This window comes from Zalophus californianus, chromosome 11 (genome assembly GCF_009762305.2).
Source record: "Zalophus californianus isolate mZalCal1 chromosome 11, mZalCal1.pri.v2, whole genome shotgun sequence".
Classification (NCBI taxonomy): domain Eukaryota; kingdom Metazoa; phylum Chordata; class Mammalia; order Carnivora; family Otariidae; genus Zalophus; species Zalophus californianus.
Window position 1 is genome coordinate 109,638,657 of NC_045605.1, and position 140,774 is coordinate 109,779,430.

General features: G+C 54.5%; 2 protein-coding genes and 2 long non-coding RNA genes across 14 annotated transcripts; 2 read left to right on the top strand and 2 right to left on the bottom strand.

Moving 5' to 3' along the window:
- The first annotated feature begins 48,406 nt into the window (after positions 1-48,406).
- On the top strand, positions 48,407-52,910 carry LOC113914970. Of its 2 annotated transcripts, XR_003517557.1 has the most exons (4): positions 48,407-48,678; positions 49,993-50,044; positions 51,249-51,416; positions 51,513-51,650. It is a non-coding gene; the product is annotated as an uncharacterized LOC113914970 (long non-coding RNA). The 2 variants fall into 2 exon arrangements; XR_003517556.1 differs by lacking the exons at positions 51,249-51,416; positions 51,513-51,650 and adding an exon at positions 52,798-52,910.
- LOC113914971 lies at positions 51,986-55,535 on the bottom strand. The gene is made up of 3 exons (XR_003517558.1): positions 55,438-55,535; positions 52,511-52,687; positions 51,986-52,115 (listed from the first exon to the last, which is right to left on the bottom strand). It is a non-coding gene; the product is annotated as an uncharacterized LOC113914971 (long non-coding RNA).
- Positions 55,536-65,566: 10,031 nt separating this feature from the next.
- CCND1 (cyclin D1) lies at positions 65,567-77,599 on the top strand. The gene is made up of 5 exons (XM_027578897.2): positions 65,567-65,995; positions 67,544-67,759; positions 68,297-68,456; positions 72,426-72,574; positions 75,257-77,599. The coding sequence occupies exons 1-5, from the start codon at positions 65,798-65,800 to the stop codon at positions 75,419-75,421; spliced, it is 888 nt and encodes a 295-aa protein (XP_027434698.1). The 5' UTR covers positions 65,567-65,797; the 3' UTR covers positions 75,422-77,599.
- LTO1 (LTO1 maturation factor of ABCE1) lies at positions 76,599-93,850 on the bottom strand. Of its 10 annotated transcripts, none has more exons than XM_027578903.1 (6): positions 93,666-93,813; positions 92,209-92,314; positions 90,724-90,794; positions 87,672-87,789; positions 87,251-87,363; positions 85,632-86,748 (listed from the first exon to the last, which is right to left on the bottom strand). In XM_027578903.1, the coding sequence occupies exons 1-5, from the start codon at positions 93,713-93,715 to the stop codon at positions 87,295-87,297; spliced, it is 414 nt and encodes a 137-aa protein (XP_027434704.1). In that variant the 5' UTR covers positions 93,716-93,813; the 3' UTR covers positions 85,632-86,748; positions 87,251-87,294. The 10 variants fall into 10 exon arrangements, 9 of the variants coding, with proteins under 9 accessions (XP_027434705.1, XP_027434704.1, XP_027434701.1 ...); XM_027578900.1 differs by having other exon boundaries at positions 93,609-93,754; XM_027578902.1 differs by having other exon boundaries at positions 86,611-86,748; positions 87,255-87,363; positions 93,609-93,756.
- Between the last annotated feature and the right edge of the window lie 46,924 nt (positions 93,851-140,774).

A 140,774-nucleotide genomic window follows, 5' to 3' on the forward strand; every position in this document is an offset into this window, starting at 1 on the left:
TTTTCCCGCAAATACGTTTAGCCTCATTTTATGCTCTTGTTTTATTTGAAAAACAAGAGTGCTTCTCATGACAGTTTCCATCCTACAGAACATGAAATTGCCCCAACATCAGGCTTCACCCTGTCAACAGTCACGCTCAGAAGAAACGTGTGTACGTGTGTGTTCTGCTGACCTGATCTGTAATGGACCCGCACCGGGTGCCGCTCTGGGCTCCAGCAGAAACACAGCAAGGAAGAGCCACACATTTCTTGAGTGTGCCAGGAAACTGGCTCTGGGACTTCGGGATGGCCAAGTCTGTCCTTGTCTCAAGAAGTCAGTAATCGGGTAGGGAGATCGCTAGAGGGTAAATAATTCCTGCAACAGATGTCAGGCCCTGTGCACACACCTATGTTTTCCAAAGAGGGAAGCTCCAGCCGTCTGTGTTCCCCCTGCAGGGGTCTTCCTGGGGGCTGAGGTTTCCTGGTTTCCTTTGTTTTGTTGTTTTCACCACTACATTCCTAGGAATTGGAACTAGAACCAGCGTCTCTTAGAGAACATATAGATGAACGGATGAATGAATATCAGTTTGCCTCCAAAAAAAAAAGGGGGCCGAGGACCCCTGGGTAGAGGGAGCGGTGAGCGCTGAGACAAAGCCCAGACAAGATGGGATTGGGGGGCTCAGGGCACAGGTGGGGGGCTCGGAGTGCGGGAGGCAGGGCTGTGCACTCCGAGCCGGGTGCCAGGCTGAGGACCCACATCCTCCCCCACGAAGCCAGGTCTTTCCAACCCTGTGTTCAGCAGAGAAACCATCTTCAGTTGAAACCTTCCCAAGTGCTATGCACAACAAAAGAAGAAATAGATAAATCTGATTTCATCAAACTGAACGTGTCTGTGCTTTAAGAAAGTGTAAAAACAACCCACAGAAGGGGAGGAGATATTTGCCACTCATAACCTTGGTAAGGGATGCATAGAACGCATTAGGAACTCTTACAACTCAACAATAAAAAGGCAATCTACGTTTGAAATCCCGAGAGGATGTGACAGACATTTATCAGAGATACGCAAGGGCCCATGAGCCTGAGGAAGGACGCTCGGTGGCACTCGGCGCATCTCCCAAACCTCGGTCAAATCCAGAAAGTTCAGAGTCAGACTCGCAAGCTCGGGGCGGCAGCCTCAGCTCGGGAGAGTGGCTGGAACAGGTGTTTGTCTCAGCTCTAGGGCAGGTGGACACTCAAGAGCCGGGGCCGCGAGGCCTCAGCCGTCCAAGACCCAGCAGATCCAGGGGGTTGCTGCTTCTGCCTCAGGGCCACCCTACGCGGGACAGCTTGGAGATTCCACGTAGCATGAGCCCTCAGCAGCAGCCCTGAGCGTGGCCGAGGGATCTCCTGATACCCCGAAATAAGGGGGACAGTCCTCCCCCCAGAGCTACTCTAACCAAGGTGCAGTTGCTTCCGGTGTCTGCTCTCATGGTGTTGCGTCAGACCCCCGGGAGCCGTGGAAGGGGAGCAGAGGGCAATGCAGGCCACTTCCCCATTTCCAGAACCTTCTCCAGGACTGCCGGCACCTCCATCCTGTGCCAGATTGACCTGCTCTGAGGTTCCCTGCGTGGCATGAGCCCTGCCAGGGACAGGGAAATGAAGGCGGCATGCGGGAGGGAGCTGGGGTGCCTACTGGCCCCGCATTTTCCAGGGCGTACCTCGCATGCATTCCACTGTTTGAGGGCTTGGAGGGTCTAATCTGTTTAGAAAGCACGCATACCCTTTTCCCCCCAAGACAGGATTTTTTTTGTGGCCCGGCTGCAGGCTACACAGACGCCTGACCATGCAGAGCAGCCCCAGGGTTCACAGACTCACCGATAAGAGGTCCCTGTGTCTCAGGGCCCCGTGAGTGGCTCGTGTGCACGGAACACACACGGGGAACCTTGGCCTAGCCCCGATCCTTCATCTTGCAGCTCGGGAAGCTGAGGCAAGGCTGTGCACAAAATCAGTCACAACATTTGCGGGGGCCTGCACAAAATGAAAACGTGGGCCCCTTATTCAAACACTTATGAATTTCAAGATGGCAACAGCCAAGCCTCAAACCCAGGGCAGACCCTTCTGGGCACGGGGTCCTGGGCGACTCAAGCATCCCTTCCCTGGGAAGCCAGCCCCGCTCTCTGCAGCCCAGGGGGCCCGCGTGGACACATCCCTGAGCTTGAAGCCAGAGGACCCCAGGCCTGCTCCTCACCATCCTCACCAGCCCAGGGCCCTGGGACATTCTCTTGACCTCTCTGAGCCTCAGTCCCCACTCCCTGAAAATGGGCTCACAATGACACTTTTCTCACTGCTCTGGAGCCTTGACTGCATGAGATTGCAAACAGAAATCGGCTCAGGCCTTACTGACCACAAGAAAGGGCTGCCCCTGTGTTTGGAAGGGGCCAGGCCCGCCAACTTCTTGAATTCTAGAACCATGCAATCCCACCCGCTGTCGGGCTGAGGGTGGCTGCTACTGGAGGGGTGCAGAACCAAACCACGATGACGGCCCCCTGGGGATTTAGTGAGCATCTGCTGGAGCCCCCCACCCCCACCCGTTCCCAGGTGGCAGGCCACTGATGGAGGATCCCAGCTACTCCTGCACCAAGCGAGGCCTCCGTCCCTCGTGTGCATGGCAGGGCAGTGGGCGGGTGGGCCATCCTTTGTCGTGTCATCTCAGGAGGTCAGGTCAGGCCCAGGGAGGGTCTTCCTCCTTGCAGGACCCACTGCCAAGACAGTGGCCACTTCCATCCACTCAGGGCCCCCTCTGAGGCAAGAGGGGTCTGATTCACTGAGAATGTCCTGTGTGACATCTTGAAAGCAAGACTGCCGGTGTGTCCCTTAGGAGTGCCGTCTACTTGCTGACTTTCTTATCTGGGACATGAAGAGGACTCTGGACATCAAAAGGCCTGGAGTACACGGGCCTGACCACGTTATTGCTCCAAAGAATGGGCCCTCCTCTGACAAATGAGCTCAGTTACAAAGGGAAAGAATGCAGGGCTGGCCGTGACAGGGAGGCCCTGCCCTACACAGCACTCGATAGCTCCCAGGGGGCAGAGAAAGAGAAGCCGACGCAATGTCATACTGAGTGTCCACCTACAGACACGCCATCAGTGGGAAAGGGCGCTGGGCAACCTGAGCGGACTCCTGGCTGGACATCTGGGCGAAGCCCCACACTGTGCTGACAGGAGGACCGAGAAGGGGGAGCAGTGATCGGTGCTCGGAAAACAGAAAGGATAAATAAGCTGGAGAACACAGAAGTAGCCCCTTCATCGGAAGCAAGGATTTACGGAGCCTTTACTGTGTTATGCTGTTACGTTCCCTCGAGGACCCCAGAGGCATATGCATTATTATTCTTATTTTACAGATGAAGAAACAGGCTGGAGAGGGGTCCACCCCTTGCCCACGGCCACACGGGCCCACACGCTTATCCAGCACAACGCTCAGACAGCCCTTGGTCAGGGGTATCATCAGGACACCGTGACATTCAGCGTTAGGTGAACTTTTTGGACCAACCCAATTCAGTCATTCAGAGGGCTGGTTGGGATCTCGGATCATTGTAAAAATAGTAAAAAGAGTAAGCTTTTCGGCATTTCACAAAGTCATGCTTGAAGATCAGAAGCGTCCTGGGGGCTGGAGCTGCTGAAACCAGCTTGCTGAACCGCCCCCCCCCCAAGGTCGTTAGTGGTGAGGGTACGTGTGGCTGGGAAGGAAGACCACATCATTTGCCAAATACCCGGAACCCGGACTGTGGGCTCTGGCCTCACGTCTTCGGGAAGGGAAGCCTCCGCTTCCTTCTCTGTACAAACACCTCCAGTGTGAATTGTGGCCTCCAAAAAGAGATGTCCGAGTCTTAATCCCTGGTCCCTGTGAACGTGACCTTATTTGGAGAAAGGTCCTTGCAGATGTGATTAAGTGAAGGATCTCGAGATGAGATCATCCTGGCTTAATTAGGTGCCCTAAATCCAGTGACAAGTGTCATTACAAGAAGAGGGCACGCCATGTGAAGACAGAGCAGAGACGGAGGGGGGCATCTACAAGCCAAGGAACGCCAGGAATTGCTGGCGACCGCCCACAGCCGGGGGAGGAGCCTGGACCAGACTCCCTGGAGCCTCCAGAGGGGAACAGTCCTGCCGACACCTTCTTTGGGGACTTCTGGCCTCCAGACTTTTAGGAATAAATTTCTGTTGTGTTACACCACCAAGTTTATGGTCATTCATCACAACAGGACCTGAGGACTCAAAAATACACACCTCACACCCCATACAGCACAGACCCATATGGCGGCTGGTGCCCATGAGGGTACATTGGGCCAATTGCCATATGAGCCAACCTGTCAATCTCCCCAAAGCCTTCCAAATATGTGTGTCATCCCTGTGACCTAGAACTTCCACTTCTAGGAATTCACCCTCGTGAAATCAAGCAGACAGGTGTGCAAAGATGTATGTGCAAGATGACCCATCAAAGGATTGCTTCAAATATTAAAAAAAAAAGGTGAAAACTCTTAAATATATTGGTTAAATATGTTGGGAGGTACCCATTCAAGGAAAAACTATGAATCCTTTGAAATTGATCAGATAGATGGATATTTTTTGACATGGAAAGATGTTCACCACGTATTGCTGTAGGATTCGAACTCTAGGACCTTCTCGAAGAGGCAAAACTATGGAGACAGTAAAATGATGAGCAGTTGCCAGGGGCTGGTGGGGAGAGGGATGAACAGGTGGAGCACGGAGGATTTTTAGGGCAGTTCAACTACTATGTGTGACACTGGGGTGGTGAATACAGACATGATGCGTTTGTCAAAAACCACAGAATGTACGGGACAAAGCCTGAACCCAGATGTAAACTGTAGACTTAGTTAATAATAATGTATCAATATCTGTTCATCATTTGTAACAAATGGACCACTCTGATGCAAGATGTAGCCAGTAGGGTCCTGGGGGGCTAGGAGAGAGGTCTATGGGAACTCTGTACTATTTGCCCAATTCTTTTGTAAATTAAGAAATGTTCTAAAAATGTCTATTGATTTTTTTAAAAGAATGCCATTTACAAAGCCATACATATAGAATCATCTCATGTTTAAAAAGAAATATTGGCACCCATACCATAGCGACGTGAACCACCTCACATTGCTCAGGGTCCAGACGACCAGTCACTTTTCCAAAATTTCATTTTCTGGTTTTTTGAGACAAATCAGGACTGTTCAGCTAACAATTTTGTTTTGATTATTTTTGTAAAATATGTAAAGTTTTCTAACTTTATCCAACTCGTGCACGTGCATAATTTGACAAATCAGACGCTTCAACTGATGTCAGTTTTTTAAAAACAAGAAGCTCTGAGGCCACACATGTGGCCCGCCGGCGGGTAGCACTCACTCCCTGGTGGCGGCGGCCCCAGGCCCAGACCCAGCGCCGTGGCCTGGGACAGTGGCTTCCAGCCGTGGCACCCCACCCCCTCCCACCCCCCGCCCCAGGCTCCACAGGGCCAGCGCTGCCCTTGGCAGTGCCAAGAATGTCCACCTGTCCCCGTTTGTCTGTGGGTTTCCTCCACCTTTTCCTCGAGGGCTCAGCAGTGCATGTGGGTTGCAGCCCACTGCCCCAGGAGTGGCCGTGTGTCCTCGTGGCAGATCACATAACCACCCCTCCTTGGCCATCGTGGGTCCCAACTGGTCACTGCGTCACAAATACACCCCAGAAAGAGAGGCCCGGCCGGGGGAGGAGCCCCATTACTGACATACTCGGCTTAGGACAGGGGGCTCGAGTCCCTCTGCTGAAACTTCCCCGTGTGGCCGGTAGTGCCTAATGGCGGAGGGGTCCGCACATTCGCTAAGAGCAAACCAGAGACTCTGCCAAGAGAAAACCAGACTGTGTTTGTACACAAGGGATTGATATACGTGTGCACCTACACAATACATTGTGTATGTAAGTGTGTGTGTGTGTATGTCTGAGTTTGGAAAAATCTTTCTAGGACGTCTGGAGCTGGATGGTACAGCTGCACCCACTTCTTTATGTGTATGGATGGGGTTCAACAGGGGGAGCAGATGTGAAAAGTCTCAGTAAATGACTCCGTTACACACAATTTAGTTAATTCCTTCTGATCCTTCAGGGGCAATATTGCCCCCTGGAGTTGTCTGGAAATACCTGGAGGCATTTTTGCCAGAGTCAGAGGGATGCTTTGGCATCTAGTTGGTGGAGGCCAGGGGATGCTGCACAGACCACGTGCCCAGGATGGCCCAGCCACGAAGGATCATCAGGCCCAAATGTCAGGAGTGCCCAGGCTGAAATCCCCTGCTTAGGAGGGCTCATAACCCTAGTTCCTGTGGTTTTTGAGTAGTTAGAGTACCTTTGTGCTTTTAAGTGTCCAGGAAGGCCTGAACCAATGTACTCTGGGCTTCCTGCAGGCATCTCCTTGCTGATTATCCTGCGTCCTTCCATGTCCTCATCCCCAAAGACACACCCTGGGAGCTGGCTGCCTTTCCAAGACCTTGTCCCGGCCCCTTCTCCATCAACCACAAGCGCGCACCTTCCTGACTCCCTTGCCTCCAGTTGTGGCCACGGACCCACGTGAGACCACAGCGCCACGGTGCAAGCCATTAGCTGAGACTCCCGGGAAAGCTTTGAAAAAGGACAGAGCCTGTTGGCTTGCCCATCAGCCTTGGTCTCTTCCCCCTCCTTGCCTGGAGTAGGGACCCCCCACTAGGGAGGGACAGTCACCATCTTTGACCCTGAAGACTCCTTGACTCGGGAATTGCTTTGAAGACCACCCATAAGCCAAGGGCTCCCACTTTCCGCCTGCATCCCAGCCCGCCCTTCCCTCCTGCCTGGCCAGTGTCCCCTCCTTGCGTGTCCCACGTATGGAGCTCTTATATGAAACATTTGAGAAGCTTCCTACCCCCTCCAGATCCGCTCCTCCCATCATCCCCTCCAACTCAGAGGACAGCCATGTCTCTGCTCTTCCCGTGGCTCAGGTATGGACCCTAGAGTCATCTTGATGGCTCTCTATCTCGCACACGCCACATGCTAACTTGGCAAGCCTTAGCAAATTCCGTCTGTCCGGCACATAGTAGGAGCTCAATAAATACGTGTTGGATGAGTAAACGAGCGACTATAGCAGGAGGACGTGTCTGGGTCCTCAGGGACGCCATGCAGCCTATGCCCGCCTATCCTGGACCGAGTCTGCCCTGCACGAGAGAAAAGAGGGGGTTCTCTGTAGCGGGCACCACGCGGGTCGCTGCAGAGGTAAGGTGTCCACAAAAAACTCAGAGTCTAGCAAGGGACACGGACGGACAAACAGAGACTTGTGGATGGAGCAGAGCCTGCAGTGAGAGGCAGGTGGAGGGTGTTATGGGCTCCTGTCCGGCTCACGCTCCCCCAGCAATGAATCCCCACGACCTCCCCATCCGGAACTTTCCTGGGATCCCTGTACCTCCGCCTTCTCCCCTCAGGCAGTCCTTTCCCTTGGGCCCACCTGTCTGCCAGCGCTTCTCTCAAGGACCCTTCCTCCGTGGCGGCTCTCCTGAGCCTGCCAGCCTCCCGGACCTCCGCTGAACCTGGACAGTCCCCGTACCTACAGCACAATGCCTGGTGCTGGATAAGCCGATGCCCGGCGTCCCGATCGGCAGAGGGAGGTTTGGGCACAGACAGGCGCACACACACACCAGGCGCGGACAGAGGCAGGGACCAGAGGGACACAGCTACAAGCCAGCCACCAGCAGCTGGAAGGGGCCCGGAAGGATCCTCGTCTAGAAACTTCAGAGGGAGTCTGGCCCCACTGACAACTCGATCTGGGCGTTCTGGCCTCTGGAACTGGGAGAAAATACACATAAGCGCCTCAGTGTCTGGTCGTTTGTTCCAGCAACCAGAGGGTGACACACCAGCCAGCTGACACACCTTGCAGAGACTCACACCTGTAACAAGCTCTCCAGGCGATGGGGATGCATGTCTGGCCAGAGCCCGGTGTGGAGGAACCTCACCGATGGCCCTTCATCCCCCTTGGCTTATGGGATTGGCAGGAGAACCAAGTGTCCCTTGTCTTCTGCACCAGGGTTGACGTGGGCACAGCACTCTGGCCTCCCCTTCGGTTAGCGCTCTTGGCCCCCACAGGAGGCAGGCAGGAAGGGCCACCCCCCGGGAGCACACTTGTGTTGGGACCGCCTGCTCCCGCATCCTGCAGCGCCAGCGTCAGCCCTTCTTCTGGGCAGTGGGCCCTGGGCTGCCTCCTGGAGGGGCATGAGCAAGGGGGGCACCAGGGAGCCAGGCCTTTTCCTCCCACCACAGTGTCGGGGTGCTGCAGGGCAGGGGTGCTGCCTGTCTCCAGCTGTCAGAGAAGAGGCCTCGGCCGGGCTCCCGTCCACCTCTGGTGGACAGCTGAGTGATGGCCCAGAGCCCCGGCTGCCCCCGCTCCCCCAGTCTCGTCTTGCCAAACTCTCAGGACAGTTCCCGGGGACTGGGGACTCAGTGACCTGGGGTAATGGCATTGTCCTTCTGGCTCTTGGTTAAAAAGCTACCCTTTCACCTTGGAGTGTCTGCCCCTTCCCAGGGGAAAAGAACGATCTCCCCTCCCCCGACCCTCACCTCCAAAATAACCTGTCAGCCTTTCATCCAGGAAGGAGACCCCACCCACTGCTCACTCTTCCCAGGGTGGCCCTGGGGGCCTGTGTGTTTTCCCTTTCCCCATGCGACTCACTGCACCTCTGGAAACAGGAGCTCCTGTGACCATTCCTCCAAGGCCGGACCTTAGGTGGCTTGCAGGAATAAGTGTTGGTGTCCCCGGACTTGTGCACACAGAATTGGGCAGACCCTACGGGAGTGCTCATTTTCAAGTCTACGGGCCAAATAGCTGGTGGGCGAGTCGTCTTCACCTCTAAACCAGCCGAGCAGTGATAGTCGATGGTCTGCAGAAGGAACGCTCCCTTGTCCCTGTGTTCATGGTTTTGCGGCTGGCACCATGGCTCTCCACCCCCTTGGGACCCCGGCCCGCAATGTGGGAGCCCGGCCCACTGTGAAGACAACCTCTGCTCCGATCCATCCCTCAAAGAACAGGTCTCCCCCCTGGGCTGTCCACCAGGGTCTTCTGAAACAGCTCCTGTCCCTCACTGCAGAACTGTCTGATCCTTTACATAAGTGCGGAGCATGGTAAATATTTCCATGCAAGCGTGTTCCTGGATGGACGAATTTGCTTTTCCAATAGAACGTGGTGAGTTGAGGGCTGTCCCCGCAGTCCGTCCCCAGCAGCTGCAAGCCGGGCTGATTTTGCAAAGCTAGACCCAAGTTCCTGTCCCTGCAATCAGCTCTCAGACTTCGCTGGAACTGGCGATCCCCAGGCACCTGTGAAAATGCAGATTCCAGGGACACCCTAGAGGTTCTAATCTACAGTGTCCGGGCTGGAAGCCGGGAATCTGCATTTCTACCAAGTTTTCATATGACTTTGACGCAGGTGGTCTGAGGAACTCTGCTCCAGAGAAATACAGTCTGGGATCTCTCACTGCGATCATCTTTTTTAAAAAACCATGTTCCCACAAGGATCTGTGCTCACAGGTGATAGGAACAACTTCTTGGTTGTGTCCAGAGCGTTGGCCACGGGCCTGAGCCAAAGAAGTGCCACATAATAAGCACCTTTTATTTTGCCTGATTAATCCCTAAAACCTCATAATGCTTTTGCAAACCAGATATTTGACGCTAAGGATTTTACCTGATTCTCACTGAGGAAAAATAAAAAAATGGGAATGTTGGTGGTCTCGTCCACAGACTCACATCCAGAACGTCCTGGATCCATCGGGGAGGTTGTAAACAACTTTATTACTGGGGTAAATTTCCTATTATGTACTTCACCCATTTCAAGGATACACTTTGATGATGTTTTAGTAAATTTACCAAGTTGTGCCATTTTCATCATCCCACGAACATCTCATGCCCACTCACAGCTTGTTCCCCTCGAATGTGACTCCTGTCACCTCCCAAGCCTCGGTCAATCCACGTTCCGTCTCTGTTGTTCACCTTTCTGGACATTTTGTATGAAGGAATCGAACAGTGCGTGGTCTCTTGGGAGGGGCTTCTCTCACTTGGTGGTGTTTCTGAGGTTCACCCGTGTTGTCCCACGGACCCTCAGCTTCCTCCCTCTTATGGACGGATGTGTGGCACGTTGTCCAACCCAGTCACCTGCTGATGAACATGTTCATTGTTTCCAGTTTGTGAAATCGCTCTTTTGTAATGGCACAGACTCCATATCCTAAGGGCGTGTCCGCATAGGAGGCTGGCTCTCCTGTCCATGCAAGTCCAGTTCTCTGGATGCAGAGCTTGAGGCAAGGGTTCTGGTGAAGGAGGATTATTGAGGAAGAAGCCTGTGAGGGAGGAAAGGGGAGGGAGGATGTGGGGCAGGGACATCTGGCACAAACCACACTGTTGAGTTGTCTCTTTCTGAGACTGGGGCAGGCTTTTGGACCCCCTATCAGTTGGCCATTGGTGTGGGCTGCCCCCTGGGAGGGGCACATAACTTCCTAGGCAGGGTGGCATCAGCCACGTTCTCACTAAGGGTGGACTGGACCACGCCTGAGGTGGATCCGGGAGGGCTTTCCGGAGGAGGTAACAGTTCAAGGGCTTCTCGGAAAGCAGAACTCAGTCCAGTCATGAAGGGGAGCAATGGAATTCAAGAGAGAAAACAGAGGCAAGGAAGCAAGGAGGTCTCAGTTATTTAGAGACCCAGAATGTGCTAGAGCTGGAGCTCGGGGCGGAGGTGGGGACGGGGTGAGGCTTTGGGGTTTGAGTTTTAGCTCAAGGCCAGTGAAAACCCAGGAGCTGACGTGGGTATGTCAATTATACAGTCTGCTCTTCAACCTAATTGTTCTCATGGACTCGCCTGTCACCACCCCTGCGGCTTCCATGGGTGACCCAGGATGTGAGGGGAAACCTCAGCTTGGACTCCGCTTTCTTATTCTTCCCGTCTTCCTGTCCCAAGGCGGGGCCCTTATGTGGCCCTTATGGGCTCTACCCTCTTGCATAGAAAGACTGATTAATTCTGAGGGAGGCAGAAAGGGGCCAGGTGTTCAATTCGTTCCCTGGAGTCTCCAACCTGGAGGGACCTTTGTAACAAACCCCGTGTTTTCTTCTGCCTTAGGCCGGGGAGCTGCCCCATCAGACGGCTCTGACACCAAACGGCTCAAGGCGTGTCTGCTCTCCTCCGAATGCTCTGTCTTCGCCCGGCCACGAGCCAGCTCTCTGTTCGGAGGGCCAGACTGCCAAGTTCTGGGCCTGACTGTCCTGACATTTGCACTTGGAGGAAGGGAAAAGTCATCCATCTGTTTCCTGTCGGCTTCAGAATGCAGTGTCACCTGTCCGGGTGGGGGCTGCCGGCTGACTGAGTTCGTGGGATGGGCCCCCCCATGGCCCTGGGGGGTGTGATTGGTGAGAGGTTCTCAGGGCACCCTGGGAAGAACATGGGCACTGGAAACAAGGCCCATGGACTTAGAGGCAACATATCTTGGAAATTCAAAGGCCAGAGCTAGGAAAACATGATGGGATGCTCCCCCGCTGAACTCGACTCCAGACGGGGGGCACAAGCTCAGGGCCTTCTCCGCCAGCTCGGGGTCTTCCTTCTCCCCTGGGGCCTTTGCTGTTGGGGGCATTGCCACAGGGAGGGGTGCCATGGTCTGTTCATTGCTCTGCATTATCTTTACGTGACCTCAGCCAGAGGGAAAGCTGGGTGAGATCAGGGACAGAGCTTGCGTGTGTCTGCATCCCCTGGCGGGCTGGATACATGAACAGTGGAGGTACCACCTCCAAACCCACTGCCTGGTGGGGGCCAGGGTTCGGCACTTTCTCTTCCAAAGTCCTAAGACTTCGCACTTCTTTCGCTCTCTCCGTCTGTCTGTCTGTCTCTCTGCCTCTTTGTCTCTGTGTGTCTCCCTGTCTCTCTCTGTCTCTCTCCCTCTCTAGCCAGCTTCTGCTCCATGCTCATCCACCTCGCTGCTGGAAGGTCTCTGCGGTATGTGGGATGGACTCCAACACCACCCCGAGGGTTCTCAGGCCAGAGGGAGAAGGAAGGAATTCATGAGAGTAGCCTAGGCGTTAGTGGGCAGGAGATACTGATTCATGGGGGGTTAGGCTCTCAGTCCCGGGCTTCAGGCACCCAGGAGGTGGAAAAGGTCACTTGCCTTTGCACATGGCAGCATAGTTTCACCCCAGCAGGTGGCCCCAGGCCAGCGTGGGAGGCGCTGGGGGAACAGTGACCAACCGCGAGGATGGACTGAGCCGGCTACCTCCCCTGGACGCATCACCCTGGGCGAGTCACCCGGGAGGGATCTCGTCGGCAAAGGAAGGCCTGGGCAGAAGGGCTCCAGGGCCCCCTCCAGCTACGCACGCCCTCTAGCTGGTGCTGAGCTGGCTGCAGGCCGGCTCAGAGCCCCAGGGGCGGAGTGGGGTTGGGGGGGGGTCCTGGATTGCTTCCCTTCTGCAGGCCAGAATGGGCAGTGTGTGTGGCCCCATGCTCCAGGCAGGAGGGTACAGGGCAAGATTCAGATGCAAGGCTGAGCAGGCCTCGGGCTGGGGTCTCGGGGTGGGGCGGGGGCCGGTGGTCGTGGCCTGACGCTGTCCCCTGCCAGGCCTGGACTGCCCACCTGGGTGGGCTAGCTAACGTTGACGCTGAGCCCGGAGTGGCCCAGATCCAGTCTCTGCCCTCAGAGCAGAGCCCGGCCCACTCCTCCCACCGGCTGGGACAGTTGCAGAGTCTCAGAAGACAGGGGTCACTGGGAATAAGGCTCAGAGCCGCAGGAAAGACACCGTCCTGGGTCAGGTTCGCTAAAACGTCTCTGCAGAGAGGTGCCTTCAAGGCCCCTCAATGCCAGACTTGGCTCAGAACAGTCTGAGCACCTCTCTTAGGATCGGTCATCCCCGCTAGAAACCCCCGCTAGAAACCCCCGCGACTCTACGATCGCACTCTGTTTTCCCATCACAGTGGGGTGCCCACCCAGCCTGGCAACCCGCCTCCCCCTGAGGGCTGGCAGCCTCCTTCAGATCCGTGCTCGGAGCCTCCGCAGCCCCTCGGCCCGCCCGCGGTAAGCCCGGCTCACCACGTCAGTCCTTGCAGAATCTCTTCCACGGTGGGCCTCTCGCCCCTCTCCCCCTCCCCGGGACCCCTGTTCCTGACATCCTGCATCAGTGTGCGACGGTCGTCACAACTCGGGACCCTACGTCGACTCGACATCTTCACCCAGAGCCCACAGTTTACCTTCGGGTCCACCTTGCTGTTGCACGTTCTGAGGTAGGATGGGTGTATAATGCCGTGCATCCTGCATCGCAGAGTATTTTCACCGCCCCCCCCCCAAATCCTCCATGCTCTGCCGGTTCAACCCTCCCTGCCCCTAACCTGTGGCAGTCCCTCATCTTCCTACTGTCTCTGTAGTTTCGCCTTTTCCAGAATGTCTTACGGTTGGAATCGCTCAATACGTAGCCCTTCAGATTGGCTTCTCTCACATAGTAAAACACATTTAAGCTTCCCCCACGTCTTTTCATAGCTCGAGAGCTCCTTTCTTTTTAGCGCTGAGCTCTAGCCCACTGTCTGGATGGACCACAGCTTGTTTATCCATCCACCTGCTGAGGGACATCTTGGCTGCTCCCAAGTTTGGGCCGTTACGAAGAAAGTTGCTATGAACATCTGTGCGCGGGTTGTGTGTCAACATACATCTTCGACTCCTTTGGAGAAATTATCAAGGAGCACAGTTGCTAGACGGCCTGGTCAAAGTATGTTTAGTTTTGTAAGAAACTGCCAAACCGTCTTCCAAGGTGGCTGCTCCTCGTTGCCTTCCTGCCCACGTAAGCGAGAGCTCCCAGGATGGTGCATCCTCGTGTGTTGGCCGTCTTTGGGTTTGGGCCATTCTAATAGGTATGCAGTGGTGTCTCACTGTTGTTTTAGTTTGCGATTCCCTGATGACGTGTGATGTGGAGCATCTTTTCACACGTTTATGTGCCATCCGTGTATCCTCTTCGGTGAGGTTCAATCGTTGTCATTATTAACTTAGCCAAGCAGCAGAGTCTGAAGAAACACCGGAGCGAAGATCTCAGTTGCTGACCCAGGTTCCATCATTTGCTAATGCTTTGGGAAGAATCACTAAGAAGGGCAGCATGGGATTCCAGGGACACTCCTGAAAGGGAGCTGGCTCAGCTGGGAGGTGCGCTCTTCCTGCCCCCCACCCTTCCTCTCTCTGTTGCCTGGAACTCACATGGGATGGCTGCGCTCCCGCAGCCACTCTGGATCCCGAGGTGTCTCTGAGGCCGGAAACTGTGCGCTGGCTGGTGGAGCAGATGGACTAAAGAAAGAACGGGGTTTCTGGTGATGCCCCGTAGCAGCCATGGCCTGCTTACCTCCAGGCTTCTTTTAGGAGGAAGAGAAACTTCTGTGCTGCATAAGACACTTATTTTGGACTTTTTAAGACATGCAGTCAGACTACTTCTTTCCTATCTGGAGAGCCGCGCGAGCAAACACAACCCCGGTCTCCGGTGACTCTCCACACCTGTGATAGCCGCCGTCAAGAGAAGGCAAGGGCGTTTAGCGTGTATTCAGAACTCCCCCTGGGACTGGCCTCATGCTCTAGCCCCACAAGAGGAGCGAGAAAGTGTCCAACCTGCGTTGGTGTGAATGGCCCCTTGAGTGGCCCGCGGGAGCCGTCCACCCAGACAGGGGAGGGGAACGCGCTCTGGAAAACACAGGACAAGTTGCAACAAAATAAGTCATAAGATGTGAGACTAACAAAGAGCAATGTATTTCTGCATCAAGACATTTTATGTCACATGTAATTTTAAATATGTGTATGTGGGATGCCTGGGTGACTCAGTCAGTTGAGCGCCTGCCCTCGGCTCGGGTCATGATCCCAGGGTCCTGGGATCGAGCCCCGCATCGGGCTCCCCACTCACCAGGCTCTCCAGAAGCTGGAGGAGGCAGGAAGGACCCTCACCCAGAGTCTGCAGGAAGAACATAGCCCTGCCCACACCTTAACTTCAGACTTCTCCTCTCCAGAAGTGAGTACATTTCTGTTGGTTTGTGTCCCAGGACACCTAGACACGTGGCTAAGATGTTGTGAACAACTTGAATGTGAATCTGGGGGAGACAGGTGACACAGGGGTATAGGCGAATGTCCCCCGGAATGTTTCGCTGCTTCACTTAATTACACAACGCCCCCTTCATTTGTTTTCCTTCCCATTAAAAACAGACATTAGGTATATACTTAAATCAAGGTGGCTTACCCATGTTGGAAAGCCGTGTTTCAGATGGGCACCTACGATGAAATAACACAAAGCTTTGTTACGAAACGTCTTTCGTTTTCATTATTTTTCAACGTTTTGGGGGTATAAGTAGAGAATTTAAGATAAGGACTCCTAAAAATGGCAGGTTGTAAAAAGTTGGTGGTCGTTGCAAGCAGGATTGTAGAATTCACTGTACTGAAGTTCGTTTAGACTCTGGAAAGCAACGTGGGTCTTCCTGGAAGAAGATCATGAACAGTGGCTCCGTCGTCCATCCACGGGAGACCGAGTTGGTTGCTGTAATCTGTGTTGCAGTGGTTGCAAAGCAGAGGACTAACAGTCGTGTTACCCGCTGGGGAGCTGGGAGGGAACACCTTCCCCACCAGTAATAGGACCCGGCACTCACTGTGGCAGGACTAGCTGCCCGTCCCTGGGGTCAGTGTGACAGCCGGCGTGCTGACGCTCTCCTGACTGCAGGTCGTGAATCTGTGCTAGTCCGGGTGGCATCTGACCACACGGCCATGGTTCACAGTGAGCTGGAAAGGTGCCATTGTCAGTGTGAGGACAAGACCTCAACTGGCTTAAGCCGTGCTTGGTGACGAGTAAGGATAGACGGAAATCGGGAAGGGGTCATAGTGGGTCTAGGGGCATGTATTGCCGTGGATATATGTTTTCCAGCAAATGGTGGCTCCATTGCATAGTGGCTTATATTTTTAGCTAACTAAAAAAAAAAAAAAAAAAGGACAACTTTCTTCTTACAAAACCAATGTATGTTGACTCTAGAACAGTTAGAGACTAGAGAGGAGAATATACCACTATCATCAACTCTTGCCTGTGCTTGCAGGCTTATTTCTGAGCATGCACAGACCTGTTTTTAATGTTTTAAAAAGGGATCATGGTGGGGGTGTCTGGGTAGCTCAGTCGGCTGAGCTTCTGATGCTTGATCTCAGCTCAGGTCTTGATCTCAGGGTCGTGAGTTCAAACCCCACACTGAGCTCCATGCTGGGCGAGGAGCTTACCTAAAAAGGGGGGGAGAGGGGATCATGCTGTATATACTACTTTATTAATTGAATGTCTGTATCGTGAATTGTGATTAGTTGTAATCAATTGTGATTAACCTTACATATTAGTTTTTTTTTTAACTTAATAATTTAACTAAGTTTTTGTTAAGCATCTGCTGCACGCCGCCTTTGGGTGCCCCGCCTTTGTGAGGCTCCCAGTCTGCAGGGGAGGCAGCAGTCACCGTTCCATGTTACACAAACCTAGTCCTGTAAACTGCCCACCGCAATGAGATGAAAGATAACTACAGACTAGATAGATCAGGAGTGCAGATCTGGACTGGGGCATGGCAAGGCATCAGACTAAGATGACAGGAAGAGTAGCTACACGTCTCTCCACTGAGGGCCAGACAGATGTAAGGACCCCTGCGCTGTCAGTTAGGAAATGTCGTCTCCCTCCAAGATTCCTTAACATATGCACCTCCACTTTCCTGTATAGCTTTCACAGTTGGGGTTTTTGTTTCTTTGCTTTGTCATTTAATTATTTTTAGTCATCTGGAACTTATTGTTGAGTAAGGGATGAGTATGGATCTACGTTTATATTTTTCCCATATACTCCCCATTGATTTGAAACACAAACTATATTCTACCTATTGGGGGTCCGTTGCTGAATTTTCTCTTTCATCCCATTAATCTGTACGTCTGTTCCCATTACCGTACCACCTGCTATCTCTACACCCGTATTGCAATAGCCTTCATTAATGCTTCCTTCACTTTTCTCGAACATTTATGTTTCTGGATAACTTTTAGATTCTCTTTGTCAGCTTCCTCCTAAAATCCTACCGGGATTTTATTTGGCTTGTGTTAAACACATAGATTATTTGGGCAGACACTTGACATCTGTAAAGTCATAGTCTGTCCGTTAATAGAAAAGTGGTCTGTTACTCCAATCTTCTTTTATGTCCCTCAGTGAAGTTTTATCATTCTCTTCTTTTATATAAGTGTTCTTTCTGCACATTCCTTGTTTATTACTGGAGATTTTAAAAACTGGGTTGCTCTTGTGAGTAAGGTCTGCACTTGTTATGATGGTTCCTCCTGAGCATCACTGGTATACAACAGAATTAGTTTCTAACTAGCCACCTTCTGAATTCTCCTACACTCATTTTTTTGTGACTACTTCAGGATTTGTAGACAGACAATCATATTATATAAAATACATGTGTGTTGTCTTCTCCGTACCGAAACTACACCTCTGTGGGGACTTTTGGAACAATAGTGATGAGTAAGAGCAATAATGGAGCATTCTGGCCTGTCCCAGACTTAATTATCCAGATGATCATAGATTCTTTCCTCCTTTTGACCTAGTGATGTGGAGAATTATGTTAGCAGATTTTCTAATATTGAGCCCCACCCTTCTCTGAATAAACCTAACAGGTTATGCTATATGCTTTTAAAAAATTTGATTGAAATTGATTTGCCATTATTTTATTTGCAATCTTACTTTATAAATCTATATTTGTAGCTTTGCTTTGTGCAAATAGGAAGACTGTCCATCTTTATTTTTATTGGGAAGAGTAGTCTAAATTGCATAGAGATGTGGGGTTACTGGAGGGTTTGATGGAACTCAGTCTTTCTGGAGGACATTTCTTTGATAATTTTTCAGTTTCTCCTCTGGGTGATTGACTTTTCAGATTGTCAACCTTGTCTTCATTCAATCACTGGGTCATTTCCATTTTTCTAGGCGGCAGCTGGCATCTCACGAGTACCCAGAGAACACAAGCAACTTCTCAGCAGTGAGTCCCACACAGCCTTCGTGAGAACTGTGTGAAGGACTGCAGGCTCTGTGGTCATCCCCCATGCCCATCCTCAGTTTTTCCTCTCTGTATTACCTTGACAATGAAAGCATTTAATCTGTCTCGGAAAGCAGCCTTGACCTCATCCCACAAATGTCAATATGTCTGTAATTTCAGTTTTTACTTCTGCCTTGTCCTAATTTAGAAGAGTGTTCTCATTTTTATTTTTTAATTCTTTTTGCAAGTAAAATTAGAAGTGTGTTGTTGAAGACCACTGCTTGGATTATAAACTTCTGGTTGTACTGCTTTGTAACCATGGCATGTGACTCGTGTAAATATGACCTAAGAGCCGGGAAATGTTCCTTCTCTATGTGTAGGATATAGAATTCGCTTGTGGCTATGTCTGTATACTCACACATATCTAAAAAATGTTTATTAATTATAATCATATTGCATGCTCTATTTTTTGCCTATTCCATAGATTCCTTGCTATGGGCCCACAAACCATATCCACTAATAGACAATGATTCAGAGTTCAGAATTTTTTAGTTTTTTGAAAGGTAATATTTGGTATTTTACATAAAACTCCCACAGAAAATTGCTCTTTTTCAGTGAGATGCACAAATATTAGCACGAAGTGACGTAGCACCGTAACACCCTCCCATCAATTCAGACCCAGTTTGGCTGCCTAGTGGGCATCAGGCCGACGAAGTTTTGCCTTTCAGAGCTTCGGGGGTTCCAAATATGGAAAGAGATGCTGGGCCTTGGTGGGTTTCTGCCTTTACATTTCTAGCAATTTTGCATTTTTTAGGTCATAATTACCTATCACCAAAAGGCTCGCATCAGTATGTCTTTATTGCGATTCGTACTATTTATCGAAATAAAATTGCCTTCTTTGTTCTGCTGGTACTTTTGCTGTTGAATTTTACTTGAGGCAATATTATTATCGTGACTCCTACTTTATTTTTGTTTGCATCTTCTTTGGATATATTCACCCATTCAGTTATTATTTTTTACCTTTTGAAAAGAAATGGCACATATTTGATATTTGAGTTCTTTGTTCAGTTTTAGAGTCTTCCTAATAAAAGAATCTATTTCATTTACATTTATTATTATAGGCAAGATATTCAGTCTTATTGTTCTATTATTGTGTGCATGTGCCTCCTTCACTCACTGTGTCTTTGTCTTGGTGTGTAGAATCTATACTACGTTGAATCCTATGAAATTGCCTATAGTCTTCGGTTTGGGACTTACAAACATGGAAATTTATTATAGTGCTCAATCTGATAGTTGGCCGTTATCTCTTGCTGCTTTGTCAATGCCGACCAGTTTCCTGACTTTTCTCCCCTCTGGATTCTGTAGTAGATCATTTTCAGAAGACTTCATCTTCTGGATACTACCCTACTTCTCCTGTCTTGTCCCACATTGGTGAGTTTATTCTTTTTTGCTTGTTTGTTTGCTTGCTTTTTAAATCCCTGAACAAAGCAAAATTTGTTCAGGTGCCATGTTTTTAAACAATTGGGCAAATCAGTCATGCTGGTTGGGTTTCCTTTCCAAGATCCCAACAGGAAAGCTAGTTAAGTGCTCGATTCCAATCTGATCCCCAGTTTCCTTGGGCAGAGCTTTACCTAGAATCCTACTCTCCGCTCTGCTGGGGTGCAGTTTTGTCTGTTCTTCCCCAGTTTTGATATTAGGCCACCTCTCGCTGTCTTCTGTGGTGTCATACATTTTCATGTTTTCAGTGTCCCTGGGGGCATTTTACTAGAAGGGGGAAGAGAATTAGCTCTGGCTGTTACCTGTACCAGTTAGCTAACTCACCCCCCACCAACTCATGCTATCACATCCCATGTAAAGTTTGGTTCTTCTGAGTCACACATTAAGCACCTTGTAATTTTAACATAAACCCACAGACGTAAAATGAAGGTGGCCAATGAGGCAAAAGGGAGCCATGAACCAAAGCTTACGACAGATGGTTTTGCCTAGACACATAGAACAACATCTGCTCTCAGCTTAACAGTGATAAACCTCCCTTGCAGCAATCAGGGTGATGTACTAGCAAATACTCTGATAATCATGACAGCAGATTTTAGCCTTAAAAATCATGTTCATATGCAAACGTCCAATGTCATGAGACAGATGAGACCCATGGTAGCGTTCCTCGTTGACAGAAGCTGGGCTACACAGCTGTCTCACAGCCAACCACACATCTGTAACTAGCGGGACAATTCTGTCTCTAAGCCTTATTCATTCAGCAAATGTGTACCCCCTTGGGCTAGTCAGGGTGTCACCTTGCACCAATAGCTCCACCTGTCTCAGACTTTTCCAAATGGGGTCCTAGGTGGTGAGCTATGTGGGGAACACTGAGTGCCCCCTGGCTTTTCCCTCCTGACTGTGGTCGTCATGGGCTTTCGAAATCATGAATCCAATCAAGCCTTTTTCTGCTCAAGTGATTGTCGTGTTTCCCACTGCTGAGACACTGAAGCCAAACTCCATATAGGCTAGCCCTAAGAGACTTCACAGAGCGGCCCCCAGCCTCTGCACACTCTCCCCTGAGTTCAGCTTCATTGACCCTCCTCACTGGCCCTGGATGTCGTTTGTCCTTTCAATGGCTCTGCTCTTTCCCACAGGCTGGTCCATACCCTGGAAGTCCACCCTCTCTCTACCCTCTTCCTCCCTTCCTGCCAAAATCCAGCTCATCCTTCGGGACCCACAGTCTTCTCTGATTCAGTCTGCTTCCCATTGTCTCACAGTCTGTCCCCCATCAGGGCAGCCACCGATTTCTATTCTCCACAGCATCACTGCACTCAGACTTGGGAGGACTTGCCCACGGACTGGTTGTCTCGGGAGAGGGTGTGGCGTGGAATAGGGGTGTGGGCTCGACCCCTCTGTGCCTGCTTTACTCATCTACAAATTGGGGTGCCCGTGGCACCTGCCTCCTTCTTCAGACCGAATGAGAGTGTTTGTAACGTGCTTCTCTGCAGAGCTGAAAGGAACGCTGACTTTTGTCCCCACTGTGGCTGTGTTCTCATTACCCCTCACACCTGTGTCTTCCCAGGGCCACAGACAATGCCTGACACAGGGTCAAAGCCTGAAGCATGAAAGATTGTCTGTCACAGCGAGGAACAAAGCCATGCTCCTCTGTCCTTTTGGCTCATCACTGTGTTCCTTCCTGATGGGACACGTGGGCGGGGACTGAAGTCTGAGGCAAAAGATGTAGCTTCCAAAGGGAGGGGTCTGTTATAGGCACAGTCGGTTTGCTTCATTTTAAAAAGCTGTTTATGGTGGATCCCTTATCAGATGGCTCTCTCTCCACACCTGCACCGTGAGGTTATCAGCCAGGAGCTGGAACCCGTCAGGATTCCTGGCCACACCCTGGGGTGAGAGTCAACAGTGAATGCCATGAAACTTCTCTTGCATCTCAACTGTGCCCTGATGGTTTTCTCCAGAAATCTGTAGCACATCAGTAAACAGAACCTCATAGATAACCTGGCGGAATTTTGACATTTAAAACTTGCATATGGCTCCTTTCCCTTCTTAGAGCAATGATTCAAGCACAGACTCATGCTTCTAACCCTCCTCAGGAAATGCATTTTGGTGACCAGAATTACACGTATCTGTTGGTATGTTTCCGATCAATGGGAGTTCTCCAGCTGCCGGCATGTTTGTTTTTGGGTTTTTTTTTTTTTTTTTCCAGCACTGTAAGAGCTTGTTGGAACTGGACACAGAAGAGTTGAGTCAAGTTCCTCAAGTTAGTTCTGAATGTCCAATCGACTACTTCAAGTTGTCTGCATGACCCAAGGCTGACTCATCCGCACTTTGGCCACTGCCCAGTAGAGTAAACTTAGATACCACAGACTCACTACATAATATTTATAACAAAATCCATTCACCAGGAGGACTCAGGCTGGCCTAGGATAACATATTCCATGGGATGGTGAAGGATCCCTAATATATAAAGAGCTCTTAAAAATCAATGAGAAAAGAGGGAATGCTTATGGGAAAATGTAGAAAAGACATGAGCAGACAATTCATACACACACAAAAAAGACCTAATTACCAGTAAAAATATGAAAAGGCACCCAACCTTATTATTGTTTAGAGCCACAAAAATTGAAATAATATAAGGGCACGTGTTTTTGTTTTGTCTATCAAATTGGCAAAGACAAAAGAAGTTGGCAGAACCTGGTGTCACTGGTTGTTGGTGGAAACATCAACCCTTCCAGCCTTCACAGGAGAGGTGGGGTCTGTGCGGCCCTATTAATCAAACTTTAGGCTGGATTCTCTTTGATAGAAATTATGCATCGAGAAATTAAAACCTAAGAACTTTCGTTAAGTGTATAAGGACAGATATAAAAGGATTTTCACTAGGGCATTATTTTTTAAAGCAAATTATATAAACTCCTCCACTCAAAGAAAAACACCAAACCCATATGCTCTCACAGGGAACCCTCCTCCTAAACCTTTCGTCCCAATGCCATTTAAAACTCTGTGGAGCAAAGAATGAGAAAGAAAACTTTCAAATTGTTTTCATAAAGCCAGTGTTAACACTGATACCAAAACTTGCTGGAGCGTTAGATAAATATCTTTTATAAATATCGTGGAGAATATCCAAAATAAAATATAAACAGAATTTAGAAGCACATTGAAGACCAAGACTGGTACAACAGTAGGAAATACATTGATATAATTGATCATATTAATTGACCTAGTGGGAGAAATCAAATGACTGTTTCCATAGTTGGAAAAACATGTGACAATATCCTGATAACACCCTCAACAAAGTAAGAATAGATGGAAGTGTCTCTAATATGACAAAATATATCCATCCCGGCCAGCCTCATGCTCAATGGGGAAACTCTAAGGCTATCCCTTGCACTGTTCCAGAATTACTAGCAAATACAATTTTAAAGGATATGAGAAGTATGAGAATCAAAAACGAGATATAGTCTTACTCTTTGCAGATGATATGCTTTTATTCCTAGAAAATCCATGGAAAGGCTATTCTAAGCAATAAAATAAATGAGCAAGGGAGCAACTATATTTAAAAAAAATAGCTTCCAGGGCGCCTGGGTGGCTCAGTTGGTTAAGCGACTGCCTTCGGCTCAGGTCATGATCCTGGAGTCCCGGGATCGAGTCCCGCGTCGGGCTCCCTGCTCGGCAGGGAGCCTGCTTCTCCCTCTGACCCTACCCCCTCTTGTGCTCTCTCTCTCTCACTCTCTCTCTCAAATAAATAAAATTTTAAAAAATCTTTTAAAAAATAAATAAATAAATAGCTTACACACACACACACACACACACACACACACACACACACACACACCCAGAGCTACATTGGAAGAGAACACTTGATTTTCAGCTAATTTTTTTAGAAAGATAAAATAGCAGGAATAAGCATAACAAGCATTTTTTATATCTATATGGAAAAATCATTTAAAAAAAACTATTGAAGGACAGAAAACAATTGGAATTGGAAAGGCAGGCCAGGTTCTAGAAGTCACTCTCCCTAAATTGATTTATGAAGTTCTCTTGACTCCAGTGCAAACAAACACGAGCAGCTCTTTTTCTCTGACCAGACAAGGCGATGTTAAGCTCCATGCAGAAAAATGGGTAAGACAGACAGGGGAACCGTGAAAAAGAAGAGGGACAAAGAGAGCCATTATCCTGGCAGGTAGTAAAACATCACAAAGCATCAGTCTCTAAAACAGTGTGGGGCCATGAGCAGATACACAGGCTGACCAGAGACACAGTCCAGGAGGCTCAGGTGGACATGGAGCTCGCATGGGTCCTCAGGTCAATGGGGAGAGCACGCCCAACAGACGGTGTTAGGAGAGCTCACCACTGCCACCACAAACCCCCAGTGAACCGAAGGGCCAGATGAGAAAAGAAAAACAAATCATGAAAGACTGGAGGAAAAGGGGGACGAGCTCTTTTATAGCCCCAGGAGGGGGAGGTCTTTTCAGTATGACCAAAAATATAAAAAGGATAAACAAAAGCCGCCATAAAATGTACTACGTGAAAGTAAACATCTCACGAAACGATGAGTGGGGAGACACACCGTGCCTACCATCCTGTCATGATGTCACTTCTTGCTCTGGCGGGTCAGCACAGAGTCCCTGCCCATGTCCCCCACCCCCTTCCTCACGCAATAACACCAGCATGTCCTTTCCTCTCTGAGATACATGTTTGATTGTCATAAGATTGTGACACGCTCTTGGGGTTGTCGAACTAGAAGAAACACTGGCGGTCATCTAGGCTGACCCCAGCAAATACCCGGATGGCAACTCTCATGGGCTGCACCGTGTCCCCCCAAAATTCATATTTTGAGGTCCTGACCCAAGGCCCTCAAAATGTAGCAGTATTTAGGTCTGGAAAGAGGTGATCAAGGTATAATGAGGTCACTAGGGTGGCCCTGATCCGCGAGAGAAAGAAGACCTTCCTCCAAACCACCGTCTTGTTACCCCGGACACCGGGAAGAAAAAGGACCTGCTTCTGGACACTGTAACGAGCCGCGTTTTCCCTGAAAAATTCTCCAAAAGCAGTCATGCTGTTCACCATCATTTTCCTCCCTTGCACCATTTTAAATTCTCGAGTATTTTCAGAGAAATTTAATCCTTATGTTCCAGATTCATTTATACTGAAATCATCAAAATGCTTTTTTGTCTGTCTAAGAGGATTTGGGCGTTCTTTTTATAGATCCATTGAAGCCATTTTTGCTTTGAATCATGTTCTGGCAGCTCTAAATGAATTCAGACGATCCCCCAACCCCCCCACCCCACATCCCGCTCTGTTCCACTGTCAGAACGCTCAGAATCCAGGCAAGTGCTAAATTTGGCTAAACGATTTCCCCTCCCATCACACACTGAGCCTGATGGTGCCAGGGGACTGTGGGGGCCCTGCCCACTCCCACCACCCGCATGCTGGAGGGGCTCAACAGCCTCCGTGGCCCCCCAGCGTGCCGTCCCCTCATCTAGATTAGACTCTTAAGCCAGGGACCTTGGACCCTCACTCTGAGGGCACACCCCTGCCACACTCAGCACGCGCTGTCCCGGGTCCTGGTTTAAAAAATGCTACCTGGTGTCTGGCCCAGTGCTTTGCAAACGTGGCTCCATCTTAGGACCACATGGAAGCTTTAGATAAACCCAGAGGGATGCAGCCAGAAGAGCAATGGGTGGCCTCACATGTTCCTTCAAAGCTGCCCCTGGGATGCCTACTGGGGATCCAGGTGAGGGCTGCCCACACTCTACGGGCGATGGAGATGCAGAAGGGTGGCGCACAGATGCATGGAGCAAGGGGGGAGTCCATGGGAAAGGCAGCGGCCTCTTCTGCCCCTGTTCTCTCCCACCCCAACCCCACCTGGGGCTCCTACGTGGGGCAGGCGTGAGGCTGCCAGGAGGGCAACGGGGGGCCTCCCGCTTGCTGCTGGGGTCCCCCCACCAGGGCCACCGCTCCTCCCCCAGCCCTCACAGAAGGCACCGGGCACCCCCTTTAAGCTCATTCTCCTGGCTCGACTTTTAAGCCTTTGAGGATGTACCACTCCCAAAGGCAGGGACAGGGTGTCCAAGCCACTGGCCCTCCTCAGGGCCGTCCTGGGGCTACACCAGGGGACAGTGCAGGGACGCAGTTGCCAGGGCAGTCTTAGGACACAGGGCTCTGCTGGTTCTGGACACTGCCCAAAGGCAGAGAAAGGAGGATGACACCAACGGCAGGTGGTCATGAGGGAGCGAAGGAGGGATGTGCCCAAAGCTCAGCACAGGGCCAGGTAAACCCTGCACGCTCACCAGTGACGATGGTCATCAAAGCCATGCTGATTGATCAACTACTGACAACATGTGTGATCGATTTCAGATACCTCTGCCATCCGCAGAAGCCAAGGTCTTCCGCTTCGCTAGGTCCTTATCAACGGGGCATCGCTGTCCCTGCTTCCTCGGTTCCGCCAGAGGGAGTGTTGAGATGCGGTGGCCGTAGGCCCCATTTCTGGCCTCCATGCCTTTGTCCCCTTCCTGCAGTGCCCCCTTCCCCTCCCCCAGACTCTGTCTCCTCCTCTTCCTCCTCCGAGGCACAGGGGGTCACTTGTCCCTGGAAGCCTCTCTAGTACACACACAAACACACATCCATGCACACACACACACACACACACACACACACACAGTTGCCTCCTTCTGGAAGATGCCATGGCCAGGCACTAGCAGGGCCAACTTGCATCTCACCTGGGCCATCCCTCCCACCATCTCTCTGTCCCTGCAGAAGACAGTCACCACGTGGACAATGCCCGCTTGCAGCCGTGAGCCCCACGTCCCCCTCCTCAAGCAGGAGGGCAGCGTCTCCAGGCTTGAGCTCCTGAAGGGCAGCGAGGGTCTTCCTAGGGCTCAGGCCCGTGCCCAGCACCACCTGGCCCCTCTGTCCTTGCGACGGCTCAAGTCTCAGCCACCAGGGCCACAACTGCCCCCTTCCCACCTGAAACTCAGGACCTCAGCGGTCATCCCCACGTTCTGCCACCACACAGGGCTCTGGGGACCCCGGACTCGGGTCTCAATCTGCTCTGTCAGAGATGTTGTCCTTCAGCGATGTCTGGGACATCCAGACCCGGGGACCCTGGGGAGGCAGACCAGGGTGCTAGGCATGGAGCGGTCAGATGGTGACGATCCCACCCCATGCAGCGACTCCCAACTCAGGGCCACAGGGCTGTGTGACTCTGTGAGGCAGCGGGCCCACTGCAGCTCTGTGTGCTCTCTGTTCTCCCGAGCGGCGAGGTGCTGGCTCTGTCCAATAGTCTGGCATTCGGGTCCTCTGCCTCTGGGCTTGCTGTGGGAGGAAGCTGAGGGTCCAGGAAGCCCTGCCAGGCCTTCCCTGTGATGATGTGACGAGGGAAGGGATGATACCTGCAGGTCTCCCACAATCGCCCCGAGTTCTGTTGTTGTTTTGGATTCAGCTTTGGGCAGCCTGGCCCAGCCACAGACTTCTGCATAGGACCCCAAGCATCCCCTGGTTTGCGTTTTCCTCACATGGAAACCAAAGGCACGTTGTGAGCCTGCCTGGGAAGGAGCCGGTGGGTGCCTCAGCCGCCCGCCCACCTCACAGCCTCGGCCGTGGGGGCAGAGGGGTGGCCCAGGAGCACGGTCCTCTGTCCGCGGGGGCAGCCTCCCTCCAAAGGGCAGCTCCAGCCTCTGAGAGACCAACGGCGAAGGCTCACTCACAGGACTTACAGTCCCACAGATGGGGCTCAAACCACAGCCATTCGCTGTCCCCTGGTCCTGGAGGTTGGAAGCCCGAGGTACAGGCATGGGCAGGGGTCCCCCCAAGGCCTCTCTCACGTGTGGACGGCCGTGCTTTCCCTGGGTCCTCGTGGGGTCGTCCCTCTGTGTGTGTGTGTGTGTGTGTGTCCTAATGGGTCAGGGCCCACCCCGATGACCTCATCTTAACCTGATCGTTTGCAAAGACCTTATCTCCAAATAAGGCCACACTCACAGGTACTGGGGGCAAGGGCTCCAGCATGTGGGGGACCCAATTCAAGCCGTAGCGTAGGATAAGAGAGAAGGATGCTGCTCATCCTTCCCTCCAGGCCAGGAGGGGTCACACCGGGGCCCAGCTCCCTCACACACTGGGCTCCGCATGCTTAGGGGGAGCAAATTACATTAAATCCGTCTTTTAGCAAGCTCCAAGCAGGGTGCCAAGTTTGAGAAGCTGACAAGAGCATGCCGACCTTTTCAAAGGATCGTCATTAGGTTATTACTGTTATTACCGACACAGCCATGGTTTTATTTAGACCAAAAAAATGGCCACGAGCTCCTATCGCCACTGAGGTCTGGTGTGAGTACGGGTGTCCCACAGGTGTGAGCACCTGACGCAGCACGCACACACTCTGAGCCCTTGCGTCATCGGGAGGAAGTGGACCTCGCCAGGAATGCGACTGGGGAGACAGAAGCGCTTCCTTCCACGCACGTTCCGTGACTCCCACGGCCACAACAGTTACCTTTCACTACTTACCTGGTGAGCAGTTTCAGGATGTGGGACTGTGTCCCCAACAGCACAGCCCTCCCTGCTCCTACATTAGGCTGGGGGCAGGGAGCCCCAGCCAGTGGCCCCAACCGTGAGCCTGGGAAGCTCTAGAGGGGTCATTCCTCCAGAGGCCATTGGCCACCAGTGGGGTGTTCACAGGGGACATTTGCCCCCCTGGTTCAGCCCTGTCACATGGAGGGGAGAGAGGAAACTAGAGACCACACAGGTGGGGCTTAAGAAGACACACCTGCCCCCACCCGGTTAAAGCCCCACAGATGACCGCCTGCACCAAATACAGGAAGGCGTCCAGAGAGCTAGGACAGCAGAGCCCTTGTTTAGAAGGCTGCCGTGCTCTCCCTAAGGAGGAAAAGGACCAAGGAGCTGGTCTCCTCTTGCCTGAGGAAAGAAGCAGCTTTGGTGTGGTGGAGAGGCAGAGTGACAGCCAGCCCCCAAGATGGGCCCCGTGCATCTCCTTGTCACTTGTCCTTCGCGGGTCACTCTCATGCTGACTAGGAATGTAGCGATGCTGGTGTGTGATTTAAGGGGCCGGATCTCCCAGAGCAGTGCTCTGGAGGAAGCTGGGCGCCATGTTGTGAGGACACGCAAGCAGCCCCGTGGAGAGGTCCGCAGGGCGAAGAGCGGAGGCCTCATGAGGGCGCCATCTTGGAGGGGCGTCCTCCAGCCCCTGTCCAACTTCCAGGCAGCCTCGCCCCACACCTCGAGTCAGGGCCACACATCCTGAGCTGCTCCCAACTCCTCACTCAGTGTGATAATCGCTGTTTATGCTTGCCTGAAGGCACTAACTCTGCCAGGTAATTTGCTGTGTGGCAGTGGATAACTACATACGGGCTACAAGTTTCCAAGCTCAGGGTCGAGGGGTGAAGTATGGAGGCAGGGAGGCCTACGGTTAGTGCAGGTGCCCAGCCGGGGTCCCCGCCACGAGTGGGCAGCAATGAGCCACCAGCTTACGTGGAAGGGTCAGGAACCAGCACCCGACACGGGGCTTCTGGACCAGCATGGCCGGAGCAAGGTGGGGAGCAGGGTCCGGAACGTCTGGGCTCCTCTCCGCTGTCTGCTGCTCGGGCAAGGCTGGCCATCCGGAGAAGCCCTTCACGTGGGCAGCAGGGGAGGGAACGTGGGCTGCCTGAGGGACCGTCCCGGCAGGTAACGATGCCCAGGAAGGATGAGTGGGGCAGGAGACGGCAGAGGGAGGTGACGTGGGAAGGGACCAAGGCAGCCCTCCTCACAGCTGCGTCTCTGCCAGTGGCATCCTTCTCACCAGGAGCCCTGATCCAGCACCGCCTGTGGGCAGGTGGGCCGGTGGCAGGTGAATGGCAGCCACCTGGAGGTTTCAGGTCTTCGCTCCTGGAACCTTAAACGTTACCTTATAAGGAAAAGGGGACTTTGTGGAGGACCTTGATGTGGGAGATCATCCTGGGTTATGCAGACCCTAAATGCAACCACAAGGGTCCTCTTGAGAGTGGATGCACGGACGAGGAAAGGGTGTATGGTCGCAAAGGCAGAGTGGGGAGTGACGCGGCCGGCCCAGGAAAGCAATAGAACGGGAAATGCAGCGTCAGAGCAGAAAAGGTTTGGAGAAGAAATGGAGCCTGTGAAGGGTCCTGGGCCTCCCCATGTAGCTGAACCAGGATGAACCAGAACTCCGGGATGGGGGGGGCGGGTGCTCCCTCCCTGTGCTCTTCACAGTTTCCAAGCCTCGGGTTCACCCTCATAAGACGGGGCTGACGCAGGGCGCTGCGAGGACCCGGGGCGTCCGCTCTCGCTCCTTGCCCCATCTCTGTGACTGCGAGCAGGTGCATTCCTCCCGCACACGAGCCGGGGGGCGGCTCCGGGCCCAGGAAGAGTGGGCCAGGCAGCCCCCCGGGTCCCCAGGGCCGGCAGCCTCACGCCTCACCTGTGTGTGAGCGGACCTGTGCTGCCCTCCTCCCCGACGATGAGAGAGACGGGACAGCAAGCTCCAGGAGGCGGATAAGAAGAGAAAGGCAAGGGGGCCTGTGGTGTAGACAGCCGACTCCACATCATTTTACCTTAAAGCCAAAGGGGCCCGATCTGGTTCTTACCTCACAGAACACAAACCAACTCCATGAGGCCTGGGTAGTGCCCTCCCAAAACTCATAGGCTGAAATGTTAAACCCGAGGGGGCTGAATTTGGAGACGGGGCTTCAGGGCGGTGGTTACGTGAGGTCACAGGACGGGGTCTTGATCAGACAGGACAGAGGCCTCTCTCCCTCCCCTCCTCCTCTCTCTACTTGAGGACACAGTGAGAAGGGGTCATGTGCAAGCCAGAAAGCGGGTCCTTACCAGAAACCAAACCCCGCCAGCCTCCAGACCATTAGAACCTAAATTCTGTGGCGTTTTGTGGTGGCGGCCCAAGCAGATCACGCAGGTGCCCCTGTTTTAAAAATGATCATCACTTGCATGTGCACAGGGATTCGGGTGTTCAGAAAGCCTTCCTACCCTCTCCTCTTGGTGCTTACCCTCTCCGGAAGGACAGCGCCGTCCCTTGGGGTGGATGATGGGCTGTGGTGGGGCCAGGCCCAGGACCGGGTCTTGGGGCCCCAGCCCAGTGCCATTTCTCATACACCAAAGTCACATTTTATAGCCATTTATTACCGACACGCAGGGTCACTCCACGTGGGTACCAAGAATGCATCCCATTTCCCAGAGCTGAAAACTGAGAACAGAAGCAGTTCAACCAAATGCCTAGAAGCCGGGCCTGCTCGGGAGCTGGGGGGGGGCAGGGAGGGGCAGCCTCCAGGTAGTCTGGGCCGTCTTGGTTTAGTGTTGGGGCAGCCAGGTGGGTGGAGGCAGAGCTCGCCAGCTATACAGGGCTACGGCAGCCTCTGCTTGGCCTCAGTTTCCCTCTACGTAGGCTCCGTGACAGAGGAAACTGGTCAGTCCGAGGCAGCACCCACCCTGAAGCCTGGTTCCATGCGTCTGTGCAGAGCGCAAAGGCCGCTGAAAGACTGCCAAGCATGGGATTAAAGGGCAGAGGATTTCGGGTTCCAGCTCACCTTGCACCTCCCGTAGGCTCCCGAGCGGCCTTCCAGGCTTGGGGTTGGGCGGCCGCGAGGCTGACGCTACTCGCAGTGGCGGATGTCCCCCTCGGAGCTCCCAGCCCTCCGCACATGGCCGCCCCGTGAAACTGGATCCCGCAGGACGGCTAAGCCTTCGGATGCCTGCAATTCCTTGGCTAATGCTCGGCTTAATTAAGACACGGACTTTAATGGCATTCTTACCGATTACTTTAAGAAATGGCAGGTCTGTAAGATGATATTTCCTGCTGTGCAGGGATATCATGATGAAATCTCCAAGTCATCATTTCAACACGGGAAGTTATCGGCTACCTGGGGCAGTGTTGGCCCTGCCGCACAATCGGCCCGCTGTTCCGAGCGCTACTTAAGAGGCTGAGGCATCCATGGTCCCCAGCAGTCGGTCGGGGGAAAAAGGGATCAATTGAGTATGTTAGCTCTGCATCTAGACCTTCTCAATGTTTGGTTTGCTTTGATGCAAACGAAAAGTAAGCTCTATACATTTGAACTTGAGGCTTTATCTTTTCCAGACTTCTGTTGTGCCTTAAAGTCAGCTAAAAAAAAAAAAAAAAAAAAAAATAGCTCGGGTTAAATTAGCATTTCTCCCTTTCCTTCTTTGTCTGTCTTTATGCCCTTCAGTTTTAAAAATAAACATCATCGTTTTATAAAAATTGATAGACCAGAATGTTTGCCGTTCAGCTGTCCCTCATGGGGCACGGCCACCAAGCACCTGCTCCCCCAGGTCGAGCTTGATGCTGAGTTCTGCCTTGGATCTAAAATGCGTCGGCCGTCCGTAAGGTGGTTAGGGCCATACGGGGAAGGGAAAAGGAGAACTTATTCCTATGAGGAATTGAATATAAAGTCTCTGTAACTCTCTCTCTAAGGAAATTATCCCTTTTTATAACGGGCAGCTCTGTGTCCCAAAGGAACCGTCTGATAAGAGCAAAATGTGACTACTTCCCGAAGCTGGGTGCCTTTTCTGGTATCCTCCCTCCCAGAAACAGAATCAAAACAGGGGCACCGTTGGAGCTGGGTCAGCACCCCCGGCCCATTCTCCATCCTGAGGCCCTGGACAGATTCAATGGCATGATGAGCCGATGATTCTGGCTTCCTTCATTAACACCTCCGTTCGGCCATTTGGTGTCCCAAAGAGTTTCCCAGGCCAGCGTCCACGGCGGGGAGAGGCGCTGGTGGGCAGGCCCGCCACACTGCACGCGCGTCTTACGTGAAGAGGAGATCTGTGCTGGCTTTTGGCTCAGAATCCGCCCTCCCCCAGGGCCGTGGCTGTCATCTTGCTGTCTCTTTGCTGGGCAGCCGGTTCCTCCGCAGAGAAGCTTGGATCCGTTTATTTATTCAATCCATTTTGATTTATTCATCAGATTTAAATCATCTCTTTTTGATAAGAGCCCAAAGAATGAGGGTGGAAACAGGTCTCTGGATGCAGAAGCTGGTCCATGGCTGGTCCACACGTGCTTTCTCTTAACCCCCTTGCAGGGTCCCTGCCACGCATTAGGCCACTGGGCGAGGGTGGCAGGGCAGAGAGACCTCAGGAGACAGTGTTGCTTCGTCTCCGGCTTCCCAGGCCAGCCGGGCCAGGGGAAAGCCTGAATTGCGGGGGGGGGGGGGGGGTGCTGCAGCTTCCTGTTCCTGACTCAGCCGGGCAGGCTGTGTGTTTATGGAGAGGACACCAGATGCGGGATGGCTGACACAGGTCAGACAGGAACTCCCCTCCTACGGTTCAAGTCTGTCCAGATCCACTGTATGGAGTGGGACTCTGCCACGTCAGGCCCCTGTGGTCAAACCATGAGGGCAGCCGCTCTCTCAGCCCCAAGCTCACTGTGCTTCTGGAAGTCATGGTGTTTGCCCACTTCTCCCTATGGGCTTGGCCACCAGGAGCACCCCCAGCCTTGGATGTGGGCCGCTGAGGACCGATGGGCAAGTCCTCAACTGTCCAGAGAGCTTCCTCAACTGCATGGGAGCCTCAATATCACACAGCAGTCACCCTGGCTGGGAGAACCACAGACCAGTGTCTGATTCACCCAGGGGTACAAAAGACCCCTGTGGTGGCCCTCAAGGTGGGACCAAGTCTATAGAACAGTGGACACTCCAGAACCCCCTGTGGGATCCGGCCGAGGGCAGTCTCTGCCTAGGACCACCATCTTGGTGAGCTTTCCCACCTGCCCCTTCCTGCTTCCTTCACTTCCTTACTCTTGAGAGCCCTCGCTCAATAAATCATGTGGATCCCAACCCTTGCCTCAGGCTCTGTGTCCAGGAAACTTCACCCAACTTTTGTATCTATGTCCTGAGGGGAAAGACCTCCTTCTCCCATGTTATGGACTAAGTTGTGTCCCCTAAATATTCATATGTTTAAGTTCTAACTCTCAGTACCTCAGAATGTGACCTTATTTGGAGTCCTTTACAGAGGTAATTAAGGTAAAAGGAAGTCCTTAAGGTAGGCAGTACTCCCGTATAACTTCTAAGAAGAGGGAATCAGGATACAGACACACACAGAGGGACAACCCCATCTGGACCCAGAGAGAGCATGGCTGTCCACACACGAGGAGAGAGGCCTGGGGCGGGGGGTGCCCTGCTGACTTCCAGCCTCCAGGCCTGGGAGACAGTGAATGTTTAAGCCCCCCGTCTGTGGCACTTTGGACGGCAGCCAACGCATCCAGCCTTCCCCTCACTGATGTGGACTGTTTCCTTCATAATCCAGGTAGTTATCGTTCCGGGGTCTCCGAGACAGAATGAATTAGTTACCTGGAACATTCTTGTGCCTCTCTCGATATATACACCTATGATGTTGCCTTACATTAGTCACATGCATTCCTGTCCCTCCCAGCAGAGATTTTTTTTCTCCTTCCCGGTAGATGGTATAGATGGTGTCACACCCTGTCTGGGCACTGGTGGGAGCGTGGAGGGCTCTCAGCACTGGCTCCGTCCATCCGGGTGGCCCTGGGGACAGAGACTGGGAACTTACATTTCTTTCCACGCAGCTCAAGGCTTCCTAAGAAGTCTCTGGCGGAACACATGTCACCCAAAAGATTAGAGACAAAACTGAGCACCTGAATCCATATGGGCTCCCCACCCCAGGGGGTTCCTAAGCTAGGGGCTGGCTCCCCCCACCTCAGATCCCCCCCTCCGGGAGCGAGGCTGCACGTCCGCGCATCCGCTCACCCCCGAGGTCAGCAGTCCGATATGGCCGAACCAAAGCTATCTGTTTAACAGACAACGGATCTCCGTGTCAGAATCCGCAACCATCATCCAAGATGCTGGGGGTTTTCTTCCTCGTTGAAATGGATCTTTTGAGAGTCAGTCAAGAGGAAAGAATGTGAAGAGACGGAGTGCGGTGGGGTACCTCAGTGAAAGAGGCCCTTGATTATGGGGAACATTAAAAACAGAGAATTCACTCTTTTACCACACACTTCCTTCGGTTACCTATAAATCTCCTTGTCAGAGAAACTACCCATTTGTTTTCCTGAAGAAGCAGGGAGAAAACATCCAGAGCATGACATATTTACTGCAAATGCTCTCCATTGTCGGGAGCAGAGTTTTTGAAGTAATCGAACAAGCCTCCGTCCCTGCCCCCCAGCCTCCATAAGAATACGGCTAGCTGCTTTGCATAAGCTGCCCTGTTGGCCAGAAGGGGAAACCAATGCAAATATCACAGGATGGATTATGATCGCACAGCCCTCGCCCGATGATGGACAATAGCGTTCTCACCAGACCCAACGTCAGCCACAGCCAGGTTGCATTTTTTAAAAGGACTTGGGTGCCTTTTTCCCTTCTCAGTACTTAGGAGTCCCTTCAAAGGCATCCAAAGTGTTTGGTGTAGATATTCAGAACACACAAAACCTTTTCTTCCCCCTATGTGGTTGCCTTTGTAATAAGTCTTCTTATGTGTTGGATACGTATGTAACTCAAGATGAAAAGACATTTTATAGCCTCGCGGTAGAATGACGGGAAATTAGCGGCATACCTGCGGTTCCTGCTCCCCTGGGAGGGAGTCTGTGTCAGGCCATGGGAAAGGGGCACTTTGCATGGCTCCTGGGGACCATCCTTCCACTTTCCAATATTTCTGCACATCGGCTTGTCCAAAAGCCGTGTAAGAAATACCTCGGGTAATCCACCGTGATGAAAGAGCATGATCGCGCAGCAGCCATGGACACCCACCGAGGGCCCGCCCAAGAATTTGTCCAGCAACTGGTTTCCAAGAAGAGTTCTTTAAATGTTTACGTCCCTCACGGATTTGGAGACATTCAGAGAAACAAGGCGAGGTGGAGTTGAACACGGGAAGGTCAGCCCCAAAGGCCCTAAGCAAGTCAACTCCTCTTAATGGGCCTCAGATGCCCCGGCTAAGAAATGGGTCTAATTACACCCACTGCCTCGGATTGTTGTGAAGCTTAATTAATGCTTGAAAATGTTTTGAGATCCTCAGATGAAAACAGACCACAAACGCAGAGTGTTATTATGGGACCCAATCAATGCTTTCCTTTCTGCAATAAAACGCTGTGGGCGTTATCTGAACTTTGTCCCTTCCAGCCATGGCGCTTCCTACGGTGTCCCTCTCTCCGATACACCTGCTTTTGAACCCTTGCAAAGCCCTTTGATTTCCACGGGCCACTTGCCACGTTCCAAGACAATAGTCATTAGGTCTGAACACACTCCTTCACAACATCATTTCCAGGAAGGAAAACGTATCTTGGCTGTCTCCCACGGATTCGTGTTCATTTCTGCATCCCCGACAGCATCGTTCTGTGATGACTGTGGTACCCACCACACCTGGCTTAGATTGCTCAAAAACACAACGGTCTTTCTTAACGAGCAGCCAAGGCGAGGTCTTGGGGGCAGCGTCTTCTATGTGTTCTACTGTACCATAATAAAGGAGAAAGACTTGACTGATTTGAACTAAATTTGGGCTCTAATGAAGGGATTTGGGACGCACGAAGTTTTGTTTTGCCTTTCGTTCTGCCATCTTGGAAACATGGTTTTCTTGCTCAGGTTGTGTCCACTTGGCAAGAAAAACAGATGGCGGATCATGTGTGGTTGGAAGCTCCCAGGCTCACCGGTACTCGAGGTGGTTGTGTAATCCTGCTAAGCCACTTTCTCAGGAGTATTATGTGAAGTTGAATATTTTTCAGTTCTAAACACCAAACAGGCTGGAATGAAAGTGACCCTCATCTCCCTGGTGGGGTTTCTGCTGTCCCCCCTGCAGAGGACACTTTACTCCCGAAGGTCACTTGGCTCCCTCCTCTGCCTGACTCGGGCTCCACACAAATGCCCCCGGCCCCTCCAGCTTCCCCCTCACCCTCACCCACTGTCACTCTCAGTCTCTTACCCAGCATTGTTTCCTTTGTATGGTGATCTGTTCTGGTACATGTTATTGTCCATCTCCCACCCTAGAGCGCAGTGTCCATGGGGTGCGTGTGGGGGCTGTCTAATTCATTGCCGTATCCCTAGCCCTAAAATACTACCTTGTACATAGTAAGAACTCAGGCAATACTGGTAGAGGGTTGGCCTCAGCCATCCAGTGGCATAGAATGCTATCTCCATCTTTTTTAGCTCCGGGTCCCCAGAAAGTAGAGACTGGAAAAGAGGCTTCAGTGTGAGTCCCTCATGGAGGAGCATGATCTAGGGGACAGTGAGCAAGGCTGGGAAGGAGAGAGAGCCAATACAAAGAGTACTGGGACTGCTATTGCTGTGGTCACTGGTTGCTCAACCAAGGCACTCCCGGCGGGGCTGTGTGAAATGCATTCTGGGACCTTCATCTGGAGAAGGGAAAGCACCAATCCCACCTTTGTGTGGCAGTTCCCACCTTCCACTGGACAGAGTCAGCCCACCAAATGTTGACTTCCTAGCACTTCCAGATTGTGATGTGCGAGTGCCAAGTGCCCACAGGCCTACAGGGCTCCTCAGAGAAGCCACGGGGCGGGAAGCAAGGAACACGTGCCGTGGGTGCCTCTAACAAGGTGCACAGGCAGACGTGATGATGAGCAGTGTCCTACTCTACTCTCCTACTCTAGCCTTTGCTCTTGAACCCATGCATTCCAACCGCGGGGCACACATCATAGAACCGCCACTGGTCAGGTGCATTCACCACACGGGGTAAACGGAAGGAACGAAGACAAGGTCCCGATGCCTCTGGGTGTTGCCCCCTTAGCTGAATGTTTAACAGGACGCTCCAGCATTCTCTCAGGCTGTCTGCTTCTGGCTGATGGAGGTTTATCATCAGAGCAGTAGATCCCGTGATCATGTACTCACTGTTGTATGTCTCCAGCTATAAAACAAGTGCTTGGTCCAAGGCATGCCATAATACCTTGTGATAGATTCTGTAAGCTCTTTGATGCTGGCAAAGCACTGTGAGCAGAGAAGGTAAATCCATATCTAGAGTAGTGTCAATTCCAGAGAAGACAAATAGCTCTCCCCTCGAGATTATAAGGGGTCTGATGTAACCCACTTGCCACTCGGTGGTTAGCTGGTGCCCTCAAGGAATGGAGACTTGTTGAAGGTTTGTCATTTGTCTGTGCTTCTGAAAGGGTGGACATCCAGTGTGAGTATTGGAGTGGTTGGAGAAAGACTGACAAGTCATCCGACTCACCTGGTCATCGAGAGCCTGCTTTGTGGGACAGCCCTCTGCTGGGCACTCAAGATGCACACACATTTGTCCACTCCCATAAGTCCCTCTACATGCCTTTTCTCCAGACTAGCTTGTTCATCATCTTCTAATTTCGTTCCCTCTAGGCTCCTGTCCAGTCAGCCAAACCGTCTCCCCATGTCCAGGAGTTTATGCAGGCTCTTACTTCGGACATCTCTCTCATGCCGAGTGGACGACAAGTGTGCCGCCTACAGATTTCTCCACCCCACTCTCTTTGAAGGCTACTCCTCAGTGCGGATGTAATATAAAAGAAGTCAGCATACGTACGAGATTGTATACATTATATATTATATACATTATATATTATACATCTGGAACTAATATTACTAATATTACACTCTATGTTAACCAACTGGAATTTAAATAAAAACTTGGAAAGAAAAAAAAATGTTTTCAGCTAGCACCAAGATACTGGGCAACCTTCTGTGAACCTGGTCTGAGCTTTCCCCTTTTCCATCAGTTTGTTGCAGAGGACACCCTCATAAGATCATAGGTGTGTGTTGAGGGAGAAATATAGGTGCATCAGGGGCAGGCAACATGGAAGTCTACATACCTGTCTGTGTCACTTACTCATGCCTTCCAGACCTACTTACATCTATCCAATCCCTGATGTGCCAAGCCTATCACGTAACATATTGCTCATGATGGACAGCTCCAGATGCACAGTCACCTGGGATCCCACGGCCAGGGGCTTGATCACTACTGCAGCCTAATGGCATGGCCTGAGCTGTTCTTCAAACGCAAGTCATTTCTATTGTAAAAAGCATGCCTGGTCCAGAACTCTATAGGTCCCCGCAGACACTCTCTTAGAGAGGCTTTCTGCACGCTCCACCTGTGGATACAGTTGGCACCATCTGTCTGATGAATCACATGTCCCGATTGGCAGGGAGGCCCGAACCGCAGCTTCCACCAGCTGCAGAGCCCTCTATTGCCCTGGGCCCACAGAATGCTTTTCAGATCACTCAAGAAACCAGTTAAAACAGAATTTTGAAGTGTGATATATATATTGCACCCTTCCCCAAATCCAAAGACATTAAGTGTGGTACTCCTTTCTTAGTAGTAAGAGATGCGAGATAGGCAACAGATTGTTCTTTGCCTTGGAGGGGCTGTCCCAGCATGCCCCCAATGCTGAATCCCTAATCATTTCATTGATATGCAGGCTTTTACGTTTTCATGAGTTTGTCTCCCACTTCCTGGGCACACATGGATCTTACTGGGGCTCGTAGGGTACTCGCTGCTCGTTGCCCACCAGCTCTAGTTAGCACATGTTATCACCCTAACAGAGTGGTATTATCTACAGAATATCAAGATGACTATGGTCCCTGCGAGGTATCTTGTTTGGAGAACAGGAGATTCATCTGGATTTGGAGTAAGACAGTGAATGTGTCCTGCTGTCTTTCCCATACAATGACAAGTTGCTTCTTACGCTCCTCACTGATGGAGATGGAGAAGAACACATTCACTCTATCAATAGAGTCATTTCATCCAACTTCCATTCCTGGCTCCAAAAGTCACTACCAGAGTTACCTTCCTGCTATAAACAACTACAAAGTTGGGGGGGAGGGGATATGAAACAGTTGTGTTTGGGCTTTGGACAACAGGGAGCAAAAAACTGTGATCCCACCAATTTCCCTGGTCCTCTGCTGATGGGAAATTTCCTGACTGTGGTGGCTGGAGAAGAGCAGAGTATGGCAACCTTACCGAGCTGAAGAGGCTGCCAAAATAACTCAAATCTGTGGTTAGGACACCAGTGGAGGGAGCTGCGCCAAGCGGGGGCACCTCAGACATTTGTGTGGTTACCTGCAAATCCTTGGCCAAGGTTGGGGTTGTGCACATGCAGAGAAAGATACCCAAGAATTATATGAGACCAGCTGCCCTGGGGTTAGGAGGCCAAATGGCATTGAGACATACTGGAGTTCCAGGCCAGCCAGAAAGGAGAGATTCCCTTTAAATTCTAGACATAAGAGACATCAGAAAAGTCATGCCTTAGGAGTAAAGACCATAATGTAGAGTGAGGTTTGGTCTAAGTCTCTAAACCAAGTCTCAACAAGGGCCTTTCATGTGGCTGGAAAGCAGAATCTGGGGGATGAGTCAAGTCAACTTAGAGGGGAAACACCAGATCCAAGTCTATGCAAGTTCACGTTATCAGCCAAGAATCCAACCACCCACTAGAATAAAAACCAGCACTACTCAGAGGCAGGTATAAGAATCCCAAATATCTACAATGTGTCATAGGCAATGCCATATACAAAATGCAGCTCCATATAACAGAAAAAATTCTAGATATGCCAAACAACAAGAAAATGTGACTCAGACTCAAGGGCAAAAGCAGTCAACTGAAAGTGATCCTGAGATGTCCCAGATGTTAGAATTAGGAGATACAGACTTTAAAGCAATTATTATAAATATGTTCAAGGACTTAAAGGAAAGTATGGTCCTAATGAATGAATGGCTAGGAAACTCAGCAGAGAAATCAGAACTTGAAAAGACAACTCAAGGAAATTTTGAACTCAAAAGCACAATAATAAATGAAAAAGTAAATGGATTTACTTAAAAGAAGATTAGAAATGACAGAAGGAATGATCTAAAGACAGATTAATAGAAACTACTATCCAATCTAAAAAAACAGATCAAAAAAATTAAAAGAAAATTAGCAGAGTTCAAAGACCTAATCAACAAAACCAAATGGCCTGGCTTATGTGTAATTACAGTCCCAGAAAGAAAAAGCTGGACATGAGGCAGAGAAAAATGTTTGAAGAAATCAAGTAAAAAAGTCCCAAAATTGATGATTTCCATATAATAGGGAGGAAAAAGCTACTTACAGATCCAAGAAACTCACTTTTATCCCAAACAAGATAATTACAGAACAAAACCCAAAAAACACACAAACCACACCTAGGTGCATTACAGTAAAATCATGGAAAGCCAAAGATTAAGAGAAAATCTTAAAAGCAGCCACCGATAAAAAAGCACATTACACACACAGAACAAATGATGGTTGGTGTCTCATCAGAAATAGTAGAGATCAGAGGACAGTGGAAAGAGATAAAAGATACTTCAAGGGTTGAAAGAAAAGACTTGTCAATTCAGAATGTTATATCCAGTGACAATTTTTTTTTTAAATAAGAGAATTGAAATAAGGCATTTCCAGGTCAAAAATGCCTGAGAAAATTTATTACCAGCAGATCTTTGCTACCAGGATGTTCTTCAGGCTGAAGCTGCACCAGTCAGAAGGAATGAGGAGTGTCTGATCTGGTAAGTCAGGGGGGGAGATAGCCACATGCCAGTGTCAGAGAGCGGATACCCCACATCTGGCTCAGCAGCTGCTGTGGGGGTTAAGTTTATGAGAGCCTCACGCACCATGATCTACCTGGTGTTTGCAGGGGCCAGGGATGAGGCAGCACCCCTGCCTCCTTAAGTTCTTTGTGGTGAACGAAATCTTTAGAATTCCTCCTGGTTGTGGCATTCCTTCCGATTTACCGTCCTTACCAGGAGGGGGCAAATTCCATTTGACTTTTCCCACCAAGAGGCTCTTTTTCCACAAGCGGGGGAATCCAAGTCAGGACCCTCCGACACAGAGGTCTAGCTAGTCCAATGACACAATAAGGGGCCATGGAAATGCCCACAGGCTGAGTCCTCGGATCCACCGTGAGATGGCCCTGGGCAGGAACCCCATCTCTCACCTGACCTCCACAAGCCCTCCCACTGTAAGTGATGGAGCCTCAGGCCTCCTGGTTTCAGACCCGACATCCAACATCCAGCAGTGCCCTTTCCTCCGTGCACGGGCACCCCAGCAAACAGCCACATATCACTTTGGGGAAGGGTCAGGAAAATGATTGCTGAATAAACCGGCACTGACATTACAGGGTCCTTCCTCAAGGGGACCCAACTTCCCTTTTAATCAGTTAGGTGATGAGTCAATGGGGTCTGGGTCTGTGATCTGAGCTACACCCTCTGCCCTGAATATTTTCTTGATTCCCATGAGCATTCTCTCCTGTGCTCCCCCGGCATAGGCTCCTTCCTCCCAGAGCAGGAAACGTCTCTCTCCCCTGGGACCTTGCTGAGGACCCATCCTAGATGTCAGCCTTATCAGCCTCGATGTCTGGAGGGGTGATGGCCAGGAAAAGTGTCAAGCACCGTGGGTAAGGCTTTAGGGGATCTCTCGGCAAAGGGACATCTCCCCTCTGTCAAGGGTAGTAAGGAGGTCGCTTCTGCTGGGGTGGAGGGTTCAGGGGAGTCGGGAGGAGCAGCGTTCCCCAGCTCCCTCCCATCCTGCATCCCAGAGGAGCCCACTCACCCTGCTATGATGTCGACCTTGACCCAGCCAGCCTGCCAAAACACTGTGCACCTGGGTTTTTTGTGTAAGTGAGGACGAGGAATTGACATCATCAGACAAAATGTTGCCCGTATTATAAGAACACGGAAGATCTAAGGATAGACAAGAATCCATCAGAAGTTCTGAAATGCGCACTGGAGTCTCCCCGATTCCAAACCACTTGCTCTGCCCGCTAGACCACGCCCCAAGATTTTGTTCTGAGAATCCAGGACCACCAGCCGACACAGGCCCCAAGTACCTGAACAATGATTCAGGTAGGGTCAGTGAGGCTCCAGGTGGTTTAAGGGAAGGTGCCCATTAAATCAGTGGATTCACGAGTCTGAAATCACACACTAGCTCATCAGAAGCCTTTGTGGCTGGGAAGGTTGCTTTCGGCAACCTTCGGTTGTTTTCTGGAGTGTAAATACAGCTCCAGCTCCTTCTCCCTCTCTTCCTCCCTCCCTTCCTCCCTCTCCCTCCTCCCTCTCCTCCTCCTTCTTCCTCCTCTTCCTTCATTCTTTGGGATTTTCCTCTTTGATGGTACAACTTGCTAAACATGAGCATTTTGGAAGAAACATATTTAGACATCTGGGGCAGGAGGGAAGTTGCGAATTCTCTGCCCACTCTCCTAGAAGGGAACGGAAAGAGGGGAGTTGGTTGCATCTCCCTGTTCTGGGAGCAAAACAGCTCTGTTGGGCTCTGTCAGCTCTCCCTCCTGACGCCAGTGCCCTTGGCCTTTCCCAGAGGCAGGCTCCTGGTATGCACAGGCCACCAGCCTGGCTGGGGAGCCCTCCCAGAGAGAGGGGCTCATATCATAAACATGACGTGCCTGTCCTAAGTCCAGCCCTTGAGGCTCACACGCTGGGGGGTCACTGGCCTTTGGCTACTTCCATTAGTGAAGAAGTGGGGCTCAGAGAGGTGGCACCATGTGGAAGGGACAGGGCTCAAGCTCAAAGCCAGCTCTTGGGACCCCAAATCCCCTGCCTCGTTTCTGCTCCACATTGGCCCAGTGAAAACCGCTGACTGCCAGAGGACATGGCTGAAAGCAAAGGGAAGCCCCTGGCTGAAGGGCTCATGAATGGAAAGGGGTCCTCAGCCAGGCTGCTCCTAACAACCTGCTCAGGCAGGGGGCCTGGGGGGTCCTTGGGGGGCCTGGGGGGGCATGGGTGATTGGGGTCCTTGAGGGGCCTGGGGGACCACAGAAGTCTGGAGGCCTCAGGGGGGCTGGGAGACCTCAGAGGGTTTGGGGGGCCCCAGGGAGGTCTGGGGATTCAGGGCTTGTGCCCCAGATTCGGTTCCCAGTGGGACAGCCCATGCTCGCTCATAGCCACAAGGCACTTCACACTCAGACTGAAACCCTAACGGGACCGGCTCAGGAATGGTGAGCAAGGCCGGGGGGTGGGGGGGGGCAGGCAACACCCCCAAAGAGGGGGTCGCTGGCGGTGCAACCTGGGAAGCAAGCACTTTTACTTCTCAGTGCCTGCAGATTGGCTGTTTCCCGTCTGTCCTGACTCCTCAGGTGCTCCTGAGCATGGGCCAGCTTTCCCCCAACCTGTTGCTTGGGTGGTCCCGCAGGCTTCCAGCAGAGGGCTAGGCGCTGGGACCCCGAGAAGGATCCCCCTCTCCAGGGTTCACTGGCCAGAACAGGCCTCGAGACTCCGGCAGAACCAGCAGTGAAGTCCGGGGAGCCCTGCCTAAGAGATCAGGGCCCTCGGCAGCAAGGTGGGTTCCCATGGCCTCCATGGGTCCAGACAGCCTTCCTGGAGGAGGTGAGGCCCAGCAGGGCTCTGAAGGATATGCAACATTTGGATCGGCGGGCGAGGGTGGGGTAGTGCTGAGGACCCCGGGTGAGCCTGTCCTGTCAGACGTATCCTGGAGAAGTGACTATCCACGATTTCTCCGTGAGGGTTTTCAGTGTTGCACTCATTCTAGTGACCATGTCCTCCACACATGACACCCACACAGAATCATCTGGAATGCTTCTGCTTTCAGGGCTCAGGTTTGTGCTTCTCGCTGCTTGGGAGTGAAGAGATAGCCGGGGCAGGGGCTCGGAGCCTTTTCAGCAACGTGGGATTTTCGGCAGGGTGTAAAATGCTGCGGGAATCTCAGAATAACACTTGTAAATGCAAAACATGACATGTATAGGGTTACAAAAAAACCAAACAGCACCAAAATTGGTTAACCAAATACTCTTTTAAATTAATTTGTGATATAGAAATGGCTCTGCTTCACTGTACATAAAATAAACCCAAGAGCAGGTCTAGAAATTTCCACAATTTTGAAGGATGCTGAGCAAAACAAACAAACAAACAAACATATGTCTCAAGACATATGCAACAGCTATGATGTGATTTTAAAAACATGTGATTTTTTTTTTTTTTTGAGAGAGAGCGAGCTCAGATGGGGAGGGACGGGGGGCAGGGAGAATCTCAAACAGACTCCCTGCTGAGCACGGAGCCCACCATGGGGCTCGATCTCACGACCCTGAGATCATGCCCTGAGCTAAAACCAAGAGTCAGACGCTCAACAGACTGCACCATCCAGGTACCCCCAAAAACATCCATGATTTCTATCAGGAGAAAGCCCCTCATTCTACCATTTCCACTGTTGTCTGCTGCCCACCTTCAAAATGCCCCACTGCAGTCAGAGGTTGTCCCCTCCAAGTTCACGGACCCCAGGTGAGGGACCCCTGGCGCAGAAGGGCTGTGTTGTTCTTCACGAGCTGGGAGACACTGCTCCAGAGTTAGCAGGTGGTGGTGCCAAAAGGACCATCATCTCATGCCTTGGGACTCAGGATGAACTCCACCAGCTGGAAAGACGCCCCGAGGCGGAAAGGTGTCTGCACAGGACAGAGCTCTAGTTTGGTTTAGCATCATGAGAATGGCACTCTGTGTCGGAACTTGGGGTCCCTGTAATCGACAGTGGCTAACAGAGGCCAGCCTGACACACAGAGGACATTTGCTCCTAGGAAGGACACAAAATGAATGAGACGTTCCCCTTCTTTAAAAAAAAAAACAAAACAAAACATTTTATTTATTTGACAGAGAGAGAGCGAGAGAGCATGAGTAGGGGGAGCGGCAGAGGGAGAGGGAGAAGCAGACTCCCTGCCCAGTGGGGATCCTGATGCAGGACTTGATTCCAGGACCTGATGACCTGAGCCGAAGGCAGATGCTTAACTGCTGAGCCGCCCAGGCCCCCGGAGATGCTTCTCTTCTTAAGAAGGTTCTCATTTTACTGTTTAAGGAGTGTGATCCTCCCATGAGGATCCAGAGAGGCAGCCAACCTGGGCTGGGAGCCTGGCCTTCTCCTGCCGGGTCAGAATCCCTCCCCGTTCCCGACAGGATTTCCTGTCTTTAGCCCCATCCACCCCATAAGAAGAACCCTGGGCATCCCCTCAGCGTCCCTGGAATCAATCCCGGGCTCCCTGACCCGGGGCCCCATCTTCTCTGCTCTGGCCCAGCCCACTCCCGCAAGTCACGCCTCCTCCTCCAACTCCTCCACCCTCCTCGCCCTCCCCACCCTCCCCCGGGGACTCCTGCCCCCCTATAGCTTCCAAATGCCCTCACATGATGACGACGACGTGCCCAAACCCCGAATCCAGCCTGCCCTTTCCACTGCACAGCCCCCCACCTCTCAATCATTGCCTGTTGTTTTGTGATGGTTTGTAGAGATGCTGGTCCCCACCTGGCTGGAAGCTCCAGGCAGGGGAGAGGATACCCCACCCCGCCCAGCACAGGACGCAGGAAGATGCTGAGTAGCTCTTAGGTGAGTACTTGCCCCCGGGTTGTTGGCAGACTGTGGCACAGAGATGGGGGGAGGGGCAGGGGGCATCTGAAGGGCCCCCCTGAGCAAGGGGAGAAAGGGCAGCCAGAGGGCAGCCGACACACAGCAGCCCCTCTGAGGTCTGGGGCCCGGCAGTAGGGGGTCCCCGAGGATGGACCTGCCTTTCTCAGGCAAGCCCTCCCTCCCTCAAAACCTCCAAAGCTATGAAAGCCATAAAATAAGACAAAAAGAAGCTTGGTGCGTCTGTGTTCTGCTCCCGCACCATGCATACCCTCAGTCAATTAAAAAAAAAAAGTCCTACTTGAATACGTGACCTCACCTCTTGCAGAGGCCCGGACCAGCTACCAGTGGAAACTTTGCCGAGGGAAACGCTGTGGTCTATTGACCAAAACAAGCCCATTTGCAAATTGGCAGGTGGAATTTGCCCTGTGAAGATAAAAGGCTTGATTCGTGACCATTTGAAAAAGTTGTTTAGATATTTTTATTGAGTGCAAAAACAGGACGGGGGGGGGATAATTAAGTTAATAAAATTTTTAACTGAATTTATTTAGAAACAATGGTAGCGTTTTAGAGCAATGACTTCCATTGAAGTTTTTTAAAACAGATTTTTACAAGCTGTTTTTTTTTTCATTCCCCCGCCTTGTTTTAAATCTTGCTCCGTGAAAAGCCTTCTAAATTACTGTTAACCACATTATTTTCGGTTCCTGAACCATGATTTTGCCCTGCGCCCGGGGAGGCTCCACCTCCCGATGCACAGATGGGGAGGCTGGTTTCCCAGAGGGCGGCTCGGTGATTCTAAGATGGCTTGATGCCGATCTGCAGAAGCCACTGGATGATAATCGAATCCCCGAGGGGCCCAGGAGGCGTTGATGGAAGACCTAAGGCTGCGTACAGCCCTTGTATTCTCTCTGATGGCTCGGCGGTCTGTCCGCACCTCTCCCCATCCCCGACCCAGCACAGAGGTGAGAGGGTGAGGAGGAACCTGTGGGCACCACTGAGCCATGTGAGCCTAGGTGGGTTGCTGTGGAATTCATGTTTGTGTCCCCCCAAAACTGCTGTGTTGAAACCCACCCCCCCCCACAGGTGCAGTATCTGGAGCCGGCTTTTGGGGAAGGGCTCAGGGTCAGATGAAGTCATGAGCCGGGATGCGCGCCCTTGTGAGAGGCAGACCAGCACTCGCTCGCTCTCTCCGTCATGTGAGCACATGGCAAGAAGGCGGCCAGCCAGTGGACTCTCGAACTTTACCATCTCCCCCGACCTGATGACCAGCAGGCTCATTAAAGCCCAGCCCAGGGCTCTCCGTGGGCCCCGCCCGGCTTCCCCTCCTCTCCCAACTCCGGGTCTTTGGAACTGCCCAGCTGCTCCCCAGCCATCATTCCTGGGCCACGTGTTCTTTCCAAATTGAATTAGGTCTAACTTTGAACCTGCAGGGGCAAGACATTCGGTCTCAAGACTAATATTCCAGGCAGGGGTCCTTCTTGAAGACACATGTAAAATATAACAGTGAAATGGCTGATGCATCAGTGCTCAGTGCATCTGTCCACCCAACAAGCAGGCAGGGAGCGGTCCCCTGAGCCAGGCACTGCTCTGGGATGCAGAGGCAGCCCGAGGTGGGTCCTTGAAAAAACCCAGGTCCTGCCCCGCAGAACTCACATCCAAGCAAATACCATAAATAAGTGAATTGCAGAGCAGGTCAAAAGGCAATACATAGGGCCGCCTGGGTGGCTTAGTCGGTTAAGCATCTGCCTTCAGCTCGGGTCATGATCTCGGGGTCCTGGGATCGAGCCCCACGTTGCGCTCGCTGCTCAGCGGGAAGCCTGCTTCTCCCTCTCCCTCTGCTGCTACCCCTGCTACCCTCTCTGTCAAATAAATAAATAAAATCTTTTTTTAAAAAAAGGCAATGCATACTAGAAAAAAGCAGAGGGCCGGTGGGGGGGCTCCTGCTGGGCAGAGGGGATGCATTGGGTGGGCAGGGCAGGCTGCACTGAGAGCATCGCATCTGAAGAGTTCAAGCCCGTAAGAGAGCCAGCATAGCTCGGGGAAGCAGCCAGTGCAAAGGCCCTGAGGCAGGAGCATGTCTGGTGTGTTGGGGGACCAGCCAGGAGGCCAGCAAGGCCATAGGAAATCATAGCAGGGAAGGACAAGTGAGTGGGAAAGGTGAAGTGGGGCAGGACCTGGGGGCACTTCTCTGAGTGACATGGGGAATTGTCTGGAGAGGCTGCAGGGGGATCGGAACCAGCCACAAATGTTCCAGCTCCGTCTCCTTCCAGGCACATGATAGGACGGCACTGTCTCCCCACCTGAAGGCCAGTGGAATGCCAGCAACCCTGCCAAGCGGAAGGTTTTAAATCCAGAGCATGTTTTGCCAGGGAGGTGCCCCCTTATTCCCCCACCTTGTGCTCCCTCGTGACCAGCCTGGCCTGGGACAGTGGTGCCTGGGCCCCTGGGATTGCCTTGGGCCGAGCCCCTTGCTGACCCGCTTGGTGAACAAACAAGAAGCCTGTGTTACCTCTGACACTGAGGCTGGAGATTTTATTCCCACAGCAGGACGCAGCCTGACCCAGGGATGGAGGGGCCGTGCAGGAGTGCATCGCCAAGACCCATGCCAGAGGCCACAGCGGCTTGGGCAGGAAAGTAGCAGGGGAGGTGGGAGGGGTCACCAGTGTCAAGACCTATTTGGACGGCAGAGCTGAAAGGCCTTGCTGATGGGCTGGACACGGGTGTGAGTGGAAACACAGGTCAAGGTTGACCGCAAGGTTTTTGCTTCAACTGGAGGGATAGACTCAGGACCCGCCCCGACGGGGAGGCTGCAGGTGAGGTGTCAGAAGCCTGGACACGTTGGAGACATCTCGGAAATGTTAGGTCTGTACCTTGGACTAGGGGACCGGGGCAGGTATCTAATGGGTGCGCCATCCATGAATGTGGGGGTCCAGGGCCAAGTCCCAGCCGGACAGGTCCACCTGCGGTGGTCGGATTACACGACTCTGGGGTGGGGGAGGGGGCCGCTGGTCTTTGGGCCATCTGGGTCACCTGCGAGCTGCCCTCGCTGGCTGTTTGAGAGGGAGCTCCATCCTGCCGTGCCAGGTGTGGACCACCTGAGTCTCACCCCAAACCCCCTTGTCCTTCCCCGACCCTGGCCTTCAAATGCCATCCTGTCAGAGGCCTGCCACTTTCCTGGGTGTGCAGGGGGACAGGGCAAGGTTTGTCTCCACTCTCAGAATGCCCCCCTTTAAATAAAGCCCCCGTCTTGCTGACCAGGTCCAGCCGCCGGACGCAAACCTGAGCCTCACCCGCTCTTGAGCCATTTCAACCCTTTCCTAAAACCAGAGTAAATGAGTCCCAGACTTGGGTGGGGGGGCAGAGAAGCCCCGGTCTCCCCACCTCCAGGACTCACAAGGCCTCTGGAAGGAGAGACAGGGAAGGGAAAGATGGCTCTCATTCCTTCTAGGAGAGCAAGAACGCAGATTATTATCACAACACCTTAACCTTCTACCTACGTTTACCCACCTGCCCGAATCAGGGAAGATCATATCCTTCCAGGAATAAATAATTCTTCCATTGCATAAACGATTGTAAAAACACATGAAAATGGGGCACGCTGTAGGGGGACCACACAACAGTTTCGGATCAAATGAAAAGAACAATGAAAACGTGTAGACTAGCCTCATTCACAAAACAGAGACTCAGAAATCCAAACACAAGTAGGAAAACCAGCCAGAGCCCATGCAGCCTGGGGTTTAGTAAACAACAGTGTTTTAGTGTTTAGTGTTGTTTTAGTAAACAACACTGCCAGGTCTCACCTCTGCTGAGCGCACGGTCACATAAGACATTAACAAGAGGGGAGCCTGCGTGAGCGGTGGATGGAAAGCCTGCGCCATCAAAAGTCATTCCTAAACAAAACACTTACTTTATTTTATTTTTGTTTTTAATTTTACCTATCTATTTATTTATTTGAGAGAGAAAGAGAGATAGAGAGCGAGCCAGCACAGAGGGAGAGGGAGAAGCAGACTCCCCGCGGAGCAGGGGGCCCGACTGGGACTCGATCCCAGGACCCTGGGATCATGACCTGAGCCCAAGGCAGACGCTTAACCGACTGGGCCACCCAGGCTCCCCTATTCTATTTTATTTTATTTTATTTCTAAACTGAATCTGACATACAATAGTATTTTCTTTCAGGTGCACAACAGAGTGATTCGACACTTATATGCATTACCAAACGCTCGCCATGGTAAGCGTGGTCACCATGTGGTGACCATACACCGTTATCTACAATAGCATAACTGTATTCCCTATGTTATACTTTACAGCCCTGCGACTTACTTGTTTTTTAACTGGAAGTTTGTACCTCTTAGTCCCCCTTCCCCTATTTGGCCCATCCCCCACACCAAAAAATTTATTTAAAAAAATTCCAAACACAAGCAGAAACTCTCAGCACTTAAAAAAAAGAGGAGTGTCCCCAGCAAGCAAGCAGGGTTTATCTCAAAGACTGAGTGGCAATAAAGCAGGAACACCATCTATCATATTAGCATGAGAAGCAGTAAAATGTCATTTAATTATCTCAATAGATGTCAAGGGGCATTTGAAAAAAAATTCACCATTTCAAAATCCCTGTGACAGGTTTTATTCTGAACATGATGACAATTGTGAATTTCAAAACCAAAAGCCAGTATTCCTGAATTAATAATTCATTAGCCCTGAAAATCGAAATCATCCTGTAGTGTGCCCCATCCAGGGACGGATCCTATTTTAATGTAAAGCCGGAAATGTTGGTGAGAACTAATAAGAAAAAGAAAGAACATTTAAATATAGGAATAGAAGGCATAAAAACGTCAGTTTTGTTGGGGTCATGAGTATAAACCTAGGAAAGCCATCAGAAGGGCTAGTAAATTAATTCTGGAAGATATGGTACATAAAAAAATGTGTATCCACCCCGTCTCACATAAATATCGCACAACTAGAATACACATGTAACATAAAAGAGATTTCAAGAGCAATTAAAAATCAAATAATTGAGTATCCATTTACTTGGGGAACACAAAACGCTTATTCAAAGGCCATGGTAAGACCCTAATAAGAGGAAAACCGGAAAACAAAAGCAGAACTTTACGGTGCTCCTGATGAGAAGCAGAAGCATAGTAACGGTAACGAGGGGGTCCCTGTCAACAGGTGCGAGCTGATGGCTAAAAATCCAGGAAATTCACAAGCCCTTGGTGACATCATGCAGAGCTTGAGCTCAGCCCAGTGGGGGCATCTACACCACAGAGATCAGCAAAAGCCACAAATCGGGGCTTTTCTTCCCTAAAAGCCAGTTTCCCTGCACACCATCAGATTGAGTAAAGCCCAGAGCTTTTTTTACTGGTACTTTTAGGAATATGATAAATTCACAGTGAAATTCTAAAATTGCCCTTGAAATTCTGAAATTCCTCTTGAAGCAGTCAGAAGGAAGGACTGCAGAGGGAGAAGTGTGTGTGCACGCACACGGGTGTGCTCGCTTGAAGAAATTAAAGTTCGAATGATTTGTAAACGTGTATATAAACACAAGAAAAGTCTGGAAAGAGCTACAAAAATATTACCAATGGATCTGGGTGGTGAGATTGCAGGTGGGTTTTTTTGTACCTTATTTTTTCTTATTTTTATTTTCCATTAGAAACGTGTATTACTTGTATGTTGGGAAAACACATGTTTTATTTTTTCAGATTTGCTTTAACAAGCAAGAAGAAAACAGAATAGCATTTTCCCATCCATGCAAAGGAGATGAATTCTGACCAAAGGAAAGGGGGTGGGGAGCATCTCATTGGAGACAAGATGGAGAGGCTTGAATATGTAAAAAAAAAAAAAATTAACTTCTTACATAACCATATGGGTGATAAAATGTAAAAAGAGCAACAGGCGTGTGGAAAGTAAGTAATAAACATAAATAAATATGGCTAACTCTCCAGGTCTATGAAGAAACAATCACTATAAAATATACGAAATCAATATCCAGCTTCAACTTAACAAGTGATCGAAGAAGAAAATACAATGTCTACACCAGAAAATTCAGAAAACAAATAGGCACACGGGAAAATGCAAAGCTTCTTTGCTAGCAATTAAAGAAATAAAACACCAAACAATTAAAGAAATAAAACACCAAATATGGAAGTGTCATTATTTGGGCTTTTAATCCAGCCAAAAAGAAACCAAGTGGCGGGACCCTGCGTGGGGGGAGTGGCGGGAAAACCGTGCCCCTCCACGTGCTGGTGGTGCCTGCCATAATCTGCTTCTGTCTGGCAAGTCCTCTGACTGCACTTTTCGTCCTACTGAGGAGAAAAGACAAGCTATTTATACTCTCTTATATGACTTTCAAAAATATGATCCAAGGTACTGTTTCCCAAGTAAACTTTTTGGAACCCTGCCCCAGGTTGTCAGTAGATGTGACACAAAAAGAGCGCTCTGGTCATAGGCAAGCATGGCTTTGTACTGCAGGACTTCTCAGTGTCTTTACGTGGAACGTGCCCTGAGAATCTCCAAGAGCAGGTAGCCTTTACCCAATGGATTTGGCCTCAGAATCCTTTTATGATAACTACTGATATCTCGTGGAGCACAAGGCTGCTGGGAGTCAGACTGAGTATAAGAAGTGTTTTGTATAAAGATGTTATTTATAAGAGCAAAACTTTGAAACCACCTGAATTTACCCCAGCGTAGGAAGGCTTACCCAATTCAGCTGTATTTAGTAAGAATCCTTTGAGGCTAAGTCCTCTCTCATTGGCCAGGTAGCTAAGCAGGCTTTTTCCACTTCTTCTTGAAGTCGTTCTGCAGAGTTGGACAGGAGGAGATGGAGCTGTGGTCATTCACCGGAGCCCTGTTTCCCTGTTGCCATTGCGCAGGGTCCCTGTTTGATTGGGAAAACCAGAGATCTTATCAAAAATCACATGCCCCGCCGAAGTCAAACCGGAAAGTATACTTAGCATTAGATTTTCGCGTATCTTTGTTAACCTTTAGGAAGGGGAAGAAGAGGAGCCTAGTTCCCCATCGATGGTGTCAGCTCAGCTAACCAACCAACCCCTGATTAGATCTGACTGTGAGTCGGGACCAGAAATTTGCACCAAATAAACTCACTTGTGTCTTTTTCAGTCTCCTGTGCTGCTGGCTCGTTTGCCTTCTGTTTCCTAGGAAGCATTCCTGCTTAAATATTTTTGATCTTCTCCCAGCCCAAAGGAGGGCAGCAGGGAATTCACCCCACATTGGTCCCATCGTAAGGCAGCGGGGGGCTGAACCAGAGACACACAGGTATAAAAACCAGAGCATCAGAGACTAAACAGATGCCAACGGATGATGGATGTTCTCGAGGGCAACGGGGGTGAATGCAGGCTCAAGGGAGCCTGCAGGGACAGAGCGAGGGTGGGGACCCACGGCTGGATATTGATTTCTCCACCCCACCCCACCTTCTTCCTCTCCCTCCCCAACCATTTCCTCCCTCCTCCCAATTCCCCCTGCAACATTTCTCTCTCTCTGTCTCTCTCTCTCTCTCTCACACACACACACACACACACACACACACACACACACACACTCAGCAGCCTGACCTTGGTGATTTAGGAAGCAAGAGAAACATTTTGAAGTGGTCACTAGCCAGAAAGAGCCCATGTGTTCCCAGTGACATTCAAATGACCCTAACAGTCAGGGAGATCTCTTGGGGCAAATGCCCGACCTGGACTGGCCTGTAGCCACCACTCTCTCTTCAAGCCCAAAACGGGTCTTTTTCACCCTCAGCTCTGCTGATTCCTTCATTCCTTGGTCCAATATACCTGTGCAAAGCCCCTACAGGGTGCAGGACCCCAGGGTAAGGTAGGGAGAGTTCCCGTCCTGCCTAGGACGCAGATAATCTCAAACACCAATGTCTAGCAAAAATGAAAGTCGACAGCAGTGTGCATTTAGAATTAGGTGATACACAAGACCAGTGACTTGTATTTCCAGATTTTCAAAGGCGGCCATGAAAGGGCCCAGCCTCCCTGGCCGTGCGTGGACTCTGGAGCAGAGCGTTTGCCCCGCTGGCGGGGATGGATGGCTGTCTGAGTGGGCTGCGCTCTAAGTCTGGTCGCAGGCGGAGGTTTGCAAGTTTATCACATTAACGGTGCCTGAGCCCTCGAATCCAAATTACAGGCCGAAGCCACAAAATTGTCTCGCCATCAGAGGCCTCTTGCTGAACGCCCCCACAAACACCAGTTCCCCTTAATCAAGGTCGAGGGGATGGGCCAACGCGCTCTGCTACGGGGAGCACGCCCATTTTCCCAATTTTGCAAAGTTCCTGGGCAGTCTCCCTGTAATTTTCCTCTCCCTATTCTTTTGAGGAGGGAGGCTGTGTGCATCGAAAACCCGAGTCTACAACACCAAATACCCGTGCTGACAGCGCTGGCCAGAGGCTGGCTGCCCCTCCCCCCCGGCGGCCGGCGGGCACTGCGAGTGGGCTCTCTGGTGGCCCCGGTGCTCCGGTGTGGGGCCCCTTGGCAGGAGGAGCCTCTGTGCTTTCCTGACTTCCAAGAGCTGCCTTCGCAGACAGACCCCACCCCCCCGCGCCGGCCCCGGCCCCGGTCCCACAGCCCACCTCTGTGTCAGAGCTCAGAGCTGGTTTTCCAAACTCCAAAGACTCCCAAGAGAGGTCTTCCCTGGGAGGCCAGCCACGTGGGGTCTCTCCTGTCCACGAGCTCCTGGGAAGGCTGGGAGGGTGGTGGGAGGCGACAGGGTGGTCACTCTGTAGGACATGAGTCCTACCCAAAGCAACCAGCAGAGTGAGAGGTGCCCGCAATGGGAGCTGATAGGTGGTGTAGCTGAGCACAGAGCAGGCGTGTGGAAGAGTCTTGCTTTGAAGGCCAAGGTGCGATGCACTTGGGGACAGGGGACACCACTGCACGGGGCAGCTGAAGGTCAAGGGCAGAAATAGGGGGGCGGTGGGCATGTAACGCCGTTTTACAGGGATGAGTGGGAGGTGAGTGGGAGGCAAGGGAGAAGCTGACTCAGGCACATGGTCCGGGAATGCTGAGCCGTGATTGCAGGATGTCTTCAGCAGGCCTTGAAGAGCCTTTGAGGGCACCTGAGCACGGAGTGGCATCACGAGGGAGAGTCCTCGAATGTGTCAGGCAAGGCGGGTGGGGGAAGGGAGCAGTCACACCCAGAGCCCCGTGACCGTTAGAGTAACCGGGGGCTCGGCTCTAGGATGTGGCTTTAGAGTATCTTGACGTTGAGTGATGTCCGTGTTCCAGCTTGGTTCTCCTTCAGTATTGTGTTGGCTATTCTGGGTCTTCTGCCTGCAGACAAACTACAGAATCCGTTTGTCAGCATCCGCAAGATAACTCGCTGGGACTTGGATGGTCACTGCACCGGATCTGCAGACCACGCTGGGGAGAGCCAGCATCTGGACACTGAGGCGTCTGCCCATGCATGGACGTGAATCTCTGTTCATTTCTTTAGTTCTCTCATTTCACGCATCAGAGTTTGGGACTTTTCGCCAAGTAGATCTTCCATACGTGTCTTATTAGACTTACCCCTAAGTATTTCACTTTTGGGGGCACTAATGTAAGTGGGATTGTGTTTTTAATCTCAAATTCCACTTGTTCACTGCTGGGATATAGAAAAGCAACTGACCTTTGTACATCAAACTCACAGCCCACAACTCTGCCACGTGCCCGTGCGTTTTAAGGCCACGACCCAGCATTGGTGGATTTAAGTAGGAAAGAAAACCTAGACAGAGAAAACAGCAAAAATAAGGGAGGTAAGACAGCCTGAAACACAACCACACCACGCCCCGCATCCTGCCTCAGGAGGCCCCTGGGCCGCTCCCACCAGACTCTGCAGCATGACTGCCATGGCCCAGACCCCGTCACCAGACCCTGTGACCTCAGACTGAAAACCCTAAACCCTAACCCTAGCGCAGTGGGACGGAACAGAAACAGACCCACACTTGCACATTCCCTTGACTTCAGACAAAGTTACCACCGTCAAGCAAACACTGCATGAGGGACACGCTGCTTGTTTGATGCTGACTGTCACATTCCTTTGTTACGGAGCACTGGATAATACACCTGTCAACAGCCTGCAGCGGGTTCCTGGCGGGGGGCGGGGGGGGGGGGTCCTGCTCCCAGCCATCAGCCATTGCCCTGTTACAGGACTCAGCGCCGGGGAGCCCGGGGGGCATGTCCACCTGTCCTGCTGGAAGGCAGGCTCCTTTGGAGCAGGGATGGTGCCTGTTCTGAGCAGAAGCCCCAGGAACGGGGACACAGGCACATGGCAGGTTCGCTCTAATCCTCTACTGGCCCTGGGAGGGACCACCTTCTCCAGCTGCCCCCCTTGGCAAAAGAGGAGACTCAGGTCCCCGAGTGGGTGAGGGATGCTAGAGGGAAAGGAGGAGATTGGGCTCCTACCCCCACTGAGGTGTAAGAACATCCCTAGCTTTCCGATGTCGTGGTACCAGCTCTTATTGCCTGCTCTGGGGCAGCCCAGCCCTTGGCTGGGGTAGAGGACACACATCAGGGGGCCGACAGGAACAACACACCCCCAACTCCCTAACCGCAGAGGGTGTGTGGCCGTAAGGGCTCTGTCCCAGGGCTAGTCAGCTACCCTGGGGTTCCTGCGAGGACGGAAAAGGGGAAAGAGTCTGGAAGCATGGCTAAGATTATTTTCTCCTTTTACAGGCTGTGACAGAAGGACAGACAAGGGCAAGTCAGGAGGCGGGAAACGGCTGAGATCCTCTCTGAAAGCGCCTCCTGGGTCCCAGAGAGCTAAAGCCCCAACGTCTCCCCCACCGCTGGAGGCTCGCTCAGGATGGGCCCGGCCACACAGGGGACGTGAGAACGCGTCCACACGAAACCTCGCTCACCAGCGCTCACAACAGCGTGATTCCAGGGAATGGGAAGAAGATGCCTGACTGCCAGCGGGCACGGGGCTTCGCTCGGCAGCGATGGAAATGTTTTACAGTTACATCTTGGAGATGGTTGCACAGCTCTGCGAATATACTGAAAACCACTGGCTTGCCTCTAGATGGGGAAACCACATGCTATGTAAACTATATCTCAGTAAAGCTGTTTTTTACAAAGTGAAACTTGCAATCTCTAGGTGTTTTGTCATTTACCTCTTCCCCCCACCCCCCGATTTTAGAGTCAGAGCCAGCAGGCATCCCAGCTCCACCATGGCCACAGGACCCTGCTGGCCTCGACTTCCCCATCTGTAAAATGGGGATAAAGGGACTGTCCCCAGAGTGACTGTGAAGCCCACCCTTGGGGGCTTCCCCCTTGCAGCTGTGATTCTCACCTGGGAAACCACAGGTCATTCGAGACCGGTTGCTTTTCGACAACTCCAAGAGCACAGAGGAACAGAGGAAAAAGACCCTCGCCCAGGACGGGGCAATGAAAGGAAAACCTCACATATAGTTTCCCCTTTGGCTGGAAGAATATCAACCCTGCTTATAGAAGCCTTTGATTTTTAAAATAAATGGGAAGGCGAGTTGCTTGGGACCTAACAAAGGTGGTGTGCCTCACCCCACTCAAGTCCTCGGGGTGCAGGATTCAGGGTGGGTCTTTGCTAATGACGGCAGCACCCGCCGGATTTAGCTCCCCCGATTTGTTTAATCTCTGGAGACCCTGCGAGGTCTGCACTATCATTATGTGCCTTTTACAGGTGAGGGAACGGAGGCTCAGAGAGGGGGAGGTCACGTGCATGGGCCATGGAGGAGCTGGGATTGGAAGGGCTAGTGAAGCAAAGCCACTTTGCTTTCGAGCTAGTGAAACCCTGGGAGAGTTCAGACTCTTCGCTACTGAGGGAAGTGTAGACCCTGCACTGTCTCCCTTCAGGGTTTTCTCTTGTGCTGTCCAAACATCTAGAACATTCTCTCCTCCCTCTTTGCCTGTTCATTCTCTACGCTTCCTCATTCTTGGGTGAAGCCTTTCTCTTCACCCCCGTCAGAAAGCTGGTGGCAATCGGACTGCTCGGGACTTCCACCTGTCCACCTCCGGCGAGGAGTGAGCAAGACAAGGATGAGAGTACCTTGCAGAAGGCACCTGCCAATTTGGCCATGAATTCCCATGTAAAAGCAGCTTTCCATGCATTATTTCTCAGGTGTCCACGGGAAGCCCTGGAGGACAGAGACCATAACTCCGTCGTGTTTGGGGCCTGTCTCCTTGCCCCTAAACAGCTAATAAGGTCTGACTCAGACCAAACACAGGAATTTGATTGCCTGTTCTAAGCTGCTACAAAGCACATCCCAAGTTTCTCCCTCTCCCTAGCCCTAGGGGGCTGAACAGTGTCCTCCAAAAAGCTGTGTCCACCTCCTAACCACCAGAGCCTGTGAATTCGACCTTATTTAGAAAAAAAGGTCCTTGCAGATGTAATCAAGTGAAGGATCTTGAGATGAAATCATCTTGGGTTATCCATGTGGGCCCTAAACCCAATAGCAAGTGTCCTTTTAAGAGTCAGAAGAAGAGAGAACACAGAGGGGAGCTGCCACATGAAGACAGAGGCAGGGGGTGGAGGGGTGCGTCCACCAGCCCAGGGAAGCCCAGGGCCCCCAGAAGCTGGAGGAGCCAGGGAGGATCCTCCCCCTAGTGCCTCCGGAGGGAGCACAGTCCTACATCTCGATTTTGGACTCTGACCTACAGACCGTAACAGAACAAATATCTGTCATTTTAAGCCCCGCCCCCCACACGTGGTCCTTTGTCACAGGGTCTCATCAGGCCCGAGGAGGGGTTCAGGCTCCAGGTGGAGGGTGAGCACTCGGCTGGCCCACTCCGCTTCACCCCTTCTCTCTGGTATTGGTAAATCTCCTGTGGCCATCGGGGCTGGATATAATACCGAGTTCTTTACTTAGGACTCAGCTCGGGGTCCTAATCGCGATGCTTACCCCCCAAGGGCTTAGGAGCCTGTCCTTCAGCCTCTCCAGGTCTCCCTATGGGCTCCCAAGTCATGTGGAGGCCCAGGTGCCCCCATGAGTCAGGCCCCCTGCCCCATCCGTACCTCGGGGGTAGAGACTCCACCTTCAGGCTGGCGGGTCCCAGAGCCCTCTCTCCCCACGAGGCTCCAACCACAGCTAAACATTTAAGCCGGCCCTCCCCACCCTCCCCACCTTCCCCTCACTGCAGCAAGACCTGGAGGCCAGGCTGTGCCCTGGCCACGGGCTCCCACGGTCAGGTTCATGGCTTCCTGAGACTTGTGCCTCTCTTCCAGCCATGTCATTGACCCACACCTTTGGCCAGTTTCACTTGGGACTGCCTTTCCCCCTTGCCCTTGAGTACAGAGTGGCTCCTTATATGTGGCAGGAAGACAAGCACAAGCTCTGTTCATCCAAAGACCTGAGCAGCACCGTAGGGTAGCGGCTCTCTTGGACCCAGAAGAAACCCCCCACTTTTATATCTGTCCCCCCTCCTTGCATTGATACTTGTGCCCTTAATTAATGTGCTTAACTTTTTTTTTTTTTTTTTTTTTTTGGAGAGAGAGGGCACGTGCGCGTGGATAGGGGAGGGGCAGCAGGAGAGGGAGAGAGAGAATCTCAAGCAGACTCCATGCTCAGCATGGAGCCCCGATGGGCTGCTGGATCTTACGACCCTGAGATCATGACCTGAGCCAAAATCAAGACTCTGATGCTCAACCAACTGAGCCACGCAGGCGCCCCAGTGTATTTATTTTATATATAAACCTTTTTACTCCTTTTCCAGGGTAAGAAGGAAGAAGCGAAGCTTAATGTGGTTCAACTTTTTTTTTTTTTTAATTTGAAAATGCACTCTAGGATTTAAATCTCATGTCCACAGACAGCTCAGGAGAAGTCAGCAAATAAAAGCAAGTTTATAGACTAGAAAGCCATTTTTTTAAAATCCTCTTTCTGGATAGAAACTGAAATGCTTAATCAAGTCCACATACACGGTGCATCACATGGAACTTCATTCTGCACAAGAACAAATACATGAATGAATACACTGAACAGGACTTGACATACACCAGGCCTTCCTGCTAACTGCTTCACACATATTACCTTAATTACTCTGCTCCGTGGCCTTGGGAAGAGTGAAGTCATACCCCATTTTACAGATGAAGACAAAGATTCACCAGAGACCGTACAGCTCCTGGCAGAGGCAGGTCTGTAGGTGATACTCTTGACAGTTTCAGAAATATGGTTGCAAACTCCCTGACATCTTGAAAAAATGGCTTGGTTTTGCAGGAATTCTTGAAAAAGTAGATTATTATCCTCATCAGCATCAAAGGGCCCTGAAATGGTTCTGACAGTGTCCATGAACACTGAGGGAGGTACAGCCTAAGGGCTTAGACAGCAGGACATCACAGTCGCCAGCAGTGTGAGCCTGGATAAGATGCCTCAGTTTCCCCACCCACCAAGTGTGTTCTTGGGGTTTGTTTTGAAGATTAAATGCATGACAGCCATGAGCTTGGGGGTGGGGTACCTTGCAGGAGAAGTGAGGAATGAGGATGGGTCCGTGAGTGGAGGCTTGCTCTCCAACCCTGCAGTAGCCCAGATTCTGAGCAAATGGTCATGTCTCAAGGGGCAGGGGGGAGTGCTGCTGGACTAACCTGTTTCCAGTAGCCTTTTCCTCCCCCCTTCCCACCCATCCCTGCTTCGGAGATTGCGGGGTGAGCCCTCTGTCCACTCAAGGTTTGGGAGAGGTGGCAATATCTGGACAGCTTTTGGAATTCCTCCCACGCTTCCCAGCCTGGGGGACCTCGGCCTAGCGGGGGTCCTGTGGGCGCCAGTGGGACCCAGAGGTAGAGGCAAGCATCCTGTTGGTTAAGGTCAGCTGCTCAGGATCCCGGGATGTGCTCAACTCTTTATCTTGAACCAATCTTCAGAAAAAGACCCTTCAGGACTTTACCAAAAAAATAGTTGTAGCCAGCTTATTGGGTCTTTTCCTATGGGCTAAGCACTTCCCAGATTGGGCTTCCCAACTGTGCAGGGCATTGGGCTGTGCTGCCCACTGCTTTTGAATAATAAGGAAAAGTAGAAGAAAACGATCAGAAGCTGCAGCTCCTCTTCTGAGCTCTGTCACCGCTGGGAATGCATAATGGTCACTCCTGTTCCTCAAATGGACAGTCACCCAATTACAAATAACCAACAGGGCCCGAGACTCTTCCTGTCTGCCTTCACAAATCAATGTCATTACTCCAGCAGGACAACTCTCCTTATTGCGTTTAAAAAACAAAAAAACAATCTATACATGCCTCCCCGTCCCGCACCCTGGGAGGTCCGCACGCGCTCCGGAGCGGCGGGTGCGCGCGTTCTCCAAGACTTACGGTAAGCGCGGCGCGCAGAGCAACCACGTGGCGGCGGAACCGAGGCCGGGCGGGAATGTGCGGAATGCGCAGCGCGGCCCCGCGCTGCTCCGGAGCCAAGGCCCCGGTTCCCGCGGCGCGCGCCCTCGCCTCCCATCTCTCCTCAATCGGACCCCCCCCCCCCCCGATCTCCCGAGACTCGCAGGAGTAGGTCGAGCCCCGCGCAAGCACCGTGGCGGCGTTTGGGGACAGAGCGCGGCCCATCGGGCTCCTCGCACTCCGCACGCCCAGAACTCCCCAAAGGGTCCAATCCCGTGACCGCCGCCACCAGCCCCGACCGCACGAGGCCAGGGAACCCAAGAGCAGGGGTGTAGGGCGTCGGGTATGCAACCCCTCTCCCTGCACCTGGAAAAGAATTTCCTTTCCTTTTCCCCTCTTGGCAAGTGTCTGGAGCCCCAGAACTCGGAGGTTCCCCATAATAAAGACCTCGGCCATCCCTCCACCCACCCCCAAGGCCAAAGCGAAGCGTGGAAACGCTTTCGCTCTCGGGCATTCCAAGGGCACAAAGAAACAGGCACGAGGATGTGGTCACATCCCGAACACGGTCTCTGGGAAAGCGCAGGGATGGGGAGCCAGTGACCAATCCTCCAGGCGAATGAGGGGGCGTCGAGCCCTCACCGGGAGGGGGGGCAGAGAACATTGCGGGAGCCCACAGGTCTTAGCACTGGTCCTCCTCCAAGAAGGTCCGGCTCCAGCGAGCCCGGCCGGCTGGGTACCGAGCCCCTCCCCCACCCCACCCCACCCCACCCCACCCCACCCCACCCCACCCCACCCCCCCGCGAGTCTCCGTAGGGGTGCTCCGCGCGCTCGCCAGGGGCGGGGTCTGCTCCGCCTCGGGTAGGCCGCAGCCCAGCTTGGCCAAGGGAGAAGCGGATGGGACTTGGGCTCCCAGGTCATTACCCCCGCCCCCCGACCGATCTCTTTGCTTCGGTTGGAGGTGGTTACCTGCTCAGTCGGGGCGCCCGCTCCGCGGCACTTGGCTAGAGACGGGCCAGGGGCCTGAGTCAAGAGGCCAAGGAATTCCTAGCGAATTTGGGGGTTTCATATTGCTCAGGGCACCAGGCGATGCTTTTTGAGGGACGAAGTTCAAGGAGTTAAGATGCTTTCACCCTTAAGAGTGCACCTTCTCCCTAGGGAAACCGGAGGCGTTGTGAGCCGCCGCCCCCCCCCCCCCCCCGCACCACCTGTTGGGGTTTGCTTTTTAACTCCGGGCACACCTTGCTCACGGCCTTCAGACCTGGGGGAGGAGTGTCCCGTCCCCGCATCCTGCCAGACCGACGACTGGGGCTCGGGGAGGGGGTTGGTCTGTGTGTGGCAAAAATTAATTGATCAGGGGCGGAAACAAGTCCGTGGCTTGGGACGGTGGGAGGTGCGGCTGCCCCTGCTCCCAGCGTGTGGCTGTCCTAGGTGGGTGCCGGATCCAGAGTTCGTCCCGGCGCTCCCAGCAGCTTTGGAGCGCCAAGAGTCCGCACCGTGTAGCCCTGGCGGAGCTGCTGCAGCGCGTGCACCTCTAGGAGCTTCGGAGGTGACCAGGGTGGGGGAAGGGGGTCCCCACTGCCCCGGTACCCCGCGGCCTGCATTCGGAAGCATTTTCCTGAGCGACTTAAGGGTTTAGTCCTTTCAAGTCGCCGCCAGGTATATGCCGCTGCAGGTGACCCCACCTGGGTGCGCCCCCTTCGGTCCCGTGTAGGGTGGGCGGCTGCGGGAGGTCGGCCAGAAGTAGATCTCCACCGGGCCCTACGCCCCCTCCCCAAAGCGCTGCTCTGGGCGGCGCGCAGCCGCAGTGCGTGCAGGGGTCGGCGCCGCGGCGGGCCGGTTCCTGAATGAACGCGCTCCCTTCCCCCGCCTGAATGAAGGTTCCCACAGCCAGGGACGGTGGCAAACGCGCCTGCCGCGGAATTCGCCCTCTCGGGGCCGGAGATCCGCTCGGGCCCGCCGCAGTCTCCCCTGCGGGCGGGTGGGCGTCAAGGAAAGCGGCAAGGTGATTTAAGTGACTTTTGGATTTTTTTTCCAGCCAACGTAGTGCCTTCCCTATCGGGTCGCTGGCCCTTTGTCTCCGAATAGTCACCGAGAAATAATAGCAGAGCACTTTAAACGAGCCCAGAACTCGCAGTTCCTGCCTCGTGGTGGGTTTTTAAAAGGCAGTGCAAGATTAAAACTGCAACAGAAAAGTTGTTAAGAGTTGCTATTCTCTTTGGGGAAAAAAATTAAAATAAAAACGCGTCCTCGGCTCTCCTAGAAGCAGCCGCCCTCAAGGGCCCAGGGCTGGCGGACCCCTCTATAGCTCCAGGGACGCGTATCTGGGCGCCCCGGGGTGGGGGCTGGGCCACTCGCGCTCCCCGCCAGGCCCCAAATTCTTGCGCCTCCCCCGCGGGTTCCTGGACGGCTCTTCACGCTCGTCGGCCGGGCTTGCACTTTTGCGCCCGTCCCTGAGCGGGGAAATCAACGAAGTTCCTAGTTGAGATCTGCCCGGTCCGCCTAGTAACAGCGCCGCGCCCCCATTGGCTCATGCTAATTCCAGTTTCCTCTGTCTTTCTCCTGGGTTAGGGGGAAGCTCCCTCCTGGACCCGGAGCCCGTTTTGCCGTAGTGGGCGAGCCTCTTTATGACCCGCTGCCCCTCGCCGTCGCCGGCCTCCTCGGGCCGGGCCGGGGCGCCCGCGGGGCTCGGACCCCTCGCCCCGCGGGGCAGCAGCCGCCCGGTAATAGCGCGCAGCCCCATAAATCATCGGGGCAGCCGCCCGGTTGGGATTTTATGAATGAAAAAGCAGCCGGGCCGCCCTCGTGCGCGGGCTGCTGCGACTGCGAGGCACCGGCGTGCCCGGGGCCGACGCGGCCGTGGGTGCCCGGGGAGGGGGACAAGGCGGTGGGCGCTCCCTGCTCGGGCCACCCACCGCTTCCGAGGCGTGAGCCGGGGGTAATTACCCTCCTGGACCCGGAATATTAGTAACCCTAATTCCCGGCGGGGGAGGGGAACGCGAAGATTCAGCCCTGAGAGGGGGGTGTTTTGTCTCACTGCGTGCACCCTTGCGAAGGGGAGGGGGCTTTTTCATCCGTTTTCTTTGAGCCTTTAATGTTAGGGGATACGGCGGTTTGATGACACTAAACTATATTCAGAGGGAAGTAAATGAACAGTTTTCTTAGTTGGGAGCAAGTAGTGTGAAAACTTCTCAAAAAAACTTAAGATTTGGCAAAATGTCCTTTTATTTAAAAAAAAAAGGCACCAAAAAGACTAAATCTGAACAAAAATTTTTAAAAAGCCACTTTTTTATATTCTTTTATATGGCTCTTAAGATAGCGATAACATTGCGTTCCCTCTCGTATAACCACTAATATATCTAGATTTTGTTTAAAAGCAGATCAATACACCCATTTCTTTAACTTAACAATTGTTCTAATTTCTGCCAGCCCCTGCCATCCCCCCCCCCCACAGGCTCACGAATGCAGCCCCGGGCTAATTGTAAAGGTGCAGAGATGTCCACACCCCCAAAAAACCAATTAGGAAGCTTCCGGTGGTCTTGTCACAGGCAAGAGAAGCGACTAATATTTCCAGCGATTTATTTTTTTTTTTTAATTAAAAAATAAGTCAGGACAGAGACCACTATTTTGTAGCCTTCCATTCAGGGCGTTTTCCTAGTTCTTAAATTGCTGGGATGGGCGTGGGGGGTTGAGGGGGGATTGGGGATCCCTGAAAGGATGTATTGGCCAAGGTAGGAAGACAACCCGCAGATCCCCCAGGCAGGAGGACAGGATGAAGGAAATGCTGGCCACCATCTTGGGCTGCTGCTGGAATTTTCGGGCATTTATTTTATTTATTTTATTTTTTGAGCGAGCACATGCTAGGCTGAAATCCCTTTATGGCTTAGGGATACCCCCTCGGGCATTTGCAACGACCCCCCCTGACGCCGGAACGAAGCCTCCACCAGGGTCGCGGACTCTGCTTCGCGTCCCTGAGTGCTAAGTGGTTCCTGAAACTTACACGTGTTAATGAAAATGAAAGAAGATGTAGACGCTGAGGTCCCTTGGCCGCCTCTCCGCCCGTGGGTGCCCTCGTGGCGTTTTCGGAAATGCGCCCATTCTCCCGGCTCGGATATAGGGTGTCGCCGAGCCCCAGAGTCCCCCCCCATGCGGTCCCCCCCACCCCAGTTGTTCCCCCCCTGCAGAGCCACCTCCACCCACCCCCCAAATCCCGGGGGACCCACTCGGGGAGGGCAGACACCCCTGCACCCCTCTTTCCCGGCGGGGAGAAAGGCAGCCTTGGGCGATTTGCATTTCTATGAAAACCAGGCTTCGGGGACAACTCCGCCGCGGGGCAGGCGCGGCGCCTCGGGGATGGCTTTTGGGCTCTGCCCCTCTCCGCTCCCCGGCGCTCGCAGCCCGCGCCCCCTCCCCCTGCGCCCGCCAGCCCCCACCCCCCCCCCCGCCCGCTCCCATTCTCTGCCCGGCTTTGATCTCTGCTTAACAACAGTAACGTCACACGGACTACAGGGGAGTTTTGTTGGAAGTTGCAAAGTCCTGGAGCCTCCAGAGGGCTGTCGGCGCAGTAGCAGCGAGCAGCAGCGTCCGCGCGCTCCGGCGAGGGGCAGACGAGCTCGAGGGAGCGCGGGGTAGCGGGAGCTAGAGCCGAGCGCGCACCGACCCGGGACCCGCCGCCGTCCCCAGGCCGCTCAGTAGAGCCCCAGCCATGGCACACCAACTCTTATGCTGCGAGGTGGAGACCATCCGCCGGGCGTACCCCGATGCCAACCTCCTCAACGACCGGGTGCTGCGGGCCATGCTCAAGGCGGAGGAGACCTGCGCACCCTCCGTGTCCTACTTCAAGTGTGTGCAGAAGGAGATCCTGCCGTCCATGCGGAAGATCGTGGCCACCTGGATGCTGGAGGTGCGGGGCTTCGGGCGGCTCTCTTAGGGCTTTTCCTGCAACTTGTTGCCCAAACCCACATTTCTTTGCCGCTCGTCTCCCTCCCTTCTCTCCCACCCCAACTTTGAAGTTTGCCGGGGTGCTGCTAGGAATCGCATTTTCAAAATATATAGATATTGTGGGTATTTTTTGAACGAAAAAGGGGTGGGGGTGGGGTCGTTTGAAATTCCCTATCCTGGCGGGGTTAGTGGGGGGGGGGAGCGGTCGGGGAGAGGACCCTTCGGGGAAAGCCAGTTGCCAGGGGCACCCCAGTTGGCTCGAGGGTGCGGGCCGGCGGCCTGGGCGCCCTTTGTGGCCCCCGCCTGCGCCCGAACCCCGCTGCGCCTCCTCTCCGGCTGCACTGCCGCGAGCCGCCTGCTCCAGGGGGAGGGGGCATAGATTTGATTTTTAAATTAATATCCATGGACACGTATGCAAGGGCCGCTCGTGCCAGTATTATGCGCCATCTTTGTTCTTTTATTGCAAAGCAAAAGTGTTTATTAATAATTGGGGGCAGGGTGGGGGCGGGGAGCGGCCGGCGAGGCGCTGGGGCCGCCGCGAGGGGCCGAGCGGCCGCCGGGAACCGGAGGGAGGGGCGCGGGGACGGAGCGCGGGCAGCTTGGGGGGGACCCCGCTCGGGAAGAGGGGCCCCTTTGTTCAAGCTGCAAGTCCCGGGGCGCCCCGCACGGCCAGCCTGGGCCGGAGAGCACGCCGAGCTGCAAGGTCGCGTGGCCCCCAAGACGCTGGGGATTGACCCTGGTTTGCAGGGGTCTCAGCTTGGGGGACCTTTCTGGAACGAGCCGGCGGCCCGGGGCACACTTTCAGGCCTTCAGCGGGCGCCCGGGGAGCCCGCAGATATTTTAAAATAATTTTTGAAAGTACGGCGTGGTGCCCTTGCGAGAGGGAAACGGCGCCCGCGCCCAGGGGGAAGGGGGGTGCCCCGAGTTTGAATTCCTGGGGCTCTCCCCAGAGCTTGCAACGAGCTCTCGACCCCCGGCCTGGGTAAAGGGCCGCCCGAGGGTCATTTTCAGGGGTTTTTTATGTACCCAGTTATTTTTTTTATATTTTTAAATATTTTTTGAAAAGATGACGTCTGGGGAAATGCGGCGCGGCGGCCTGGGACGCCACCTTTGTGTCTCGCAGGCGCTGTGAGCGCGGCGCCCAGCCCCGCGGCCCGCCCCGCGGCCCCGCACCCCATTTGGGGCGAGCCCCGGCCCGGCGGGCCCCGGAGCACCCACACGGGCCGGGGTCCCCGGGGCGGGCAGCCCGCGCGCGGCGCACGCTGCCAGCCGTGCCCACTCCTGCCCCCACCGTGCCAGCCTCCCGGGGACTTTCCCTTTCAGTTTCGGGGTGGGTGGGCATTGGGGACATGCGGGGGAGGGGGCGCGGCAGCGGGTGCTTCTGCCGCCCCCCACGCCCGACCCCGCCGCGCGCTCGGGACCCGCCGCCCGGGCGCGAGCAGGGGTGGGGGGCGCGGGGTCTCAGCGGAGGGGCCCGGCGGCGTCGGTCACGGTCCCCGTGCCCTGGCAGGTCTGCGAGGAGCAGAAGTGCGAGGAGGAGGTCTTCCCGCTGGCCATGAACTACCTGGACCGCTTCCTGTCGCTGGAGCCGGTGAAAAAGAGCCGCCTGCAGCTGCTGGGGGCCACCTGCATGTTCGTGGCCTCGAAGATGAAGGAGACCATCCCCCTGACGGCCGAGAAGCTGTGCATCTACACTGACAACTCCATCCGGCCTGACGAGCTGCTGGTAACCTGGGACCCCCACCGCCCACCGACGCCCTTTGAGCCCCAGGACCCCGGGGGTGGGGGAGGTGCTGAGGACGGGCGGCCCCCTGCAGGCCGCCGGCACACCCCACGCCCCGAGGACCGGCGGCCACACCGGCGGGGCCCTTCTCGAGGAGCGGGCGGGACCCCCGCCGCCCCCCATCCCCAGCGCGCCCCACCACACACTGTCGCTCGGACTCCCACCCCGTCTGCGCCCCTAGCGCGGCCGAAAAGTGGGCGGCGCGCGCCCTCTAGCGACAGCTGCGGGGGCAGCCCGCGCTGCTTACAAGGGTTTGCTTTTCAGGTGCGGGTCTCTTTTGTCCCCGCTTGGGAACCAACCCTTGGCCTCTTCTACGACATCCTCTTTTAGGACTTCTTTTGGGGTGGCATGCTGTCTTCCATTTCCCGGACCCCCAGTATGCCCTATCCCTTCTCTTCTGGGCCGTGTCCCACCGAGTGGGGGGGGGCCGGAGCTGCCCCCCTGCACCTCACTTTATGCTGGCTCACCCCGCTTCCACAGCAAATGGAGCTGTTCCTGGTGAACAAACTTAAGTGGAACCTGGCCGCGATGACCCCGCATGATTTCATCGAGCACTTCCTCTCTAAGATGCCTGTGGCGGAAGAGAACAGACAGATCATCCGCAAGCACGCACAGACCTTCGTCGCCCTCTGTGCCACAGGTAGGGCGGCTGGGTCCTGCTGGTCCCCCACCCCGGGCTCCATGGGTGCCCCTTGACCCTGGTGGGGGAGCATCTTACCCTTTGCCTCGGTTTCCCCGTCTGAAGAGCTGGGCCCCAGGCCCCTCCTGCTCTCGGAGGTGCTCCTCTTCCCTTGGACTGAGTTCTGGGGCTGGGTGTGGGGGGGGTGTCCCTTTCTGGGTCAGGCAGCTGAGGCTGGCCACAGCCACCATACAGTACCTTGGGGATGGGGGTGGGTGGTCCGCCAGGCTGTGGCCACTCCACGCTGAAAGGGGTTTACCTTGGCTGCCCAGCCTGCCTTCCTCACTCCGGTCCTTCTCCCCGCCCCCCCCCACCAGTCCTTCCCCATGTCCTCAAGGGGCCCCCTGCTGGCCTCTCCCGGGCTGGGCCACCTGCCAGGGGCGCCTACAGGGGTGGGGAGCGACGGCCCGCAGTGCCTGCACCACGTGCTCTGGGCGGCCGGCAGCAGCCCTTGTGCGGGGGCGGCCAGTAGAGGAGCTTGGCCGCCTGAGGCCCCGCCAAGGGGTGTCTCAGGCCGGCGCAGCTCAGCTGAGTCCTGGGAGGGGCTTCAGAGCAGCCTGGGGTTGGGCTGCTGCGGTTGGCAGCAGGGGGCCAGCCCTCCCTCCCCCTGGCAGGGCTCTGGATGGTCCCTGGAGGCCCCTCCCTGACACCGCCCTGGCCCCAGCCCCTGGGCAGCGAGCGTTTCAGCCCTCGTCGCAGACACCCACATACACATGCCCTGTGTCGCCCCCCATTTCCCCCAGCCCTAACCCTGACACCCTGTGACCTCCTCGTCTCTCCCTCCGATCGCATGGGCAGGGCCCAGGAGATGTGGAGAACCCTGCCTGGGGACCCACGCCCTCATCCCAGCCAGCTCTGCAGTGGGTCACCTCTGCCCCTGGTCAGGCCTCAGCTGTCATGTGTGTTTGGGGCTCACTGTGGGCAACCGGAGGGCCACACGGCATCCAAGGGCGAAGTTGGCGTCTATCACTCCCTTCCCACAAGCGGTAGAACCCCTAGTCTGGCATCTCCTGGCACCCTCCTGATGTCGGGGTGCTCCGATGGCTGCTATTTCTGGGTCAGGCGAGCGTCGGAAAGATTCTGCCGGCTCCCCCATCCTCCGCCTCCTGCTCAAGGCATGACCCTCTCCTCCGATCCCTTCCAAGTGAGAGGAGTAGGGGGACACGGTGGGCCTGGATGGATCTGAGGGGTGGCAGCTCTGGCCCCGGGGCGGGGAGCCTCCCACTGGCCATGCCCTCGGCCTCCAGGGGCCAGCCCGGCAAGCAGGCAGGGAGGCATTCTCTGGCTGGGGCGCCTCGGAAGAGAGAGGCCTCTGGAGACTTCCAGGCAGCCTTTTATGGAGCTAAAAGTGGTTCAGAGAAACAGCAGAGTTTCCTGGAGATAATGCAAGGAACGGTTCTTGCACACCCTCCCCCCCCCCAGGATGGCGGGGGCGGTCGGGAGCTCCCCCTCCCCCAGAACCCCAGAGAAGCGGGGTGTGTAGCGGCGTGCAGTGCCTGGCAGTGCGGGGAGCAGGCCTGGCACAGAGGCCGTAAATGGGCTTCGGCGCTGACTTCCCAGCTGCCACGGGTCGGTGTGCCTGAGTGCCGGGCGGGCCTCTGTCTGAGACTGGGCCCGGCAAGCACCCCCCGTCTGCAGGCTGCAGCCTGCGCCCAAAGGCCTGGGCCTCCCTGGAGGGAAGATGGGGGGATGGCTGGCAGGGCCCCACAGGGAACAGGAGGAGGAGAGGGTCACCCGCACCCCCAGGGCCCTCAGAATCCTCGCCTGCACGGTTCAAATATACCTAAGACTCAGCGTACCCTTGGTCACAAGGGGGCCTCTCACTTTTGAGTGACGTGATGGCAGCTCAGAAACAGGTTGGCAGAGACGGTAGTGAGGTGGAGGCATGAGCAAAAACCCCGGAAGATATTTTTGTCCTCCACAGAGCAAGGGTCCCGCTTGATGGTGCCGGGGCGGGGGGTGTTCAAACTGGGTCTCCCACGCAAGTGCACACATCCCCCATACCAGGGTTGGGTTTTGCTCTTCTGTGAATGTGTATATACATCCGTGTACACTGGAGCTTTTCGGGGTGCTGCAGTGGGTTAAGTAAGCAAATGACCGGGGCTGGTGGGAAGCTGACCAATCATCAAAGCTAGTGAGTAGGTCTTAGCGAGGGTCAGCGATGGCCCCAGTGTTTCCTCCAGCCGCGGCCCCAGGCTCTCAGCACTAGGCAGAGTGGAAGCAAGTGTTGAAGCTTTGGGGATGCAGTGGGGTTTCTCCTCATCTACACGTGTAAGCCTGCACTGTGCACACGCACATACACGCACACACAGTCATCTACACGTGTAAGCCTGTACCACGCACACACACATACACACGCACACACAGTCATCTACACGTGTAAGCCTGCACCACGCACACGCACATACACACGCACAGTCATCTACACGTGTAAGCCCTGCACCGCGCACACGCACGTACACACGCACACACATCTACACGTGTAAGCCTGCACCACGCACACGCACATACACACGCACACACAGTCATCTACACGTGTAAGCCTGCACCACGCACACGCACATACACACGCACACACAGTCATCTACACGTGTAAGCCCTGCACACGCGCACGCACACACACCCTTCTTGGGGAGGCGGGCTTCGGAAGCGAGCCTGCCACCACTACACCATCCCTCTCAGTCTCAAGGTCCAGCCAAACTGTTGTTGGGACGGCAGCAATTTCTGTTTGCAACCCTGATGTGTCTCAACGAAAAGCTTGTCATTCGTGGCTCCCGGCTCATAGACTGGGTGGCACTGCTCTTTCATTTAAAGAGGGAAAGAGGTGGCTGCCTCTTGAGGGATTTCTCTTTCACGGCGCCTGGCAGTGGGCTCTCTCACTCCTCCGGGGTGGCTGCCCTTCCCCCCAGCCCCCTGCCTGGCCACACTCCTTCGGCCAGGCCTGCGGTCTGCTCCCCGGACGTAGCCTCCGCTGTGCTACTGGGGAGGCACCCCCGGGCCCACGAGGCCCCTCCCGCTCCGCTCACCCAGCCTGGTCCTGGCCCTCCATGCGCTGAAGAGGGGACTGACGAAAGGGCTGACAAAGGTACCACATCGGTGCCCCCCCGCCATCGAGATGCAGAAATCAGCGACCTCCCCGACCGAGAATTCCTCACTGGGTACCACAGAATGGCAGCCCACAGGCCCCATGTGGCCACTTACACATCCTTCCCGCTTCCCCACCTTTTCATGACAAGTGCGGGAGGTGCTGGGGCTCAGCCCGGGAACAAAGGCAGGAGTCCCCCCCCCCCCATCTGAGCTGTGCCTCAGGGCAGAGGGGAGGGCGTGCCAGTGACTGGCAGGTGAGGTAGTGAGGAGACACTACCCTCGCTGGTCCCAGGAGGAAGATACAGTGGGGGTAAGCATCCCATGCCACGATGGGGAGGGCCGTCCCGTGCGCACTCCTGGAGGGCCGCCCTGAGGGACAGCGAGACCCGTGTGCCCTCCCAGAGTGCAGACCTGACGGGCTGCCCCCGGTCCCTGCGGCCCGGCAGCACGTCTTGTCCCTTGTAGTCTGTCACCTTTTTAAATTTTTGTGACTAAGCAACACGCTGCCAAGGCTCAAGTACAGCAATGTCCCTCGTCCCTTCCCCAGAGGCCTTTGTGGTTTGTTGCTGCCAATGGCGGTTTCCTCAGTTTGCTTTTTTTGTTTTCAAGTGAACGTCACAAGCTCGAGTCAGGTGAACCCCAGGCCTGGCTTCTGCTGTCCGGGGCCGGGTGGGGCCGGGAGCCGCAGCACCTCCTCACCGGCCCTCAGAATCCACGGCCCAGGCCAGCCGTCGGCGGGGACGCGCCCTGATGTGGAGCTGGTGCTTGGGATTGCCGGGATCGCAGGTCCTGTGGGGGGCCCCCAGCTCACGGCCCCCTTGCCTCTCTCCCTCTCTGCCGCAGACGTGAAGTTCATTTCCAACCCGCCCTCCATGGTGGCAGCTGGGAGCGTGGTGGCCGCCGTGCAAGGCCTGCACCTGGGGAGTTCCAGCAGCTTCCTGTCCTACCCCCGCCTCACTCGGTTCCTCTCCAAAGTGATTAAGTGTGACGCGGTAAGTGACTGAGTGCACTGCCCCCGTGCTAGCTTGGCTTCTATCCTTCTCTTCTGCTAGAAACTTCTAGTACCTGGGGGCCCAAAGCTGCAAATTCACTGATGGGAAATGCCGTGGCTCGTGCCAAGGCCCCCAGAGATGATGGGGGGGACCATGTGGGGGAGGGGCCAGGTGCCGTGTTCAGAGGCATGGGACCAGGGCCCAGGCTCATAGGGTGTGAGCCTCACCCCACTCTCCCGGGGCTCCTTTGGAAGGAGAAGCATCTCCCAGAACTTGTGGGTGGGCCAGGAGGGTCCTCAGGCTTCTGGCGCCCCCGGGGCTCCCAGGAGCAGGCGGGAGCCATACAGCCCTCCCGGGGAGCCGTCCAGGAAGAGGGGCCACAAGGCAGGCCCGTCAATGATCCGTGCCCTAATGGCATGTGGAGTTGGGGCCCAGTTGGGCTTTGTCTGGGCCACAATGCGGATGGCTCGTAAATGGGGGCTTGAAAAGGCTTCTGTGAGGTCTGCAGACACAACAATGGCCCGTGGAGACAACCTCATGTTTTACGGCCCCTTTGAGAGGCTGCGGCCTTCGGGGCCCCGAGCCGGGGCCGGTTGTGTCTTCCTTCTTCAAAACGCCATTGTTGGATTCCCGATTCCTTTCTTGTCTTAGAGGAAGAATGGAAATCACAGTTATGGGGGTTTGTGGCCTTTGCCAGATTAGACCAGCGAGGTGGGCGGGTCAGCCCTCAGCCTCCGCTGGTGTGCCGAGTGGGAGCGAGTGACCGCCCTGACCCCGGTCCAGCTCGGGCTCGGGCTCGGGCTGCCTTCTGGTGGTCCGCCCTCGAGGGCCCCGGAGGCCCTGTAGGTCCTAGCAGCTGCTGCCTCACGGCACCATGGACGAAAGGAAAGCCGGGCTGTGGGCAGAAGCCTGCCCGCCCCCTCCCCGTCCCCTGCCCAGCGCTGCCGGCTGCCTGGAGGGGACATTCTTGCTTCTCTCCCTGCTGGGAGCAGGCTGTCCCTGGAGCGGGGGGCTCCCCTCTCAGTCTCCGTGCTTACTGGGCCTCCTGGAGCGATGGGGTGTCCTGGCCGGCGTCACCCTGTGGCTCACCCTTGGCAAGGGAGACACACCACAGTCTGGGCACAGAGCTGCAGATCGGAACCAGGATCGCAGCTGAGGGGCGGGGAAATCAGCTGAGACTGAGATTCGCTAGTCCGGTTACCCGGCGACCAACGCAGCACAGCCCAGACACAGAAAAGCCTGGGCCCCGGAGCCCTACGTGTCCTCGGGCCGCAAGCTGCGTCCGCCCTTCCCCAGAGCCGCCGCGGTCGCTGTCGTGGCTCTTCCCGGGCTAAGGCTGCAGGTCTCAGTGGCCATGAGGAAGAAGTTAGGGCCATGCAGCCGGGGGGAGTCCCTTCCTACACCCCTCCGCCACACAGCCCCCCATCCCGAGTGCCCAGGGGCAGGAACACCAACACCCCCTAAGAGCTGCCTGCCGAGAGCCACTGCAGGTGGGCAGGTGGGCGGGCGCCGCCGGGCCTCGGGGGTGGGACTGGGGGGCTGTGCTGGGGGTTGGGGAAGCTATCAGGAGTCCTTCGTTCCACACCAGGCCTTCTGGGCCTCAGTTTCCTCATCTGTAAAGCTGGCTAAGGGAAGGGGTGGGGTAGGAAGGCCCTCCATGTGAAAACGTAGAGCTCTGCAAACATGGCCGAGCCCCAGGGACTCACTCGGAAGCCTTGCTGGCCTGGATACACTCCTTTTAGGCAGTGAACACCCGTTTCCAGCCCCACCTGGTTGGGAGCTCAGCGGCACCTTCCCCAGGTGCGCCCATGGTTCCCTGTTCCTATGGGAAAGGCACAGGTCTGTTTTCCAAGCTGGCCTGGAGACTCTACCTCGTTCTAGAATAGAAGCCCAGTGTGGCATCCCAGGAGTTAGGACGGGCCACCTGACACCGGCACCTCCGAGCTGCCGGGAGCTTTGCTCCCGTGAGACCAGGGGAGGCCCCTGGACTCCCAAGATTCATCTTGGGCATTGAGACCTCGGGGAGGGCGCCGGGCCAGGCCAGTGCGTTCTCCCAGGGTGCAGGCCAATCGGGCGAGGACGGAGGGGGACAAAGGGTCCGCCCCCCCCCCCCCAGGCCACCCAGCGTTCATTCTCAGTCATGCACAGCCTAACCCTTTTGACGGCCATTCATCACGGAAGGCTGGGTTCACCGCGAGGGCTGACATGGCAGAGGTTAAGTCCGAAAAGCAGGGCTCAGGGGGCCTCCCTGGCCTGGATCAAATGGCACCGAATTCGCTGAGGGCAGCGGCGGGGCCGGTGGGAACAGCGAGCCGGGATCAGAAGCTGGCAGAGGAATTCTAGCGGGGGCTCGGGCCCCGGGGGCCTCAGGGCAAGTTAGGGAGACACCGGGCGAGAGCCCAAGGGTGTCCTGATGCACGGAAGATGGCCTGCGTGGGGCCTTTGGTCCTAAGTAGGTGTGTGTGCTTCTCCAGCGGGGGGAGCAGTAGGTGGCCAAGCGGGGAGCCCATGCTGGTCGGTCCTGGGGTTTGGGCAGTGGCTCCACATTGTCCTTCACCCGATTTGGGGGAAGCAGTGCTTTAGATGAGCCTCGCTTTCCCTAAAATGGACCAAGTGCTGGTGTTTGGGGGAGGGCCCAGCCGGCAGGCTCCATCTGAGGACCCCTGTCTCCCCTCCGGCCAGGACTGTCTCCGGGCGTGCCAGGAGCAGATCGAAGCCCTGCTGGAGTCCAGCCTGCGCCAGGCCCAGCAGCAGAGCCTGGACCCCAAGGCGGCGGAGGAGGAGGAGGAGGAGGAGGAGGCCGACCTGGCCTGCACGCCCACCGATGTGCGAGATGTGAACATTTGAGGGCGCGCGCATGCGCGGGAGGGGCCGGCCCCAGGTGCTCCCCTGACAGGACCGTGTTCCTTGCCAGGACCGGTCACCACCAGAAGGGAAAGCTTTCCTTCTCCTTTACTGTCGGTTTGTTTCCTTTGCTCTTTCCTCCCTTCCGTCTCTGACTTAAGCAAAAGAAGAAAAACTGCCCTTAAAAAAAAAAAAAAAAAAAAAGGAGAGAAAAAAGAAATAGTATTTGCATAACCCTGAGCTGGGGGGTGGGGGGAGGTTTGCTACAAAAATAGAGGATCTTATACCCCATAATCAACTAGATTGTATATGGATGTGTTTGTGTCTCTGTGTTGTTAAGGATAGGCATTAACACAAGGAACGAGTCTGCAGGGGAGGATTAGATTGGATTACGTGTTTAAAACAAAACGGAAAAAAAAAAAAGCATAAAAACATTTTAAAAACTAGAAAAAAGCCAACCAGCCATTTTTGGAGTAGAAGAGGATTTTTAGGTAGCAAACGCGCTCGTGTGCCGTCCCCGAGGAGCACGGCTTTAAGGTGGTCCTAGGTACCCTGCATCTCGCTTGCTCGTGCATGTAGTCACTTTATCAGTCCTTTGCGCGTTTTATTCTATTCCGTAGATAGGTGTGTAACCTCTTCACCTGTCCGTGGCTGATGTAAGCTCAGTTAGCGTAGCATAGAGCTCAGCGTGGTCGCATGCTGGCCCTCTTTCCGCCCGCGGCCCGACCCGGAGCGGGTGGCCAGGGCCCCGGCTGGTGGCACAGTGGACACGGAAAACCAGCTCCGACTCCCGGCCCGCGCTGCTGGTAAAGAGAACCCGCCGTAGCGACGTAATATATTCTATTTTTATAATCTTCCTATTTTTGTAGTTGCCTGTTGATGAGATGCTGGTTTTTCACCCCCACAGACCCGCAGCCTGCTCACATCCAGGTGAAATCCACAGCTCCTTTTTTTTTTCTTTTTTCCTTCTCAATATTCTAGAACCATTCCATTTCAAAGCACTTTCAATCCAGTGGTTATAGGGAATCTCTCTTGTTTCTGTTGTGTGTGGAGGGCGGGTGGGGGGGCAGTTTCTTAATGGAATGGTTTGGGAATATTCACGTCCTTGTGTGCAGACAGGATGGCGAGGCAAGTGCATGTCACTTAAGGAGTTAGCGGAAGGGGATGTTCTTGAAGGCGAGCTTCCGGTCAAGAAGTGCATTCTTAGATTGCCAGGATGATGCATTCCTTTCTCTGTAGAGCAGTGGAAGTTCGGGAGTCCTTGGTGCCAACTGGTGTTTGAAAGCGTAGGGGGCCTTTAAAGGTTGACCTAGAGAACGCGTAGTTTAAGGGTTAGGAAGGTTTTTAAACACTAAAATATATAATTTATAGTTAAGGCTAAAAAGAATATTTATTGCAGAGGATTGCAGAGGATGTTCGTAAGGCCAGTATGATTTATAAAGTAATGCAATCTCCCCTTGATTTACACCCACCCACACCCACCCACACACATACACACACACCCACATACACACACACATACCCACACACACACACACACACCTACACACACACACACACACACACCCCACACACACATACACACACACACACACACATTTTTTGCCTTTGATGTTGCAGGTTTCATACAGTTTGTCAAAGTTAGGTCCTTTTTCATAGGAGAGAGGAAAAGATCCTGAGGAACAACACAGAGAGCATGGATTTGGCTGATTCAGCCCGTCTTGGTGGTGTTCCAATGGGAACCCCATCTGAGAGGCCTCGGAGTTCCACAGAAGGTTAGGGTGCCCAAAAACAAGTCCAGCCCCAACATACTGTCCCCTTTTGAAAAAATTTTAGCAACCAGTAGACAATTTGCACATCTTGGCTGTGTACCTTTTCGGAATGACTACGTAGGGAGAGTCGAAGGCGGCGAGAGCACAGGGCTGGTGCTTGGCAGGGGACGCAGGGGGGCGTGTGGGCGTGCGGAGGGCCGACGGCGGGACCAAGCGGCGGGCAGGCTGCGGCTCAGTTTCCCGATTCGCTGCTACCGATGACTTCCCGGCACAGTTTGGAAACCGATTCACATTGCTTTTCTGTATCTCTTTCACATTGTTTTGCTGCTATTGGAAGATCAGTTTTTTTGTTTTTGTTTTACAATGTCATATACTGCCATGTTCTAGTTTTAATTTTCTCATAGAAAAATGTACTAAGGATGCCTTTTTTTTGTAGATTTTTTTTTTTATGTGATCAGTTTTGACTTAATGTGATTTACTGCTCTATTCCAAAAAGGTTCCTGTTTCACGATACCTCATGCTTCTCTTAGCCATGTGTAGACCAGGCGGTCAGGCTCCTTCTGACCCGCGGCCTCCTGCTCCCCAGGACACGTGGACCGGGATCGCGAAACGGGCCTGGTGGGGTGGGCTCCGGGCCGCGAGCGAGCACGCAGCCTGGCGCCCCTGGGGCCGCGACCGCTTCCTTCTCCCTGCGCCTGTAACCCTGGGCTGTCCACCCGACTGGGGCGTGCCACCGTCCTAGTTTCTACAGCTGTATTGTTCTTTACGTGTAGCTATGAAAGTTGCATTATTATATTATTATTATGGTAACAAGTGTGTCGTCACGTGCCACCACGGTGCTGTGCTGCAGGACTCGGTCACTCGGGATGAGCGGAATCACTTCTGGACTTGGTGAAAGTTCCGGGTGCTGCATCTGTCGTTATGTACTAGTGTTCTGTTGGTTCTCCTCATTGCAGCATAATGCTAATTTAAAAAAGACTCCAGATCTCAGTGAAGCCAGCTAACAGTGCTGTGTGCCCGAGTTGCCCAGCACGCTGCCGAACCAAAAGGATTTGCACCACGGGCGGCCCCTGCCCCCAGCTGGGTCAGCCTGGGTGCTCCCTGGCCATTGGCAGGCCCTGGCCCCGCCCCGCCCCGCCCCTGCAGGAACACTGCTTCTGCTTACCTCATCCGTTCTGGCTGCGGCATCTCTGTCTGAACCAAACGGGGTCCTTGAGGGACGGTCTGTCCTCGTGGGGGGGTGGGGGGGTGAACATTGTGTGTGCTCAAAGGCCAAAGGCCGGTGGCAGGTCTGGGGAGCACAGCGGAGTCTGTCCTGTGACCAGCAAGTCTGCGAGGGTCTCTGGTGGGTGGGCGCTTTTGGTCTGTGTGTGTTTTGGTTGCACACTGTGGCACAGACATGTAACCGGCACGTTTCCAGCAGAAAACAAAAGACAAACGTGAAAAGTCTAGAAATAAAATTGGTAAAACCCCAGTACGGTGCCTGCCTGTTTCCTGGGGCGCGGGGTGGAGGAACAGGGCCCGAGCTGCTGGGTCCTGGGCCGGGGGGATGGCAGGCAGCCGGGGGTGCCCGCTTTGGCACTGCCGATGTTTGGGGCCAGATCCTCCTCTGTCGCGGGGAGCTGTCCTGTGCGCTGCGAGGCATTGAGCCACACCCCTGGCCTCCACCCACCAGATGACAGGACTGTCTCTGGTTGTTTCACTGTCACTGAAAATGACTCCTGACTTTGCCAGAGGTCCCCTGGGATACAGAGGGAGTATGTGATGCTCTTGGCTTCGAGGAAATGGGGGGAAGGGCTGGGAAGAGGTCAGGACGCCTTGCAGAGGCGGCTCCCACCACCTGAGTGGCAAGATCAGGATGGGCTCCCAGCCCACGTCTCCCCAGCAGCCCCCCCGCCCCCCGGCTATTTGCAGATAAGAAAATAAACAAGCCAGCTCTCCCTAACCCTCTGGCGCAAACTTGCTGTTTGCTCTTGGTGAATCACGGTCCCGGTCCCCGAGGCACCCCCAGCCTGGGGAGGACAGCAGAGCGCATGTTTGGGCTTCAGTCCGGTGGCCTTTCACACGGACCCAGTGACCTGGGAGACCTAGTGGACACCTGTGACGTCCGCCTCGGCTTCAGATGCACGTGGCCGGCCTCGTTTCCAGCCCAAGGTGGGGAGTGGACAGGGAAGGCAGCAGCAGGCCTCAGGGCCGGCTCCAAGGGGCCTGGGCCTCTTCCCAGAGTCTGGGGTCCCCAGGGTGTCTTCACCCCGCCCCACCCCGGGCTGTCGGGTGGTGAGTGCTCAGAAGGGAAGCCAGGTCACATGCCAAGGATATCACTCCTTGTCAGGTCAATTCGCTGGGGCCTTTATGAAGCTCCTGCTGTATACAGCCCTGCTCCACAGGGTGCCCCTCCTCCCAGCGGGAAACCTCGGATGGGCTACGCACTGGAGTGCCTGGGAGCAGGGTGGACGCACTCGGACCGGGATTGCTGCTTGCCCCCCAGCAGCCCCACACTGGGCAGGCACGCCGAGCGGGCCTCCGGCCCGGCAGACCAAGGGGCGGTCAGAGCCGGGCGGGCCCCCAGCCCCAGGGGCAGGCCAGGGGTAGCCCGAGGAGCGGTTTCAGGGGAGCAGAGGTAACAATCTCACTGCATCAGGTTCAAGCGGAAATCGGGGCAGGCAAGTGGGGGAGCCAGGCCTGCAGCACTGGTCTGTGGGTTCAGTGGGAAGGCAGAGAGGCATGGGGGGTGGGCAGAGAGCCGGGGCCCCCGTGCGGTGCAGAGGGCAGTGGGGAGTGGGGGGGAGGGCTCTGGAGTCCCCCATGCCCTGCCTCGGGTCTTTCTGGAAGATCCCAGGAAAGGACTCTGTAGGCCTGACCTGGCAAAGCACCCACCCTGTCCCACGGTGGGAGGTCTGGCTGCCCCAGGCAGCTGTGGGAGAAAATAAACAGCCTTTGAGGGACTTCTGGGAGGAAGTCACCCCCTGCTGCCCCTCTCTCAAGCCCAAAAGCCTGTCCTCGCTGGGCCCCACTGCCTCACCTGGGGCCTGCCCTACCTCCCAACCACCTGTGCCCAAACGCTCAGGGGCTTCTAGCTCCTTCCAGCTCCATCTATGGTCCTGAGACCTGAGCCAGCTCTCCCCTTCACCCCTGTCCACCCCCCCCCCGTCTTCCCCCCGACCTCTCCCCTCACCTCCCTTCTCCCTTTCACCCCCGTCTCTCCCCCTCGCTCATGTTCCCCCCATCCTCGGGCTCTCCAGCCCCGAGTCTGCACCCAGGGGACTACGGGCACACCAAACTACTTCCTGCCTCCAGCTCTGTGCCTGAAGTGCCCCCCCGCCCCTCGGGGGCACCCTGCAGGCGTTCCTACCCCTGGCCCTGGCAGGTGGCTCTGGGAGGTCCAGGAATCACGAGAGCTGGGCGTTCCCCACTCTGGGCTATGAACCCTGGAGGACAGGTGCCTTGCTGTTCCTTCTCTGTGGCCCTACTCCCAGCCTGGCAAATGGTAGGTGCTCAGAAGTGGGAACGGGACCAGAATGGAAAGGGCAGCATGCCGGGGCCCACCGGCCAGGCCCAGCTTGCTTTGTGAGCTGTAGAGCGGCAGCCCTGCCTGACCCCGGGTGCGGTGGGCAGATCCCCGTGTCATGAGGACACGGCGCCGAGCTGGAAGGTGAGTCAGATCTGCAGAGGTGGGCACTGCCGGGCTCCTGGGGGCCACGACCACAGCCACCCTGTCAGGTTCCCAGAACTCATCCGAGCCTGTGGCCCCCGGAGCCTCCTGGAAGCCTCGCTGCCTGCACACCTTGGCTCTGCGTTTGGTGGGGGAGAGTCACACCACAGACCACTCCCAACGGCGGGCACCGCAGCATGGGCTCGAGAGGGACACATGTGCCTGGTGGACTGACGGTGTGGGGCGTGCGCCCCGCGCGCCGGACAGGCCTCTGCAGCGCACAGGGCTCTGTCATCCCAGGAATGCCTTTGATCAGGAGTTTATACAGAGGGGGCCGCAGCCCAGGGTTTCTAATCCGTTCCCACAGCCCCCTGGCCCGCTGGCCCCCAGCCCTGAGCCACACTGAGGCCCGGGGCAGACAATAGCCAGCGGACGGTGGGCGGGCAGCTCCGGCCTGGGCCTTGGGGCCCACATCCGGGGCATTGTCACGGCCACTCACAGGGGCATGCAAGGAGGGTGGGGGAGAGGAATGCAGAGCCCTCCTGAGGGCGTTTCAGGCAGCCTTGAGCCTCTCAGAGAAGGTTGGGACCACCAATCCTTCTCCCTTTCGGTATGGGCAGTGGAGACAGGCAGCTGTCTCCGCATGGCCTCCCTCTGAGCGGAGCGTCCCAGTCCCCAACCCCTGGAGCTCTGGCCTTCGTCCAGCTCAGGAGAGTCACAGCCCCTGCTCACCGAGCACAAACAGGGGACCAGGCATTGTGCTCAGGGCTCAACACACAGTCTCCCCCTAAATCCCGAAACCACCTGGTGAGTGGGCCCTGTGTTGTCAGGGCTGCAATCTCTGCCTTCTAGGCCAAGGGCGGGCAGATTCTACAGAAAAGGGTCAGAGCGAGGGGCCAAGGATCTGCTGGCCACAGGCTCTCATCCTGCTCAACTGCGCCCTGGGGCAAAAGCAGCCCCGGACGACGGCAAACGAATGAGCACAGCCGCGAGCCGGTCGGGCCTTGTGTGCCCAAATGGGCAGTGGCTGCACAGGGGCTGAGGGTGGCGGTTTCAGCCTCCTGTGGTAGATGCAGAAACCAGAGCCCAGACGGGACAGTAACTGGGCCAGGATCACGCAGCCAGGAAACTGCCAGGTCCGGGCCCAGGGCCAGATTTGTGTCTAGAGCCTGTCCTCCTATCTGTCGGCGTGGCTGCTTGTCCTTCTGCCCCTCACCGCCCCCCCCACCACCACCATCCCGGCTCGTGCTCTGTCTTGTTTTTCAAATAAATAAATAAAATCTTTAAAAAACGTTATTTTAATTCAATAAATAAATAAGTAAAATGCACGAAGCCTCCACGCGGCTCTTTTCACCCACAGGCCAGTGCATGCACTTGGGGCCCCGCTTTGCCAGGAGGCCCAGCGGGGCGAGGTCAGGTCCACCAATGTCCCAGGCTTCAAGTCAGCAGTCCCCGAAGTCAGGCCGGTGTCTTGGCCGGTGGGCCTGGAGAAGGACAGCCAGGCCCGCTGGCAGCGGGGGTGTGAGGTGACCGTCACGTAGAAAGAAAGCTCACACACATACGTGCATGCAGTACACATACGTGTTTTGGAGGAAAAGACCCAGGGTTGGATCTCGGCCCCGCCACCTTCCGGCTGTGTGTCTTTACCTCTCTACACCTTGATTTTCTCATCTGAAAAATGGGGGTAATTGTGTCTACAAGAACGGAGCCTCGGAGGAGGGCAGGGCATTGTCTGCATCTCGCTTGGACTCTCTGACCTGACCCAGCCCAGAACAGGGGCTCAGTAACCTCAGTTCAGTGAGCGCTTTCAGGGGTGAGGGCTACACGGCCCGAGTGTGTGCATTACTTAGCACGGCGCCCTACAGTCACCACTCAATAAAGGCCAGCATCACCCCATGCGTCATCCAGGTGTGGAAAGAGAGGCCCCAAAACCAGCGGCTCTCCGTGTGGCAGGGCCAAGGCCATACTTCCTTCCCTCTTTGGGCTCACGAAGCAGAGAGTTCTTGTTCTTCGGGCCAGCCCCAATCCCCTGCCTGGTGCTGACCATTCTGCTCTGTGGCTTGGGTGGGAATGACCCCATCCCCAGCTCCAGGACAGGCGCTGACGGGCTCAAACCCAACAGCACATCCGCCCCCCAGGGGTGGGAAGATTGAAGGGTGGCAGGCTCAAGGGTGAATGTGAAATCTAACAGAGCCAACGAGACAGGGAGAGACATTTTCTGAGGCTTCTGAAAAAGACAGCCTTCCCCTCTCCCCCTCAGGACTCCAGGGACCAGTGTGGCTCTTCCACCACCCTGACGGGGCTGCTGTAGGCCACGGGGTGGACTCTGAGCTTGAGGCCAGTCCTGCAGCAGAGCAGAAAGAAGGTACCAGCTCTCTGGACAAACTGCTGGATCAAGCCTCTCCTGAAGGGAGATTCCCCCCTTTTGTTCCAGGAGACAACTGTTGTCCTTCTGTTTAAGTCCATTGATAGGGGCTTCCTGTCGTTTGGTGCTCAAAGATTCTTAACTGTAACAATGTGTATGTGTTTTCTACCTTTTCCAGATTTAACAGTATAATCCCCAATATAAACGATGGGGCTGAGTTCTGGAGGCTGGAAGTCTGAAATCAAGGTGTGGGCAGGGCCACGCTCTCCCAGCCTCCAGTGGCTGCTGGTTAGCACCCCTTCTGGCTTGTAGCTGCATCACTCCCATCTCAGCCCTGCCTGCGCTTCCGCCTTCGCACGGCATCCCCTCCCTGTGTGTCTCCTCTCCTGACGAGAACAGTCACGCTCCCCCACGCAAATACGACCCATCTTAACTTATGCCTGAATCACATCGGCAAAGACCCTACTTCTGAATGAGGTCGCATTCACAGGTACCAGGGGCTACGTCTGCAATATGGCTTTTTTGGGGGGAGGGGGGAACAATTCAACCTGGAACAGGTGAATTTGAGCTCTCAAGCTGGGGGGGGGGTTCAGTGAGCACCCCGCCCTCCCAGGGGCACTCCCCCACAGGGAACAGCAGGTGCTCAGTAAATCCTTGTATAAAAGATGGAACCAACCCATCAATAAGGCTTCAGTGAGCGAGCATTTCCACGGTGCTTGCGCTCCCCAGCACATCATTCTTGAGCAGCAGAAATGAGGTCATGCTTGGGTACCACCCAAGACAGAACCTCTAGCCCCGCCACCCAAGGCCTAGCTGATCTAGCAGGGCCCTAGAGAGACGAGGCCAAAGCGCTGTCTCCGCAGGGCCCCCGAGGGACAGACCAGCAAGGACCTTGATGCCAAGGAAGGAAGATTTTAATCAGAAAGGAGTTAGAAGTCCCCGAAGAGTTAGGAGTGACTTTCCTTCTCGGACAAGGAATCTGCAAAGCCCCAGCTGGGCCACTAAGTCACATGGACTTGGACAAGCCATCCAGCCTTCCGTGGCAGGACCCTCAACTATAGGACTCCGATCCTGTAGGAATTGGACACTGTGCCCACTTGTCTCTGGTCAACCATCCCCGCTTGGTGACTTCAGTTTCCTGAGTCAAAGACCAGCTCCCCACTTCATTCATTCAGGACTGGAATTACTGTAGGAATTAGGAGGACCTCACAGGGTAATTACAGTTTTCGATCTCTCCAAATTACACTGCTGTTCTCAGATAGGATGGGAAATGGTCTGTGGGGTTGAGGTCACATGAGAGCTCACAAAGCAGCAAGGTGAAGGGTACCTCCTCTAGGAAGCCCTCCCTGCCCACCTTCCCCTTCCCTCATTCTGAACACACCACTTACAGGCTCCCCAAGTGCCTCCAAATCCTTTTCTCACCCTGGGTGGAGAAAAAGCATGATGAATATGAAATAAAAAGTAAACCGTGGCCCTCTCCTAGGACAGTTTGGCCTGTACACAGACTGCCCTTGGTCCCGATGACTCACATTCCAGAATTCGATGAAGCAGCTCCACGTGAAATGTTTTCTCCTCTCCTAAGTCCTAGGTCAACATTCTTTCCCAGCAGCTGCTCAGGGTGGCTGCTACGGGCTGTGTCCCCAAAATTCCAATGTTGAAATCCTGACCCCCAGCACCTCATAACTTCACCATATCTGGAGATGGGGGTCTTTAAAGAGGTAATCAAGGTAACATGAGGTCACCGGGGTGGGCCCTGATCCAGTGTGACTGGGGTCCTTACAGGACACACACACGGTGGGATAACCCCGTGAGGACACAGGGAGAGCATGGCCGTCCACACACAAGGAGAGAGGCCTCAGGAGGACCCTGCCCTGACTGCGCCTGGACCTCGGGCTTTGGCCTCCAGCACCAGGAGATGGTACTTGTCCGTTGAGTGAGCCTCGTCTGTGGTGTCTGTTATGGTGGCCTGAGTGGACTAACAGTGGCACAGAATATGCTGGGAGTTTCCAACAAGGAGAGAGCAGGCCAAAGCTTTGGGAAACCAATGTTTTTGTTCCATCATAAAGGAACAAAACCCACTCCAGAGAGCTCCAAGGAAGCTCTCCCCTGGAACGGGAGGCCGAGACTGTGGGGGACAGAGAGGGAGTCTGGGCAGGAGGGATCAGTTACAACCGCTGACAGGTGGCTGAGCCAGGGTCCTTGAGGAGGAATGAACCCCTCCTCTAACGTTCACCACGGGGCACCATTCTCTCGCAGGAACCGTGTCTACAACACGTTTTAATGAGACGGGTGGACAGAAACGCAACAGGAAGCAGCGGTCTGGCCCACTCAATGCGCGCCTGCCCTCGGACCTGGATCCCAGATACCTTGGAGTAAGGAATGAATTTGCTGGATATCACCTTATAAATGCTCCCACAGACAGCCTTTTGCTTTAAAACTGGCTATTTATTTTTCTCTCCACTTGTAAAATAACATATTACCACAATAGAGAACTTAGAAAACAACAATCCGCCAAGGAAAACCACCACAGTCACCCCCTCCCCACCCCCTGACCCGTCCCACCAGCAAGGGAGGCCCGCTGCTGGCCTTGGTGGCCGTGGGCTCAGGCCGCGGGCAGGCGCTCTCTGCGGCCGTGAGCACGCCAGCTCCCAGGAGCTCCGGCGGCCGAGGCCAGGGCCGCGCTCAGGGACGCACACGCCAGCGGCGGCGTGGCAGGGTCAAGCCCCGGTCTCTCCCTCAGCACACTGGCCAGGGGAAGCGGACGAGAGGGAAGCAAACACCCACACCCGCTCCTGCGGGGCCCCCAGCCCTGAGTCTCCCGGTGGGCTCTCAGGACCACTGGCTTGGGCAGCACAGCAACAGCCACTCAGACGACCCAGGATGATGTTACAAACTGGAACAGATTCCCGGTTACCCCTTTATTCATCTCACGCGTGACTTTCAGACACACTGCCTCAGACGGGAGCAGGCGGGACCTGCCAGTGATGCTGGGGGCGCCCCCCTGGAGGGTGCACACAGGGACAGGCAGAGAGAGATGCTCAAGAACCACTGATGGAACCTCCTACACCCCCCAGTACCTCCCCGTGGATACAGATGCCTGCGAAGTATGGGCAGAAGACAAGAGAAGTCGTGTTACAGGAGATGCACAGTGTCCTCAACACAAGGCTCCCAAACTCTGCAGAGATAGCAGCAGCCCAACATTTTGTCTTTAGCCTGAAGTATTTCCCGCCTTAACCATTTTAATGCTGCAAAGCCTCACTCCCATCTGGAAACACTGCAAAGTATATGTCCAGGCTCCCTCTGAAGCCCCTCTCAGCCAGGTGCTGTGTCACCTGGCCAGTGACTCCCCGTGGCTCCACGGAGCACAGTGGGGACCCGTGCACCCTGGGCCTGAGAGCAGTGACCCACTCCATGGCTGTGACCGCACGTTCCAGGACAGGCAGCACAAGATGGTGGTGACAGGCGGGCGCAGGATTGGAGTCCGAGCTCTGCTGCTGATGCCCTTGGACTGGGCAGTCCCTGCGGGCCTCGGTTTCCTCATCTGTAAAGTGGGAACACTGAAGGGATTACACAGAACAGGGAAGCCCAGCGCCCAGCACCTGCACATCCTCGGGGCCAGTGAATGTCAGTCCTGGCACACCGCCCCCCAACTCACGTCACATCAACCCTGGTGCTCTCAGTTCCTAAAAAACTGCTCTTCTGAGCGCCAAGTCCAGGCTCGGGGGGTAATCCTAGCCAGAGCCACCCCCGGTCTAGAACCGGCCAGGCCTGCCCAGCTGGAGGGGACCACAGGCCAACAACCCTGGACCGGGAGCGAGCAGCCCCACGAGGGCTCTGGCAGGGACTCACTCAGACTGCAGAGCAGACAGGGCCCAACAAAGGCTGAGCCTGTGTGGAGGGGCCACAGGGGGCACCCAGGCGACACAGGCAGCCCCCAGGGAGAAGGAAGCCCTTTCACCGGCCAAACTGGAACCCTCCCCACAGAACAATGAATACTCCATCATTGTTTTGCCTTGAATCACATTTTTAAACACTTAACATACGGACATCTGTTCCTTGATGTTTCATCTTTGTTCATCTGTCATCCTCAAAATGAAAGTCCAGAACCTTCCGCACTAATTTTAAAGTCCGGCTGAACATTTAGTAATGAACAAAGCTGAAAACACAGAAGAAAAAAGATGTATTTTTTTCAAATCTTATATATTTCTACTCACAAATTAGAACAAAACTTTCTCTCTACCTGCAGCTTTTCGTGTCTACACAACCCCTAAAGTTCTAACGACTGTTCATTCTCTAGACCAACTTCAGTTTTCTCACACAGAAACACAAAAATGATGTGCTTCTGTGGACCACGCAAAGGGCACGAGCAGCCTCGAGACCACGAGCGATGTGAGCGCCCGGGACTGCGCGCGGCTGGCTCGAAGAAAGGCACTCCTATCAGAGAGGGACATGCAGTGGACAAACCTGTTTAAATTTCCCTCTAATTTTGTCTAAGTCCTCGTGAAGTTTATCGTAAGTAGGGTCATCGTAAGGGAACTTCTCAATCATTCCAATCAACGATTCTAAGGCCTTCATCTTTTTGCTGTAAAGCACAGAAATAAAAACTTTTAGTCCTTTCTCCACAGTGGGCTCTGCTTATGTAACAACGACGCTGATCACTTACTTGAAAGCAATGGGCGTGCTAAGCATGCCTGAGTCCAGAAGCCGAGTGAATAATTTTCTCACTACACTCAATATTTATTTACCTAGCAACATGCCCTTGCCCACACCCCGCACTCAACATCAAGTGCGCATCAAGCTTATGGATATACCTGTACCCCAGCCAGGGAGCAAGCGACTGAGGCGACCTGACACGACCTCGCCTGGGTCACAGACGTGGGAACAGACAAAACCGGGCAAGAAAAGAGCGCTGGGGCACGATCTAGCCTGCTGTAGGCCTGGGATTTTCCGGGACCCAGAAATGTCACGCTCACAGCCTTGGGGAGTTCAGCGGCAGGTAGACCAGCAAGCCCCTCCCTCCCAAGGGCAGGAATCGGCGTCTGGTATCTGGGTCCCGTTCCCTCTCCCAGGAAGGCAAAGCTCTGCTGGGAGGTGAGGTGGTTCCCAGGCCCTCGGGTATTTAACTTCTCTGTAACACGCACACTTAACAGCCACCTCACGGCTTTCAAGAGAAGTAACCTCCGTAAAGCCCAAAACCTAGCACAGGGTAGGTGTTCAGTAAGCATGAAGCCTCCTGGCTTCCATGGGACCCTGGATACCGGGGCTCACACCTGGGGGTGGGGGAGACCATTCCCAGATGTGCACATCCTGACAAGCACCCTCCCCTAGACCACACTGGGTCATCTGAGAGTCAGAAGGATGCTAGGTATTTGATTAATGGAAATTCAACAGAACTCTTCCCCAGGATGAATCAAAAGCAACCAACATCTCCTAAATACCTGCTCATAATTGCTGTTTTTAGGTACACGAGGAAGTCTGCCGATGGCAAGTCGGTTTATGAGAACAAGATGGCTACCTCTCTAATACAAACTGTAAAAGGTCAAAAGGAAGTAAATTAAAGCAATGAAGCACTCGGTTTCCAGGGCGATGGAAGGCAGATGCCGACATGTGGGAAACGGCTGTATTCCAGCATGATAAGAATACCACCCACTTTTAACTAGGCAAGTAGCAACTTATTCTTCTCTGGTCAGTGAAGCTACTAGAAACACACCCGGCCCGTCACACTGTCAAAGTCAGTGCCTGTCAGGAGGGTGTGCCCGCTCCCGGCTGATCCAACAACACGGTAGAGCTCGAGCTCAGCCCTGGCCAAACGCTGGCCTGCACACGGCTCCACCAGGCTGCTGGGCGGGGGGCACCTCCGAGTCCATCAAGAAGCCACGGTCGTCTGATATAAAGCACCATCCTTCAGTCTGAGATACTGCCTTCCGTGGTTTCTCTGGCGTTAAAAGCCCCTTATTTTACTGAATGATAACACAGATAGGGGTTTTTCCTTACTTGAAAGATAAAGAAGCAGAAGATCCTCTATCAGCCTTCTACCATTATTTAAAAGCTGTACTAACATAAGAATGCAAAAAACCATGACCCACAGCCCTAAGAGACAGGCTTCTAGGTTGAGTTTCAAGGAGACCCTCGAGCTGCGCTGGTGGGGAGGGGGCAGCAGCGAGGTGCGCTGGACAGCTTCTGCCAGCCCCCAGCCGACCGGCACGGGTCCTCCTCTAGCTGAGACAGACAGAGTGCGCAGCTTTAAGAAATTAGGGGGCCCCTGCCCGGGGGGCCGGGGTGGCAGCCCCTGGGTGTGCGACCCTCCGCGCAGGGTATGGCACTCCTCTAGGAGCCGGCATGTGTCGGAGTCACGGAGAAGGGGAGGCTGAGGGAGAGCTCCAAGGACGGCCTTGCTTGTCCTCTGGTGGACCGGAGCGCGGAGCGGAGAGCCAAGCTCAGCTTTGACTGCCACCCAGTGGTGCCCCAAGTTGCCAAGCGCCATCCCCCGCTCTCGCAGTCCTCAGAGGACCATCCCCAGCCCGGGTGCGCCTCAGCTCCCTTGTACATCTGGTCCACTGCCAGTGAGTCATGCCGCCGGAGCGGCCCAGGGACTCGATCAGGGTAGGGCAGGCCATCTCAGCATCACCCACAGTCAGCTGCGAGCACCCTTGTCCTCACATTCGAATACAGAGGCGCCCAAATTCTAGAAATTCAAAATATTTCAAGTAAGACAAGTCACTCGGGACAGGGGACTGCCACCTTCCCTGCTGTCATCCACTCTCCCTGGGCCCCTGCCAGACCAGGCGAAAGCAGCAGACATCAGAATGAGGCAGGGCACCAGCCGAAGCGGACTCTGGGCTCCCAGGAGCAGCCGGACGGCCAGGCCGCGCGTGCCTTTCACCTCAGGCTTCGTTCCCAGGTTAAGAATGAAGACAGATGTGCAACAGGGTCCCGGGGGCTTCAGCGGGTAGCACATGGCGAGAACAGTTTAAAAAGACTACAAATGATCCAAAAAATAGCTAGCATTTACTCAGTGCCTCCAAGAACCAAACACATGTAAAACACACCACCTTATCTCACTTGCACACCTCATTGGCTGCACTAAAAACCTAGTGACAACAGAGTCACCATTTCCGACCCTAGTCATACCAAGGCTACCGTACTGCGTTTATTAGAAGCTCCGAGGAAAGATGAACAAGAAGAAAGAATCCACTTCAACATTATTTTACTGGCAGGAGATCTAAAATCCACTTGGCGCTTTGATGCTTGCAGGGAAAAGGCAGAGGGCTCCAAGAAGGCTTGACAAGTAATAACGCGTGTTCACCAGACACTGAAAATGAGCTCTGCGCTAGTTACGATTTCCTGTGAATATGTGACAACATTCAAGGACAAGGGTGCTCGCAGCTGACTGTGGGTCTATTTTCTCCATGTGACAGATGAGGAAACTGAGGCACGAACTGCCCCAAGTCAGAGTAAGCTATGGAACCACACTCCTGCTCCACACAATGAAAAAGAAAGAAGTCTTAAACTTTACCTGTCTTTCTCAGTGGTACAACTGTGCAGGAGACATCTCCAAGCAAAAGCAAAGCCTTGATAGCACCCAATCTGTGAATTCACAAAACAGTTAAGCGTGAAATTAATAAGCAACAAGCTCCACTGTATCTAATTATCAAGCTCCCCAAACTAAAGGTGGGGAGGAAGGGCAGTGGTGCTTCTCACGCTGTGGTTCTGGAAGCACCTGCTGGGCATGAGACCACGGAAGTCAGGTGGCCGAGCCTTCAGTGGGGCGACAGCCTCCCAGAAGGTGCCGCCAGCCCCACCCCTGGGTCTGCATGTCCTGTGTGGTCCCCTCTGACTGCAGCAGGGTGGCCCCGCGCGTGGCTTCTGAATTCAGGCGTAGCAGACAACGTCACTCCTGCCTTGTTGTCTTGCATCACTGACCCAAGCGTCACGAGGCCACTCCAGCAGCGCTATGGAGAGGTCCACGCAGCAAGAGCAGCTGTGTGAGTGAGCCATCTCAGAAGTGGCTCTCCCAGCCCCAGGCGAGCCTTCCCATGGCTGCAGGCCGGACTCCAGCACCGTGAGGCCCGGAGCCAGAACCACCCAGCCCAGCGTCTGTTGTCGGAGGCCCACACAGTTTGTGGTGACCTGCTCTGCACCAGCAGACATCTACTGCAGTCCTGACTGCCACAGGCTGTCACTCAGAGCAGGCCCTCCGTAGCGAGGCCGGTCCTCCGTAGCGAGGGCCCAGCGAGGGCAAAGGCCAGAAGAGAAGACGACTATGGATTTCAGATGACTTCAATGGGAAGGGGTGACACAGGGTAAGGATTCAGGTGGCAGAAGCACCATGATACGCTGGCGTAAACTGAGGTGGCCGAGGACCGGCTTTCTCATTCCCCAGACCGTACCCCTTCATCCTCCTTACGCAGGCACACCTCAGAGAGATGCGGGTTTGGTTCCGGACCACCGCAACAGTGAACTGCTTGGTTTCCCAGCACGTAGGAAAAGTTATGTTTACACCACACTGTACTCTACCACGGGTGCAACAGCAGTATGTCTACAAAATAACGTACATACCTTCAGTAAAAAATACTTTATTGCTAAAAAACACTAACCCTCGTCGGACTCTCAATGAGTCATAATCACTGATTACTGATCACCGAAGCGAATATAAAAATGAAAAGGTTTGAAATGCAACAATTACCGAAGTGTGACACAGACACAAGCAGTGAGCAAACACTGCTGGAAAAATGGTGCCGACAGGCCTGCCTGGCACAGGGGTGCACAGACCTTCCACGTGTAAAAACCACAGTATCTGTGGAGCACAGAGACGAGGTGTGCTGGTACGGCAACATGCGCTGGCCTTCTGGATGAAGACTGTTGCCCTATCAACATTCTCTAGTCCACCACCATTTAAACAGGCCTCAAGTTCTGGCTCTACCACACTGATCATCACAGTAAACTATAAACTATGAGTGAAAAGGATTCATTTCTAAAAATAAGGGGGGGTCCCACTTACCTCAGATCCAATTTTGGCTCCATGTAACGTGCCGTACTGCCTTCCTTCAATCATACCCAAACTGTTGCCTTCTTCATAGCCTTCCTGATATCCTTCCCCGTGAAACCTGTGATGGAAAAGCAAGCTTGATCAAAAAAACAGGAGAAGAGAGTGTGTTTCCTGGAAGAAAATTTTTCCAGGAATTTTCTCTCCCATATTACCCAGACTCAGCAAGACAAGACACAGTACAGTAGAAACAGTATCGAATTTAAGGCATAGGCCACGAACCCAGCTCTACCCCTCAGTCTCTGCCAGCAAGTCACCACACCTCATGAAGCCCAATCTGCCTCTGGCCAAATTCGTGAATCCCAAACCTGGTAAGATACCAGAAATACAGAGGAAAGTTTTAAAGATACAAATCCAAGGGCCTTGCCCCCTGATACTACTCAGTGAGTCTAGAGGAAGGCCCAGAAATCTACTTTTTTGAAACCTCCTAGGTGACTCTGGTATGGAGCCAGGTTAGCGAGCCACAGTTCTGGGAGTCTAACCTACACGACTACATCAAGTGCTTCAAAACTCTCTGCCACATACACAGGGCTTTCCGTCATAACTCAGCACACTACAAGGGAGAAATGCCATCAGATCACCACAAAATATACGAAGGCAGAGGTGCCCAGCATATAGGAACGGCTGGGATTTGAGGGCTCAACAGTGGAAGTGGGACCATCTTAACCTGCAATCACCAAAAATAGAAGTTTGCTGGAGTCCCCAGTGAGGCAGTGTATGCTCCCACTTATTGGCTATGTGACCCTGGGGAGTGATCTTGCCTCCTCATCCGTAAAACACGGTGAATAATAGGATCTAATTCACAAAAAGGGCTAAAATAGTTAACGGGGATACAACCCTGAGCTCACTGTTGGGTTCACACAAAGCTCTAAATAAATGTCAGCGACTGATGGTTAAATGTTCGCTCTCTTCCAGGACTGATGTCTACTGGTGTCTCAAGTGGGCCGGGCACTGGAAGATGGCCACAAAGCAACTCGTGGGTCCCCACTGTCACAGCCCTGGGCACTCCCCAGGGGCTCCGGAGGGAGAAGGATGACGTCTGACACATTTATCAGCATGTCCATGAATGCTGCCGTATGTCCCACCACTAAGGAACAAGGAAAAGGGGCAGCGCCCAGATGGCAAAGGTCCGTCCCACCCAAGTACCGGGCGTCCCCAGAGGAAGGCAGTCAGCAGGCCGAGCAGATGCTCGGGGCCGCCCGGACCGGGAGGCGGGTCTGCGGCAGCAGCTGGGCACGTGGCGCGCCGCCGAGAAGTAAAGCGGCGGCCACAGCACCTCGGCCCCACACGCGTCCGCGGCCGTCGCTGCCCCGGGGCGCCCCCCACGCGCCCCCCCAGCCGCGCCCGCGGCTCACCAGGCCCGCGCTGCCTCCGCAGCCGAGGGAAGACGCTGGCCCGGCCCCGCCACCCACCTCTCGTCCGCCATCACGATGGCGTCGAACATGTCTTGACTCCCGGCCATGGCGACTCCCCGCCCGACCCGGCTCGCCGGGCCCTTCGGGCTCCCCCGCCCCGCGCAGCCGCCGCCACCCGCGAGGCTCGAGCACGCACTCACCGCGGCTGCGGAGGTGAAGCCACTTCCGGGGGCGGCGGCGCGGGGCAGGCCGGGTAAGGACGGCGCGCGCGAGGGCCCAGCCGGCGCTGCGGGGGCCCGGACGCATGCGCGCCGGGGGCGGGGCCGGCGAAGTCGAGACTTAACCTTTGCCAAAAAAAAGCTTAAAAGTCTACGTGGGACATCCAGGTGAGCGTGCAGGTGCAGTTTTTCCACAAGAAGAGCCTGGAGGAAATCTTGAAGGGAAAACCAATGTATTTTACTACGTGAAAATGCAAACTCGCGCATGCCCAAAGTGGTGATAACATTAAAGCTAAGGAGCAATCTGGAGGTGTGTTTGTCCTAAATATTACAGCTAAGGGAATAATGTGTCTGGTTTATAAAGAACTTACCAAAAAGGATAAGCAATGAGTGCATCCTAACAGGGACGAAGAGATGGGCCAGAGGCTTGAGTGCGAGATTCACCGGTCCGGCAGGCAGCGTGGAGAAGGGGGTGTCTGTGCCCGTGACCTTGGAACTTAACCTCCAGGATTTACTTTGATGTTCGCTGCAGCACGGTCTGCACATGCACCCCGAGGACTCCAGCAGCCGCCAAAAATCATGTTTGAGGCGAAAGTAAGATCATGGAAAATGCTCCTGATGTTCAAGAAAAAAAGTCTACGTATCCTCCAAGCCCAACTACATTAAACAATTAGGCTTGTAAAAAGAATGTAAACACACCAAAATGTCCACAGTGACTAGACCTAGATTTTGGAATTACATTAATTTTTTAAATGTCCTCTTTTATATTTTTTTCTGAGTAGTAGTAGTCCATGTTTGCACAGTGAACTTTAGTTACTCTTAGGAACATAAAAAAGCCCCATAAAACTTTTTTTTTTAGAAGATGAAATTAAATAGACTTTGTATATTTTGTTCATTAAATATCTTTTCGTTTTTAGGAAGCAAACAAATCTGCTTTCCCACCACTCTGGCCACCAACTAATTTTTTTTAAAGATCAGGTATATTTCTTTAAAAAATATATGTATTTATTAGAGAGAGAGTGTGTGCGAGAGAGCACATGAGTGCAGGGGTGGGGCAGAGGGAGAGGGAGAGAGAATCCCAAACCCACTTAGTGCTCAGCACAGAGCAGATGAGGGGCTCCATCCCAGGACCCCAAGACCATGACATGAGCTGAAACGAAGAAGAGCCCGATGCTTAACCAACTGCACCACCCAGGCGCCCTGCCACCAATTAATTTTTGCTAATTTTGTTACATTTTTCCCTTTGAATTTTCACATAAAAATAATAATATATGTACAATGTTATACCCTTATCCCCACCTATTAATGGGTTAGTGAAAGTTAACACTGTATTACAAAAATGTCCCAAATAAGGGAAAGATTCTCTCATTATTACATATATAAAATAGATTTTTTAGACATAAACCTCATCAGCCGAAAGAAAATGAAACAAGCTACATCTTTTGGCATGGGAAAACAGTATGTGGTGGAGAAACAGACCGGTATAGGATAAAACCCGTGGATCTAAAGACATATACAGGGGTGCCTGGGTGGCTCAGTCGGTTAAGTGTCTACCTTCAGCTCAGGTCATGATCCCTGGGTCCTGGGATGAGCCCTGCATCATCCTCTGGCTCCCTGCTCAGCGGGGAGCCTGCTCCTCCCTCCCACTTGTGCTCTCACTCTCTCAAATAAATAAATAAAATCTTCTAAAAAAATAAAAATAAAGTACATAGGAGAGTACGAGTTTTAATTTCAAACTTTCAATAATTGTGCAAAGTTTTGAAAGATTATATGTGTAACAAAAATCAACACTATTCATTCAAACTATTGTTTTGAAAATAAAGCTTCGGAAAGATCTTCCCCCGCCATGTGTTCCATGGTTATGTTCCTAAAATACTGTCTTGAACCCAGATTGTTTTAACATTAAAGGGTAAAAGATTGGTTGTGTTACCTTGGATTTGTAATACTTGTTCACAAATTGCTTCATTTTCAAATAGGGAATCAGACTTTAAAAAGAGAGCCTCCAGGGTAGAAAAAGGGAATTTGAACATACAAATATAATTTATTTCAAAATCCTTGAATAAGTTTCAAATTCAGCATCCTTTTTAGCAACTGAATTCATTAAAAAGTAGGTAGAAAAACTCTGAATTAGCATTTCTACTTGTTATCTTAGTTTTTTGAGGAAACGTTCTGATATTTGCTCATGTAGAGATCTTAGGAACTGAAATTTCTGCATTTAATTGAATGGAATAAGAAATGATAAATTTGGGGGCACCTGGGTGGCTCAGTTGTTAAGCGTCTGCCTTCGGCTCAGGCATGATCCAGGGTCCTGGGATAGAGCCCCACGTCGGGCTCCCTGCTCCGCGGGAAGCCTGCTTCTCCCTCTCCCACTCCCCCTGCTTGTGTTCCCTCTCTTTCTGTCAAAATAAATAAATAAATAAAATCTTTAAAAAAATGATAAATTTGTATAGGTACAATGAAAACTAAAAAGGTTTTCAAAGGTATAGAGCTTCCATATTTAGGATCTCTGAAAGCTGCCTTGATTATATTTATTCTAATGACTTCAATACACTATTATTAAATACTTAATTTATAACAAAAGGTATAAAGCGGATGATATAATCAACTCCTAGGAATCTACCATATCAAATAGAATACACTTCAAAAAACTGTAATGTTTCACATATTCTTGTTCAAGTTCAAAGAGAACCAAATCGATATCACTAAAGTGAAAAACGAAATTCCTCAAAGTTCATTGGAAAGTATTCATTTACTAGAATTGATCTTTTTTTACATTCTACATGTATCTGCCACAAAATACTCGGCAGCGTGCAAAACTAACCAAACCAAACCTGAACATGTAGATCTATACTGCTAACCCAGAATCACATCCGTTTTATTAGCGAGTTAAAAACAAAATGCGTCGGGGCACCTGGGTGGCTCAGTCATTAAGCATCTGCCTTTGGCTCAGGTCGTGATCCCGGGGTCCTGGAATCAAGCCCCGCATCGGGCTCCCTGCTCCGTAGGAAGCCTGCTTCTCCCTCTCCCGCTCCCTCTGCTTGTGTTCCCTTTCTCGCTGTTTCTCTCTCTGTCAAATAAATAAATAAAATCTTTAAAAAAAAAAAAAGTGTCATTTGTTCCCATGGTGGTTAAAGAAGAAAACTGCGGGTCTCTCAACCAGTTTTGATATATGTTTAAAAATAATCTGCAAGGGTAGGAGCCCTAACCTGTTGCAGATTAATTCTGTCCTTAGCTACGGAGCTGGAGTGCTCATTTCTGGCTAATGGACTGATGAGATTACAAGTAATCTTTCTCTTCTCCCGTAGGTGTTTCTGTGTTTGATGTTTCTTTTAGTCATGGAGCAAAAGTGCCTTTCGTAATCAGAAGAAAAAAAAAGTGATTTCAAATTCTTTTTTTTTTTAAGATTTTATTTATTTATTTGAGAGAGAGAGATAGAGACAGAGATAGCGAGAGAGAGAGCCCAAGCCGGGAGGAGAGGGAGAAGCAGACTCCCCTGCTGAGCAGGGAGCCCGATGCGGGGCTCCATCAGGACCCTGGGATCGTGACCTGAGCCAAAGGCAGACACTTAACCAATTGAGCCACCCAGGCGCCCTGCAAATGGCAAGATTTCATTCTTTCTGAAGGCTGAGTAATATTCCATTGTGTATATATACCACCTCTTCTTTATCCATTCATCAATCAATGGACACTTGGGCTGCTTCCATAATTTGGCTATTGTAGATAATGCTGCTTTAAACATCGGGGTGCAAAAGTATCCCTTTGAATTGGTGTTTTTGTATTTTGGGGGTAAACACCCAGTAGTGTGATTACTAGATAACAAAGTAGCTGTATTTGTAACTTTTTGAGGAGGAACCTCCATCCTGTTGTCCACAGTGGCTGGACCAGTGTGCCTTCCCAGGAGGGCCATTTTCTACCTGCCTGCTCAGGAATCTCTTGCAGCCAAACGGTAGGAGACCTGCGATGGGACTGAGGGTCTGGTGCTGTGACCGGTGACCAAGAGGCTTCTTGGAGCACTCACACCCACAGAAGGGCCCCAGCCAGCAGGGGTCAGCCTCCACCCCTGGGACAAGCTCTGAGATTTGGGCCAGAGCCTGTGACCCCAGTGCCCCCAAGCTCCTAATCACTCCATGGTCTTGACTGCCCTGGGACCCACAGGGACCTAACCAGTGCCTCCAAATGCAAGAAGGAGAAAAGGTGAGTCTGGGCAAGTAGGCCCCACCAGCGTTCTGTAATGCTCGGTTGGTCTCAGGGGAGTCATATGCTTATGGAGAAGCAGAGACTATTTGGGGGAAAGTAGCACAAAGATCTGCTTTCGGCCCTTTCACCGAGAGAGCACCAACTTCTCCCATGCACCTTGCTTAGGCTTGGCTGTGCCGCAGTCCCAAACACACACCTTGACGTCTTCGTGGTTTCTGCCAGGAAGGGCTCATTCCCGCTTACACAGACTCCAGTATGGGCTGGGCGGAGGTGTCTCCAAAACTGTGATTTTCAAAGTAGATACAGTTCTAAAAGAACATATGAATGTTTGAATATTAGCAGATGCCAAACTTGCGAAGCTTCCTTTGCAAATGGCCTGTGACAGAGTGGCTGCTCTGTAGATGGTGTTAAGTGAGTAAGTGAAAGAACTCGGCTGGCAGCTGTCTGGGAAGGCCCCCCGGGGCCAGGGGAGGGAGGAGAGGCCAGAGGCCAGCAGGGCTGTTTGCCTGGCATGTTTGACCACAGAGTGCAGGGTCATCCCCATAGAGGGTGGCCTTCCACCGTGGCCCCTCAGAGAGGGAGCGGTCCTGTGGAGGCCACATGGGGCTGTGACGGCAGGACCCAGCCCTGATGCCCACCCCCAACCTGCTGTTCCTGGAGAGGAGGCGTGAGGGCTCACAAACCCCTAGCAGAGGCTGTAGAGGGTCTCTGCGTTGTGACACCCCTTCCTTTCTTCAGAGGGCCTCAGCTCTGGTCCTCCAGTGTCTGACTTCCCAGGGCTGTGGCCCCTCCTGGCCCCAGCACCCCTCCCTGGGCTTTCCCACCCCGCTGCCCCTCCTGGCTTCCTCCATCCCTCCCGCGCCTGGGAGAGCTCCCTCCTTTCCTGCCTCTGTGGAGCCGGCATTCCTGCTTGGGCTCCGTCCCCACAGCCCGGATTGCTGTGGGGCCAGCTTTGCCACTTCCTTCTCCTGGCCTGACTATGCCCCTCCCAACAGGGCGCTGACATCGGAAGGCAAGGCTGGGGGTCCCTGTGATCCTTGAGGGGTGGGGGGAGACACCCAGTATGGGAACCCCTTTTTCCACTTCCTCCTCTGCTCAGTGTGTAGTGCTATTCCAGGAAACCAGCTTTTCTGGGGATCTGAAGTGCAGTCTCACAGCTGGGCATTGGTGGAATTCACCTCCCCCGGGGCCTCAGTTTGCTCAGCTGGGAGGAACACAGCCCGTACCCTCTTGCAGGGTTGATAAGAGAATGAGTGTCTGGCATGCAGGAGATGCAATAAATATATTAATGACTATTAGCAACATGGTGACTTCTTGGTGTATATCTGATGTTGGGGCGCAGAAGGGAAGGAGCCTTCCCCTCCCTTCGCAGCACTCCTGGGGTCCAGGGTCCGAGGTTCGTCTCCACCGCGCAAGTCCGCGGGAGGGCTGAGACCGTGCCAGGGCACCCGCCACTGGGGGGCGCCGTTGCGCTTCCGGCCGCTCCTCCCAGCGCGGCTCCTAGCCACCTGCCGCCCGGACTCGGGAAATCCCTCCCGGCGGCCCTTCGACCGGGCTGGAACGTTCTTATCCCGAACTTCCATTTCCCCAGCCAGGCTGCAATAACGATGATAAGGACCCACTTATCTGTGTGTCAGACCCTTTCTTAGGTTATCATTCGTAATCCTTAAAAACGTGCCTTGGAGAGGGATTTGATGTATCAGAGTTACTCGGGGTGGAGGACGCTGAGGCTGGGTGGTGGTGGGGGGCGGGGGGGCGCTACTTGGCTTCTAAAGGGCAGATGTTACAGCCATCCCAGGGTTGGCCGCCCCAGACCACATGGCCCTCCATTACCACCTGCCCCAGCCTCTACCTACCCAGGCCCCATTAGAGCAGGTCCTGGCCCACTGCCCGTGTCCAGCTCTGAGCCCTCAGATCACATATAGAGGATGCACGCTCAGACCAACGGACATTACCCAGCTCTGATGGAGGAACATGATCGTGAAGACTTCATTCCAGGTCTCCCAGGAAGAGCACAGAGGCTCTGGAGCTTTTCCCCATCAGCCTGCTTCCGTCTGGGCCCAGCTGCCCAGCTCCCGAGGGCTGGTGTTGAATCCAGGCTTCACCTGGGCCTGGGCTCCGCTCCCCCCCCCCCCACTACCTGGGCAGCAGGCACTCCACCTGGGGCCCAGGAACCACAGGACAAGGCAGCTGACAAGGAAGGAGGTGACCCCCAGCCTGCCTCGGGGCTCTCCCGAGCCCACCTGCCAGGGCCCTAGCAGACCCAGGCTGGTGTCAGTGGGGGGTAAAACCCCGACCTGGCACCCCCCCCATCAGCTCTCAGTCTTCCCTATGGGTAAATTCAGTTGAGGTGGTTGTGAGGACTGACTGTGCCCTAGTGTGCATTAAAGTTGCCTCTGGATAAACTGACCATGCAATCCGGCAGCCTCTGGGAAGATTTGTAACGTGCACACCCTTTCCAAGAAAGCAACACCACTCATGTCTTTCCATCTGTCATGGGTTGAATGATGCCCCCAAGAAGATGTGTCCAAGTCTTAACCCCCAGAACTAGGGAATGTGACCTTAGTTGGGAAAAGTAGCTTTGCAGAAGTAAGGCTCTTGCGACGAGGTCATCCTGGATTACCTACCTGGGCCCTACATCCAGTGACAGGTGTCATGTTATAACGCAGAAAAACAGACACACAGAGGGGCCACATGAAGACCGAGGCAGATGCTGGAGGGGTGCAGCCATAGCCTAGGGATGCCTGGGCACCCCCAGAAGCTGGAGGAGGCAGGAAGGATCCTCCCCTAACAGCTCTGGAGGGAGTGAGGCCCTGCCTACACCTTGATTTTGGACTTCCGGACTCCAGACAGAATTAATTTTTTCTTGTTTTAAGCTTCCTGGTTCTTTGTAATTTGTGATGGGAGCCCTAAGAAATGAACACAGGATGTTTGGTATATGCGCTGCCGAAGCGAGCACTGAACACAGGATGTTTGGGGAGCGCTGCTGGGAAGAGGCGACGGAGTGGCAACCCAGGGCCTCGGACGGGACAGGCCGAGGTGCTGAGCACTGTCCTCTGTGGATGGGATCCTGTGCCAGGCAAGGCGGGCTAGCTTAGCTGGTGTGGCTGGGAAAGACTGGATCAAAGAGACAGACAGGATGGGTCCAGGCTGTGGAGACCAAGGAGCCCGCGGTGAGTTGTCAGCACGGAGAAGCCGTGAAGAGGCCAGGGAGCAGAGCGGAAGCCAGAAGGTAGACAGGGGAGGCAGGAGGTGAGGGCGGCAAGGGCAGAAGTGTGCAGAGGGGCGTATGCGGCACCTGGAACCACAGAGGCTCTCAAGTATGTGGCAACACACACACAGCCCATGGGGATGGGGACAGGGTGGGCTAGGAGGGACTTCATCTCTTGTGGCTTTTTCACAAGGAGAATAACTCACACATTGGCATTAGTGTGATTAAATACACACCCCTTTAAAAGGAAACTCACACAGAATGCAAGGACCCCTCCCCATTCAACGGGCTGGAAGGTAGAGGCCCCCAAAAGGCCAAGGGGTCCTGCCTCCAGGGTGAGAGTTGGGGCAGGCGAGGACTCCTCCCAGGCTCCCCCTTTCCCCCATTCTGTGCTACACCCTGTGGCAGGTGGAGCTTCCCAGGGACCTGCAGCCCAGTGCTGGGTAACCCCCGTGGCCCCCCATGGCCCTGGGAATGAGGTGCACCTTCTCTGTCTGGCCACTAACAGACCATCCAGAGACAGACAGGAGTTTGCTGAGCGCGACCTGCCAAAATCCCAACACTCATCTGTCATCTCAGGTCTGGAGGCTGGAAGTCTGCCGTTTGGCTGCTCCGGAGGGAGACCTCCCTCCTTGGCTTGCAGAAGATGGGTCTTCTCCCTGTGCACTCCAGTCCTTCCGCCCTTCTTATGAGGACACCTGTCATGGTGACCTCATGTTACCTTAATCACCCCTTTAAAGGCCCCACCTCCAAAGACAGTCACATTCTGGGGCGCTGGGGGATGAAGGGAGGGAAGGGGAGGAAGGAAGTGGTTGAGTTTTGTCTCCCTCTGCAGACCAGACGGGCAGGAAGGAAGGAGAAATACAGCCATTCTCGGGCCGAGGGAGAGCGAGGAGAACGTGTTGCCAGCCACCCTGCCTCTCAAGGGTGACAAAAGGAAGTTCTCTGAAGACAAAGAAATTATAACAGAAAAGGGCTTGGGACTTCAGGAAGGAACAGAGCATTGGACTGGGAAAACCAGGAGTAAATCTTTAGATGATCCTTCTCATGAGCGTTTTAAGATCATATTTGACAGTTGAGGCAAAAATTGTAACAATATGTGATGGGGTGCTTAATGTATCTCTTGTCTGTCTCTGCGTCTTTCTCCCTCTGCTCCTAGTTGCAAAAGATACCCCTTCTCTCCTCCTCCCATCCCCTAATTGAGACTCCCTTCTCATGACCTTGATAGCGCCCTGAACCCAAGGCAGGGGCCGCTGTTCTCCTGCCCTCTCTAACTGGATGACCAATTTCTGGGTCCAGGGAGGCCTTATGCCCACCACCCCCTTACACTTCTCTGTCTTTTGGATCATTTCTAGGTGGTGTTTCCTGATCCAGAAGATGGAAGCTCACCCAATTTAGCGTGCTGGATGGTGAATCGACCAATGTAGGCATTTCGGGAGAATTCTGTCCCCTCTGGGGTTTTCCTCTGGGGAAGCACCCAGCTCTCAATCCCTGAGCTGTCCTGGGCTGACCCCTCCCAGCATGGAAGGGGTGACCCAGGCCTGGCCAATCAGAACATCCCGGCCTCCCCCCCCCCCCCCCCCCGCCTGCCAGAATCCGGTGGGGAATTAACTTGGGACAGGAGAAGGGTTCTGGGACCCTTGTAGGAGCCTTTGGTGGGAAAGGACCGTCTGTCACCCCTGCTGAGGCTGCAGGAGGATGGAAGAGAAGCTGCAGCTGCCGGGGACCACCTGTCATTTCGGGGACCACCTGTCATTTCGAGGGGAGAAGACGCAGAGAGACAGAGAGATGCTGGTGCTGTCCAGCCACCCCCATTTCCACAGCATGCCGGAAGCCAGGCACGCCCGGCCTTCCAGGAAGGTGAACCACCCCCCCAGGATAACAGCCTTGAGGCAGGGTAAGGATTCTCACGTCACAGGTGGAGAAACAGCCCAAAGAAAGAATTCTTTTGCATTCTGCTTCTGGGATCTCACCACTGGACAGGCTTATCCAATTGAGCCACTTTCTGCCCCGGGTACTTACTTTCTCGTTATTTGACCCCATGTCAGTGCCGTGGATCTAAAGGTAGGGCTGCCAGACAAAATACAGGACAGCTGGTTAAGTTTGAATTTCAGATGAACAATGAATAATTTCTGAGCATAAGTATGTCTCATATTGCATGGGACAGACTTCTACTAAAACGTGTGTTGCTTATCCGAAATTCAAATTTAACTGGGCATGCCGTGTTTTTATTTGCTAGACTTGACAACTGTCTAAGGCAGGGAAGGGAGATGCCACAAGAGGGCAAGGCCACCTTCCTATGAGGAGCAGAGGCAGGTCAGGGGGGTGAATGTAAGGTGCAGCCTTGAAGAATAACCTTCCCCCTCTCCTGCCAGAGCGCCCATGTCAGCCAGAGAAACAGTCATCACAGCTTTTTGGCTGCCAGGTCAAGTGAAAACGTGACCCAGAGTGAAAATATATTAACCATCAACACTCTAGTGTGAATTAGCTCACAAAGATGTACATCTACTCATTTTTGTCAGCTGTGCTGTGGGGAGGACGCTCCACTTCATTTTCCCCTGAAGTGTTTGTCTCCAGGACAGAGAAGATCACATGTAAACGGTTTTCCTGTGGCTGTCAACCTGGGCTCCACATTTGAATCACAGGGAGCTTCACAAAATCTTAAATGCCCAGACCACACCCATTCCAATTAGACCTGATCTCTGGGGACGTGGCCTAGCGACTGGATTTTTCCCTAGGTGATTCTACTGTGCAACCGAATTTAAGAACCGGCAGAAATAACTGTTCTGGGCCATGAGTTCTAGTCCCGGCGCGCTCTGTACCAGGCATCTCACAGACAGAATTCCATGCGATTCTCCCAACGGTCCTGCGATGCACACCTTGTTCATCTCACCGTCCACATGAGGACGCAGACTCATGCGGTGACTTGACTTACTCAAGGTGATGCAGTTAACAGGTGTGACGGGGCGTGGATTCGTGGCCTGACCCCATAGCCCTTCTGCCACGCTGCTTCTGGGCTATGCAGCTTTGGGCTCGTGCCTTCCCTCTGTGGTCCTGTACTCCCTCACCTGTAGAACAAGGGCTAACGGATGCTGGTCAGCAGGTGTCACCCACTCGGCATTGCCACCTGGGGCGGGGGGGAGGGGAGGCGCTCAAGAGTGAGGCAGTGTCATGATGAGCAAGCGGTGGACGGTCAACTCTGGGCTTGTCCGCAGTGTGCGGTGCATGCCAGTTCGGAGTGGGGAGCACTTGCAGGGGGCGCAGGAGGCGCCTCATGAAATGGCCTCGGGAGACTTTAACTTTGATCTCCGGAGGACTACCTGCCAACACAAGTGCCCAGTAACTCCCCGCTGACGGAGTCCGTGCTAGGCACGGGATGGCGGCTCCACTACTCACTGCTCTCTCCATCCTTGCCCCAGTTTTACAGGCGAGGACACAGAGGCTCAGAGAAGTGGATGATTTGCTCCAGAATGAACAGCTGGTTGGAGAATTTTGCCCTAAGACGTGCAGCAACTTCTTTCGCAATTTTTAGTAGCCGTAATGACTGGTTACCACCGGTATCTAGCTGACGGAGGAGAGACCGGGGTCGCTGTTCATCATCCCAGCTCACTCAGGAACACCTGCTCCCAGCAAAGAGCTATGTCAATACGCAGAGGGGCACACTAGTTGGAGTCTGTTTCTTGCACCTGCCACACACCTACGCCGTGGCTGCCCTCACCACGCAGACTCCTTCCCAGCAGAGGTGATAGGAGGAAGCCGGCACCCAGGCCCAAGCAGCCTCCCCACTGGGTTAACCTCATCTAGTATTCGACCCACCTGAGCCTCAGCTTGGGGGCTGGTTGCAACGACCAGGAGCTTTGGTAGAAATTTCAATTTTAAATGCAGCAAACACCCAAAGCGTCTCCTCTGAGCTCAGCGCCCGGGTCTCCCTCCCTTCCCGCTCTCCCTCACAGGCATCCAGCTGGATAACGAAATGCCACTTTTGGTACAAAGTGTGCTTTAATGTAGAAAACAAAACTCACGTACATCATAAATACAACTTGGCGGGGGTATAAATAAAGTAAGAAAATAGAGAGATGTACATATCCAACAAAATAAATTATGCATAAATACCACGTTGGCAACTAAGTGCTGGGAAGGGCTCCTCTCCCCACTGCTTCTGCAAGTTACTGGCAAGACCGGGGGCTTCCCAATCCAACCTTTCCTGGCTTTTGAACGCGATGAGCAGGTCTACCTAAGGCGAGAGGCTGCCAAGTCCTGCCGCCCCGCAAAGGGCTGGGAACATGGAAACAGCCCCAGAAGCCATGTCTGCTCCTCTCTGGTCCATATCCACAGCGCTGGAGAAAGGAGGGAGCGCACCAGAGCCGCAGCACTGTGCGGGAGACCCGGAAGGGGGGGGCCCGCGGGGTTCTGTCCAGAGGGGCGCTCAAGTGTGAAACCCACATGCCCAGAGCAGATGGGATTCCGTGGAAGGAGGGCTGCTGGGGCTGTCCTCGCATCCTGTCCCCCCCAAGCAGGTGGTCGTTCACTCAGGGGAACCAGTGAGCCCTGTTAAGTGTTGGCTATGTGCAGGGCGCTGGAAGTCAAGGGGAGGAGCAAGTGAATTCCCGATGGACCCTGGGCAGACTGCCAAGTAGTCTGGTGAAGGTCATCTGTCCCAGAAGCAGCCGCAGCGGGCAGTTCTTAAGGTTTACCCAGGCTGGAGGAGGCCTCTGGGCTCTCCCTGTTCCTGAAGCCTGGTGGGCCATGCCTGTGCCCGGTCAGTTCTGTCCTGGAGGGATTGGGGGAGAACCAACGATCCTCTCTGGAGTGGAGACCTTGATCAATTCTGATGTGGTAGAGTCAAATTTACCTAAGGTTTCACAAAGCTGATCACCTGTACGTGAGTTTAAAACGACCGCTTTTCTTCTGGCTGCCCCTGCTGGAAATGACGGGAGAGAGAACTGCAGAACGTTTCAGCTTGGCATAAGAACTTTCCCAAAGGTAGTGAGTTCCCGGTCAGTGGAGGTATTCAAGCGGAATCAGGGCAGCACAGCAAACTGTCCAGCAATGGCAAAGGTGCGGGGTGGAAGGCTTACGGTTTCAAGATCATACATGTCTATCCACTAGGAACTGGCGCAGCCAATGTACAACTCTGTATATGTACAAGTTCTAGATGTTTCTTCCTAAAGCTACCCGGAGCACGAGCCCAGGATTGTACTGTAGAAGCACAGCCAGAACCCACTTTGCAAGCACCACAGGTCTGGGGTCCTGGCCTGTAAGGGCGGTGGAGGGGAGGCCACAGCCCCACTTATTTTTGGAAGCTGGGGCTCTTCACTAGTCCCATTTTGGTGGCGATCCCAAAAGGGTCCATGCTGTCTGTTTCTAGGGGGGCAGAAAACCCATCAGACTCCACGTGGTCCTGGAGGTCCCTGGGCTCTGCTGGGCTCCCGGGCAGCATGGGCAAGAAGTGGGACAGGGGCAGAAAGCCTCTGTCCTTGTACAGCTGCCTCTGTTTGGCACTGCTCAGAGAGACGGGGAGACGGTGCTTCTTAGACCGGTACACATTGTAGCCGTCGGGGCGGATCTCCTCCTCAAAAGCACAGTCTCCGGCAGAGTACTGAGGCTAGGGAGAAAAGGGGTGGCCGTGAGCACCAGTGGGAGCCCCCTGGGGTGACATCACCAGAAGCAGCAGAGACGCTGGCCACCAGGTGAGCATTTGAGCTACATACTCCCACTTGGGTCCACATGATTGGTCCTATGTATCCGTGTGTATAGTTACATATAAAGTACGTGCTTATCCGTGTAAATTCATACCTACGTAAAGTATGCATTACATTAATATACACATTGAGCATATACTCATATATAAATACGATAAATTATAACATTTAATGTTAAACATGACACATTATACGTACTTTAACATAAATTTATACATATATGTGCTTACACATTTATAACCTTTATACACAGATATCTGTGTATCTTTTATATCTCTCCCTAAATCATGTCACTTCTTAAATTTAGTCTTGTTCTGAGCAACAGACGCATAAAATCAGAAGTGCAACACACGTGTCTGCACCCCTCACCCTTACGGTAAACACAGGACTATTGACATGAAAAAGCCCCTGGTGGCCACACTTGGGGAGACACGGCTAAACTAGGTGTGCTCTCCTAATCCAATCCGGAGCCCAGATTAAAGCGTCTATTCCCCATTTAGACCTGAGTAACGGTGGGCCATTCTGAGGCTTTTTTGTCTGGTGCCCTTGTAGGAAACCTCAGCCGCCCCCCGCCCCCGCAATTTCCTTCCTTTGGTGGCCAGAGAGCCTTCCAGGCAGCCTGCCAGGATTACCAAGATAAAGACGGCCCCCTCCCCCCAGGCCCAGGACAGAGCCTTCACCCAGCGGGGTGGCGGGAAATGCAAACCAAAGGGCAGAGAGCAGCCCCTGGGGTCCCAGGACGCTGGGAGCCAGAGAGGTATACCAGTGGGCCAAGTCCTGTGCCAAACTGGGGAAGGTCATTACCCCGTGAGGACACAGAGGGTGGGGAGCCAAGGAGTGCTGGGCAGTAAACAACCCCGGGAGGCACCCAGTCCCGTTTGTGCCCAAGCCTACAAAGGTCGCTGAACTGCAGGTGGGTGAGCGCTGTGCTGATAAGGCACTGATAAGGCTCAAGTCTAGGGAGGCAACAACATGCCCAGCTCCCTGCACTTAAACAGAGCCACCAGACAGCGGGGGGGGGGGGGGGGGGGGGGGGGGGGAATGCAAACTGATAAATAAACAAGGGAAGGGGAAGCAAATGGCGGCGCTATTTTACTCTCCCGGTTCTTTGGGAGAAACTAGCACCCCATTCTCTTCTCCAAACCGAAAAGGAAATGATTTCGAGTTGTTTGGAGAAAGTGGAATTTATTAAAAAAAAAAAAAAAATCCTCCGTCTTGGCTAAGCCATACACACGGGATCAAGAGTCAGAACAGGATTTTAGGGGAAGGGACACCCCCACCACAAAACTTGGACGAGAATGGTGGTTTAGACCCATCTGCGCCATCAGGTCCTCCAGCCCTACTCCCCCGCCCCAAGTAAATGTCACAACAAAAGTTGCAACTGCGGGTTTGGAGTGGCTTTGGGTGTCAGCTTTCAGAAAGCCGACCACCTCCTTTCTTTCCCTCCGTTCTGGTCCATTCACGCAGGACTCCGCCATAAAACCTGAAACAGGCCCTCTGGAAAAATGGGATAAACTGGCCTCCGAGGCACAAAACAACTGGGACACTAAAAAGATTCACGCTGCGGGGGAGGCCGGCATCTGCATCTTTTCTGGCGGGTGGGGCCATCCCAGGAGGCGCGGTCTCCCCGCCCCCCCTCGCCCAGCTCCTCCCGCCGCGCCCCCGGCCCAGCAGGGCTGCATTGAGGCCCTGCGCGGGGCCGGGACCTCACACCGCCTCCTCTGTGAGCCCGGGGGCGCGGGAGGGGCGCGGGCTCCCTTTGAACTCCCAGTCTTTTGTTCCCAGAGACCGAGACCCGGTTTCCGCACACTTCCTGCCCGGAGACCTCGATGGTTACCTGGGCCTTCCCACCCCGTTCCCCCCCACCCCAGCACCCTCCCCCAAAAGCATCTGCAGTGCAGGTGAGCGCGACAGGAGGGCAAACGCCACTGGAATATTCTTCTAACGTGTCAGCCAAAACCACCCTGCTTTTCTAGTGGATAAAAATTAAGAAAAAAAAATCTCCCCCATCCCAAATGTAATTTTTTCTGACTTATTTGAAGATTGGCTTTTTGTAAAAAAGATCCAAGTTGTGAATATACTTTCTCGTGCCTTCCTTTTATTTCATACCGCAGGGAGGGGAACGGAGGCGAGGACCACACACGCGCAGGCCGAGACTGAAAAGGCCCGTGGTGGGTTTCACTGTTTAATGTCAAAGAAAGCCGAATACAGCGTTTCCTCCGTCCCACTGGGCCGGCCTTCGGCGCAACTGAAAATGCAAAGGCAGCTCTCGCCCTCTGGCTACTAGCCGGGACCCAAAAACTTCCATAGAAAAAAATTCTCACTTCAGCTTAATCTGGCCCTTCGTCCTCTTCCCTTCCGAGCTCCATGCCGGACCCGGGGCAGAAAGCGAGGAGAGCCTGGATTCGATCCTGCGCACCCTGCTCCCCTGCGGGGCCCCGCCTGGGGACAGGCATAGGTCCCGCGCCCCAGCGCGTATCCCCCGGTGGAGATACCTACCAGCCCTTGCATCCTGCCGTCGGCGCCCATGCAGAGGTACCGGACGCTGTGCACGCCCTTGATGGCCACGGTCCGCAGAGCGACTGCCCTGATCTCCACCAGACCTGGGCGCGAGAGATGCAGAAGACTGCAGCCGGGACCCGCCGGGCCCACAACACGTGGATGCGGTGGGTGCGCAGGCCCAGGCCCTCCCCCACTCCCCCATCTCCTTGTGCCGTCTAGGACTCTGGGGAGGGAATGGGTCGCCCAGGTGCCAAGATCTGGGGTTCCTGGGAGTGCGGGGTCCGCGGGAAGGGAAGGGGGCAAGGGAAGGATAACGCGTGGGTGCGGTGGGTCCACGTGCCGGCGCCCCCCTCCCTCAGCTCCCCGCGCTGTCAGGGGCCGCGGGCCGGGAACAGAACGCAGAGGTGCCAAAACGTGGGGTTCCTGAAGGAGGTAAAGGGAAGGGGCACCGGGACGAGTGGGCACTCACTGTGCGCGCTCTGGCCCCGCGCGCAGTCAACCCCGCCGTCGGCGCGGATGCGCAGGAAGCAGCTGGAGAGGCCGTGGGGGCCGGCGGTGTACAGGTGCCGTAGGCGGATGGGCTCACCCCAGCCGTAGTGCACGTGCGGCCCCGCGTCCGAGAAGGCTAGGGGGCGCCCGGCTGCGGCCAGCCACAGGCCGGCTAGGACCACGGCGCGGGCTACCGCGCACCGGCTCAGCGCGCTCCGCATGGCACCTCCCTCGGGGTCCGCACGCAGTTCTGGCGGCGAGGGTGCGGGAGGCTGGGTGGCAGCAGAGCTGTGCGTGCCGAGGCGGGATGCGTCCCTCGAGCCGGCGGTGCGCTCTGGGCGCTCAGCGCTCCTGCTCCGACGGCAGACGGCTGGAGGCCAGCGGCCTTATATAGTGCGTCTTACCCTCCCGGCGGGTGGGTGCCCGCGACACCCGAGCATTTCTTATCAGGATTGCATCAGCCCTCCGCCCCCCGCACACACCCACTCACACCCCGCCTCCTGCCCCAGCCCCTCCCCGGACCCCGCCCGGGTGACCCCGCCCAGGCCTCCCGGATCTGGGGGAGGAGGCCCCGTTTCACCGGAGGGTTCGGGGAGCTCCTCCCCGCAGCGCAGGGGCCGGGGGCCAGGTCTCTCTTGGCTGGGAGAGTTTGATTTTATAAAGCAATAAAGGAGACAACCGGTCCCCGCCCCCACACCACCGACTCCCCCAGGGAATGCGCTCGTGGCGGGGCGCTAGCAGGAGCTGGGAGCAGGAACCCCGTGACCAGAGACTGGGGCACTGACCTTTGCATCCCTCACCCCCTGTCCGGAGAAGCTTCGCCTTGGGTGTGGGGCTCTGTCTTCTTAAAAGCCCACATCCACTCCCTCCCACGACGGTCCTAACCGTCATATCTCCAGATGCAAAGCCGTCCATTAGAATTTCCCCCTGCCGCTCGGACTAGCTCACGTTTTCCTGGTCTTATGTTCTCGCGATCCCGGCCCCCCTCCCGCCCCTTTTACCCCGGTAAATTGCCCCCCGACGGGGGGCCGGGCTCGAGTCCTGGGAGGAACAATGGGGGAGTGGTGCGCGGCGAGCGCTAGATGGCGCTTCCGCCCCGGTTTCGGCCTCTGCGCCGGCTTGAGCGCGCGGCGGTGCCCGGAGCTGGAGCCTGGATGGGCTGTCGTCCTGAAGGCGCCTTTCGCGGGGGCAAGGTGGGCTTGCTTCTGCAGACGGGGAAACTCTGGCTTCTCAGCTCGGGCCAGGCGCAGCGCAGGGAAGCCCCTCTGTGTTTGAGTGCCTTTTGTCGTTGGTCCGGTCCCTGGGTCCCTGAGCTCTTCTCCCGGGCCAGGGCGCGATGTCTTGGGGGACTGGGGGAGGAGAGGTCGGGGAGGGGCAGAGCGGCAGTGAGGGGCGCTTTTGGGGTGGGGGCGGGCGCCAGGCCTGGAAATTGGGGCCACTTGGTGAAGTCGCTCCTGCAAACCAGACTTTCTCTAGTGATGCCCAGAGAAGGGAAAAAGCATCCAGAGAATGCCCAGGCGGGAAGGAGAGGGTCCTCCTAGGGATCTTCGGCTCAACACTGATTCTTTCTCATTTCTTCTCCAATCCCCCCAGCTGTGCGGTGTGGGGGCCCCCAGGAGGTCAGTTTTGGGGGGAAAGCCACGCTGTCTCAGCGCAAAGGCGTTGGGCGGGCAAGCAGTCAGATCCGGGGAGAGACATCAGTGCCAGGCCTAATGAATTTCAATGAGTAAAGGCCATGTTCATACCCCAGTCAGTGACTGGCGTTAATGACCGAGCGTGCAGAAAATGTCACCAGGAAAGGCTTTACAAAAAGACATCATCTCAAAGGCTTTATAGACCAGGACCCCCACGCTGCGTGCCTTGGTTCAGAAAGCCACTGCTTCTGTTAAATCTAATTACTTCCCCCCTGTGGCTTTAAATCGACAGCGGCTCCTATTAAACTTAATTACCCTCCCCTGCAGCTTTCGTTTTAAAGATCCTGGATAAATGTGGGGCACTGAGGCGGATGGCAGAAGCTGCCTTGGGGGATGCACCCCGAATGGGGTCTGGGGGTGGGGAACCCCTGCCTCTGGCCCCACCCCTGCTCTTTTGCTGCCCCTCCCATGACCACAGTGGCAGGAGAGAGTCCACTGTGACCACGGAGCTCGGGAAGGTGGTAAAGGCTGCAGCTTCCTATGGCCAGGCCCTGTTCTAAGCACATTATGGGTGTTCTCAGCTTAAACCCCTCTAAGAACCTCCGTGGTATTCTGTCCCCACCTCCTTGAACAGATAGGAAACGAGGGCCCCAGCACAGTGGGACCCATCCTGCAAGTGGTGGACGTGGAATCGGAACCTAGGCCATCAAGCTTGTAAATCCAGTCCGTGCCTCCTCTCTGAGAGGTGGTGTGGCCTCCAGGCAGGGGCGAGGGCTCCCTGGTCAGATTCTCTCCACCACAGATCTATGCCTGGCCACTCCCTGGGCAGGTCATAGACCTGCTGGGCCTGTTGCCTCCTCATGCCTGCTTTGAGTCTTGTCCTGGGGTCTCATGGGAGAGCGGACATAAGGTACCAGATACAGTTCATGCGGAGCGACGGCCATCCACTAAGGGTCGTACGCATTTCATAGTCACAGGGTGCTCTGAAAGTCTGGGTGATTAATCCATGCTGCAGATCAGGAAACTGAGGCACGCAGAGCTGTCCAGATAGGCAGCAAGTGTTTGCACCCAGCTTGCCTGAGCTAGGGGCCTGGGCAGGACTGCTGGTACCCCTTGGTCTGTGTGTTGGAGACTAGAGGGGCAGAGGAAAGGCGGTGCTGGCCGGCAGGGGGCGCTGCGGCTAACGCTCCAGGTGAGCGATGCCCTGGAGGAACCCAATGCAGTCTCCCACCCCTGCAGCCAGCGATATGCTGGGATGGGATGATCTGGATTCTTCTGGTGTTGGCTGAACCAGGTGACTTACCGCGGTGAGATTTCATTCACTGAGTGGAGGGGCAATTGGAGCAAGAGTTCCAGTCACCCTCAATGCTCTGCTCAGCCCCCGCAGGGCCCCGTGGGTCTCAGGCCCAGGTGCTTTGCTCTGGATTTGATGTCAGCTGGGATCTTTGGAACTGCCCTAAACCCTTTTCCCGGGGTCACCCTCTCTCAACCCAAGCTTGTCTGAGTTGGTCCTGATGGTGGCAAATGAGATCCACACTAAGGGATTTTCGTTGTTTCTAAACCCACATCCCAGCAGCTATGAAAATCTTGTTCCGCTTTACTTCCAGTCTTTGCATTATGAAAATAGTTGTTTTTCTTTTCACTTTATGGCTAGAAATTTACGTTACAATATCAAACATGCCTTCTTAAATACATAAGCACCTCCTCACCCCCATCCCAAATCCCCTGCCCCCGCGCCACAGTTGAGAAGTTCTTTGTAATTACAGAAACTTCTGGGTGGTGGTAAAAATCTTCATCAAAAAGTAACAACTGACAAAACAAGCCTAGGACAGAAAGGACTATGAATACTTGGGTTGGGGGCAGCCGCTGGTACCCGGCCAAGCCAAGAATGGAACTCAGGGATGCCTGAGTCAGTCCAATACTTTGGCTAGAATCTGCTAGAACATGTATCATTTCCCCCAAAGCATTCCGTTTCCTCAAAATCCATTTTTTCCCCTCCTAGGATCATCCTAAAAAAGTGGCACCCCACTAGCCCAGAAACTGGCAGAGGCCATGGGGTGGGAGGGAAGACTTCTCTGAGCCTCCTTATTTGTAAGACAGCAAAAGGAATGCTTTTAACCTCCAGATGAGTTAATGTGAGAATTAGCAGAGATATCTCTATCAATGGGGAGATAAATACTTATATAGAGATCTCATGGCATATGTGGGTGCATAATAGCAGGGGTAGCTATTGTTATTTATTTAAAGACTACTCTGGCTATCTTTGCCATGTTTAGTTCTTATTTTAAAATGCAGTAGCAACCCTTAAAAAAAAAAAGACAAATCTAGTCTGTTGGGACAAAAAGCTCATCAGTAATTGCCTGAGGCGGGAGATGGGGGTGGGGATTGACCAGAAAGAGGCAAGAGCAAGCTTTCTGGGATGAGGGGAATGTCCTTTTTCATGATTGAGGTGATGAGTAACAGGCAGTGACATTTGTCAAAACTCATTGAATGGTGCCCTTAAAATTAGGGTGCATTTTATATTAAGTTATGCCTCAGTGAAGTGGAGCTTGACCATTTTCTTTTAAATATTTTATTTGTTTGTTTGTTTGTCTGTTTGAGAGAGAGAGAGAGAATGAGAGAGCACGAGAGGGGGAAGGGTCAGAGGGAGAAGCCGACTCCCCGCTGAGCAGGGAGCCCGATGCGGGACTCGATTCCGGGACTCCAGGATCATGACCTGAGCCGAAGGCATTCGCTTAACCAACTGAGCCACCCAGGCGCCCTTGAACATTTTCATTGCAAAAGCTGTATTTGTTGGCGGATGGAAATTTTGGAAAATACAGAAAACCACAACAGGGGCAAGTCTAAAACCTGGACCATTATGATTGCGTTATGAGCTACTGTTTCTATTTAGGTGAATTTCTTTCTCAGACTTTTAAAAAATATATATGTACCTTAAAAAAAAAAAAAGCAATAACCAGCATTTGGATTGTATTCTCCTTTCCCCCACTTATTGTGAACATCTCCCAGGACATCAAACCCATTTTACAGCCCCCTTGGACACTGGTGGATCTGTGTGGGCTACCATGAGTTACGATCTGTTCCTTGCTGCCAGATATTTAGGTTGTTTCCAGTCTCCTCTCCCACATCATATAGGGGAGGAGATCCGTGGAGACACATCTCACACCTATCCACTTTCAGAAGGGGAATTGCCGGGCCCCATGGCCTCTCTTCCCAGGTAGGTCCCAGTCCACATACAAACACTGGATTGAGGTGGGGTGCGGCAGCTTTCCCCTGGAATTTGGGAAACTACCTGTCTCTAGCCACACTAAGGGAGGCTCAACTTCCTCCAGACTTCCTTAGGTGGGTCTGAGACTATGTTTAAGTAACAGTCACCAGCAGCCAACCAAGTGGCACGGAAAGCTGATTTCCATACGTGAATTCTGCTCATCAAGGCGGACCTGTGTTCCAACGGAAAATATTTGGACCTGTCGGTGTATCAATATCCAAGAATGCAGGAACACGGTAAATGTCACCTAAAGAAAAAAAATAGCTGAATGAGAAAACTCGAACTGTGCTCACAGTGATGTCTCTCAAAGCCATAACATTAAAATATTGATCTTGGATGGGGCACCTGGGGGGCTCAGTCGTTAAGCACCTGCCTTCGGCTCGGGTCATGATCCCAGGGTCCTGAGATCGAGCCCCGCGTCGGGCTCCCTGCTCAGTGGGGAGACTGCTTCTCGCTCTCTCTCTGCTGCTCCCCCTGCTTGTGCTCTCTCTCTCTCATAAATAAATAAATAAAATCTTTAAAAAAACAACTTTAAAATATTGACATTGGAAAGTCCCTTGTGACACCGTGGCCCCTTGACCAGCAAGACAGCAAGAGGGCTCCCCCTTGGAGTGCCGCCTGGGGTCGGTTGGCTCCGCTCCTGACACAGGTATTTCTTGGTGCAGTCACTGCCATCTGTCTCCTCCCCGGACACGTTTCCATGGAGGTGGCAAATGCATCTGCTCGGTTTGCAGCCATGTCCTCAGTGCCTTGAGCACAACCTGACACGTAGCCATTGGTCGAGAAATGGTGTACAAATCATTGAAAGGAAACCGGAGGTGTCGATGTGGCTGTGAATGCACTGGACTCTTTTTGTCTATCCTTTCCTCGCACAATCTGTCTACCCTTCCTTCCACCTTTCCCTGGCTTCCATGGCTGGATATATTCATTGTTCACTGATCTGCCAACCCTTTTGGAGCACTTCTGATGGGTCAGATCTCATGCATCAGACCTTTTGTTGCCCTGTGGCACCCCAGAGGCAGGGCTCCTGACCCAACCGGAGGGGTGTGCTTAGGGCACGCAGTGATGCAAGCAGGGAGGGTTAAGGTCGACATTTCTGTCGCAGGATCATTGGGGCCAGCGGAAGTAGCACAAAGAAGAACTCTCTCCAGAAGTCCCCTGCAGTGCACCCACCCCCGAGGACTGCGCCCTGCACCATAGCATATTTTGGAGCACTTCCAGATGCAGCCACACCCAATCTCATTTCACCATGTCGCTGGGAATGCTGGAATTCCTCTTGGAGAGGAGTCCGTGGGAGAGAGAAACCCACCAGCGCTGGAGGAAGAAGGGCAGGGACTTTCACCCTGGACCAGAGCCAGTCCACCTGCATCACTCACCCCTAAGACCTCACCTCTGGAGAAAGGTCTGCTTAGCAAAGTCATTTCTTACAGAGTTCCCGCGGCAGCGCCGGGCGCCAGCTATTGACCCCTTTGGCAGATGAGACACCAAGGGCACAAAGCCAGGCAGTAAGGAGCTGATGGGGAAGGTAAGGAGCCGTGAGCAGGCTCCGAGGAAGAAGCTGGGTGAGATCCCCCAGGGACAGCACTCCTGCCACTTCGCCCTGCTGCCCCCCAGGTCTGGGCGGAGAGCGCCAGGCAGGACAGACAGTCCCGGAGGCTAAGCTTACATGGGCGTTGAACTAGTGATTCCAAGTCATTTTACTCATTCTAGGGTTGGACAGGACCTTGAAGATGCTTTCTTGGAAGCCCCGAATCAGCAAATGAACACAATAAGAACCAGAGAGGGGGAAAGATTTGCCCAAAGACCTTCATCCTGTGGGCAGCAGAGAAGGGACCAGAACACCACAGAGTCCGGCATAACATCTGATTTGTTATAAAGTCTTTTAAAAAAGAAAAACTCCACATGCTAACGATTCCTTATTAAAAACACCTGCTTGAGCAGATTGGTTATTTCAGGGGTCTGGGGAAGGGGGTGCCTGGGGACTGACCAAACCAGCTGATGGGTAAGGAGTGTCCTTTTAGGGTGGCTGTGAAGGCATTGAGTGCTGAATTTTACGCTTTAAAATGGCTGACGTGGGGGCGCCTGGCTGGCTCAGTTGGTGGAGTGCAACTCTTGATCTCGGGGTAGCGAGTTCAAGCCCCGCGTTGGGTGTAGAGATTACTTAAAAATAAAAAAATAAAAAATTGGGGGGGGGCGCCTGAGTGGCTCAGTCTGTTAAACGTCCAACTCTTGATTTCGGCTCGGGTCATGATCTCAGGGTCAGGAGATCCAGGCCCTGGTGGGCTCCAAAGTCAGCAGGAGTCTGCTTGAGATTCTCTCTCCCTCTTCCTCTGCCCCTCCCTGACCCCATGCTCTCTCTCTCTCAAGTAAATAAATAAATCTTTTTTTTAAAAATAAAAATAATTAAATTTTTAAAAAAATCTTTAAATAAAATGGTTAACACTATGTTATGTGAATTTCACCTCAATTTTTAAAACAGTAACAAGGAAGTAGACTGCTCCAAAGGACATCGCTGAGACCCTCGGGGACATTTGAAGATGGACTATCATTGGTAAGTTAACAGGTGTGTGGTTACGTTTCCTGGGCTGGATGCTCGCGGTCATGGTCACATAGCGTGTCCTCGCGATGCAGAGCCGCGCACCCCAGTCACATGGTCATATGCACAACTGATTTTCAAATGGCTCAGAAAAATAAGTGTAGGGGCGCCTGGGTGGCTCAGTTGGTTAAGCGACTGCCTTCGGCTCAGGTCATGATCCTGGAGTCCCGGGATCGAGCCCCACATCGGGCTCCCTGCTCGGGGGGGAGTCTGCTTCTCCCTCTGACCCTACCCCCTCTCATGTTCTCTCTCTCTCTCTCATTCTCTCTCTCAAATAAATAAATAAATAAATAAAGTCTTTAAAAAAAAAAAGAAAAATAAGTGTGTGTGTAGGAGACAGGGAGAATGCCAACGGGGCATTGGGGCGGTGGCACAGGTGAAGGGGAAACAGGCATTTTTTACAGTATTCCAGAAACTTCTCAGGAGGTGTGGACTTTTCAAAAGTGAAAATATTGGAGGGGGAAAACCTGACCCACCTGCCTGATAGCAGTCTGTGGCTTTGAGCTGATAGCAGGCATGTGGTTCGCAGCCCACAGACCGCGTTCCCAGCCACGGTCCGGGGGAAGCTCCATGAGGATGCCATGAATGGGTGCCGTTGCTGTCATCAATCCCAATCCCATTTTCCAGGGCAGGAAACCAAGGCTTGGGAGGCTACGTGGCCCACCCACAGCGACAGCACCAAGTAGGGTGTGGAGAAGAAGTCTGGCTATTTTGGGTCCTTGGGGGCGTGTCTCCTGGATAAACGGGAGTCATGTTGCATCCCTGATGTCACAGGCAGAGGACATATTTTCTGAGGCAGCCATTCCCTGGAGAATGACCCCAAAGTCTTGTCATTCCCTCGGGAACGCTCCCCACCCCCCATCTTACTCTGTGCAAGTAGATAGTGACTCAGTCTTTTGTCAGTTGGTAGCTTCCTTTGGGTTATAAGAAATGCTTTTTTTTTTTTTTTTAATGGGAAATGATTTTTACAAACTCAGTAGTTGGGTCTTATTCTGCATTGGGAATTCAGCACCGTGTTTGAAGTGCTTGCTCTTGTGTGGAACCTAAGAGCAGAACTGCACCCAGGTCACAGGGAACAGCCCTTTTAGGAACAAAGAGATCTTGAGAAGTCCAGCTCCAGCCCAACGTGCCAGAACATTCTGCCCTGTTTTATTACCGATGATGGTCACCACTTGGCTAAATGTGCCTGCTCTGGGCCAGACCCTGTGTGCATGCGAGTAAACCCTCATAAGCGTGTGCGTGAGTTTAAGCATGTGCTCGAGTGTATGCGTGTGGAAGAGTGTGTGCATGCCTGTGAGTGTGCATTTGTGCATGTGTGTGCATGCGTGTGTGACCTGTGGGACTCACAGCAGCCGTCCTGAGGGTTCTGTCTCCATTGCACAGACGAGTGAATGAAAGCTCAGAAAGGACCCTTGTCCCTCGGCAGCACTTAGTATGACTGTCATAGAAAGATGCATGCAGTCCGCTCAGTATTTCCCTCTGCCCAGTGTCTGTACGCTCCATGGTGGGGGTGGGGGGGTGGGGGGGTGGAGGTCTCGGTCACTACCATTGCCGCTCAGGCCCAGCACAGGCGTGGCAGGTAACTGCACGATTCATATGGGTTAAGGAAGAAGGAGAGAAGGAAGGGCAGAAAGACAGGAGAGGTAGCTTCAGCCTTCCAGGCTTCCAGCCCTCCCTTTCTAGCAGGTCAGCAGAGACCAGAGGTATTTCTGTTTTGAGGCATTTAGACAGATGCTCGGGGCTCAGTTCCGGCTAGGGTTTCTGGCCGCACATACCACAGACTGAGGGGGTTGGAGATTCCTTCCAAAGGCTCCCGCTGTGGGCCTTGGGACAAGCACTTGACCTGGCTTCCCCATCTAGGAAATGGGACGAGACTCCACAGAGGGCTGCCTGAGAAGGGAGAAGCTCGGGAAGCGCCCCAGGCTCCTGAGGCCCGAGGTGGGCCAGGCCAGCAGGGGCTGGACTCAGCACCCAGCACCTCTGGAGGGTGCGTCCCTTAGCCCCAAGCCAGACCTCTCGTGCTTAAGCTCTGACAAGAAGGGACGTCTTCCCCAAACCCTGTCCGGGGCGGGTCCAGACTCCGACGCTGCCAGCCAGCCTGTCCTGCCTCTAGGTCCCCGCCCCCCACCCCCAGGGTTGTAGTCTTGCTCTCCATCCTGGGATGACCCCTCATTTCTCAGGTGACGCTCCTCCCCCTGCCCCTGATTCCTGGTCTGATGCCTCTCACCCCCACTGTCTACAGGAGGCAGCGTGTGTACAGGGGCCTGACCTAGGCTGCACGCCACACCTCCCCAGCCCCATTCTACAGACATGGAGACTGAGGCCTGGGGACAGTCAGCCATCTGGTCCTCACCAGCAGAGGTCGGTGGGGGGGGTGGGGGGGGCTCCCAACCCACGCCCCTCCTCCTGCTCTACCCCCTTCCCCTCCTGCTCTTCAACCCCCCCATGTTCCCTTTTGTCCACGAACCTGCTCCCATTCTTGCCCTTTCCCACAAATATCTGCTCAAAGGCCCCGTTCAAGTCTCGACGTTCCCCGCGTGTTAATTCGGATCCGTGAACTCCCGATATCTCGTGTCACGGTTTCTGGGCCCTAGAGACAGTTCTCAACATATTCTCCGGGATGCTCATGACCCCGGGAGGCCAGGAGTCAGCCCTGTGGAAGGACTGTCTCCTCTGAGCCTGAGCCCGGCCTTGGAGGCTGTCAGGCATTGTGCCCCCCACGCACAGGCCTCTCCTCACTGTGAGCAGCTCATCGCCAGCCTCGCTCTGTGCTCGGTCGTCCTTGGACAGGATTTCCGGCAGCCGACCCTGGCGGCAGCCACTCCGGGGGTCCAGCAAGGTGGCTGCACCTTGAGCTGCCAGGAGAGCCATGGGCTCACTCACTCTCCAAGGTCAATGGCTAGGGCAGAAGTGAACTTGATTTCTGTCCTCCCCTAGGTTGACCGTGGCTCAGCTAGCTGGGCCGGCCTGCTTCCCTGGGGGTGTCGGTAATGGGGGGTGAGGTGTGCACTTGAGAGTCGCTGGCCAGCTGAGGAGGGGGACACGTCACCAGTGTAGAAAACCTGGCCTCTCGTGGGCGGAGTTTCCTCTCCCCTCATTAGTGTCTGATTCCCATGATTTTGTTTGTTTTTTAAAGGTTCCTTCTAGAAGCTTCCTCACAAGACAGTTGGAGTTTCGGTAGCCATCTTGCCTGCACTTGGGACCAATGACCCGGAATGTGTTTATGTGACGGCGCTGGTGAGACGTGGCCAGCCCCGTCTGGCTCCTCTGCCCCCTTCTGGTATGGAGTGTGCTACCAGGCGGGTGGGAGGGGGCAGAGCTGAGGCCCCAGAGACCACCCGCCCCCCAGGCATCACTACCGCCTGCCTCCCACCAGCTCGCACGGGACTTTTCCAAGGGATAGGGACATGGCATTCTGTGCTCTTTGACTCGAAGTGGCCCCAGCCCACGGACGGTCAGCATCTGCGAGAACAGCAGTGGCCATTTCCTGGGCACCTACTATGTGCCAGGCTCTATGCGACCTGGGGTCCTCCCACCTACCGAGAGGGCGTGGCTCTTCCCACCCGGGGCCAGCCAGCCCGCAAGCATCAGGGCTGGGATTCGAAGTCAGGACCCTCGGACCCTGTGTTAGTCCTGTTAGTGTTCTCTAACAGAGCACCACTCACTGTGCAGCTCAAACAACAGAAACCAATTCTGTTTTCGTTCTGGAGGCCGGACGTCCCAGATGAGGATGTGAGCAGGGCTGGTTCCTTCCAGATATTCTGAGGGACCGTCGTCCCTGCTCCTCCAGCTGCTGGGAGCTCCCGGCTCCCCTGGGCTCGCGGCTGCGCCCCTGCCGCCTCCACACGGCCCCTCCTCCTCCGGTATCTGTCTCAGATCTCCCTCCCCTGGCTCTTACAAGGACACTTGTCACTGGATTTAGCACTCCCCCCCCCCAGGATAATCCAGGATGATCTCGTCTTGAGATCCTTCACTTAATTACACACGCAAAGACACTTTGTCCGAATAAGGTCACATCACAGGGTCGACGTGGACACACCTCTTGGGGACACATTGCCATCTCCATCAACAGAGATAGCTCCTTCTCTGTCCGGAGATGGGGTAGTGAGAGGTTGGTGCTGGAGAGTCCTCCCAAAGAGACAGGAGAGCACATTCACAGGTAGTAGGGTGGGGGAGTAACGGGAGTCCTCTGGGCAGAAGCAGCCCGGAGAGAGCTAGCAGGCCCGGGTGCCCCTGGGGCTGGCCTCAGATGGCCATCCCAGCAGAGGGCCAGGAATTCTTCCCGACTGCTGGTTCCCTAAGGCACCCCCTCCAGGCACCCTGGGGCCCAATGGGGCTCTTTGGCCTCGTTTCCCACCAGCCTGGCAGGATTGCCAAGTGCCCTCCCCAGGCCACTCCAACCTTGGCCCTGGCACACCGCTGGTACCTTCCCACGGGAAAGACCCCATGTTAGGAAGTCGGGCCTTGGCTTCCCACAGCGGACGAGGCTTAGGGAGAGAATCCATAAGTCTGAAACAGATTGAAAAAGGCAAATGATCAATGACAAGGAACGAACGGGTCAAATGAGGGGGGGGTCTAGCCAAGCACTTGCGCCCCCACCTCAAATTGTCACCATATAAGGCTGAGTGAAAAAAAAGAAAAAAAAAAAAAAAAACAGGGCACCAAACTAAATATACAGTAAAATTTGATTGTGTAAAAGCAAAAAAAAAAAAAAAAGGAAAGAAAAAGAGAAAAAACCCCACAAAAACATGCACAGAGGTACATTTTTAAAAAGTGAGAGCATTCACCTATTTTATTTCTTCTTTTTATAGTTCCCTGCTTTTCCCTACATTTTCTCCACTGGAAACGGATCCGTCTTATAATCACAACGCAGAAGTTAGTAAATCAGTCAACAATATTGTTTAGACATCCCCCCGGGGCCTGCAGACAAAGGATGCCTGAGGCATGGCTGGGTGACCCCACTCTGTCGCTGAAACGCCGTGTCGACAGTGAGTGACCACATACAGGGATGTCCGTGCGGCTCCAGTGGTCAAAGGTGCGCAGACGGCACTGTCTTACAGGTCCCCGAGTGTCATCTTCCTCCCGGACGAACCCCCGGAGTCCTGCACAGTGGCCTTCCACTCAGGCTTCTCCAGCCAGAACCTTCCCCGAGTTCCCCGAGAGGGTCAGAGGAGCTGGCCTCTGGGGTGGCATCGGCGCTTGGCCGCCCTGCTGCCCGAGGCTGTGACCCCCTCGCCGAGCCGGACTCGCTGGGCCACTTTGTGCGAGCCAAGAAGGCTTTTAACTTTTTCAAATGCTTTCGCAGCTCACAACGGTGCCTTCTCCAAAGGGCTCCCTGAAATTCTCAGAGACCCGTCAAACCCAGCGAGTCTGTGAGCGCTTTGATTTACAGGACAGATGTTTGCCAGCTGACACTTGGAGGGACTGAGGGAGGCGGGGTGGAATTAAATAAGAATAGGGGTGTCAGCTCCCAAAAGGTGGCATATCTCTGCACTAATTCCTTGACGCCCAGTATGGTTCAGAGGTCGGGGCTGTTAATGGGCAGGGAACAAATTGGGGGCTGCCACCTGTGGTCCTTCCAATAGGAGGGAGGGGGGCCTCTTGCGGATCAGGGCCAGGCCCACTCGGTGTGCTCCCGGCTCTGACATTGACCTGCGTTGTGATGCTCCCTGGACCCCGAGCCTCAGTTTCCTCTACTGTAAAACACGGCTGCTCCAAAGAGTAATTGAGCACCCTGCGCCGCGCTTTGCACACAGTAGGCCCGCCCTGAATACCACTGTTTCTCCAGCACCTAACACCACAGTCTGCAGCTCCGTCGTCGCTCCTCAGTAAATATTTTCTGCATAAATCAAGTCAGGGGCCAGATGGGGAGTGAAGCCGGAGAAAGAGAAACTTTGCCAAGGTCCGGGTAGCCTGAGGTTCCCGGAGGAGGAGCGGTGGGTAGACCGCCTTTACTGTGTGTGCCCCCCTCCAGCTCTCCCACCTCTGCTGGAGCAAGGCAGGCAGGTGGGGGCGGGAGGAGCAAGGGGCGACAGGCGTGGCTCGGGCGCACCGCCGGACATGATGTGCTGCTGGCCTGTCTCTAACCGGGAGGAAAGGGGTGAGGTGGTTGCCCTGTTTTCCAGAACCCCTCTGTGCCTGGGTTCTGAGCTGCCAAGGGAAGACCGCAGGACCCAAAACCTGGACCCCAATGCAGAAGTGCCGGGGGGAGGCTTCCAGCTCAGTGCGAGCATGAACCTGGCATGGCAGGGAAGAAGGGGAGGGCACTAGGGGCCGGTGCTGGTTCACAGGTGGCAGTGGGAAGAGGGGGGCTCGCAGGGGGCTCTGCCAGGCTTCTTCTTCTGCCTTTTTTTCCTACTTCCTAAATTTTCTCCAAAGACCTTGCACTAGCTTTATAACGGTGGGGTTTTTTAAAGATTTTATTTATTTATTTCAGACAGAGAGGGAGAGAGTACAAGCAAGGGGAGCGGCAGGCAGAGGGAGAGGCAGACTCCCGGCTGAGCAGGGAGCCCGATGCGGGGCTCGACCCCAGGACCCTGAGATCGTGACCTGAGCTGAAGGCAGACGCTTAACCGACTGAGCCACCCAGGCGCCCCTTTATAATGGTTTTTAAAAAACCCAGCTGGAAGGAATGATCACCTAAGCATGTAAACATGGAAACATGGGCAACTTTGTCAAACTCCCGCTTATCCTAGTGAACAATGGAAACCGCCCCCCATGTTCAAACTGTCCCCGGGGATAGTCTAGCACCCAAGCCACGGGCAGTGGTGCCAGGGAGCAGTGGCGAGGCTCTTTGCAGAAGTTCTCAGCACTCAGTAAAACCAGGGCTTCGGAACGACACCTGCCTAGGAGCCCACTCCCATTCCACACCGAATGAGAGAGGAAGGTACAAAATGAAATGCGAGAAAGTAGCGCCTCACTTCCCAGTGGTCCCCCTGCTGACAGATTGGGGCGTGTGCCATCTCTTTTCTGAGATGTTCTCTGCACACATAAGCATTTACAGGAAAGCCTTCTGGTGTTAACGTCTGTGTGGGCCCAGACTGACCCTCCTCTGGCTTTCAAAGAGCCACACACAGATGCCATGCAAAATGCTGGCTTAAAACCGCTTGGCATCATTTGGTAAAGTGGAAACTCTCGGTGAGCTGCACCCTCCAATTGCACCGCCGGCCGCGATTTCCCTCACGACCCATCCATCCGAGCAGCCGCGTCCCTACAGCCGCCACCCAAAACAGTCCAGAAGTCTCCCTCCTGGGGGCATGGATGCGCGAGCCATAGAACATTCCCACTGTGGAATATTATACAGCAAAGCAAAGTGGGCGGACCACAGGCTCCTGCGGCCGCATGAATACGTCTCCGGAAGACAGGGGGAAACTGACTTTCTTTAAGAGACTTGTCCACATTAAAGCAAAGAAAATTTTTGCAGAGGTCAGGAAAGTCAAGGACAGGGGGCTGGGCTGGGGCCGGGTGGGTGGGCAGGAGGGAGGGCTCTGGGCACCCAGTCGTCTGTTGGTTCTGTGGGTCTTCGCTTTGCGGTTCTTTCTGAAGCTGTACTGTGTCTTTCATGGCCTTTTCAGTCTGTGTGCTATTTCCCGTCATGGAAAGAAGCGGCGACATTGGGGGTCATTCCCACTTTCGTGCCGATAAACTCGACCACTCATCGAGTGCTTGACATCTGTCAACTAATTTAATCCTCACAACAATTTTGAAGAGTAGCTTTTATTACTCGCTTTCCACACCTAAGGAGCCTGAAGCACAGAGAGGTTTTGAGGGTGTTACCTGGAGGGGTGGGGTTCACGCGCCTCTCCTTCTGAGGAGCTGAGCGCTTGGGGGGTTTTACTTCAAGAACGACCATAGATGACTTCTGTCAACACTCTCCCAGAAAGCAGTGTAGACGGGCTCAGGGCTCCAGGTGGCAGGACCTGGCCTTCCCTGCCCGCCTCCAACCTGGGTGCCAAATGGCAGGGCCACCGGGGGCTTGAGGCTGTCCCGGGGGACAACTCCCTTCTTCGGTGCTACAAGCAAGTTGTAAAGCACTTTGGGAGCCCGTTTACACCCGGGCAGTGAATTGCACTCTCGAGGTGGTTCGTGACCCCGTAAATTGCCCTGAGGTGGAAGGCAGCTGGGAGGCCCCCAGGAACAATGCTGGCCAGTTCATGGGGGGCTCTAACCCTCCAGAGGTGCAGCATTCCACAGGGCTGCGGCCCCAGGGCTTCCCCAGGGGAAGACCTGCCCAGGGGAGTTGGGGGGGCCCAAGGGCTGCAGGACTCTGACGGAGTGTGTGGACTGAGAGCCTCGTGTGGGACAGGGCCCCTTCCTGGGCGCTCGCGCTGACGCTCCCCAGGCCCCCAGCCAAGGGGATTTAGCTTTCAGAGCACACACATCAGACAGGCCACATCAAGCGCTTACACCTTCCAGGTGTCCATAAGCCAACGGGGAGCGTTGGCGCTGGGCACGGGCCTTGTGAATGTTTTAGAGGCTGAGGTAACTGAGCAGGTACCAGCTACCACCTGCTCGGCCTGCCTCTCGAGCGAACCGATTCTCCAGCAGCATCCCGATGCCGTAGGCCGCCACAGCAACTAAGCTCGTGCTACAGGGCCCCTACCGTGTGCCCTGGCGGTCCTGGCATTTAAGAAATGGAGGGAACTTCGAAATGTGTGTTTCCAAGGGGGAAACTGAGGCACAGAGAGCAAGCCTGGCTCCCCCCGAGGCTGTATCCATGTTGCTGCCAAACAGGACTTGGGACCCGAAGCCCCCTCGCTCACCACGGCTAGCTGGCCCCCGAGCCTAGAAGGCACCTTCGTGCCACTGAGGAAAGCTCCCCCTTGCTCTGGGCAGATGCAGCCCTGCACCCTGGCACACAGGTTGGCGGGCAGACTAGACTTCAGCCAGGAGGGAGCCCTTGTGCAGGGCACAACCTCCACAGCTGTACAAGGCAGACCTGCCTGGACCAGTGCACAAGATGTGCCGTCAGAACGTGTGTGTGCACTTGTCTGGGCAGCCTGCTGCCACTTTCATCAGATTCTCAAAGGGGTCTTGACTTCCTCAAGAGAGAAGGAGGCCAGAACAGTGGGGTCTGTGTGTGGGGCTGGCCCGGGGGTTGGGGAGACACTGCAGTGCAGAACCCCAGAGCGGGGATTCTCTCCTCCCTGCCCACAGTCCTGTGTCACAGAACCCTCAGGGAGGCACAACAGGATCACAGATACCGGGGGTCTCCCGCAGTCGGGGGCAGGGTTTGCACACTTGCCAGGTCCAACGGCAGGTGGGAGACGGGTGGAATCCAGCAGTGGCACCTGCCTCTTACCAGCTGAGCCTCACAGCCTGGAGGCCACTGTGGTCCTGGCTGGACCGGGGCCACACGGGTTGCTGGACGCCGGGAGCCAACAAGGAAACGGTGGATGAAGGAGAACGCTGGCCCCAGCGGGACGTTCTGGAAGCTCCAGGCACGTGAGGGCCCTCTCTCTGCACGCTGCTGGGCGGCTCCCGAGGGCCTCGGCTCTGAATCGCCAGGGTCAGGTTTGAGAGCTGAAGGTCAGAGGCTGCCCAGGCACCCATGCCAGGACAGAGGGCTGACCTTTAGGTGACCAAGTCAAAGGATCCGGGGACCCCTAGGGGGGGCTTCAGACCTCTGGCCGCCATCTGAAATGCTGCTTGGGGGCTGATCCTAATCGCCCCTAATTTAGGGGCCAAATGGCCAATTAAGAGGCCGTTTGAGAGTCAGAGAAGCAGAAGAGGAATAGAGGAGACAGATGAGACCGTCACTCTGGTCACTCTGGTCACTCTGGTCACTCTGGTCACGCGGCTCAGCAGGGGGAGGGCGGGGTCTCCTCTCCTGGCATGGGGAGCCTGGCGGCCTGCTATGCCCCTACCTGCGGCTGCAGAGGGCAACTGTGGGCCCCCAGGGCTGCCACCCCGCCATGACAACATTCCCTGGGGTTCACGGCGCCCCGAATGCCTGCAGGTGCTTTCTTCCCGCGTCTCTGTAGGGTCGCGTCATCTGAACACTCACGAGGGCCCTCACGACGCTCCAGCTGGCCTGGGGCTCCCCTCGCTCGCGGGGAACAAGGCAGAGCCCACCCTAGTGGAGCTTCAACTCCAGCGTGAGCCTGTGTGTGACTGCGCAGGGGTGTGGGTGTGCGCAGGGGTGTGGGTGTGCGCACGCGAGTGCGAGCCCACGCCCCTGTGCACGTGTGAGACACGGCACGTGAAGTGTGTGAGTGTGAGGATGGCTGTGGGTAAGAGTGTGTCTGAGCGTGAATGTGCGCACCCACGCACGTGTGGTGGGTCCAGAAGAAACAAACAATACACAAATAAGTGCAACCCACGGACGGTGCCACGCCCCACACTTAGTGGCTTCAAACAACCGTATTGTCGCTGGACATCCCATGCCCGGGAATCGGGGGGACGTGGCCAGCGGGTGCTCGCGTGGCCGCGGGGCTCCCAGAGGTGGCTCCCACGCACAGGCTGGCCCCTCCCCCCCCAGCAAGGCCTCCTCCACCAGGGCCGGGGGGGCGGGGGGGCGTCACCTCCGGAGGGCACCGTGTGGGCATCTGGGAAATAATCCGCCCAAGAGAGTTGTTCCATCTACACCGGGGTCCTGGGGACCCCCAGCAAGGAAACATGGGGCAGAAAGCTGGAGAAAAGGAGGGATGTGCCCTGGGGCCCTCGTGGAGTGGGTTCGAGGGAAGCCCAAAAGTCCAGGGTGGGAAGGAGCTGGGGAGAGAGGAGGTGGGGGAGGAGGGCTGGCGGGCGGGGGCGGAAGGGCAGGCCTCATGGGGTCTTGGAGGCCTCCACAGAGAAAGAGTAGAAAGGATGTTGGCTTTTGCTCTGAGGTCGGAGGTCCTCAGAGGGTTAAGCCCAAGAGGCAGTGGGCGGGGGGGGGGGGGGGGGCGAGAGAGGGAATCCACAGGGAGAGGCGCGGGTACATGGACTGACAGCCACTGAGGCTCTGGTGCTGGGACGGACGGGGAGGGTCTCTCCAGCTGAGGGCTGAGAAGGCGCTGCGCACGGGCTCGGGGTTTGGGGAGGCGCTGGCCTGGGCTCGGCGGGTCCACAGAGACCCCAGCCTGGTGGGGGTGCTTCAGAGGAGAAGCTGGAGAACTGAAGTCAGGGGCTGGCTGGTGTCTGACGCAGGAACCTCAGAGCATGTCTGCCACCCACAGGGCTGGACCAGGAGAGCGGGGCGGGACCCCAGCCCATCCTGCAGCCCACGGCAGGGGCGGACGGGATGGCGAGAGGTGGGGCTGTCCCTGGGGAGTGCAGGGACAGTTGCAGGGCCAAGGGCCTGGCCGGCTGGGGCACACAGTGGGCGAGCACTGGGTGCTTCCCGACCGGATGGCCGGATGAACGGGAGAGGGAGGTAGGCTCGGGGGCGGAGGAAGGAGGATGAGCCCCAGCTCTGCCGCTCCGCAGCCCTGTCCCTTCGTCTCTGGTGACCAACCATCGGGAGGGGGCTGAGCGGGTCCCCGGGACATGGGACTTCCATGCTGACACCAGGATGAGTCGGTCAGCCTCTCTGCGCGCTAACCAGTGAGCCCGGGGAACTCTCCGGCTGTAAAGCAAGGATCAAAGCACCTGCCGCCCAGGGATGTGTGTGTGAACCTCCTGGGAAACACTGTGCCCGCAGAGAGAGGCCCCCGTTCGTCTCCACACACAGAGAGGATGCCCCAGGCAGGGCTTACAAGATGACTGGCCAGCAGACGCCACCGGCACCCCCACATGCACAGGCGCGCGCGCACACACCCTTGAGCCCCAGAGGAAGGCGCCACTCTTCCGTTGGAGTATGACAGGGTCCCCCCAACCCACCTTGCTGCCGGGGGGGCGGTGGGGGGAGTCTCAAGGCAGATGCAGCCTGGCCGCTGGGTGAGGGCAGGGGGGCCCAGGGCCCAACCCACCTCTGCCTGTGATCAGTCCACATCCCAAAGACTTGGGGACCAGTCAGGGTTCCCCCATCCCCGCCTTTTCCCTGAGCCATTAGTGGCTTTGTAGCCTTGGACTCTTATCAGGTGCTCTGTGATTGAAAGTAATTTGTTTTCCCAGTTAAATTTGATTATATCCTGGGGGAGGGGGGCTTCCTACCTGCCCCCCCCACCCCAGGCTGCTTACCCATTACCACAATTACCATAAAGACTTTTCAAAGGGCAGGACCCTCCCCCAAGACCAGCCCATTAGGGCAGAGCCGAGCCCCTGGGGCTACAATAAACTTTCCAATGTTAAGTGGTGGCTGAAGTGTCAGACTCATGCCATGGGGAGCCGGGATGGCCTCCGTGGCTTACGGGACAGGGCGCCTACAAATGGGGAACCCCGGGTCTCCGCGGGGGTTTTCCACCCAGCCACCACCACCAGACCCTGGAGGCACCACTCAGGATTGGCAGATCACTGACCACTGCTCCCTGGTACTGGGTCGCCGAAGCGGGCAGGCCCTTGGAAACAGGCTCCTGAATTTTCTCAACAACACACCAGACAGGGGTAAGCTGTGTCCACTTCACAGATCAGGAAGCTGAGGCTCAGAGAGGTGGGACGACCCTGAGAGGAAGTGCAAGACGGTTTCAGGGCTGGGGTGCGGGCGGTGCAGCTCCCGGGGGGACTCCGGCCTCCGGCTCCCCGGCCGGATCTGACAGGCTGGGCTCCAAGGGAACTGGGGAGCAGAGCGTGAGAAGAGTCTCTGAAGCCACTGGGCCTCTCCGTTGACCAGACATCTCAGCAACGGCCAGGGTCCCCAGGAGGACAGCCACACCGGGCACGGCTGGGGCAGGCATCCAGGCACTGGGAGAAGCGGTGACATTGCGCTGCCAGCCAGTCCCCGCCCTCTCCAGGACTCAGTGGCTTTGATGACATCCCTGTGAGTGCTCCCGCTCCTCCTGGGGTGGGGGGGGCGGCGGCAGCGGATCTTCTGAGACGTGCTGCCAAAGTCTGCCGCCCTGGCCTCGGGTGCCCGACTAACTGCTCAAACATCAGAAATCCATCAGGAAACGGGGAGGAAAGGCAAGCTGGACCCCTTCCTCCACCCTGCACCACAGCGGGACTGTTTGGGTGGTGCCAAGAGAAGAATGAGGACCTTTCAGCGGGCTGCTGCAGGGTGCAAGTGAAGGAATGCAGACCAGTGACCTTTTGCAGAAGAAATTCTCCCTTCTAGGCCCGCCCCAGGCCTTGCTGGCCTCTCCCGCGGCCTTTCCAGGGCTTCCCTTGGAACCACTTCCTTTTCCTCCAAATGCACAGTCGGCAAGGGAAAGGCCTCTGTCCGGGGATCCTCGGGGACCCTCTCAGGGGTCCCTGCTTGAAGATGAGCAACACCAGCATCCCGCATCAGCTTCTTGACTGAGGGGGGAGGTTTTCTCTGTCCAATGAGGACCTGGTTCTGCTGCTCAGCCACCTGTGCCCACCATAAGGGAAGTCTACAGGGAGGGGCCGGATGTACTCAGCGGTGGTGTCCGAGGCAGGACAAAACCACGGTCACGGTCTCTTTGATTTCTTAACCAAACTTTTGGGGGTATTTATGGGACGGCTGGTGTTTCTGCGATCTTACTCTGTGACAAATCACCCCACGGCCCACCACGTACTTGTTCCTCATGGTGCGGTCTGCTCATTTCGCTCAGCGGGCACAGCTCATTTCCACTCCGCCTGGTGGGCTGGGCCACTCCCGGGGGGTGCCTCTCACAAGGAGCGCTGCTGGGGCTGGAATATTCGGGATGGCTTCACCTACACGGCAGGTGCCTCCGCTGGGCTAGCTGAGCAGGCTGGGGGCTGCCTGGGCACCTCTCTCTCTCTTGCTCCACTCTCCTCCCAGCTGGGCAGCTGGGTCTCTCGACGTGGTGGCCCGAGAGAAGGGTAGTGGAAGCTGGCAGGCTCCGAAAGGCCTAGGCCTGGAACTGGCCCCGGGCCACTTCCACCACATTCTTTTGGTCTAAGCAAGGCCAGGCCAGCCCAGGTTCAAGGGAGGGGGAGCTGGGTTCCAGCTCTTGAGGAGAGCCCCGGCAGATGATCTGTGGTGTGGGACTTGTTTCCAAGAACCTTCCATTCTCATGGGCTGATGGTTTACGCTTTTGACAGGCTTCCCACCTTGCCAACAGTGCACCCCCCTGCCTCCTACTCCCGGGCGCTGGCGAGTCCCCACGGGGCATGTCCCCCATTGCAAAGGGGTTAGCAGGAGGCTTACATGGAGGAGCCTGCTACTGTCGGTTCCTGGCCCCAGCTTGAAGATCCAGAGGCCAGAAGAAAGTGGGGCTTAGGAGAATGAAGCGAGCTTAGGGGCAGAGGAGAGGGCAGGCAGGTGGGGGTGGGGCCCATCCCAGCATCACCCATTTTCTGAAAGGGGGCTTGGGTCCCTGTCTCAGGCTCTGCAGTGACTGGCCTTCAGTTCAGTTCTGTTTCTCAAAAGTCTCCAAAATAAGCAAGACTTACGTCAGAAGTCTGTTTCTGTCTCACGGAAGTGTCTGTCGGGGGGACGGCGGCTCAGCCCTGAAGGACCCCCAGAGGCCTGGCTCCTTCTACCTCGCTGCCCACCCCCATCCCCAGACACTTCGTCTTCACCTGTGCATGACCAGATGGTGCAGCCACACAACCACACGTCGAGTGGTAGGATGCACAAATGGGAGCCAGCTCACGCCGAGGACACCTGCTTCTCCTCAGGATACAATGTGCAGGTTCCCTCTGCTCTTGCTCTGGCCGTGTGGCTCCCTGGGAAGCTGCGGCGGGGTGTGGGGTGGGGTGTCCTAACCCGGGGGCCATGCGCCCAGCTCAAGGTTGAGAATTCAACTCCTGTACAGCAGAGCAGGTCAACCTATTTTGAGCTAGGATGCCTTCTCTGAATAACAGCGTTAAGGGTTTAGAGTCAGCTACGTAAGCTGACGGTGGTCACCAATTATACTAAAATGCAGTTATCAAAATATATCTAAAAAATGAATTTGTGATTTAGGAAAACCCATGCTTCTTTATGGATACACTAAAAAGCAAGACGGTTGGCAGGTCTAATAACCACCATCAGAAGTGATGAGGAGGAAAATCGGCCTTTTGAGATGACACAACCTCATGATGACGCAAACATCCCCGCAAGTCCTCAGGGCCACAAGGGCCAATGGTGCTGTTGATGCATTATGGGTCAGAAATGAAGGAAGTGGTGAATTCAATGGATGTGTCACGTCGTTCTCTTCCTAGTTCATAAGCCCCATGAATTCCATCCGGGGGTCCCCAAGGGGAGATCGGATATTGGAAGATGACTCACAGTCTCTTTGGATGGTTCTTTCCCAGAGGGATGTTAGGAAGGAGGACCCATCAACCCTGCTCAGCTCTGGGGCCGCAGAGTCCCAGACCTTCATATATGCCACTGAGTTTGGGTCCTGGGGTAGCTGTAACAAGCGACCACAAACTAGGTGACTTAAAATAATGGAAATATATTCTCTCACGGTCCTGGAGGCCAGAAGTTCAAAGTCAAAGTGTTAGCTGGGTCATGCTCTCCGAAGGCTGCAAGGGGGCACCTTCCTGCCTCTCCCAGCTTCTGATGGTTGCTGGCCATCTTAGGCATTCCTTAGCTTGAAGATGTGTCCCCCAATCTCCTTCCCTGTCTTCTTGTGTGTCTGTGTGTCTTTGTGTCTCTGTTTTCTCTTATAAGGACACCGGTCATTGGGCTAGGCACCCCCATCCCCGATCCAGTGTGACCTCATCTTAACGTACCAATTACATCAGCAAAGACCCTGTTTCCGAATAAGGTCAAATTCAAGGTACAGGGTTAGGACTTGAGTGTATCTTTTGGGGGGGCATAATTCAATCTGCAACCCCTGCCTTGGGCAATCACGGGGATCAGAGGAGTCAGGGCCTCTAGAGAGATGCCTCATCTCATGGGAGGAAGCTGAGCTAAGAGTGTGGGGGGGGGGGGCGGGGACGGGAAGGAGCTTAAAAACTCATTGAACTGCACTGTCTCTGAGGATGGAAATCTTGCCCAGTTCGCTGCGCTGTCCCAGCATCCAGCACGTGCCGGGGACATAAGCGGCACTCAGGCTACTGGTTGAGCGAACGGATGAAATGAACAGAAGCCAGGTCCCTGACACTGAGGCCGGTGTGCTTACCCTGCCCCGTGGTTGCTGGCCTCATGTTTGAACTGCTGTGTCCTCATCCGTGTAATGCCAGTTTCCGGAACAGACTACCACATTTCAGTGGTTTAACATAATAAAAGTTGATTTCTTGCTCACCTGACTGTCTCATGTGGATGCTCCCCCGGGGGAATGTCGCACGATGGCTCGGGGCAGCAAGTACCTTCGGCGCTGGGCTCCACCATCTCCTAGGAGAGGGATTTGCAAACTTTTTCTGTGAAGAGACAGATAGCACATGTTTTGGGCTACATGAGCCACACTGTCCCCGTCCAGCTCTTCACACCCACACGGCAGCCGGGAAGCAGCCATAGACCATACATAAACAAATAGGCGGGGCCAGGTGTGACCCACAGCAGGTGCGACCCATGGCAGGTGTAACCCACGGCAGACCAGTGCTGGTCCACGGGGCCATAGTACAACAGCCCCTGTCCTCCTGCCACGGAGCGTTTCACTTTCAGCTGGAAGACAGGGAAGCGTGGGTGGGAGGGTGAGGCACACCTGTTTCTGCATCACTGTGACTTCTCTCAAGCACATTCTGTCAGCAAAAAGTAGTGGCCGGGCTCCCCTGGGATCCAGGGGAGGTGGGGGAGCATCCTCCTGGGTGGATGGTGGCTCACTGGCTCCAGCCCTCCCCTGTGGACGATGCACCCATCAGGAACGTCTGGGTTGTGCTCAGTAACAAACATCCCCCAATGCTCAGTAGCTTGAAACAACAAACTTTATCTTTCCAGCCCTGCGTCCATCTAGGTTTGCAAGGGGTGCTCAGGGACCCAGGCTGAGGGAGAGCTCACCTCACCACGTGCTCCCACAATGGCCAAGGCAGAGGCTCTGTGACTCTCTCACTGGTTTTTAAAGCTTCTGCCCAGAGTGGCCATTTCAGTGGCCAAGCAAGTCACAAGGCCATGCCTGGGTTCAAATGTTACCACATTCTCAGAACAAGAGAAGTGAGAGTGTGTGGACGGCTTAGCAATGACCACAGCAGGAGATGGAATCTCGGTGGGCAGCGGGCTACCTCTAACACTGAGCCCAGGGGCCAGGCCGTGTGCCCCTGGGGAGGAAGAGCCCAGCCCCTCCGGTCCTTTGTCATCAGAGGTGTAGCCCCTCATAAGTGACTGGGTTCCCAGTGTGGGAGAAGCCACCACAGAGGACGTTGCTGGGGCCCAAAAGCCCCAAATGTGGATGGCTGGAAGATCCACCCTGTGCAATTTTTACTTCATCCTGGAAGGCAGGGATGGCAGCTGGGTAGAGATACAATTGTTTTAAAAAGGCACACGGGCCTGGTGGTCAACGTGAATTAGCCAGAACCCTTTCAGCCATAGGTGAAGGAAAACTCAACCCAAACCGTTTAGGGAAAAAGTGAAGGGGAGATTTATTGACTCATGCAAAGAAGTAGGCAGGGAGAGCCCACATCAGGTCTGGTTTGTTCCAGGAGTTCAAAGGGTATTACTGAGACGTACTTTCTCCCTCTACTGGCCTCCCCGTTCTACCCCTCCAGGCAGGCTCCAGGCTCCAGGCTCCAGGCCCCGGCAGTTTCCCTACAGGCGGCCAGAGGGTGCAACCCTCAGTGGGCAGGGAGAGAGCGCCTTCCCAAGCCCTGGGTTTCCCCTTGATTGGATGAGTCTTGGGTCACATGCCATCTCTGAACCAATCACTGCAGCCAGGGGAACGGAATGCGCTGGTTGGCCAGGTCGCAGTCACATAATTTACATGGACCTGACCTCCTCACCAATAAAGCCTTAAAATTTCACATTTGAAGTTACAGCTGCAACTCTCTATGGGTTGCACACAGAGCCCTGACCTTCTTCCTGGCACTAGTTGTCTTTCCAGCAGAGTACCACTGGGTGCGAGGCGTGTTTTCCAAACTTATTCTTTGTCTTCCTCACCGGGATGGCAGCTCCAGGAGAGGCAGGGGCTGCCGTCTGTCTTGGTCACTACCGTGTCCCCACATAGCAGGAGCTCCGTCAATGACTGGTGAATGAATGAGTGAGTGCATGAGTGAATGAGTGAGTGAGTGCATGAAGAGGACCTGCATTTACCACGAGGGTGGTAACAGTGACCCTACCTGGGCCCAGGCTGGGAGCCGGGAGCTGGGCTGAACGTTACCCATCCATTGTCCAGCTGAAGGCCCAGCAGCCCCTCTCCCTTTTCCAACGAGGCTCAGAGAGTAGACATCACCTGCTCGAAAAGACACAAGTGGGAGTCAGGGCTGCCTCCATCGCAGCCTGCATGCTGTCCCATCACTTGCTGCCTCCCTGGGAGTTCAACAGGCAAACAGCAGGTGGGGGGTAGGATTTACCCCCTCCCAAGTATTAGCCCCCCAAGAGGGCCTTAAAACTGTATGCCCTATGGATGCTTGGAGACAGCTCTCGGGGCATCACTGTTTAGGAAAAACAATGTGACATTATGTGGTGCAGGGGAAGGTGTGCGTCCCCCTGCAGCTGGTGGTTCTATCCCTAGGTACGGATGCTCTGGAAGAACCTGTGCGTTGGAGACAGGGCTGTCGGGAACAGCAGCTGCAACAAGAAGAGGAAATGTTCTGAGCGTCAGCTGCAGGGGAATGGCGGTGCGGTTTCTGCGGCCGTCATGTGACGGATCATGGGTCGCAACGGTGAAAAGATGACCTTCCAGCCATCAGCAGGCATGAATCCCACCCACGTAAGATCGAGTGAGAAAAGCAAGTGTATGAGTTCCAGACAGTGGTTACCTGTGGGAGAGAGGGCACACGGTGTACCCAGCCCACTGGTGCTATTTTACTCTTTCGTTTGGTGGTGGGAGGGGCGCTTGCGGGGCTCAGTCGGTTAAGCGACAGCCTTCGGCTCAGGTTGTGATCTCAGGGTCCTGGGATCGAGCTGAGCGTCGGGCTCCCTGCTCAGCGGGGAGTCTGCTTCTCCCCCTGCCCGGGTCTCCCAGCCAGCAGGTGGTAGAGTCAGGCTTCTTGCCCCTGGAGTCTGACACCACGGCCACGCAGGTGCGTTCGGGCGGCCTCCACCCTCCCGGTCCACGTCGTGGCCAGACCGGGGTCCCTGGAGCTGCTCACGCGGCAGGTGGCTGCGGGTGGGCCTCTCCAGGTGGGCTCCAAGGCCATCAGAACCTGGTAATGATCAGGAGCTCCCCTTGCAGCATTCCCTAATGGTCCATTAAAGGCAAGTTGGGACCTAATGATTACAGGGAAAGTTCAACTGGCTTCGCCTTTGAAATACACAAAGGCTGCTCAGGTAATGGGCTTGAGCCTGAGCGTTTGAAGTGGCAGTCCCCCCGGGGAACATCTGGCAGGCTGCGCCACCCCAACTACAAACACGCCGGGCACAGCTGGCCCTCAAAGGCTGGCTGGGCCACACATCAGGGCCAGGTTCTGCTTTTTTCTTTGGTTTTGACTCACCCCAAACTCTGGGATGCTCACTTGTGCCTTTCTTTGGTGGGTGGGTGGGTGAGGGGAGGGAGGTCTTTCTTTTAATTCTTTTTTTCTGAGCCGAACTTCAGAGAATATTGACACCAAAGAACCAGTGCTGCCTCACTAATTCAGGATTAGTGCCGAGCCAAGCAATTACTGCGGATTCTCACAACGGTTAAAAAAAGTTATGTACAGTCGAGACCAGAGAGCTACCCTGATCAGAGCCCTGTTGCAGGAGTCTGGGCAGTATTTTGGGCTCAGCAACCCCCCATTTTTTCTAGTCACCCATGTCAAGCACCTACTATGTTCCAGGTCATGGGTAACAGCAAGAGCAAAGGCCCCGGGGTAGAAAGAGCTTGGAGCATTGAATCTGCCTGAAAGGGCAGTAGGGCTGGAGAGTGGTGAGCAGGGGGAGCAGGTGAGACAGAGGGTCGGAGAACCCAGCAAGGCCCAGTCCCACAGGTTGTGTGGACCTCATGTTGGGTGCCGCTGGAGTTTTGGGGCAGGGGAGTGACATAGATTTTAAAGGTATCATCTGTGAATATCTGGTTTCGCAGATGGCTTTCCCAGAAAACACCATCAGACAGAGGCCCATCCGGTCCCCGTGTCTGAGTCTTGTCTGCAACCCCAGCACCTGGCCCCGGGCCCTGCACACAGTGGGCCTCATCACTTGTCAGTTTACCAGATTAAAGTCAAGTCCACTGCAAGGGACCAAGGCACCAAGGGCGCTTGGGGGTGTTCTCCAAGGTTGTTTAGGGGACGGGATAGGGCTGGTTTGGGGAATAGAGGCCGTCCCTGGGAGAGCACTCTGGGCTCCCCTCCTCAGCAATGTGGCCAGCATCCTCTCTCAGCCCAGGCAGGTGGTTCAGCGCTCTGCGGCCTCCGAGGAAACCCAACACTGCAGGGAAGTCAGGGCTGGTGCAAGGGCTGAGGCTGGCCTGCCATCCTCCCTCCTAACCCTGCATTCTTCCCGCCTCCCCCAGCCTCCTGAGCCTGCACACAGCAGGTACGGGGCCAGCAGAGGCATGGAGGCATGGAGGCATGCACGCTCTGCCGCTGGTCCTCAGAGAAAAGTCGTTGGTCTTCCCTGGGATACCTTCCCCCGCTTTCCAAAGGGGCCCCCCTCAGCTTCTGGGCCCCTGGGCAGGAAGGGACTGTGGCTAGGAGACGTGCAGGCCACTTAGACGGGAGAGGGGCCTCCCTACCGCCCACAGGGCCCGGAAATAGTGGCAGATGCTGACTGCCCGCACCTCCGTTCCCCGGAGAAGGGCTGGCAGGACCTTAGATCCAGACGCTTTCTCCTCTGTCTGTATCTGAAACGTTTTCTGGTTACAAAAGTCGGCTGTGGACATTTTAGAAATAATCAAGAATGAACGTGTGCACGCGCGCACACGCACACACACACACACACACACACACACACACATACACACAGGCCCCTTCTAGAATACCATCACTGAGAGATAATCAGCACGAGAAATTTGGTGAGGATCCTTCCAGAACTCTCACGACTAATCACACACATTTAAATTTTTCCAGCACTTTGTATTCTAACCCTTGCCAACCTGCTTTTCTGCATTATGTTTCATATCACAGAATGTAAACTGTTATTTAACAGTCCCCTCCAGTGGGCGCTGGGGGGGAGGTCTCCTTTTTAAGTGTGACGGTTCCTATTGTGGGAAATACCCGCAACATAAGATGTACCATTTTAACCACTTTAACCTGCACAGTTCAGTAGAGTTAGCGCGTTCCGTGTCGCACAGCCACCACCACCAACTAATTCCAGAACACGTTCATCCCCCCAAAGGGATCGACAACCCTGCCCCATCCACAGTGGCCCCCGAGCCCCTGGCTCTCTGTCCGTGTGGACTGACCTAGTCTGGACGTGTCATACGAATGGAGTCACACTGTATGTGGCCTTCTGTGCGCTTCCTTTCACTCCATGGGTGTCTTCAGGGTTCCTCCACCTTGTAGCAGGTGTCAGGGCTCTGTTCTTGTTTATGGCTGAACAACAGTCCATTGTGTGGATGGACCTTGTGGACCCCATGTTGCTCATCCGCTCATCGCTTGGGCCTTTGGACTGTGTGTGTCTTTCGACTGCTGTGAATCGTGCTGCTCTGAACATTCAAGTACAGGTTTCTGCGAGGACACAGGTCTCCAGCCTTGTGGGCACGTCTCCAGAGTGGGATTGCTGGGCTCTGCAGAAACCCCGTTTCACCTCCTGAGGGGCCACTTGTCTCCATGGCGGCTGCAGGTGCATCTTCCCACCAGGGCGGGCGAAAGGCCAGGAGGCTGAGCATGGGGTCGGGGTGAGGTGCAAGCACGGCCACATGGCTCTCCGCAGAGGTTGCTCGGTGCCCGCTGGGCCCTCTTCGGGGTGAGGAGGGCACTCTGGGTGCCTGGGCACATCCTGCCCCTCTCGGGGACCTGGTTTCAGCCTCTGGGGTGGGGGCTGGTACTGGCGGGTCTGGAGGTTGCCTCCAGAGTCAGCGCTTTGGGGAGAACTTGGTGGCTCGGGGGCACAGGCCTGAGGACTGGAGGCCGGGAGGCTGGCCTCAGCAGGGCCCCCCCAAGAGAGAGGGTGAAGGTGGGAGGCGGGGCTCTCAGGGCACAGACTCGGGCTGCGCAGGGCCCAGAGCTGCCGATCCTTATAAACTGGCACCGAGAGCTGGGGAGGGTTGGAGGCCCTTCCGGTGGCTGAGGGAGGGGATCAGGCATGACGTGTGAGCCAAGGGCTAAGGGCAAGAAGCAAAGAGATGAAGAAGGGGAGTTTGGGGTGCTCCAGACAGAGGGCCTGGGGTTGCTTCTGGGTAGAAAGATGCTTCGGGAAGGCTAGCATCTCCACCTTGATGGGGCGCTGGCAGGGCGGGGTCTGAGATTGGCGGGGGGGGGGGGTCCTCAAGAGACGCAACCTCAGAGGAGCCGGGGCGAGGGATACATGTGCTGCAGGCCCCGTCGGGGGGTCCTGAGCACCCGTGAGCCAGGTCAGAGGTCACCCTCTGTGCGGGACAAGGAAGGCTTCCCGGAGGTGGGCCTCGCAGGACGAGCAGGGATTAGGAGAGAGGAGAGAAGGTGGACATATGGGCTGGAGAAGAGAGGGCAGAGGCGTGGAGGTGGCCCTGGGTGGAGACAGAGAGGGCCAGGCTGGCCGGGGCCGGAGCCGAGAACACAGGTCCAAGGCAGGTTTCCACCAGCACCTGCTGCAGAGTTGTGCCTTATTCTGCCCTGAGAGCAGCCACCTGGGAAGGCCCCCGTGTGGCCCAGTGAGGCCCAGTGAGGGGACGGGGCAGAGATACCCTGCCCCGGCCCAGCCCAGCCCCAGAGCAGGCCGGGTGGGCGCTAGGGGCCAAAGGACTTTGGCCCCCTCCTTCCTCCAGCTCACACGGCTCTGCGCTCGCGCTTGGGCCAAGAGGGTTACTGGAAGACACTTCGTACTTCAGCAGGAAGCTTTCATCTGCAGCCCTCAGAGGCCTTCGCCAGCGCGGCTCAATTAAGGCTCCCAGCCTCCTAAGTGCTGTTTTGCAGCTGGACAGTGTACGGAACAGAGGGATTAAGTGATTTGTCCAAGATTGCACAGCAGAGCTGGGCAGACCACCCCCCCCCCCGAGGGTCAGGGGCGCTCCAAGCCTCTGCCAGCTGCCTTCTCTCTCTTCCTCTTGGGTCTCGTCCTGCTGGGCCCCAAGTGCTCAGCTGATGGCCTGAGGTCCCTGGGGATCCATGCTGGGCCCTGCTTGCCAGAGCCAGCCCACAGGCGAGCCGGGCAGGGGACCTTTCCGGGATGTGGTGGCCGAAGGCGAGGGTGGATCTTTGGGCCTGGAATCTGCTCCCACAGGGCCTTTGGGGCCCCGCAGGGTTGCTGCTGGTTTAGGACCTCTG

Excerpts from the sequence above, each read along its gene's own strand:
- CCND1 (XM_027578897.2), top strand. The coding sequence starts at position 65,798 with ATGGCACACCAACTCTTATGCTGCGAGGTGGAGACCATCCGCCGGGCG. Across the intron at positions 67,760-68,296 it reads TCCGGCCTGACGAGCTGCTG|CAAATGGAGCTGTTCCTGGT; the intron begins GTAACCTGGGAC and ends CCGCTTCCACAG. Across the intron at positions 68,457-72,425 it reads CGTCGCCCTCTGTGCCACAG|ACGTGAAGTTCATTTCCAAC; the intron begins GTAGGGCGGCTG and ends TCTCTGCCGCAG.
- LTO1 (XM_027578898.1), bottom strand. The coding sequence starts at position 93,715 with ATGGCCGGGAGTCAAGACATGTTCGACGCCATCGTGATGGCGGACGAG. Across the intron at positions 87,790-90,723 it reads TGTACCACTGAGAAAGACAG|CAAAAAGATGAAGGCCTTAG; the intron begins GTAAAGTTTAAG and ends TGTGCTTTACAG. Across the intron at positions 86,749-87,671 it reads TTAGAGGGAAATTTAAACAG|ATGAGGAAACCGAGGCCCGC; the intron begins GTTTGTCCACTG and ends CCCACTTTACAG.